The 119,822-nt window shown below is 35.7% G+C and overlaps 17 protein-coding genes and 1 long non-coding RNA gene across 26 annotated transcripts in view; 6 read left to right on the top strand and 12 right to left on the bottom strand.

Moving 5' to 3' along the window:
- Positions 1–3,814: 3,814 nt before the first annotated feature.
- Positions 3,815–7,876, bottom strand: LOC113778827. Its single transcript, XM_027324330.1, has 6 exons — positions 7,796–7,876; positions 7,313–7,360; positions 4,800–4,917; positions 4,416–4,707; positions 4,211–4,335; positions 3,815–4,104 (listed from the first exon to the last, which is right to left on the bottom strand). The coding sequence occupies exons 3-6, from the start codon at positions 4,896–4,898 to the stop codon at positions 3,829–3,831; spliced, it is 792 nt and encodes a 263-aa protein (XP_027180131.1). The 5' UTR covers positions 4,899–4,917; positions 7,313–7,360; positions 7,796–7,876; the 3' UTR covers positions 3,815–3,828.
- Positions 7,877–12,189: 4,313 nt separating this feature from the next.
- LOC113777548 (ubiquitin domain-containing protein DSK2a-like) lies at positions 12,190–18,708 on the bottom strand. Its single transcript, XM_027322665.1, has 8 exons — positions 18,154–18,708; positions 16,474–17,274; positions 15,434–15,639; positions 15,191–15,304; positions 13,716–13,774; positions 13,475–13,506; positions 12,772–12,867; positions 12,190–12,685 (listed from the first exon to the last, which is right to left on the bottom strand). Exons 1-8 carry the CDS (start codon positions 18,437–18,439, stop codon positions 12,537–12,539), a joined length of 1,743 nt encoding a protein of 580 aa, XP_027178466.1. The 5' UTR covers positions 18,440–18,708; the 3' UTR covers positions 12,190–12,536.
- Positions 18,709–22,723: 4,015 nt separating this feature from the next.
- Positions 22,724–29,413, top strand: LOC113778863. Of its 3 annotated transcripts, none has more exons than XM_027324385.1 (14): positions 22,724–22,849; positions 23,004–23,055; positions 23,350–23,460; positions 23,932–24,029; positions 24,116–24,199; positions 24,436–24,575; positions 25,121–25,193; positions 25,302–25,347; positions 25,460–25,569; positions 25,968–26,075; positions 26,164–26,220; positions 26,362–26,423; positions 27,174–27,486; positions 28,243–29,413. In XM_027324385.1, the coding sequence occupies exons 1-14, from the start codon at positions 22,775–22,777 to the stop codon at positions 29,191–29,193; spliced, it is 2,280 nt and encodes a 759-aa protein (XP_027180186.1). In that variant the 5' UTR covers positions 22,724–22,774; the 3' UTR covers positions 29,194–29,413. The 3 variants fall into 3 exon arrangements, with proteins under 3 accessions (XP_027180186.1, XP_027180185.1, XP_027180187.1); XM_027324384.1 differs by having other exon boundaries at positions 23,338–23,460; XM_027324386.1 differs by lacking the exon at positions 23,004–23,055 and having other exon boundaries at positions 22,783–22,849.
- Positions 29,414–33,578: 4,165 nt separating this feature from the next.
- On the top strand, positions 33,579–36,858 carry LOC113777879 (G2/mitotic-specific cyclin-1-like). Of its 2 annotated transcripts, none has more exons than XM_027323100.1 (10): positions 33,579–33,841; positions 33,966–34,107; positions 34,245–34,304; positions 34,440–34,485; positions 34,607–34,762; positions 34,861–34,983; positions 35,509–35,598; positions 35,714–35,935; positions 36,030–36,307; positions 36,410–36,858. In XM_027323100.1, exons 1-10 carry the CDS (start codon positions 33,784–33,786, stop codon positions 36,552–36,554), a joined length of 1,320 nt encoding a protein of 439 aa, XP_027178901.1. In that variant the 5' UTR covers positions 33,579–33,783; the 3' UTR covers positions 36,555–36,858. The 2 variants fall into 2 exon arrangements, with proteins under 2 accessions (XP_027178901.1, XP_027178900.1); XM_027323099.1 differs by having other exon boundaries at positions 34,437–34,485.
- A 1,174-nt stretch (positions 36,859–38,032) lies between these two features.
- On the top strand, positions 38,033–39,869 carry LOC113777596 (phosphoserine aminotransferase 2, chloroplastic-like). The gene has a single exon (XM_027322743.1). It carries the CDS (start codon positions 38,291–38,293, stop codon positions 39,581–39,583), a length of 1,293 nt encoding a protein of 430 aa, XP_027178544.1. The 5' UTR covers positions 38,033–38,290; the 3' UTR covers positions 39,584–39,869.
- A 234-nt stretch (positions 39,870–40,103) lies between these two features.
- On the bottom strand, positions 40,104–41,196 carry LOC113778503. Of its 3 annotated transcripts, none has more exons than XM_027323936.1 (3): positions 41,060–41,196; positions 40,676–40,920; positions 40,104–40,496 (listed from the first exon to the last, which is right to left on the bottom strand). In XM_027323936.1, the coding sequence occupies exons 2-3, from the start codon at positions 40,841–40,843 to the stop codon at positions 40,299–40,301; spliced, it is 366 nt and encodes a 121-aa protein (XP_027179737.1). In that variant the 5' UTR covers positions 40,844–40,920; positions 41,060–41,196; the 3' UTR covers positions 40,104–40,298. The 3 variants fall into 3 exon arrangements, with proteins under 3 accessions (XP_027179737.1, XP_027179738.1, XP_027179736.1); XM_027323937.1 differs by having other exon boundaries at positions 41,074–41,196; XM_027323935.1 differs by having other exon boundaries at positions 40,676–41,196.
- An 828-nt stretch (positions 41,197–42,024) lies between these two features.
- Positions 42,025–51,322, bottom strand: LOC113778537 (protein GRIP). Of its 2 annotated transcripts, XM_027323975.1 has the most exons (22): positions 51,174–51,322; positions 49,577–50,140; positions 49,273–49,388; positions 48,560–48,729; positions 48,170–48,263; positions 47,944–48,030; positions 47,732–47,812; positions 47,254–47,379; positions 46,823–46,931; positions 46,665–46,744; positions 45,637–45,765; positions 45,447–45,547; positions 44,921–45,054; positions 44,717–44,814; positions 44,520–44,639; positions 44,046–44,073; positions 43,865–43,923; positions 43,328–43,399; positions 43,208–43,255; positions 42,815–42,920; positions 42,618–42,676; positions 42,025–42,522 (listed from the first exon to the last, which is right to left on the bottom strand). In XM_027323975.1, exons 2-22 carry the CDS (start codon positions 50,040–50,042, stop codon positions 42,412–42,414), a joined length of 2,394 nt encoding a protein of 797 aa, XP_027179776.1. In that variant the 5' UTR covers positions 50,043–50,140; positions 51,174–51,322; the 3' UTR covers positions 42,025–42,411. The 2 variants fall into 2 exon arrangements, with proteins under 2 accessions (XP_027179776.1, XP_027179777.1); XM_027323976.1 differs by lacking the exon at positions 51,174–51,322 and having other exon boundaries at positions 49,273–49,380; positions 49,577–49,756.
- Positions 51,323–54,143: 2,821 nt separating this feature from the next.
- Positions 54,144–59,147, bottom strand: LOC113777789 (serine acetyltransferase 2). The gene is made up of 10 exons (XM_027322990.1): positions 58,680–59,147; positions 57,731–57,928; positions 57,570–57,629; positions 57,112–57,207; positions 56,962–56,986; positions 56,484–56,578; positions 55,526–55,692; positions 55,330–55,403; positions 54,725–54,784; positions 54,144–54,536 (listed from the first exon to the last, which is right to left on the bottom strand). The coding sequence occupies exons 1-10, from the start codon at positions 58,968–58,970 to the stop codon at positions 54,478–54,480; spliced, it is 1,125 nt and encodes a 374-aa protein (XP_027178791.1). The 5' UTR covers positions 58,971–59,147; the 3' UTR covers positions 54,144–54,477.
- A 13,285-nt stretch (positions 59,148–72,432) lies between these two features.
- On the top strand, positions 72,433–75,706 carry LOC113778499 (probable acyl-activating enzyme 1, peroxisomal). The gene is made up of 2 exons (XM_027323930.1): positions 72,433–72,828; positions 73,699–75,706. Exons 1-2 carry the CDS (start codon positions 72,487–72,489, stop codon positions 75,136–75,138), a joined length of 1,782 nt encoding a protein of 593 aa, XP_027179731.1. The 5' UTR covers positions 72,433–72,486; the 3' UTR covers positions 75,139–75,706.
- Positions 75,707–77,557: 1,851 nt separating this feature from the next.
- On the bottom strand, positions 77,558–79,716 carry LOC113778665 (protein STRICTOSIDINE SYNTHASE-LIKE 4-like). The gene is made up of 4 exons (XM_027324139.1): positions 79,205–79,716; positions 78,425–78,732; positions 78,125–78,257; positions 77,558–77,986 (listed from the first exon to the last, which is right to left on the bottom strand). The coding sequence occupies exons 1-4, from the start codon at positions 79,661–79,663 to the stop codon at positions 77,705–77,707; spliced, it is 1,182 nt and encodes a 393-aa protein (XP_027179940.1). The 5' UTR covers positions 79,664–79,716; the 3' UTR covers positions 77,558–77,704.
- Positions 79,717–81,446: 1,730 nt separating this feature from the next.
- Positions 81,447–85,216, bottom strand: LOC113778093 (protein STRICTOSIDINE SYNTHASE-LIKE 7-like). Its single transcript, XM_027323365.1, has 4 exons — positions 84,624–85,216; positions 82,874–83,181; positions 82,145–82,277; positions 81,447–82,042 (listed from the first exon to the last, which is right to left on the bottom strand). Exons 1-4 carry the CDS (start codon positions 85,077–85,079, stop codon positions 81,719–81,721), a joined length of 1,221 nt encoding a protein of 406 aa, XP_027179166.1. The 5' UTR covers positions 85,080–85,216; the 3' UTR covers positions 81,447–81,718.
- Positions 85,217–89,567: 4,351 nt separating this feature from the next.
- LOC113777495 (protein DETOXIFICATION 45, chloroplastic-like) lies at positions 89,568–94,950 on the bottom strand. The gene is made up of 14 exons (XM_027322603.1): positions 94,830–94,950; positions 94,206–94,525; positions 93,662–93,804; positions 93,380–93,523; positions 93,174–93,298; positions 92,894–93,029; positions 92,212–92,308; positions 92,038–92,138; positions 91,498–91,661; positions 91,115–91,186; positions 90,888–91,004; positions 90,708–90,803; positions 90,497–90,618; positions 89,568–89,806 (listed from the first exon to the last, which is right to left on the bottom strand). The coding sequence occupies exons 2-14, from the start codon at positions 94,496–94,498 to the stop codon at positions 89,725–89,727; spliced, it is 1,692 nt and encodes a 563-aa protein (XP_027178404.1). The 5' UTR covers positions 94,499–94,525; positions 94,830–94,950; the 3' UTR covers positions 89,568–89,724.
- Positions 94,951–96,078: 1,128 nt separating this feature from the next.
- Positions 96,079–100,678, bottom strand: LOC113778094 (protein DETOXIFICATION 45, chloroplastic-like). Of its 3 annotated transcripts, XM_027323368.1 has the most exons (14): positions 100,513–100,530; positions 100,335–100,410; positions 100,063–100,206; positions 99,864–99,988; positions 99,562–99,697; positions 99,364–99,460; positions 99,190–99,290; positions 98,599–98,762; positions 98,059–98,130; positions 97,817–97,933; positions 97,639–97,734; positions 97,426–97,547; positions 96,971–97,031; positions 96,081–96,671 (listed from the first exon to the last, which is right to left on the bottom strand). In XM_027323368.1, exons 2-14 carry the CDS (start codon positions 100,360–100,362, stop codon positions 96,645–96,647), a joined length of 1,290 nt encoding a protein of 429 aa, XP_027179169.1. In that variant the 5' UTR covers positions 100,363–100,410; positions 100,513–100,530; the 3' UTR covers positions 96,081–96,644. The 3 variants fall into 3 exon arrangements, with proteins under 3 accessions (XP_027179170.1, XP_027179169.1, XP_027179168.1); XM_027323369.1 differs by lacking the exon at positions 100,335–100,410 and having other exon boundaries at positions 96,079–96,671; positions 100,513–100,678; XM_027323367.1 differs by lacking the exon at positions 100,513–100,530 and having other exon boundaries at positions 100,335–100,460.
- A 384-nt stretch (positions 100,679–101,062) lies between these two features.
- LOC113777504 lies at positions 101,063–101,554 on the bottom strand. Its single transcript, XM_027322618.1, has 2 exons — positions 101,226–101,554; positions 101,063–101,143 (listed from the first exon to the last, which is right to left on the bottom strand). Exons 1-2 carry the CDS (start codon positions 101,525–101,527, stop codon positions 101,125–101,127), a joined length of 321 nt encoding a protein of 106 aa, XP_027178419.1. The 5' UTR covers positions 101,528–101,554; the 3' UTR covers positions 101,063–101,124.
- A 2,466-nt stretch (positions 101,555–104,020) lies between these two features.
- On the bottom strand, positions 104,021–104,443 carry LOC113777993 (E3 ubiquitin protein ligase RIE1-like). The gene has a single exon (XM_027323229.1). The coding sequence runs from the start codon at positions 104,441–104,443 to the stop codon at positions 104,021–104,023; it is 423 nt and encodes a 140-aa protein (XP_027179030.1).
- Positions 104,444–110,118: 5,675 nt separating this feature from the next.
- Positions 110,119–114,451, top strand: LOC113778702 (probable acyl-activating enzyme 1, peroxisomal). The gene is made up of 3 exons (XM_027324182.1): positions 110,119–110,518; positions 110,680–111,006; positions 112,925–114,451. Exons 2-3 carry the CDS (start codon positions 110,809–110,811, stop codon positions 114,383–114,385), a joined length of 1,659 nt encoding a protein of 552 aa, XP_027179983.1. The 5' UTR covers positions 110,119–110,518; positions 110,680–110,808; the 3' UTR covers positions 114,386–114,451.
- Positions 114,452–115,967: 1,516 nt separating this feature from the next.
- On the bottom strand, positions 115,968–116,417 carry LOC113778871. Its single transcript, XR_003469342.1, has 3 exons — positions 116,348–116,417; positions 116,133–116,252; positions 115,968–116,056 (listed from the first exon to the last, which is right to left on the bottom strand). It is a non-coding gene; the product is annotated as an uncharacterized LOC113778871 (long non-coding RNA).
- A 3,325-nt stretch (positions 116,418–119,742) lies between these two features.
- LOC113778272 (26 kDa endochitinase 1-like) overlaps positions 119,743–119,822 on the top strand; it is a 5,666-nt gene continuing 5,586 nt past the window's right edge. Inside the window, exon 1 of the mRNA XM_027323615.1 lies at positions 119,743–119,822. This exon is cut by the window's right edge and continues 191 nt beyond it. Coding sequence (XP_027179416.1) covers positions 119,743–119,822 — 80 coding nt within the window.

Here is a 119,822-nt window from a genome sequence, read left to right as displayed (position 1 = left end):
TCCTACAGTGAATTGTTTTCTGCAATCACACCTGTGATTGCAAAGAGCTTAATCCAGCGTACTACAATCACACCAGTGATTGCAAAGAACTTAATCCAGCCTACACTAACCATTTTCTCTCTAAGCTGCTGCCCTGCTTTTGTCAGCACCCCTAGAAACCCAACAGACGTGTGTAAAAACACCTTTTTTTTCTATTACACAAGAAGTCTGCAGATATTGTTCTTTCTCATCAACAGCTTTTATAATGGCAAAGCACATTTGTTTCAGAAATGGACGAAATACCACCTCGTGCGGTTTGCGTGGATCTTAATTATTGTCCATATTTTGGAGAACATTTTTGAAGACAAAGTTTTTATCTTTCATTAGCACTTCGGGTAAAATTGATCCCGTTAATCTTTTAGAAAAAGATACCTGAAACAAAAGAAATCAATACATTCGAAACCGAAATATTAGAATAAGATTTTGAGGCAGATGTGTTCTAATATTAAGACAACATTGAGTATTTCTGATTAAAATACCAAAAAGAAACATGAAAAACAACGACGACGACAATAACACACTCAATAACTCAAACCAAAAAAAAAAAAAAGGAGAAAAAAGAAAGAACTTCTTCTAGTTGTTGCCATCATTTGAAGGAGGAGAAAGGTTCAAATCAGGCAGCTCAGGCGGTGGTTCTACATTGAGATCAATCCCAAGAGGAGCTCTAGTAGTAGCTCTAGCTCCTTGGTCAGCTTCTGCTGTTGCCTGATCTGGTGGAGCCTCCTCAGACAGCTCCCCTCCACCACCAACGTCTGCTGCAACTTCCTCTTTGTTTTCATCCACCTCAGGATTCTGCAGTAATCCGAGACGCGTCAATTCTTCCCTAGAGTGCACTGGAGGAGATGGGTTAATCCTTAAGTGCTTGAGAAGGGCTCTTTGTGTTGTAAACGACCAAACAGAAATAGCAAGGGAAGTTTCCCTCTTGGTCGAGGGCTCCAGCGGGGTGATCAGGGACTTGGATTGGGACGTTATCAGCCGGCAAATCCACCTGATCACCAGTTGGAGGTTGCTGGTCACTAGCAACAGGGCTACTTTCAGTATCCCTGGGTGGAATTTTTGGTTGAGAAGGGTTGTTTTTGAGCAACAGAGTTTGTAGGGGTATTCTCCATGGTGAAGGAGTGAGTTTGTGAGTGATACAACCAACGTATCCCTTGAGGCTTATTTTTTATAGTCGAAAATTTGGAGTGATACAAGCTAAATTGGTAGTTAATAAATTACCACATTTGCCAATATGTAGTCAAGATGAAATTTGCCTGGATTTTAAATCATCGCCTAGTGCAATCTTTCTTGTGGATAGTGAGCAGATATTTTACATGGTTGAATTACAGACTCAAATTTACTGTTACTTGGAATTTTCCTACTCCAAAATTTTAAAATCAACTAGCAACAATATGCATAAATTTGATCAGCAAAATATAAGAAATTCCTGTTACGTGCACTTCCCGTGCTAGTTCACTCAAGGATTGTTTATGGCATATCACGCACGCTTCACTAGCCCTTCCAACATAAAGATACAAACTAAATAAATTTTTGTATTGCATGATATTGCAAAATGTGACGAAGTGACAATTATGCATGTGGGCAAACGAGATAGGATACGTACAAACTAGACTTTGTCCTGTCTTTCTTGTTCTTTTTGTTTTGAGATGTATAAAGACTTTGAGAGCTACCAAAGTCTAAGTTTAAATCTAACTATTAATGCTCTTCATTTCTCGCTGATGGAAATGAATTTTAAAGCAAGAAAATGCGGAAATGGGACATTGCCGTCGATGGGATTTAGAGATATTGGTGATTTGCCAGAATGGTTCTTGATAGAAATGCTCTAATGGGATTCCTGTTAAATGTGTTTTTAGGTTCAAATGAATTGCTGGCGGTGATCTCTGATCCTTCTTAATTTTCCTTGGTATTATATTGCTCCAGCCTCATCATTGTAAGGGCCACCCCCACTGGCCATTATTCTTCCTTGCAATGCGAACCTTATGGGCTCTAAAATGTTTGATTATTTTGATAATAAGTATATACTTCCTGTACCTAGTTCTCCGGAAGTATGGGGAACAATTGTAATATTATAGCTATTATGCAGAGTATTACATTTGTAATCCTGTAACCAAGAAAAGGTTTTCTCTTCCTCCACCCAAATGTAGCTTCAGATGAGTCAATCAGGTTTTGATAATTAACACAGGCGAAAGAAGGGATTTAGTTGATTGGTATGGGAAACATGTCAAACTAATAATTTCTTTTATTTTGAGACTTTGTGGTAAGTTATTCCTTGCTCTTACTCGTCGGGAGTACTTGTAAATAATGAAGGAGTGAGTTGAGCTCTATATATGTTGAGATACTAAAATTATTTGTTGATGCCAACTTCAAATAATTAAAATTTGTACACCCAATTTGCACGTCCATATTGTACACCAAAGGTAGAACCTGAGCTTCTAGTGTATTACTAGCTAAAAATTATTCTCAAAAAATAAAGAAATTAAACAGCCAAAAAAAAAAAAAAAAAGAAGTGACACGAACCCTGATGAAAGGTGAAGAAGATGTATACGAGCGGAAATTGGAAAGCAAAATGGCTTTAAAAAGAAAAAAAAAATTAGAATAGCTGTTAAGTTCAAAATCTTCTAAGTTTCGATTTACAAGATTTCTTGGCAATAAATTTACCACATTCAGATTGTTATTCCAAACATCTGATTGATTGGAATAAGCTAGCAACAAGTCCAGTCTACCTACGTAGACGTTACTATAGAATGCCGCCATGCATATATGGTACGTAGTAGTATCTTGTGTCTAGTTAATTGGCACCAAAAAATTGAACTCATCTTTAATCACATATTAGGATAACTGCAGTAATTCCATTAGATTAAATTGTGCCATATCATTCTGAAAGAAAAAAATGTTTTGTTAAAGAAAAAAATACACTAAGAACATGATTTATGGGCAATTTATAGATTCAATCTTGTTCAAGTTCCAAGGACTTTACCCATAATTGCTTTTTTTTTTTTTTCTTTTTCCCAGCCCATCCTAGCTAGAATTATACTACAATTTCCTTCTACAACGATACCACTTTCCTTTACAGAATGAACATTAATAGAGATTTGAAAATGTTATAAGCAACACGTAATCAAGTAAAACACCATAAAAAAGAAGAAAATACAGAAAATACGTGAAGCAAAAGAGATCAAATCATTCGAAACCAAAATAATTGCATTAGACTATAAGACTTTTGAGAGGAATGTCTTATACATTTTAGACAACACGAGTTTTTCTAATTGGAATACCAAAAAGAAAAGACGAAGAAAAGAAAATAATAACAACAACAGTTAACAACTGATCGAAACCAAAAGAAAGCATGCAAAACAAAGAACTTCGATCTTCTAGTTATTTCAATACTTCCACTAGATTTTTCAAACCCAATTGGCATATGAAACCTAAGAAAAACCATTGCACGTAGTGCACTTCACCAGCAATTACACTGACAAGGGCAATTTCAGAATGAGTTTTAACAATCTAATTCTTCACCTTCTCTTCGACACGTTGTAATAACTAGGAGGGGATCACCGCGCATCGACACGTTGTAATAACTAGGAGGGGATCACCGCGCGATGCGCGGTGGGTGAATGTAGTGATGCCCAGTTGAATAATTAATTTTGTAAAATTAGTTAATTCAAAGAAGAAGTAATGTATTAAGGATCGTGGGGCAGTGGTTGCTTAGTTTAGCTAAGAAGAAGTGGAAACTACCAGTAATGTATTTAATCGATAGGTAAATTACACTGCATGGTTCAGTTAAACTCATTAAGCATCCGAATAAACATTGAATGTGTGATACCAAGGAAAATTTTTTTCAACTCCGGTATCATCGAAGATCAAAACTGTAAATATATTTTCAGATTCCAGAACAAAGACAAGAGTTTCGTTGTGCTGCAATTGATGTTGAAGAACGAAATCTCTCCAGTTTTGGTGAAGGCGTTTATGCTTTACACCAATTTGAGCACTTCTGTGTCCAGTGTTGATAAGTAACATGGGAGTCTTGATACCATTGATGAAGTGATCAATATAACGCGGAATTTTCTATCATCAAGAGGTGCAGATTAGAAGATATGCAGAAACAAAAGGAAATTGCTTGCGAGAAAGTTGAGATGAAAAAGAGAATGCAGGTAAACATAGAATAGCTTACCAAACTGTTTGGAGTTGCCGAGTTAAAGATTTGATAAAAGCACACCGAATCAGATAGATCTTGACAGAAATTTGGCCTCAGCGAGGAAACAACTTGCTGCTGTCCAGCGGCCATGTGGATATCATCTGTAATTAATGACTGTGTTACATTAAAAATGATATATGATATAGATGAGGATATGAGATAGGTACAGGGGTATCTTGACCTCTTGATGCAATGGCATTCATGTGCAACAGGTCTGGTAGGGGAACGGTCCAAGGCAAAAGAACTTGTTTTTGCAATTCACAAAAGTGAATGACATCAAATATTAGATTCCCGCTATGTTGAAGTAATAGCGTGTCATGCCTTTTAACAATGTTGTGTTCACAAAAAACATCCCATCCTTGTGCGAATCTATGATCCGTAACTATGATAGGCCATTGCCGCAGTCCAAACCTCAAAATAATTCTATTGCAGTGGTGTTGATGAAGTAATGATTCAAACTGAGTAGGTAATACCTTCAAAAAATGAAGTAGGAAAATATCGTCAAAGAATACCATGCTATTTAACTCTAAATGCTGCAATGTAGGTGAACGAGCTAAAAGTTAACCTGTCCTCTGTGGATGCATTTGAGTAGAAAACAGCATGCTGATAAGCAGCTATTTGTCGGTTGAAAATTTCCTGGAGATGTTAAGATTGTTTCTGCCATTGAACTATCAGGAGGAAAGCTGTAAAATTGGAAAATCAGGAAAGCGGTCTATTAATAGAAAATGTGAGTACAAGGTGACATCATGTGATAAGGATTAGAAATACATTGTAGAGCAACTCATCTGCTGAATGCAGAAAAAGCGGTAGTGCAAATGTATGGTTAACAGTTGTTATGGATGATCTTGTAAATGGCAAAGAGCATATATATAAAGAAAAGATCAATGTAAAAAGAGTATATTTTTCATTGCTTTTAATGCTAAGTGCAAGCTTTTTCCTACCACAATTGAAAAGATTTATTAGTTGCAGAGGAAGGTAAGGAACAATGAATAGAAAAGACAATTCAATGTGAAACATTAAGTGTGAGTTGTCAACCGACTGCTTGTAAAGTAATGCATTTGTAATGCTTTAATGGCCTGAAGGCAAGATCATAATTCACCCTGTACTTGCCATGTTTATTGTAGTAGATAGGCTGATATATAAGTAGCAGGACTTGAATATATAAGTTTTATTTGTAAAAAATGCTGTCATTTGTAATAAATGAATAAGTGTGCATACAAAGCTAGAGGTTCCAAACGGATAATAATAATTGTATTGCAGAAAATATAAAGAAACGGAAATGAATCCCAAATTATATAGATTATAAAGCTGCTAGTTCTGCAAAAAAGGGAGTTCATCGTCAGGGATTCAAAGATATCTGTGAAAATCCTCATGCTGTCCAAGATGGAGGATTTCAGTTAATTTTTGAAAGTCTGGCAAGAACATTAATACAGGTGCCATTATCAAAGTTCAATGATCATGACAAAAGCTATTTAGCAGATAACCACGTACAAAAGTGAGAAAATTGCGAACAGATGAGCAGCATTTCCAAAAGCCATAAACAATCTGCCTAAGTATAGAAGTGCAGATGACAGAAAGCAAAAAATATTAATGTTTGAGCAGTCTAAAAGGAAACGAGGGCAATTCAGCCTAATTTTGCTTTCTTTTTGGAGTTGGCATCTGAACTTTCAAAGTCATTCTTCTCAGAAAGGCGAGAAGAGCTGTTGGGCTTGTCAATCGACATCACAGGAACAGAGCAAGCAGATCTAATTATAGAATTTTGCTCCCTAAAAGATGCATCCTTTTGTTGCAGAAATTGACCTGTCTCACTTGCAGTTGTGAGAGGATAAAGCTCTTCAGAGTTCAGAGAAACATGGGTTGAAGAACAATACTGAACTGGATTTTCAAAAAGATTGTTCATAAGCAAATCCTCTTTGTCAAAGTTGAGAGCTTGGCTGACGCTATCAGAACAATTAAAGCAATCGTCTAGTCGATCATGCAGTGCTACAGGTATAGAGTTCCTAATTTTTCTCCTAGGTAGACAGAAATCAGGCTCAATAGGGGAAGAAGGAAGGTTCAAATTTTTCCTTTTTTCTGGAAGAAATTTTCCTTTGCAGCTCCTAAGATCAGCCTTAGGAGTAAGCGGAAACTCTGCAGATTGTAAATGAAGATGCATTCATTTACAAAGAATCGAAATGTAGAATCAGCAACCAGCAGGTAGGGGAGCGAAGGCGGTCTAAAAACCAAGAACTGGACAAGAAGAAAGCAGCAAAAGAAGGACATCGCCAACTATACCTGCAAGAATACTTGCATTTGGCACGTCATTTGCTGTCTCAGAAGAGGGAGCAGAATGAACGTGAGGAACAAAAGGAGCAGACTCGCGAGAGGACATATATTGTAATGCCTCAGTAATGACATCGGCACTGTCATGGCCGCTCTTCAAGGCTTCGCCTCCTAACATTTCACTATGCATAGAAGAGTGATTCGCATCATCAAGTTTTTCATGATGCGAATCAGGGAAAGAAACACCCGATTCCATATAACCAAGTGAAACCTTACGAATACGTGGGAGTAAATGCGCATTCTTTTTCTTGGCAGCTCTATTTTCTTTTCGACGTTGCAGAAGTTCCATTTTTTTCGAAGGTGGCATTTCTGCATACTTTTTGCGGCGAGTAGCATTTCTATCCATTCGTTTTTTACTAAGAGCGCAAAATGTCGAAGGACTATATAAAGAAAGGAATATCTAACTTAGCAAAAAAGAATGTAAATCGAAAACTGGCAGAAACCAGAGCAGGCAAAAAACAAATGAACAGCAAGGAGCTAAAGAAGTTAATAGCCGACAGCTGAGCAAAGAACAAATGTTCACATAAAAAATAATCAGGCACGTAAACATAGCACCAGAAAGAATAGAATAACTCGTATATGCAAGTATAAGGATCACAAAAGGTACAGAAAGTCAAAAAGTCCCAAACTAAAAAAAGGTAAAACTGGAGCAGGCCGTAAGTACGGATGCATCACAAAATGCATACCAAAGATGCACAAATTAAGGATAAAATATAGAGAAAAGAGCAAAAGAAGAACAAAATCAGAATAACTAACCTGTGAAGACGAAGAAGCTCAACACCGCAGAAGTGAAAACAGCAGAAACTATCAAAGAAATCACAATCATGTAAGAGGTAATAAGAAAATGTGGGGAAAAAAGGGGAGAGAAAAAGAGAAGCTAATTTGGTAATAATAATTTAGAAGGAGCAAAAAAAAAAAGTAAAAACAGTCGAACCAGTGCATTAGAAAACAGAGAAGCAAGCAAGAAATAAAAAACAAAGCAGCATGATAGCAATTCTGAAATATTTGAACAATTAAAGAACAAAAAATGAAAGTGAACTATAAAACTAATATGCTCACCAGGAAGCAAAAACGACAGAACCAGTGCAAATTAAAACCAAGCTAATAAATTAGGGAAAACAAAGGTTCAAAATAGCCAAAGAAAACGAAGAACAATGCGTATGAGGTAGTTGTCTTTTTGTCTAACAAAGAAACAAGAGTAATAGAATAGGGAAAAGAATGCAGTAGATGCACAATTACCATTGTTCATGATGATGCTCAGTAGAAAATCCGTTGGGGAAAACCAGAGAAACCCTGTAACCATTGTGCAAATGCAAAACACTAAACCATGTCAATCAACGGCAGCAAAGGGAAGCTGATGCTTGAGAATGGTGAAAAATGACGGTTTTTTGAAGATTTACAAGCATAACCTCAAGGAAAGGGAAAAAGGCTACAAGGCCTATTGAGTGGAACCGTAAATGCAGCCACAAGGAATGGGTAATATAGTCAAATAAGATAGGCACCTATTAGCTCAAGTACAATCACTTGTCCGCAAAAACAGGCCGGTGACAAGTAATGACTAATGAGGAAGTCGAGAAAGCATGCTTTGGAACTAAACAAACAAAAAGCAGGCTTGTCTGTAAAAGTTAGTCAAATCACATTAGCAATAAGAAGTTTGGTTACGACAGGAAAAGTAAGGAAAGGAAAGAATAAGACAAGCATATTTCTTGGCTAATAACTACATAGAATTGGTAATTAAATGCGTTTTTTTTGGGTAAGAAAAAGTATTAATAACTATAAAAGACAGTAATTAAATGTGATTTATCTGGCAATAAAATTGCGAAATTAGAACTGGATTAATAAAAAATTAATTGAAAAAAGCTGATAGTTAAACTTCATTTGCTGGACAACCCAAAACAAAAGAGGACATTTTCTTAATGAAATTGGGAAAAAAGGTAAATAAATGTGATTTTTTTGACAAGCACAAAAAAAAAATGGTAATTGCAAAAAAGTTGTGAATTAAATGTGATGCGTTGGGTAACAAAAAAAATGACAGTTTAAAAAAATGGTATTATTTATTAGTTACCAACAATTTATTGTAAAAAATGGTATTATTTATTAGTTACCAACAATTTATTGTAAAAAATTGGTAATTAAGTGTGATTTATTTGGTAACAAAAAAAGGAACCCAAATAAAAATAGGTAAGTAAATAATTATAACAATTAATAACAGGGAATCGATAACTAAACATGGTGTGTGGCGTGACCAAATAATAAATGACACTAATGAAAGGACACCACATTGTCGATTGTTTACGTAGAATCAATACCAAATAAAGGTTGTCATGAAAATTTGATAATAATAGTTAAATGCCTTCCCCTCTCATTCGAAAATAAATAAATAAATAAAGAGATCGGTGGAAGAAAATCAAATAAAGAGTAAAATTTTCACAATTGGAGCATAACAAAAGCAATTACAAAAAATGATAATATATAATAAATAATATAGTTCAAGCATAACATAAGCAATTATTACAATAAAAAATAATTATTAATAATTGTGATTTATCTGGGAACCAAAAGAAAGCACTGATAATTGTAAAGAATTGGGGTGGTACCAAAGCAACAAAAGAATCAGCAGAGGTCCAATTCACACGGAAAAGATGGAAAAGGCCAAAAACCAAAGGAACGTGGGACCAGGCTTTAGCGGAAGAATTGCCAAACGCCCAAGCAAGCAAACGAAAGACGACCATCAATTGGAAATTCACACGAGCGGACGACCACCAATCAACCAATACAAGCGGGCCACGTCAGCAATTGAAGCCCGATTGAAAACTTCCTCATTCCCCAATAGACTAGATATGTTAATGAACAAAACGTACAACCAAAAAGTTTTGAATCCTATGTACATTGATTTCTAAAAAAAAAAATAACAATAAATTGATTTAGTAGGATGGTAATTTCTTTGTTTTTACTTTACTTTCCCTAGAAACTAAAAATCATTACTCTTTCTGTTCCATTTTGATAGTCCTGTTTTCCTTTTTCGTCTGTTCCAAATTGTAGTCCACTTTTCAATTGAAAAATATAGTTATCTTTTAATTTCTCTAAAATACCCTTATTCAATGTAGGTTGTTATTACTATAAAGTATAAACTACCTTATTTAATATAGATTGTTATTGAATAGAACCTACCCCATTTAATGTAAAATGAGGATTGACTCTTTCTTAACCATCAATTCAATTCCCACAAACCATCAATTCAAGTTTTCATGAATAATTAATATAAAGTTGTACTTTATTTACTATAAAGGTATTTTAGGAAAATAGCAATCTAAATTTATTTTTCCAACAAAATTAACTACTTTTTCTTAAATTGTGTGAAAAAAACTAGGATTATTAAAATGGGACAGAGGGAGTATTTATGAACTCAAGTTTGCCCCTTCTTGGAATTTGCTCGTGAATTGCACGTGGATTGACTTTCTTTTTTTTTTTTAATTGAGCTATATTAGATTTTACTTATGGACTTTATGTAGTTTGCTAATTGACAACTTGTAGAAGAAATGGAGCTCCAGTGAGAAGATTTGAACTATCTGTTTGGTTTGTCTATGAAAGTTTTGGGTCATCGCTAGACTTTATGATATCAACTGCACTTCTTTGCCAAGTCCAACAACTTGATATTTTTACCAGAAGTTATTGTTACATTGTGCAATCAACTATTCACCTGCCCAAAATCTGATGCAGCATTTGAGGATTGGGATGTCCCGGATTTGATTGTTTTAACAAATCTCAAGGTATAGTTGGTAAGAGGGTTCAGTCAAAATTTTGATTTTTTCCAGTCCTTCAATGAAAAAACTAGATATAGACTTCTTTTGGAATGAGCGTACCATTGTTGTGAATTCAACTAATCTTGAAAGTGCGGAGTATGTTGTCGAAGCAAATGAGGGCCAACATCAAGTTGTCATCAATTAATGCCCCAATCTTGAAAATTTTGGCCTATTATGCAAAACATCTTGCTGCTATTCTGATCTTTATCTTTCAAAATAACTTTTTATTCGCCATCTCCTTGACAGGCAAATATAGACATATACATACATACATATATATATATATATATGTATGTATACTGCGAATCCTACATGCATTTGCTTTTTGAAAAATTATTCGATTTAGTAGGATGGTTCTATCATGATACATGAGCTCAAATTTGCCCCTTCTTAGAACTGCTCAAGAATTGCACTTGTTTTGAGTTGCATTAGATTATACTTAAGGCCCTGCTAACAAACAACTTGTAGAATTGGTAAGATGTAAATTATTGTCCCTACGAACGTGAAGAGAACAAACTCAAATGAGCAGCTAAAAAAATTGGATAGTGTTTTGTAAATGATTTGTCAACAGTGAAGTAGGATGTTATATGAGCGAGTCTATTTGCTACTATATAGGATGTTTATGTTTGTTGGTACTGGATGTTTTTACCTTTGATGGGTGTTTTGTTGAGAAGTCTGTAATTTTGTTGATTGGGTACGTTGTGCTTGAAGTATATCCCTTGTATTTTGTGTCTTTCTTAGATATTAATAAAATCTTACCCACCAAAAAAAAAAAAAAAAATTGTAGAAAGAAATTCGAGTAGAATTCTAAACCATACTTGCGAAAATTGTTTTCATTGATTACACTTGCTCGTTGAATCCGAAGTAATGCTCAATTCTCAATTCGAAATTTCTACATTCAAATGTAGTAGGTAAATGAAGTATTAAGTTCAAGTATCTGTTGTATTATACAAGCTTGTTCGTCCTTTCATTCCTTTTTCCTGTTGTAGACAAAAATGTACCGCAGATACTCGATATTTTACGTTCTAGTGCAACATAGGCAAAGAATATCAAGTTAGTAAGGCGAACCACGCAATAGTTAATTACGTAGAAAGAGGTCATTTTGCCCTCCTTATCCTTAACACCAGGAAGAAAGATCTCATTTTGTGCTATAATCGAAGCGTATGAAGAGAGAGGCCACTGACCAAGGACAACAGTCTTCTCCTTCTCCACCACCATTCCAATTTCCAACCAAGAAAAATTTTTATAGGACGACTTGTAAAGGCTGCATCGTCTATTTAAAAGCGAGAGAGTATTGCGACATTGTGCATCCTGCAGTGATGAGCATAACCCTTTTGGTTACGGAAACATTAAAGCCCCATCGTCTCTCTTTTCACGCCCTACGGTTCACTCAGTTGCATATCGCCCGTGCATTCTACCTCCTATAATCCATAGTCTGCCGCACATCCGAGGTGCCCATCTCTCCCAGTAAGATACCAGTTAACTGAATCAACACGCAACAGAACTTCAACAACTTGAAAGATGACATGGAGTTTACTTTTAGACAATCTTCAAGCCTGTATGTAGTACCCCGAATCAAGACTTCTCACACATTTATTTGCACAGAGAACCAGTCCCTCCGTCCAAATGTATTTATTATGCTTGTTCAATATACTGGTTAATTAGCTCAGGAACCATAACCACGACCATCATATTTTTCATCAAGAGTCTTCAGGTCACGTGTCTTTTCTCTTCACTCTTCTCTCTCTCTCTCATAAACGAATCTTGTTTAAACTAGCAACTTCCAAGTTCCAACATGAATTCAACTCGATGGCGCAATAGGCACGAATAGAAACAAGACAACAACAGTGTATCTCTATGCTAAACTAGATCACTTATCTGAGTCGAATGCAAATCTTTTAACACGGATAACAGTACAAAGATGAACCAAAATTCAACAAATTGTATATGCAAAGTAATTCTGAATACCAATGATATTGTATGTACAAGGCACTCAAGATCCTGTTGTTCTTCTCTATTTCCCTTCTGGCCCAGCGAAATAAGAAGGGGAGGAAATATCAAATAATCAGATCCTAATAGCTTATTTCAGAACAAAGATTCCTCAGGGTCCGAACGTCCAGATTCTGCCTCTGGTGAAAACCATACGGTCACAAGTAGAATACCTTCACCTTCATATTCTACTGGCCAGAATTTCCTAATAGTCGTTCAACCGCAGCATGAACATTGCCAGCAGTGGCAACCAGTGCCCGGATGTTTTCTTGAGTATCAAAGAAACCCATTTCTTGTAGCTGTGACAGTTGAGTTGCATAAAGCTCTTCTGGTGGCACTACAAAATAACATCAATACCATCAAATACAAAGAACTGTCAAACCCAAAGAAAAGAAGCACAAATGAGATTGGAAAATTAGCTACCATTGGATCTATTCGGAACAGTCAGGCCTCCAGTCCCAAGTCCACCAAACATGCTCATTAGCATCTCCAATCCTGTGTTGTCAAGTGTTCCTGTGGCTATAATGGGCAAACAAAAGTGTGAGGAAAGAAACACGGGTATTTGTTTTGTTTCCTTTAAGTATGACACTTGAATTAAGTTTTAGTAATCCAAGTTGCTATAGGACGAATTGAGCTGGAAATTTAAGTATTCAACTGCAGTAGACAGAGGATATGCATCATTCTTAAAGATGTTGAGAATCACATCTATCGCTGAAGACATTGTTATACATATAAACAACGGTATGCATGCGAGATCACTGCCACACAAATTTCAGTTCACTGAGCTCCAGTAATACATGTCATAACATTCTTTTTGCTTTCAAATTGAAGCCATTCAATTAATTTATTGCTTTATGCGGAGAACACACTATATAGAGAACCCAGGTTCCTAACAATCTACCCAAGTGCTCTATGCAATGAAATGTTCGTAACTGATCTAGAAAATAAAAGAGATGCACATATACCTTGGCCCCAACTGAGCCAACTATCTAGCTATTCTAGAAGGTTAAAAGATCCAACTAACAAACATAAGATATAAGCTCCTAAAACTTGGACATGGTAGATAAGTATCGGCTTTATTCCAGTTCCAAAGAAGAAAAGAAAGAATTTCTGAAACAATAAATACCTCCTCCTCCTCCAGCATTCCGACCTGATTCTCTGCACATCAAAAGACGAATCCATCAGGAAATATCAAGAACTAGGGAAGGATGAGAGATGACCCAAAACATCATTCGAAGATCCAAAAATTCAGACACGAGTCATTTATGTATTAGTAACAGGCTGCAAGATGTCCCATTTCTTTTTTTTCTTTTTTTTTGGGGGGGGGGGGGGTGGGGAGAGAAACAATAAAGGGCATCTGAACTTACTGGGTATTCTGTTGCCGACCAAGTTGAGACAAAAGTGACTGCTGAAATGTCATAAGTTGCTGAAAGTAAAGCAAAACAATACAGAATTAGGAAAGATGTGGAAGACAAGAAACAATATGAGAATTTACCAATTCAATTTGTGAATCATTAAAAATTTAACAATTAAATACTCATGAAGCCTACTTTGTTGGTTTCCAACATTGAAGTACACAAATTAAACTCAGAGATGGGCAAAGACAGTAGGATGACAAAGATGAATTGATCCAAAATTTGTGCAACAAATATTATAGCCAGGACTAATTTGCTCTACCAAGTGGCTAGAAAGAACAAATCGAACCCGCATCTTCTCCTTGGCAAAGAGAAATTTTACCATTCGACCATATTCGCACTTTCCATTCTTGATGCTAATGAGTAAGGCACACGTGTGTGCATATTAAGAAGAAAATAATGAATAAATAAATTTTAAAAGACAGAGAACATCAAATTAATTAGAGGAACAAATGCTGAGAAAATTTTATCCAACTTACAGTTATCATTTTTTTGAAATATTATATGAGTGTCATGAGTTAGTGGTAGTTTGGAGGAAGTTATACTAAATACCATTGAGAAAAAGAAAGGAGAATGGGCAAGAGAAAGAAGAGGAAGTGCGTTGTAAAAGTATAAAAGATGAAGGGTATATTAGGAAGTCTATTAAATGGCAGAAAATTTTAACACCAAAGGGTGCTCATGCTTTATATATAAAGAGATATAATATGTCCACACAATATTAAATTAATTTGCTCTACCAAGTGGCTAGAAAGAACCATATGTAAAAGGAACCATGACTAGCCTGTTTTCCCCAATACAAGAATACAACGATTCATGTCTAAAAGTATTTTCTCTGCTTGGCAACAAGAGAGTAAGAGTTAAAAAAGTTCTTCAAAAGTCAAGGAGCCATGGCTCTTTGCCCTATAGTTGTCCCTGCCGGAAGAGAACCAATTGCCCAACAATTTGTTAAAAGATACCATGACGATATAATTCGTAGAAACTAAAGGTATAGTTATATACCACAAGTGCCATGACAACAAAGCACGTATCAATACTAACTCTAGGCCGCTGTTTGTGAAGGTTATGATGCAAGCTCAGTTCTAAGAGTAAAAATGCTTCAATACACAGTCCAGTCAAAAACAATAAAGGTCAGTTCAGTCAAAAACAACAAACCTTATTGTAGTCAATGTCAAATCCCTAACGCTACCAAGCCCAAAACTAAACTCAACCCAAAAGAGGGAAAGAAAAAGTTGCTCAACATATTAATGTCCAATCATTGGGACTACGAACAAGCCAAACTGCATGTGTGACATTTGTTCAAACAGTAAAGCATACATACACAGATAGAAAGATAGGATGAAGTCAGATAGATTGCCACACAGACAGACAGACACACATACACATACAAAGAAAGAGAAAGAGGGGGGGGGGCAGCTACAGTAATTTACCTGCATTGTCTCTGGAGAAGTCAATTGTCGAATAAAATCAGGATTTTGTAACATCTCTCTGAGCTGAGAGTTGGAATCAAGCATGCCTCGCAGCTGTGGATTAAGCCCAAGAACCTGAAAGTCAAGACATATCAAATATAAGCATCAAAAGATCTTACAAATGGCAAAGAAGGAAAGACATGAAACAAACATGAGAGCGTTAATGATCGAGCACAATTAAATCATGAGAATAAGAAATATCACCTGGTTCATGTACTGAGGGTTGGATAGGAGACTTTGCATCATCTGTGATACAGCAGGGTTTTGCATCATTTGACTCAATGAGCTGGGGTCAGGCATACTACCTAGCATTCGCTCAAAATCTGGAAAACCAACACCATTCAAATCACCAAGCGGTGGTGCCCTATCATCCGCAGCAGGATTTGACCTTGGAGCACTGTTTGTTTGAGCTACTCCATATACAAAATCAATAGGAAGAAAAAAAAATACAGTTGATAAGTACCAGCGAAACAATAGCTCATTCTTGTTGAAAGATAACATGGCATCAACTGTATATTAAGTTATTTCGAAAGAAAATAACTTAATCAGATCCTTTTCTTTCTGGCTAGTGTCGGTGCAGCTGCTTCTTATCTTTTTTTTTTTTTTTTTTTGCCCTTATTTCCCCTTCTTCCAGCTAAACACAAAAACAGCTGCAGAATTGTTTTTGGCTTTTCCAGATCTTTGTACTTTAATCATTAGCTAGTAAGCCACATGTGGTCAACAAAACTCTTTTCAGCTAAGCAAAATGACAGCAAAATGCAGGAAACATAATCAGATTTTTGCAGTTTCACAAGATAATTGCTCAATAAATGGTATCCAAATACACTTGAATCCACAGGTCTGCATAAACTCATCATTTTGCAAAAACTCATCATTATCTGAATGGTAACACCATTTCATCCACTTAGACCACTTAGACCCTGAAGAAATGCACTGATATAAACAGAAAATTTCAAAGACAAATACTAGATTCTTAATTTTAAAAAATGCCATATATGGAGTCTGTTGAATCAAAGCCATGCTTTGTTGTCATTCTTGAAGGATCCTTGAGATCATCTTGCAGACAAAAACTTGGAGCAAAGAACCAACATGATTTTAGCAAAAGCTAAATGAATTACCCACACAACAACCAGGCAAAACAAAGGACTCAAGGGAAGATGTTTACACAATTATCAAACAAACAAATGCAAATAGGAAACTAGACAACTAAAGAAAAGCAGGAACTAAGAAGAACCAAAGCTTACCACCACCACCACCAGATGCCCAGGGATTAGGAAGAGGATTTGTATTTGGAGCAGGTGCATTTGTTGTTGAATCAGGAGCCGTTGTGGTAGGATTAGTCGACTGATCTCCGCTTGGGGCCCCACCTTGGGTGCCAAGAAGAGCAGCAAAAGGGTTTGAAGCCAAATTATTTCTGTTATCTCCACCCATGGCTGTAGCATTAAGAAAAGGCTCTTGGACATTTTCATACATGCGTCTGAGCATGTTAAACCCCTCAGGAGATGACTCAATGTTGCTCATTGCCCTGTCCGTATTGCGCATCATCTCACGCATGAGCTCAGGGTTCCGTGCAGCCTCCATGGTCTGCCGGAGAGTAGCAGGATCATTTAGTATATGTGCAAGTTCTGGATTGCGATCCATGATCTCACGCATCTGAGGATTGTTCATGATCAAATTGCGTATAATGTCTGGGTTGTTCATTAGATTCTGGACAAGAGGCATATTCAGAATATCTCTCATCATATTCGGATTTTGAGTTAATTGTTGCTGCACTTGTTCAAACTCTGGAAGTCCAGCTCCAAATAATCCTCCACCGGCGCCACCACTTCCCAACCCATTCAACCCAAGTCCAGGAAATAATGAAGCTCCTAAACCAGATCCACCAAATGGCTCACCTGCAGCAGAAGCAGCATCCCTTGGTGCACTAGGGTTAGCATTTGGGTTAGCATTTGTAGCCCCATTATTACCTGCAGCTGAAGCATTTGCAGCAGCAGCAGCTGCGGCAAACCCACGAACCAAGTGAACAGTGTGATCAGCCTCGAGACCTATCATCAACCAAAAAGAAAAAAGAAAAAGTAAGAATAAACAAAAGCAACAAAACAACATCATGCTTTGGAAATGGATTAAGGATAACTGATTTTCTGAAGGTCCCCAAATGACAGCTCAGAGAGCGTGTAATATGAAAACATGTTCATTTACATATTCTAGTTATGTAAAGGCATTATACGAGCACTAGACAGAAGACTCGAGGTTACTAATGTACAAGCACCAAAAATAGCATTTATCATGCTATAAATAAAGTATCTTAATAAACCACTAGCTACTCTATCATCCAGGTAGTACATTACATCTCCCAACAACAAATTCCTTTAAGACTGAAGTTTGATACCTGGAAACGACCATTTTAATGACCATATTGTCTATCCAAATATCAAACTATTTAACACAACCTGTCCACAAAACTTCTTAACAGCCTTCTACAAGAGAAGGCAGACCGCAATTTAGTATCCTTAAGTGTCAACAAATACCGGACCTTATCTCGATATAGCTGATCTTATATACCCAGTCAGCCCCTGCCCTAAAGATCTCCATTGCTGAAAGTCTTTTACTTGAGTTTCAACCTCAAAAAACAAACCTGCACCCATCACGCTCCTATATTTAAATTTTCTCCCATGCTAATTCTTTCTTACAGCTGCGGAACTTCCCCAAGCTCCCGAAATCAATTCATTTGCTCCTTTTCCTTTACAGATACCGCATCAATTTATCATTTCTACAAATCGAAATCTCTAAACCTACGAAATTCAACCACATAATTACACAGATAACCAAAATCCTAAATAAACACAATCCCCAATATCTGTCTTATTAATCTACATGTTAATCAGGCAAAAAAATTAGTCAACAGTGTTGATTGAGATATGTACCGTAGCTTTGTAAGGTTTGATCGTCCTTTAAGATCCTGCCTTTGTAGATCAGTCTCTGCAGTTCGGCAGGGATTTCACAGTTCTGCGCCAGAACCGACTTGAAAGATCCGACGGTCGACTCAAGGCTGACCTGCACCGAGAATTTCGAACCATTCGAACAGCGGACGTTGACCGTCACTCCGTCGCTGCCCGCGCCGGAGCCGCTAATAACAACGTCCTCGTTGCTATTATTCTTCTCATCCCCGCTGTTGTTCGCCGCAGCACTACTAGCATCTCCGCCGCCCATAGTTTTTAATCCCTCCCCAACCACCACTACGGGAGGTCCCAAATTTAGCTCCCAAAAAATAAAATATAAAATATAAAAAAAGAATCGCCGAATATAATATGTAAACAGAAAAAAGAAGAAACTAGGAACTGGAATTGAATTACAGATCGAATCGAAAACCCTAGCTCGATTCAAACGTACAAATTGGGGGATTGAAAGAGAGAGAGAGAGTCTAATTTGTCGAAAGGGAAGGGGCCGGGGGAGAAGAAAGGAAGAAAATAAAGGGTGTGGCGAAATGGGTAGAATTATTAAATGCGCACTATATAAAAAAAATATATATATATAACTAATAAATTATTTTTTTAGGGCATGAATAGTTTGTTTTAATTAGTAGTTAAATACTAGTAGTAACAAATTAAAGTGGTCAAAATATGAATCAATTGATATCTGAATTTAAAAAATGACAAAATCCAAAATCCGCCCGACAACGAAAAGAATCAAGGCCCCTTAAAGTCCATGGGTAAAGGTAAAAAGCTGGGAAGATAAAAATTGAGGAGAAAAAAAAGAATGATGTAGACAATGGATGATGCGTTTGATAAAATTCACGTCAAAAAACTATAATTAATAATTAATAATTTTGAATTCATTAAATTATGAAATACTAAATATAATATATTTAAATTACTTATTACTTATTTTTTAGAATAAATTTTATCTAAAAAATTATGTAATATTTAATTAATTCAGATTTCTCGAATTTCTATTTATCAATGTGAGATGTTGTTGAGGAATCAATATTTGTTTGTTTGCAACCTTCAAAGACTAGGAAAGCAAATGTAAAATATACAACAGCCAATAATTTCACAAGGATTAAGAAGGTTGGGTTTTTTGGTAAATCAATCATCCCCCGATTCTTTTCCCAATATTTTGGAAGAAGAATGAAAAAGGAATAAGAAAAAGAGGGTTTTGTGCGTGAGCTGAAGGGTATTGGTGAGAAGTTTCTGGTTGACAAAATTAATGGTCCATGTCCGAAGGGATACATTGGTCCCCGAGAAGATTGTGCTTGATTTGTTGACAACTTGTTCTTTCTTAACATTTTATTCTTCTAAAGTTGAGGGGATTATGCATATCTTCATCTTCATTTTATTAAAATGTAAAATAAAAGAAGTGTCAGAAATGAAGAAAGTATGGTGGGTTACTTTGGTTCAGTTCTATTCATTCATTTCGCTTTTTTATTTCTTTCTTGTTTTTTCAAAAATCAGGATTATATAAAGTATGAAAAGTTATATTCGTAAAAACAGTGACAATTATTTGGTCGTGATCGTTTAATAGTACTATATAAAAGAAAAAAGGATAGAAATATATCTTAATGTGCTTGCCAGTTTTTTTTTTTTTTGGGGTTATTTGCGGCAAATTATGGGAATATATTCCCTTCCCCGTTTTAATTTTTAACCACTTGTGACAAAGGCGTGGAATCTTGAAGTAATATTGCACGAAACATTAGTAGCTGCTCATACCGCGCCTTTTACCACATGAAATTGATCAGCCTCTTCAAACTGTTGCCACCAGTCCTGTGAATAGTCATTGACGGTATAGGATTAAGACACAAAAGATTCGCTGGCATCAGGGAATTGAAGATGCAACAAATGAAAGCAAAGAAACAATGCGAAAGAGAGATGATGGCCTAAAGACCACAAAGTACAAAATTGACAGCCAAAATTACAAAGAAGCCAGCACCAAATGGCATAATTGGAATAAAGTGATAACATGCAAAATGAAGAGGAGCAATAGGAGACAATCAAGTCTGTAGCCCAGGGGAGGGTTGGGTTGGGTGGTACGGAGGGAGGAAGTGTAAGCAAGAGGTCTCGAATTCGAGTTCTTTCGTTTACACTAAAAAAAAAAAAAAATATGTATTCCCCCCCTCCCCCACTACTACAAAGGATGCTAAAAGATACAAAAATCCAAAATTAGGTGCACTATTACATTGAAACTAGCACAATTCGTTAACTGTGTTTGGACAGTAGATTATTTGAAATAATTATTGTAACACTTTTTATAATGTGATATATACGAGATAAAAAGGTGATTAAAAAGATAAAAATGTGTATTAAAATTTGTGTTTGTGATGCAAATAATTTTTTTTTTTCAAATCATTCCTATCCAAACAAATGATTGTTACTCGGCTCTCTGTGCTTTATGTAGTTTAAGATGCCTTCTCAACCCTTTGTATAGAAAACGAAGTGCTTTTGGTTAGTAAGATACTTTACTTGTAATCAAATGTATATAATATGTCAAGTTATTGAAAGATAGGTGGAATTCCAATTCTCTTATAATCGAAAACAGAAACTCTATATAGAGCGTAGACAATGAAATTCATAATGTGACTGTAATAAATAAAACAGAAAAGTTATATTTTGTTCATCATTTTTTTCCTTGGTCTCTGTTCTTCTTCCCGTTCTAAATTACATTACTCTCTTCTCCAACAATTGCAAAATGATTGGCACCTAGCGATGCCATAGCCTTCTTACCCAAATCTAACGTCTAAGATGACCGTACGGATAACTTCAAGGTGTTGTGTCTTTTGAGGATTTTTTAGGGATATTTTTAGAATTATTTTTGAATTTTAAAAATTTTAAAGTATTTTTTAAAAATTGAAATTGATACCATCCACTTCATCCATTTCCCTTAATCTTTTCTCCCGGCTTCCCTCTGCATCCTCTAGTTAGGGGTGGACAAAATTAACCGCTAATCCGAAAATTCGTCATACTCAATCCGATTCGAAAATTAGGATACTCGATATGTATTATTTGATAAGGCCATAAGAGGGTTGGGTACCTACTATAATGTAGGGCAGGTTAAGGACACATAATTAAAAATTCATGGGTACCCGATTTGCCCCGCATATATATTTTTTATTTTTTTATTTTTATATACGTCCTATAAAATAATATTTTTAGAGATAAATAAGTAATTTTATTAAACAAATTACATTACAAATATGAGAGACTATAATTTATTTACAAGATTCATTTGTAGAAGTCATGATTTTATATTTATAAAAAAAGAGTTTAATTAATTTGGAACATATATTTAAAAAAAATGTGTTATTTATTTCAAACTTTTTTATTGATTTTGAATTCTTTTAATATTTTTCCTTTTTCTTGTATTCTTTTCGCATGCTTGTTTGTTGGTGGGAGAACTTTTTTTGAAGAAAAAATCTTTATTAAACTTAGATGAATGTGTAAAATACAAAATTAAATTAGTTAACCTGATTCTGTCTTAACAGGTATCCTATAATTGGGTACTCGCTGCTACGCAGGACGGGTAAGGATCTAATTGGCTAAATGGTTGATGGGCCGGGTATCTGACCCGCCCACACCCTACCTCTGGTTGTATTTGGAGGGGAAGGAGAAGGCAATGGAAGGAAGGAGAGAGAGAGCGACAACAAAAGCAGTGGACGAGGGAGGAGGGGATGAATGGTGGGTGGTGGTATGTGGTAGGTGATAATGAGTGAAAGAAGAAAATGTGGTGGGATTTATTTTTTTTTTTTTGTAAGTTGTATTTAAAATGGTGTTTTTGGAGTTCTTTTTGAAATTATTAGTGTAAACTCCACAAATAATAAAAACAGTTTTTAAAAAAAGAGGTATCCATACAGAGCCAATGTTATCAATGTAATTGTCTCCAAAATTCAACTTAATTGTAAGTATATTAGATAACTCATGCGAAGTCTTCAATCCTTAATTCAATTTTCAAACCCTTCCCTTTTTTTTTCTTTTTTCTTGTATGGCTTAGAGTTTCTTTTAAACTAAAAAAAATAAAATAACATATTATTAGATTGTCATCCTGCTGATGTAGAGCTACGAATACGATGTTTAATGTTGGGAATTTGGTTGTATTGCACATACACAAAAAAAAGTATAAATTTGTTTTAAAAAGTTGGCATCAATCTAAAAAAAAAAATTGGAGATATAGATTTTGCCATATAGACATGTTTGGTAAAAGTTATAGACGAATAGTTTCACTTGACAATTTAAAAAATAAACAATTAGGATTTCAGATGTTCAAAAACTATTAATTATTATCTACGGAGCAAGAGTGGAGTTAATAAGAAGACCTTACGGAGACAAATTAATTGCTTGAAATCGCTTAATATTGAGTCTAATAAAACACTTATTTTCTTTGAGAATAAATTGCAACTCATTAGTAAGGGGCAACCAAAAAAAAAAAAATAAAATGCAACTCACTGATATATGAGTAACAATTAAAAGCATCGAGCCCAAGAGAGACCGCCCATTTTCAGTTACTTTCATCTCTGGCCTGAAATGGGGTTGCCGCCACGACGCAGCTAGCCTTCTGATGGCGATGTCTTCGCTTGCCGCCGCCAAAAGCAAATCTTTTCTCTCGCGCCTTAAAACCCTTCTCACCTTCCAGGTACCCTGCAAGCTCAAACTTGAACTCACTCACTTTAAATTCTCCTGTTTCACTAAAATCTTGTTCACTACTAGCACTCTTTTCTTTGTGAGGCATTTTATCAAACAAGTCGTGATCTGGTTTGCTAAATTAGAAATTCAACTATCTGTTTCAGAATTTCAATCACACTCTTACTGAAATGTGCCCTCCTCCAGTTTTTGAGCGAGGTATCTCTCCACTACTTTGCAAACTTAGCTATTCTCCTGCGTAGCATCTGATTTTTTGAAACTCTCCTTTTTTACCTAATGTTTGATGTGCTAAGTAAGGGCCTCCGGGAAACTTCATCCGAAGAAAAAGTAAATTTAAATTCCAAGATTATCTTTTCATTTTCTTGGGATTCCAAGGTTGAGAAGAGGCAATGGATTTGGGAATTGCGGATTACTTTAGCTGTTCCTCTGCTGTACATTATATTAGTTATGGTTCTGGAAGGTGAAACTTAAATGATGCAGATGATGGTGTAGGGGAAATTGAATTTTCAAAATGGAGAAAGCTGGATGCAAGGAAAATGGGGATAAATCAATCAATGATACCGATGTCCCCGTGGATTGTCCTGAAGATTCTTAAAAATGAAGGTTAGATTTGTTTGTTGTTGAAGTAGCTTTAGTTTTTAGGTTTAAGATATTTTCACTCTTTTGATTTGAAAGGCAGTCACTTTAACATAATACTATTAACTAATTGCTTTAGTTAATGAGATGGCCCTTTTACTACTTGAACTTTTGGACATAGAGTGCTTTTCCAAGAATGGTGCCTTTATGTAGTTCATATGGTTTTCATACCCGAAAGGAAGTTAAGCTCATGACTTATCAATAGCACTACAAAGCATTTGTTTGAAATGTGAGATTGCCAAGAAATAATAATCTTTACAGCCATTAACCGATCCTTTTCTGCTATCTGTTTTCCAGTTTTCTTTTGCCTTCATAGCGACCCATATTACAGAATTTTTTGTAGCACTTATGCTCTCATTGTGGCATGTTTTTCTATTCAAAGAGCGTTTACCTGTATCGCACTACAAAAAATTTGTCTTTTTGGTCAACACTTTTCAGGTTTTGAGGCATACTTTGTTGGCGGATGTGTGAGAGATTTAGTCCTGAAGCGAGTACCAAAAGATTTTGATGTGATCACATCAGCCGCACTTACTCAGGTTTGGTTCCAGTTCATGTTAGTGAGATAATTGCATATTCTCCATGCTTTTCCTTGGTTGATGACTTTTATATATTTATATAACAGGTGCGAAAGAAGTTTCATCGATCTATGATCATAGGAAGGCGATTTCCTATATGTCAAGTGAATATCAAAGGCAGTGTAGTGGAGGTAGGTTCAGCATTTAGTTGTTAATATGCAACATTTTTGTACTTGAAGTACCAGCCTAGGTACTATCACGGCCATCTACCAATAAAAAACAGTGGTATTTAAGTACCATCTTACTTGTAGTGAGACGTAATTTCAGAATTCCTGGTCTCAGAGCATGATACGTGAAGATATTGCATTTTACCATTGATTTCTGTCAAAGTAATGTAGTTATAAGATACCGATCTGATGCAATGCAGGTATCAAGCTTCCAAACACGTGCACAACATAATGATGGGAAGGATGGCAAGTTTTCTGTCTCTCAATTGCCAAAAGGATGTGATAAAAAGGACCTTGGTCGTTGGAGGAATTGCATGCATCGCGACTTTACTGTTAACAGGTGATTTTTTAGATATGCTTTTGGATAAAACAATAATTTGACTTTTATTGTGCCTCGAGGATATATTACTCAAATGTCAAAAGGATGTGATCATATTTTACCTATGCTTCCTATGCTCATGAGTAATTTCAATTAAGTCATTTGATATTTCGGTAAGTTGGTAAACTCTATGTGGCCATTAAACTAGACAGATTATAAGGTTTTTTCCATTTGAACTGCTTTTTCTGTTAATAATAGTGCATGATTTTGGCATTTATATTGTATTAAGCCATTGAAGCCAATCTATCCTGTCAAGCTTAGGGAATTTATGTTGAATATGTAGATACTTAAAGGAAATAAAGCTACCAGCCCTTTTCCTATTTGCACAGCTCTGCACTTTAATTTCCTATTCCTGCATCTTCAGCATTTGGGTTGTTCATTAACAAGCTTTATGAATTCTTAAAGTGTAAGCAGGATATTAGTCTTTATGGTTTTAGTTTTGGAGTTTTTAGTCATTGTTTGATGTTATCTAACACAATTACACAATTGTGAAATTGTTGGAGCAGCTTGTTCTTTGATCCTTTTGTGAATAAAATCTATGATTATGCTGATGCACTTTCAGATTTGAAGTTATCAAAGGTAAGCTTATCACTTCAAGTATTTCGACTAATTTAGTCCAGAAGTTGGAACATAATCAGTTGTGTTGGTATTTCAATGACTATTTATACTCCTGTGAAATGTGCTCAGCTGCGGACTTTAATTCCTGCCAAACTGTCATTTGAAGAAGATTGTGGTAGGTGGATCTAATTTTCTGTTAGTAATGTTCTGATTATTAGATGCAATGGTTAGTAGCAGAATAATGTTTGGAAGTAATTGGTAGACTTTTCTTGTCTACTTTCACTCAGCAAGGATCTTGCGTGCCTTGAGACTAGCAGCTCGTCTGGGCTTGTCTTTTTCAGAAGATACTGAAAGTGCTATACATAAGCTCTCTTCATCCATCCTGAGCTTAGCTAAGGTACTTCCTTGAATGGTAGGGAAGCACTTCTATCTTATGCCATTCATTTCCTCAGTTACCTTTTCTTCTTTCTTTTTTTTTTTTTTTTAATTCTCTGTATATGATGACCAATTCCTAGTAATCCATCCAAGGATAAGTTTTAGGATCCTTGAAGCATGCTTCAAAACTACTATGCTACTCTAACAGAGTGGATGGTGAGATCTTTGAGTTGTAGAGTTTGCTTTTCAGCTTCCACGTTTGTTTGAAGCAGAGTCCATTCATTCCTTATATGCATTGGAATGGACTCTCTGAAATAGTTAAACCTTTGAGCTTTTTCATTTCAAGATGCTCGTTGTGTGCACTTTTTAAAGTAATAAATTGTCTTGCCTAAACTAAGTTAGACAATTCTGCTTTTCTAGTCTAGGATCTTGATGGAATTAAACTATATGCTGTCTTATGGGGCTGCTGAGCCTTCGCTATCTTTACTTCGGAGATTCCACCTACTTGAGATCCTGCTACCTCTCCAAGTAAGTTATTTTTGCCTCCTCCTGTTATCATTTTCAACATGCCCACACCAGCATACATTACTCTAATGCGACAACTTTGGGATTATAGGAGGCACATCTTACTCAACAAGCTCATATATCTGGTCAAAGTCCCTCGATGCTGATGGTATGAGCTGGTTTTAGTGTATATTCACTATACTTTAGCTATATTTTAGTCTTTCTTAAGCATAATTCTTGATCTCTGAAAAAATGTTTTGTCCTTTTTCTAAAGCAAATTGCACTCCTTGACAGTGGATTTTTTTTTCAGAAACTATTTTCCAATTTGGATAAGTTGGTTAGTTGTGATCGACCTGCTGATAGCTCCTTGTGGTGAGTTAACTTTGTTCAAAAAGCTCAAAGCCCCACTGGAAAGTAGCAAGTGTTATTTTTATGTGATTGTGTTTATTTTTCTGGCGCTTAATGCTACTGTGTCAACAATTAAAGATCCATTGATAGGCTTATCAAATTAAATTTTTCTTGTCTTTGTTCAGATGTTGCTTCTTGGTTTTTGAGAACATAATTTGTTCTTTCTTGGAGGACAATGCTTCCTTGATGATCTTCTGCTTTGTGTTCTAAACATCTCCTTCTGTATGCATTTAGTTGTATGATCTTTTGGTAATTTTTTGGTCTACAACCTGTGTAAAAGCACTGGTTTTCCTCATTTCTGAGCTCATGTGCACTGGGTTTTTTTGGTATACTTTTCCTTTTAGATAACTAACACATATAGCAGGATATTCCTGGTTTTAAACTTAATTGAATGTTATCTTATGCCATGGGCTTCCCCAAATACTGTAACTAGATAGGAAGCTGGTGCAGAATTGGTGTTATAGCCAGACAGTTAATTATGATATTGACTCCTTAGTAATGCTTACTTCTCTTGCTTACTCAATTTTATGATACTCTCATGCTTGTTCTCTTGCAATTTTTCATATTAAATGCAGTTGTGTGGTATTCTATCATAGTTTGAAGTTTGAAAAGAATCAAATCTGACTTTTGTCCTCAGTTTTGAGCCTCCATTTAAGTTTACATATAGGAGCTCTTACCTAGATCTTCTTCTTTCTTGCAATGTTTGGTGGACAGGGTTGCAATATTGGCCTTTCACTTGGCATTAATTAGTAATCCTCAACATCCTCTTGTTGTGTTAACCGTTGCATCAGTACTTTTTCATGGAAAGTGGGAAGAAGGTGTCAAATTTGCAAGACAGCATGCTCAAGAAGTGCAAATTTATATTCCTGAAATTGCAAGTTGCTCTGACTCAATATCAGATGATGAACTTGCTGATAAAGTTAGTGAGTTGGCTGTGCAAGTGCAAAACTCTGTCTGTTTTTTGTCTGAAGCGGAAATCCTTCTTAAAGAGATGGCAAAATTTCCAGCATTCGAGTGCCCTGGCTTGGTAAGTACATTTGGACTTTTCAGCATTCTAGTTTCTTGATTTTCCTAATCTAAGGAAACAGGCTGTGGGTGGATTTGATCTCCAATGTTGAAGTTTTATGTGCTTCATCGTGGAGTAAATTTAAGTGGAAATGTCCTGAGTGTATTGCATGTGGTTGTTTGTTTAAGCTAGATTTTCAACGAATTCTAAATATCCATTTTGTTACTTGTTTTTTTTCCATGTTTATAAGCCACATCTTTTGGCCGTGTAGTATGGAGATTGCAAATGACTCAATTTAAGCATAGTGAAAGTTATTGTGCTTCAGCTAGCCTTGCTCTTTGCGACACTCATCTTTTTCAGTAGTTTAAGCTTACCAACAACTGTTTCAGGACAGAAAGCAATAGTTTAGGTTATAAGGAGACGAGAATCCCGGTTAATTTTAGAGCATCCTGGTTTGAAATTACGGTTTCTATTGTTTGTTTCTTAGACACTTTATAATCACTTATATATGGTACTATTACTATTACTGGACAGAAAATTAGTCAGAGGCAGTAATACCTTAGGGATACAAAAGATGGATTAAGAAACTTCTTCATGCAAAAACTCAGTGGCATAAAAGCCAAAGTAGTATGCAATATGAGATGCATTATACATTTGCTTCTCTTTTGTAGCAGGAACTTTGCCTTGACTTATTGTGTTTCAAGTGTTGTTTTTATGCTGAATTTTACTGATTAGATTGTCAGTACTGAACATGGATGAAAACATGTGCTTCTTCAGGTATTTGTACCCAAGAAGTTGGGGGCCTCTGCAAAGCAGATATTTGATGTGCTAGTGAGAGATTTGACATTCCTAAGGACAAAAAGAGCAAGTATGGAAATAAATTATGATTCCTTAAAGAAAGGAAACGCTCGTGAGGCAAGATTTGTCCTTGGCCAAATCATTTTGCATACATTGGGTTGTGAACTTGTCATAGGAGATGAGGTGATGAGAAAAGATAAAATTAGATTGCATGCACTTGATCCAGAAAAGAATGCAGAGATACTGGCAGAAAATTCTCCTCTTGTTGTTGATCAGAGGAAAAAGACTGATACAAAACGCACTGTAAAAGCTGCTAATTTTGCGGAAGAACAAGTAGTTTCCAAGAAGCAGAAGTTGTTTGAAAAGATTGGTGGACTTTCTGAGCTAGGAAGAGATATGGATCAAATGCTAACTGCTGATACAGAGTCAATGGATCTAGATGGGAAAAAGCAAGATTTGTTAGAGGACGATTCCTGCTCAGAGGTTGCTAAGAAGTGTCGCAAAGGGAAGAGTAAAGAAACAGGCAGTTTGCTGCAGGTTTATGCAAGTAAGATGCTGGAAAAGGCAGATAGTCATGGGGTGCCTCGAGAAGAGATAAAATCAATGCTGGAAACTCTGAAATTTCAAGCAGGGAAACATGAGGCTCCTGTTAAGGAGCAGAAGACATCTGGTGATGAAGAGTACAAGAAGAGTGCTGAGAAGCATTTGAAGCTTTTGGAGCAAGTAAATAATGATGTTGCAAGAAAGCAGCCAAAATCTAAAGAGAGTTGCCTTTTGCATCAGGAACCAGATACTGAGCAACAGAATGTGGTGGTTGAGTATATCGGAGGTAATGTACATCAAAATAGGCGCGTTCTGGAGAAGGGTGTAAATCATAAAAATGAGAAACTAGAAGGCAGACCTCAAACACTTTCTAGTCTATTCAAATGAACCTGTTATATTAGATCTAATCTTCTGTTTTAGAATGTCACTAGTAGTCCTGCTAAGTAGTGGCATTGAGTGCATGGCAGCAAAAGTTCGTTTCATCGTAACAAGTCGCCAGTTTTTGATAGCGAAGATTATAGAGAGAATTAAGCGCCAATTTGTCGGTCTAGCCCCGTGATATACTTTGCTATTATGAGAATGTTTACTCTCTACATTCCGAGCTTGATTCCTTCTTGCACTTGGTAGTTTGAAGCATGGTCTTTGTCTTCTTGGTTCCCGTCAGCTAAAGGTTGATGAGGTAAAGCTTCTTTATCATCAAATATGGTTCAATTTCTTCTTAAATTTTCTATAGAATGGTTGTTCACACCACTATTAAATGGCCTCTGGAAATACCCTTATAGGCCCTTAGAGAACGTTAAGTTTCGAAACGGTTTGTCCAGATAGCAGGCCTGCAAGCTTTCAGTGGTGGACCGATAATTTCAAAGTAATAAAGAAAATGCAGCGTGATACGCAACCCGGCTTTCTGTCTGATTTGTGTTTCCGTTTGTTGTATTTGGGCCCAGGTTGGCTATTAAGGTGGCGTTTGGTTCGCACATCGGAATCGGATTCAAATTCGGAATCGGATTCGAATTCGGAATCGGAATCGGATATCTTGGATTTGGAATGAGATCATTTATTCCAATATATTTGTTTGGTTCAAGTATCTAGAATGTGTATTATTACTATAGTTGATGTTTCGTTCGTCGACTCTTTCGGAATGAAATATAATAAATATATTATAAACCACATCGTAAATGATAGTTATTGGCTCTTTGTAAATGGGATATAAGAAATTTTCACTAATTAAATATATTAGTATAAATGTATTAGTAAATTTAGTCTAACTAATTAATAATTTCTATTAGTAAACATGTATAATTATTAGTATAATTGATAATATTATTTATATTACATAAATTAATATACATTATATAATACGTATAACTAATAATATTATTATTATAAGTTTGTAACTAATTAAATTAAATATTATTAATATAATTAAATATAAATATACAAATGTTATATAATATAATTATATAACATATACAAATATTAATTATACAAATATTTTATATAAATATAATATATATTACATATTAAATATAGTTATTATTATATATTATTATATTTAAAATAATTAATATTATATAACTTATTAATATTACATACATGTATATATTATAATTATATGCACATATAATATACATATATATATTATAAATATATTATTATATAATATTAATAAATTTATAATATATATTATATAGGTATAATTATATTTAACTAAATAATTATAATATATAATTATATAATATAATAATATCATTATTATAAGTTTGTAACTAATTAAATTAAATATTATATATATAATTAATTATAATTATACAAATGTTATAATATAAATATATATTTATAATTATATAATATATAAATATTAATTGTACTAATATTTTATATAAATATAATGCATATTAATATTAGATATAGTTATTATTATATTTAAAATAATAAATATAAATATAATTTATTAATATTATATACATGTATATATTATAATTATATGCACATATAATATACATTTATAAATATACATATATATTATAAATATATTATTATATAATATTAATAAATTTATAATATATAATATATAAATATAATTATATTTAACTAAATAATTATAATATATATTTATATAATATACTAATATTATAATAAAATATTATAATTATAATATTATATATATATGTATATATTATAATATAAATATAAATATAAATATAATATAAATATCATATCATATAAATATTAATTATACTAAATATTATGTAATTATAAGATTTTGGAATCACACTTGGGTTTTAGACAAAACCCATCCTTTTACTAAGGAATGGAGGGATGCCAAATTTTTAGAAATCATTCCAAAATTTCAATTCCCATACCAGTGAACCAAACACCAACTATGGAGTTTATTCCATTACTTCATTCCGATACTCTTTTACCAAACGTCCCCTAAATGTTTGTAACAAACCCAAAACCAAAAATGTAAATAAAAATGAAACCAAAATAGAAATACGACTTCTAAATGCTGGTTGCCCTCGAGCCATTGAGTGATTGTATGCTATTATTTAAAGGGTTAATCACATTTTATCCCCTTAAAGAATACCCAATTTCTCAGTTTACCCTCTAACCTTTAATTTTGCTCACTTAACCCCTTTAGGACAAAATTGCCCTTGTATTATTATGACTTTTCATTTACCTTGTTTTTCTTTCTTTTCTTTCTTTTTCTCTTTTTTCTTTATTTAATTCTTCCTCTTTCTCACAAAAATCTTCATCTTAATGATTGAAATTAAAAAAGAGGAATTGCAAAGATCTATCTTCTCCTTAATGATTAAAAAAAATAGTCAAATCACTTTCCTAAAATACAATATTTTTAGCCTTTCAATTCTTTTAATTTTGGGTTTTCCTCTTTCCTTTCTAGTTTCTCATTTTATTCCCAAGAAAATATCTTAAAATGAAATTGTGACCTGATTAATAATCATCAATTGAAATTTGTGATACGTGGTATCATACAAAAAATCAAAATTAGTTTTTGATACCTTTTAAACCTTCACCCAGAAATATGCAATTACAAACTAAAAACAAAAATTTTCGTTGAAATGGAATTTCTATTGGGAAGGATGAAAGAGAGAAGAAAGAGAAAAAGAAATAAAAGAAAGGAAAACAATTTCATCTTATGATATTTTCTTGAGAATAAAATAAGAAACTAGAAAGGAAAGAGGAAAATTCAAAATTAAAAGAATTGAAAGGCTAAAAAACTTGTAGTTTAGGAAAGTGATTTGAATATTTTTTAATCATTTAAGAAGAAGATAGATCTCTGCAATTTCTTTTTTTTAATTTCAATCATTAAGGTGAAGATTTTTATGGGAAAGAGGAAAAATTAAATAAAGAAGAAAGAGAAAAAGAAATAAAAGAAAGGAAAACATAAATGAAAAGTCAAAATCATGCAAGGGCAATTTTGTCCTAAAGGGGGTTAAGTGAGCAAAATTAAAGGTTAAGGGGTAAACTGAGAAATGGGGTATTCTTTAAGGGGATAAAATGTGATTAACCCTTATTTAAATATATGGCGGAATAAAGAAGGGAATACTCGTGTCAATAACACGGGCAGCCAAAACTTCAGAACTGAAACTATAATTAAAGTATTATAACTATTATATTCTGGTATCAGTGCCACTTGAGTACTTCAATTAATATGAAGACAATCACTCCAATTACATCAAAACCTACAAGCTATTTACGATTTTTTTTCAAAAAGAAAGAACGAAGAGTTGTTGGATTGGATGCAATAGAGAATTCCTATACTTAAACGTTTTCTTGGAATAAGAGTTCCGGTATTTTTTATCATTAGAAGCGATGGACCAAATTCAATGCACTAACTCACTTGAACACCGACTAGTCATCCAAGAAAATGCAAATTACGTCCGTTAATAGATCTCATTACTAACAAAAGAAAGGAAACATGAACCAGATAGTAGTAGTATCCTTCTATTTTGGTTTATCTGATATCCTATAATAAACAAGTAAATATATTTTTTTACAGCAATTTCCTCCTTTTTCTTTCTTTCTTTTCTTCTAGTATATGTCTTTGGTGGAGGAGGGGCAGGAACGGTTGCAGCTGAAGGTTCATGGCCAATATTTGATAATAAAAAAAAAAAATGTAAGATCTACATTTCATCTCGTACATCGTTTTTCACACTATATGTAGGGCTCACAAAAATTTATTCTATAGTTACACGTTATTGAAAGTGAATTACACAATATATGTATATATATATGTACAAAGTTATATATTGTGCATTTTACACAAAACCATTCCAAACAGTTTTGCTGATGACTGTTCGGCCCCTTGTCCAGTCTTTGTTTGGTAGGACAGGAGCTGAGGGTTAATACATAGGACCACAGGAGCCCAGCCAAAAGTGGGGAAGAGCGCCCTACGAACCCTTTTTTTTTAATTGTTTCAGTGAGCTTCCTAAAAGTGCAAACCCCAATCAATTTCTCTATTATTGACACCCTTTCTAGTCCTAGTTTTACACACAGTCACACACTTAAAAGAGAAAAGAAAAAGGGCTGAAAGGAAGAAATTTTACGCTAATTTGAAAGCAACAAAGGCCACATGCCGCAGGCACATGCCAACCCAGCCCCAACACAGGTGACCGTTATGAGCAGCGGACCGTAAAGTAGTTTCTACGCAAAAATAATAATCCAACGGCCATTTTTCTTTCACTAGCCGTTGGATTTGAATAAAAACTCCCCCAACCCCCTCGCCCCTAAGACAAATACCCATGTAATTCTCTCTCAAACCCCAGCAGCAGGTCGTCATTACTACTTGTATATTATTATCTTCTTCTTCTTTAGACCTGCTTGCTTGGTCCATTGAAGAAGAGAGGAGGATTTTTTTCTTTTTATTTTCTCTTCTGGGAATCAAGAAGAGAGCGAAAAAACTTAGAGTTTTTCTGATCCGGTTCGGTGTCTGACTATTTGGATAAACAAGAAACCATGGTTTTACCGTCGAATGAGAACAATCCCACTCTCTTTAAACCCACAAACACTCAAGGTAACAATTTTAAAAGAAAATTGTACCCAAGATTTATGTGCCTTCGTTATTGGTTTTTTTAGTTAGAAAATCAGCTGCCAAAAAAACTGGTTTTTGAATTCTTATTTGTGTTGGAAAATCAAAGGTGGTGGGATGGAGATGATGGGCGGCAGAAAGTTTGGAATGGAGACTAGACAAAGTAGAAGAGCTTTAGGCGTTATTAGTCACAATGTAGTTGGAGGAGGCCATCCATATCCTTGTGTTGTTAGCAAGAGAGGCTTATCAGAGTAAATCTCCGGCTCTTTCTTTTGCTTTGATTCTTTTTTTCAAGTTTCAATTTTTTGTTGGTATAATCGGATATTCAATTTTCTCCTTCGTTTTGATAACACTGGGATTTTTAATTTTTAATTTTTTTTTCCTGCAGAGCGAATGGTGCTTGTGGGAAGATTAATCCTATTAATCCAGCTCATAGACCAATCACAAGGTAAGTCCTGGTCCTTCACCTTTCAGTTCAATTTTTCCTTTTTGGTGGTGTAGATCAAGAATGTATGTCTTCAGCTGAAATCCCAGTTTTTACCTTCCACTCTTGCTTATGGTTTATAAAACACGTTATTAGCAGAAAATTTGCTGCTCAAATTGCAAGCTCAAAACAATCTTGCCTGGAGGTAATAGCTGTACCTGTTTTTAAACTTGAAGATTCAGATAGTAATTCATTCTTTTCTTTGTCCCCTGACACTCTTGAAATAATTAATTCAAATATTAATCTGGCATAATGACGTTGAACAGGAAGCCAAGAAACCAAAATTGTCAGCTGAAGAATTCAGTGTTTGGGAGGATATCCCACTAGCAGATGTGGAAGACCATGAGGCTGCAGCTAAAGACCAACCAGTGCCCATGTCTTTGGAACAATCAGAAGCAGTATCACAGGAAAAAGACCAGATGGTAATTGCTTTTGATCTCTTCTAGTATTTTTATCTGGTATATAATTTGAATTTCAGATGGATTTTATTTTTCTACTAAACATTCATGAAATCTTATAGGAGGTTGACATGGAGGACATATTTGAAGAGACAATACAAGATATTGACAAAGGCGATGGAAAGAATCCACTAGCAGTTGCTGACTATGTAGAAGATCTGTATGCCTATTACAGAAAAATGGAGGTAATTTAATTTTTCTTTTCTTTTTTTTTTTTTTTTTTTGGAAAATGTTTACTTTTGTTCTATTGAGATGTAATTTTGACTAACTAATCAGGTAAATTATTAAAGTTTGAATATCAACCGAAATTGAATACTCCATTAAGTAATTTGCAAGGTGGATAATCCCAGGCTGGAAAATCATAACGCCATGTTCTAAGCTATCCCACTCTATTAAAATAATAGTAGATGAACTCTACGGAAATCTAATCTGTTTTGCCACCAGTGTTATGGGGTTTGAACTTTGAACTTTGAAAAAGTGCTAGATCTATATAGATTCTTCTAGGAAATGTGTAGTTGTTGATTCTTTGTTTAAACCTTTCCTTTTCTTTTTCCTTTTTCCTAGTCAACATGATATACTATATGGCTTCAACTACTTCAAAGATATGTTGATGTATTAGCTAAAATTAACTAAAGTAGCCATGCTTCACTTTTGATTTTGCCGCGATTGATTCCAGTAGTATGAGGTGACTAATGTTCTTCCATATGCAGAACTGTAGCTGCATTGCACCAAATTACATGGCACAACAGTTTGACATCAATGAGAAGATGAGAGCCATACTAATGGACTGGCTTATTGAGGTATTGGCAATGTTTCGGGTCTCGTGACAGCCATAATATGTACCAAATCAGTATTATATCTTTCCACTTTGGAATCTTGAAGAGTTAATCAATCTCTACTTATTCTAATTGGCAGGTACATTACAAATTTGAGCTGAGGGAGGAGACATTGTTTCTAACTATTAATCTAATAGACAGATTTTTAGAGAAGCAATCTGTAGTTAGAAAGAAGTTGCAACTTGTTGGTTTGGTTGCTATGCTCTTGGCATGCAAGTATGAGGAAGTTTCTGTTCCAGTTGTAGATGATCTGATTTTCATTTCTGACAAAGCTTATACTAGGAAAGAAGTCCTTGAAATGGTTGGTACCCGAGCTTCCTTGTGCTGTTGTAATTTTTTTTGTAGACCTTCTATTTCAGTACAAAATTAACACTTTCAGGAGAGTATACTTGCAGGAGAGTTTGATGCTCAATACTCTACACTTCAATATGTCCATACCAACTGCATATGTTTTCATGAAAAGATTCCTCAAGGCTGCTCAATCTGATCAGAAGCTTGAGCTCTTATCATTCTTCTTGATCGAGCTTTGTCTCGTGGAGTATGAAATGCTGAAATTTCCACCATCATTTCTGGCCGCCGCTGCAATCTATACTGCTCAGTGCACCCTATATGGTGTTGGACAATGGAGCAAAACTTGTGAATGGCACAGCAGCTACTCAGAAGCTGAGCTTCTGTGAGTAACTTTGTATAGCATTTTGACATGTTTCATTCAATTCAAATTCAGCATTGGCCTAACAAAAGTTCTATTCCTTTTCTGTCTTTGATGGATCGATAGGGAATGCTCAAGATTGATCGTCAGCTTTCACCAAAAGGCAGCTACAGGGAAACTCACTGGAGCACACAGAAAATACAGCACGTCGAGATTTGGTTATGCAGCAAAATGCCAGCCTGCACATTTTCTTGTAGAAACCCAGAAATGAACAGGGCCATGTATAGTTTTACTGACTCATATGTGACTTCTGTAATTGGGTTAATTCTTCTTCTTCTTCTTATAAAAGGGACAAAAGGGGTTGTTGGTTTGGTTGGTTGGGGGGGTTTAATAGAGAAATAATTCAGCAACTCTAGGTTGCCCCTTAGCATTGATTATTAATTTGGATATTTACAGACTGCATCCAGGGTTTGTTAATAAAAACCTTGGTTGTTTACTGTGTTACAGCTGCTTTTCAGTAACATTTTTACTCTCTTTTCAGTTGACAATAATCGAAGGATTATACAGTTTCTTTATGAACAATTTCCAAAGTTCACTTCCTTCTTGTTTTGATATCTATGCTTACCTCGGATATTTCTCTCCTTCCTTTCCATAGCTTCTCACTGCGCACACGTACTATAAAAATTGAATCTTTGTTGCCTCTTCTTCTTCAATAAGATGTAATTTTGGATGGCGTAAATTGGAACTTTCCTAAAAGAGTAGAGCTCTTCTTTCTTTGTATTTTCTGGCCGAATCATCTTTAAAAGGCTTTTTGTTGATGGAAGGAGGGAAATATCACAATCAGAGAAACCCTGAGGTGGTGTTCGTGCAGGGGTTACTCAAATGGATGGATATGGATATCCCATGGAATCTGAAATTTTAAGATATCGCAATAACAAAAATAGAGTGCGCCGCCGCCGCCCCGTGTTATTTATTGGTAGTCCTACAAATTAAATTACGTAAGCAACTCCTCCATTTCAGAATTAATTTCAGTTCTCATCATATGGTGAAACGATGTCGTCTCATAGCTATCAACCTCACCTACTCCCATGGCCTACAAGACAATTATACACCAACTTCTCCTTGACTACAAGGCCAAACATCACTACTTTCTTATTTAACCTTCAATTTTCCATTTTAATTTTTTTTATTTCTTTAATCTATGGTTAACCTTTACATGTACTTTTTTAGTGGCATATCTAAACAAGTGCAAAAACACTTTGGAATTTTCATCTTACTTGCAAGACACACATGAAATCAACACATGACCAACAACAAAAATCCAAAAACCATCTTATCAAAGTTTAAAATATTTTGGTAAGTCGTAAAGCTCAATAAACAAAAGGGAGGAAAAGGAAGCTCAATCAACAAGTAAAAAATATTAACGGGTAGACATCTACCAAGAAAGAAATCACGGTAGTCGCCCCTTCTAGTGTTCTGTATATTTTCGGGACGGAGTGTACAGATACAAAGAGATTAGTCTGACAAAATTGGGATACTTTCCGTGCCACGAAAAGAAAAAAGAAACCACTTTTCTAACTTGCAAATCAACAAACAAGATAGTAAGTATTATTCTCCGAAAATCTGAAGGTTATAAATATTCTTTAATGACTCGTCTTCTTCTTAATAGTGATGGACAAGAGCGTGTTTTACTAGGAGGACTTAAAAAAGTGCAAAAAGGGTACCTACCAATATAATACTCACCTTCCCTTAAAGAATTGAAGCAAAAAGCAAATTGTTCCTTTTCTTTTATTACTGCAAAGCATTTTCGTTCAATTGTTTTGGACTAAACAGGAGATCCAAAGGAGCAGATTTTTGAGGATTTTAGACCCCAATTTTGTATACATACACAGATTCCAAATCAAAACCAACCCACCAACTTCTACCGCACTTCCTAAAACAAAGTGTACTCTCAGATCAGCGGACTGAACCACCACCCTCGCCACTTCACCATCACCACCCCCGGTTATGGCCATGTCAGCCGCCACCCCTCATTCCCTCCTCCTCAAAAACCCAACCAACCCCCTCAAACCCACCTCCACCCAACTCGCCGCCTTTCCCACCACCAGCCTCTCCCGCCATGCCACCACTCGGAAGCCCATCTCCATAACGTGTTCCGCGGCTACCACAACCACCCCTCTTCCAACCACCCCGTCAACCTCCGCCTCCTCAGATCGGGTCTTCAACTTCGCTGCCGGGCCCGCCACCCTCCCTGAAAATGTCCTCTTAAAAGCTCAATCTGAGCTTTATATCTGGCGCGACTCTGGCATGTCGGTCATGGAAATGAGTCACCGCGGGAAAGATTTCCTGTCCATTATCCAAAAAGCCGAATCAGATCTACGAACCCTTCTCAACATTCCTTCAGATTACGCCGTTCTCTTCCTCCAAGGTGGCGCCACCACCCAATTCGCTGCCATCCCACTTAACCTCTGCCAACCGGACGACACCGTCGACTTCATAGTCACCGGCTCATGGGGCGACAAGGCTTATAAAGAGGCCACGAAGTACAGCAAACCCAATGTGATCTGGAGCGGAAAATCTGATAAGTATACGAACATTCCCAGCTTTGATTCGTTAGAACAAAGCCCGCGCGCCAAGTATCTGCATATATGCACCAATGAAACTATTCACGGCGTTGAGTTCAAGGATTATCCTACCCCCAAGGATCCGAATACTATTCTTGTTGCAGATATGTCCTCAAACTTTTGCTCGAAACCTGTCGACGTTTCTAAATTTGGCTTGATCTATGCTGGGGCGCAGAAAAATGTTGGTCCGTCTGGGGTGACCATTGTTATCATCAGGAAAGATTTGATTGGAAATGCTCAGCCGATTACGCCGGTAATGTTGGATTATAAGATCCACGCTGAGAATAATTCTTTGTACAATACCCCTCCTTGTTATGGGATTTACATGTGCGGGCTGGTTTTCGAGGACTTGTTGGCTCAGGGTGGATTGGTGGAGGTTGAGAAGAAGAACAAGAAGAAAGCTCAGATTTTGTATGATACTATTGACGCTAGTAATGGATTTTACAGATGCCCTGTTGAGAAGTCTGTCAGATCATTGATGAATGTGCCATTTACTTTGGTCAAGCCTGAGCTCGAGGCTGATTTTATTAAAGAGGCTGCTAAGGAGAAGATGCTGCAGCTCAAGGGGCATAGGTCGGTTGGAGGAATGAGGGCTTCGATATATAATGCCATGCCTTATGCTGGAGTTGAAAAGTTGGTTGCTTTTATGAAAGATTTTCAGGCAAGGCATGATTGAGAACTGAGAGATATTTGTAGCATTAGTATTACATCTTTTGTTCTGGGATTTGTTCTGTTTTTGTGGTCATTTGGGTTTTTTTTTTCGGTCTCTTGAATTCTTACTTTATTTTGGTTAGCAATTGAAGAATACTCTAGAATTGAGTTGTAGTTTCACTCTAGATTTGAGTTGTAATTTCGGTCCTGGATGAAGTATGTTATCCAATAGAAGGATATGCTACCTGTTCTTGTTAGCATACAAGGATGATTAATCAGAATGATCAGAATAAGCCGAATTTCTAGCAAAAGCTTCATCTTTTCCATATTATGTGCCGGTAGTAGTTCAGAAACTGTCTTAAGGGATTTTTTTTTTTTGGCCCCGATAACCTAAGAGTTTCAGCGCTACCATTTTACCAGCCAACGACAATGCAGCTTCACTAAAACACTTAATAATTCTGTGTGGCAAATGTTCGGGAATGAATGCAATCATCATTTGCCCTTATTCGAGCAGCTCATTGTCAGACTTGTTCAAGCTCAAGGCATCGAGCAGAATGAATGCCAAAACTTCACCAAATTACCAGAACATGTAGCAGTAACTAAAAGCATATATGCATCTTAGAAGAAGGAACCAGCATTTTCTATGTCATCCTCTGAAGGGAAACAGAAAGCAATACAATATATGAAGCATAAGAACATTTTTAGATGAACAAAAGCTGCTTAACCAGGCTTCCATAATTCTATGGCAACTTGGGGCGTGAGGATTCATTCGTAGGCCTCATCTTTGTGATGCTTGGTTTTGTGAACCATGTAGTGTACAGAAATTGTTTTTGGGGCCCTACATGGTTGCATATGATCCTGAGCTTCTGCCGCTCCCTCATCCATCTTAATACTATTTTCATATGCCTTTTGCTGGTCAATCCTCTTAATCCAACTTCCTGCCCATGCCATAAAATCAAACGTAAAACACTTGTAAAGCTATGCTTTTCGACAGAAAACACTAATCTGGTGCTGCAAAGAGCTCTTGCTAGGTCTTAAACTAGAATATCAAATTATCCAAAATCCACCAAACATAATTCTGAAAATGATGAACAACCTTAAGCAGAGAAGTGAATACCTTAACACGTTCCCAAGTGTCGGAAACTGTGAGTGGACCATGTTCCTTGAGGATATCAAAAATAGCCCTTGTGATGGTTTGGGTTTGCTCAGGTGGGGTTTTCAGTTCTATGGGTTTCATCTTAGGCTTGGGTTTCTTCGAAAAATACCTGACTGCTGTGGCAAACATGATGCTCTGTTTGTTCAATTTAAGTCCTTTGCACTTAGCAAGCCAACCTTTGTTTCACAATCTCATTAAAATCCAGTCTGCAATGAAACATATCCGTTAGCAGTACTATAAGTGAAAACTGATATCCCATTACAGCATTTCATCGAACAATTGGACAGCATAAAGTGAACACCCATCCATGTATCACGTATGATCAAATGAAGTTGAGAGAAAGACCTTAGAATAGCTACCGTTTCACTTGAAAGATCCTAATCCCAGAAAAGGCTGCATAATCTTGTTTGTATAAAGCTGGTTAGGATGCCTTAGTCTTCAGTTCAAATATTTTTATTTCCTCCAAAAGCAGCCTTTGCTTGGAAACTCCTGACATTGATCTTGGCAGCGCCTTAATCTAACTTTCCATGTACTTAGAAGGCGTGTTTCGTTGGGGAATAGAACCACGTCTTCTTATGCTCTCGAATCTCGAGTATGATTCCTTAGTAAACAGGGACTGAAATTAGTATTAACCTAAAATTGAAAATTAAAAAATATATCTATTATTCGATAATTTTAACGCAAAAAAATTTACCTCTCTAAGAAAAGGTATAGTTTATTAGGAGATCGACTTCATTTTGAGATTTAAAAAAAAAAAATCTCATTTTGGGGAGATTGACTTGACCTTGAGAGTTAAAAAAAAAAAAAAAAGGGAAAAGTTGATACCACTTGAAGAATTATTTTCTCTCCCCCTTAAAAGAAGAAGAAATTGAGCTAAGAAACAAAAGGAAGTCAATTTTGAGGAATTCAACTACGCTTGGAGATAAAAAAAAAAAAAATTGAGTTTCAAAAATCGGCTTGAACTAGGAGTTGAATTCTATGAAATACATTTGTTTGGGAATTGACTCAAAAAATTGATTTCCTTAAGGTAAGCTTTCCATACCTAATGAATATGAATAAAAGGCATATTATTATTATTTTATATTTGTATCTTATAGTAAACCAAAACAAAGAGTAAAAAGAACTAATAAAGCACCTGTAGAATATGTTTAAAGCACCTGTAGACTAATAGTCCTTGGTATTGGATTAATTTATAGCAAATATAATCATTTTACCATTAGTCAATGGACTTCTGAAGAGTAAAAGATAAGAGCACTAACTCTTTTTCTCATGCGCAGATTAATTGCTTGTTTTGAAGAGCAAGCAGATGATGAAAGTAAAAGCAGCTTCAAGATGGTTCTATTAACTTGCAAAAAACAATCAACGTACTTTACAAAGTTTGGACTATACAGGAAATCACTAACATCATGATAAAGCCCTCAAGGTCAAGGGTCCATCTGCTACCTCTTTGTTTCTGATGCATTCCCATCATTCTCGCACTCCAAAATCTATCTTACACATATCGGTTCTGTTCCGTGAAGGCGGAAGCAGACTTCTACTATCACAGGAAGAAGAATGATGCTACAAGATTTGTACTAATGGGATTACTCCCTTTGGGTACAGGAGGAAAATCCCAATAACTCTGCAGCTCTGACAAAAAAGGCCTTTTGTTTGAAAATAAAAAGGCATAACAATAATTTCAGCCATCATTCCTGGTGTCAAGAAAATGAGAATCTAGAGAAGAGAGACAATCCAGATCCTACGCCATCACTTGCTGGGCTAGGTGGAGCAGCAGTGGAAGAGCGGTAAGCATTTTGACACTTCTGCACCTGAACATGCATATACAGTACTTTCTTAGCAGGAAAAGATAGCCCATTTGCAGTAATAAAAAGAATTATACACTTCAATCAGGCAAATAATTCACCTCATCTGGGCTAAACTGGAGAAGCATTGCAACTACTGGCAGCAGAGCTTCCACTTCACCTATTCATAGACAGCAGAAAGATGAAATTGTTAACAGACTGCTGGAAAAAACATCATTTCCAATGATCTACAGAGAAGCGGGAAAGATAATACCACGAAAGAACCTTTCCATAATAAAATATTAATAAAAAAAAATACCTGTCTCGAGAAGTTTCAGAATAACATTTTTGAGATATGTCAAGTCCACGCCTTCCCGCTTCTGCTTTCTATCCATGTTCCTTAGTTCTTCCTTCAACATGGCTACCTGCACACATCATGGTCAAATTCAAGTCAAAATATAAGAGAATCAAATGCAAACACAGCACAATCTTGACACAAAGAAAGAGGTAAAAGTATGAGCCACAAGATGGGGAATAACATTTATATTACACATCATACACATGTAGCTTATATATGCTCCTTTCACACTCAACTTCTCCCAAGTAAACAAATTCATAATGAATTCAAACTCAGCTGTTTTTAAATCCAGTAATAAGTAGTTGACAGCAAGATACAATAAAAGCAACAGAAAGATCCTTAAACCAAATCTACCTGCTGACTGTGGAGACGATTTTCATGTTCAAGCTCTTCAATTTCTTCCTGAAAACAAGGTGTTGAAAAATTGAAATCTGTGTAAATAAACTGATAGAAGATATGGTGAAGAAAACTTACTTGAAGTGCAAAAATGTGCCGTTGTGACTGGGCAAGTTCCTCTTCCCTTTGAGCTTGTTGTCTAGCCAAAATCTGGAGTTTAGAAAAACAAATACCTATCAGCAAACATAGTTGTTGGAGCACTCAACAATACTTATTTTCACATAATACAAAAAGAGGAATTAATCTTCCTAAAAGTTAAGAAATAGTATGACATACTTCGGCTTATCTCATGCATTAAGACAATTTACTATTTCCACTTTTTGATCTTTATGAAGTCCAACGTAGATGATAATGCAGTTCAACAAATATAAACGACACAGTTATTGAAGAGTTTTCTCCAATTCATCCATCTTCAATGACACATTTTTCACCTTCTGCCCCTACAGATTTTCTGTTAAGAAAAATTTTCTTCATTTCCCATTTTTTGTTCCAAGTAGCTTTGACCAGTGGCAGTGCCTATCTTTTTTGAAACCGCTGAGGGTGGGTAGCAACTTCCTCTGAAACTTTTCATGTGGAACAGCTTAGCAGAATGTAACGGGGAAATTTTGTGCTTACTAGGATTTGCTGTTCTGCTGCAGAGGTACTTGAATTTGGGGCATCGTTTTTACCAGGACCTGCATTCATCAATTCCAGAATGAAATTTTTGTCTCATAAGCCAATTGCATAATAGAATTAACAGTTTCACAAGAACATTGCAACTCATTGCTAATATATCAAGTCAGAGGCAAAATAATACCTGAATCATCAATATCTACGCGATCAGCCTGGGAATGTGAAAAAAAAAATTATCAAACATAAGAACGTAGCACAATGCCAGTTCAAACAGAGCATACTTTGCCCCCAAAAAAAATAAAAAAAGGAAGACAGGTATCCAGATAGATGAATGGTGAATATATGAAGGTTGAATACGCACAGAAAAAGCAAGGACAAACCAGAAGACACAATCAGGCATAGTCAGCATTATTTGCACATATAGGTCAATATAGTTATGCATCAACAACCTTCTAATTAGGACTGTACTTGTTATCTGGAAGATGACCATGTTATAGAGGAGCCTTATGAGTTGCTGCTCATAATGTAAGCTAACTTTACCTGTTCCTACATCTTAAAAAAAGAGTTCCCTAATTTCAACCATGTAAACAATAAACATGACTGCATCCAACACAGATACTATGTAACACAAATATCCCAACAGAGCATAGATAGATACCGATGGCCTTGAATCTAACAACTGACGAAGGCTCTTGTTATCATCTAGAAGTCTTGAAATCTCTTTGTCCTTCTCCTCCATCATTCTATCAGCAAGTTCACGAAAAGAATCATGGTCATCCTACAAATTATCAAAACATTGAGGTCAGTGAGGCATCAGGCATCTCTATGTTAAAATACAAATACAAGGATTAATACCTTCAACTTCTTATTTTGTAATTTAATGTCCTGAAGTTCCTTTTGGAGAGTTTGACCAGAGGACACCTCATTTTCAGCCTTCAGCACTTCACACCTCACTGGTAGATCAAGTAAAAGTGTTATCTCAAACTCTTAAAAACCTGAACTGCAAATGATATAATGAATAAACTGGTCATAAATCAAATCTATATCTGTTCAACATACATCGCCATGTTTCTTCCACATTTTGAAGGTTTACTTCCCATGCCTCCTTTTCTGACCGGTGGCTAGAAAGAGCAGAGCTTAGCTTGATCTCCATGCTCTTAACCTGTTGCTCCGCAATGCTAAGTGCTTCATCTCTGCCAAGAAAGTGAAATTTGAGAAAAAATTTGACAGTCTTTCTGTTTAATTTACATATGGCAAAGTATAAGACTTATTATCTCCAATACAAATCACACTGCTAGTTAATTCTTGACTTAGCCACAGAGAATTCCATCTAAGCTTCTTTTTCAAAAGTGAAAAGACTCTTCTACTTCACAAGCAGCCACTATTCAGGATAAGGAGAGGTAGTAGAGTTTCAAAGGATGGAACTAATCAATCTAGCATATAACAACCAATTTTAACATTTTTTTAGCCACTGTCTTCCAGGTCTGCAAATGCACAAATTATCTGAGATACTACAAAGCAGTTATACAGCCAAACACAAAGTTTTCGTTCAGACGCCAGCATATGACCACAGAAAGTATTTCACCTTGCAGAAAGGTCCTTTGCATGACTAGCCAAAGCATTTTGCAGATCCTGGAGGGCTTTGTCCCTCTCAGCAGATAAAAGCAATATTTCTTTTTCAGCCTCCTGAAAAATAAACAAATTTGAATATGTGAATGTGACACAAATGATGCTCAGCTTTCAATTTCAACACAATAATTACTATTAGTACATACTTTATAAGCCTCCTCAAGGGCTTTCAACTGTTCATTTTCCCTTGCAGCTGCTAGCTCGGAATCTTTCCTCTGCAGAAGTGCATGTGCCCGGACCTTATAAGAGGAAAATTCACTCTCTAGCCGGCTGATCTGCACAGCACAACATAAGAGAAATTCATAAAAGAAGAGAGGCGACAAACTGAAGACATTTTAACAAAAGCAGGAAGTACTTCAGCCACAAGAAAGAGGAAGCTTCTACAAATACAAGACAATTTAAGTGATAGCTCAATATATGCGCTATCACAACCATTGTGCAGACAACATCAACTTAGAAAAGAGCTTTTCTGAACACCAATTTGAATAGCATCAAGGATGATCCCCTTATTTCCCTTTCATAAGATTCAAAGTAAAGTTTTTCACATGCACAAGTGGTATCTCTTGCAAAAATTCAGTACACCATGCAAGAAAATCAAGTTTAAAGAGTCTTCTACAGTAAAACCCATGCAGATAACATGGGAATCAACCAAGGGCAGAGCACAAGGAATATCACATCTATTTCTACTTGTTTAAAATTATTTTCCAGATAGCCAAGAATTTTTTTTGGAATTAGCATTTTGATGAGAACTTGGTATGGTGTATGCTCATGACAGGGTACTCTGGGAAAAATTCCTCAAAATCTAACATTTCTAGAAAATTAGCAGTTTTTCTTCGCCTTCATTTGTTTCTTTTTTTTTCCCCTATTTTGCTATTAATCATTTTACATAGATTAGACATCCATGATGTCCTGTTCACCCAATGAACCTACCGACACATAAACAATGCCAGGCTAGACTCAGAGCATGTTAATGACAGAGCATCAATATGCAAAGGGAGTGGCTACCACAGAAGGCTTCCATGGATTGACCAAGGCTTCAACAATGCCCAACAATAGATTCCCTTCAAATGGTTATACACGATTTCATGGATCGACCTCAAACAACTAGAGCAGTTTCAATTTTCAGAAATCACTAATTGCAGCAAAATTAATATCCTTCAACAATACTTCTTACCTCCTCTTTTGCTGCCAAAAGTTCAGAATCCTTTTGGTTTATGAGCTGAGCCTGCACAGACAACTCTGATTCCAATTGACCTGAGGCATGAGGAAAAAGCCATAAGCTTATGATTGTGAACGGATGACAATCAAGGCTATAAAGATTTATGTATATACTTCTCATCTTGGCAAGTTCAACTTCTGCACGTATATAGTTGTTCTCAGAAGTCTCCAGCTTCATTCTGAGTGACTGAGAGACCATTTCCAAACTCTCCTTTTCCTTTTCCTGAAAGCATGGGTGATAAGTAAAGCTAAAAAGAATAACAAATTTGATATCAAGTACTCAGATGTGTCAATGCAAGAAGGATGGTAAATTTTGCTAGATGCTTACAGAATTGTATTCGATCAATGTACATGACATTGGAAAAGCTATACATTTAATATTAGCAAACCTTTTATGAACAGTAATTATTAGCAAATTCAATCAAAGCATGAAAATGATGATTGAATATGGTACCATGCACTAAGAAAGCATCAAAACACAATATGGTCCAGGCTTTCATGTTAGCGGAAGACCATGCTAATATTACTATATTTTGAGCTCATACATGCTCACTTTTCAGGTGTATAAGCTCCCCTTTGACAGTTTCAATAGCAGCTTTGAGTCGTGCTGCTTCACCACTTGAAGCTGCATCCATCTCTGCAATCTTAGACTCTTTCTCAGCAACCAAAGCCTAAAAAGAGACAGTGCACAACAGCTAACTTCATTCAGTACTTGAAAATTTTGAAGCACCAACAAAATGCGGTTGATCCACTGTGCTAATATTGTGTATATAAGGCAAATGTATACAAGAAAAGCAAAGCAAAGAATTCATGGAAAGCAAAAACAGTGCAAGCATGGAAATAAATGCTCCTACTCTATATACTGATATGTATACAGATGAGAGAGGAAAACTTTTTCAGCAGATGTACCACCTTGGACCTCAATGTTGCAACTTCCTATTTTCCAGAAAGGTAGAAATGCAAAATATCTGTTTCACATTATAAATTGGAAGGATGCAGAGAAAAAGATATAACAGTTCTTACCCTCAAAGATGAGATTGTTTCGGTAGCTTTACTTCTTTCAGCTAATGCATCTGCTATCTGAGCTTCCAAACTCTCTATTTGCTGCAGTAGAAGAGGGGGCATAATTACCAAGATATCATTTTTGTTTATTAGAAAACAAACTGGTGAATAAGCCAGAGAAAATGTCAATTCAAGGACACATAATCTTTTCACAAGCATCTGTATGGGTTTACCATCTGGTGCTTTGAAGAGAGTTCAGCCATCGCAGCTAGCCTTTTCTCTTCAGCTGCCTGTAATGATCCTCGCATGTTTTCCAACATCTGTAATTATACAAACGCAAATAATTTTGGTCTCCAAATATCATGTAATAGACTGGCATGGATTACTGTCAAATGCACAGTCAACGGTTCATAGCTTTTTGGAACTGTGAGTTAAGACGACCGGTTTACTATTCTATACCTGCTCCTTTTCCAGAAGCGATTGCTGCATTGCCTCAAGAACATTCTCTTTGGGCTCCAATGAACGACGTAATTCTTCAATGTTGTCTCGAAGCCTAGACGCGCAAGCCAACAGAAGAATATCATCATATGACCAGCAAGAAGGGAAGAAAATAAATACTCATGGGACTAAAGAACATATATTCATTCATTCCAGTAGGTACATAGGCTGTTATAACCAGATGGACCATCAAATACTCATTCATTTTAACAAGAAATGAATTTTATTCATTAAAGCCTAACCAAAAGTTCATCAAAATCCTATCATGTCTTCAAGAAGTAGATTCAAGAATCCTCAATAATTACTAAATTACAGGATGACTTCCAATTTAGAGCTATATAGGGGACATACTTATTGTTTGCACTTCGTAATTGCTGCCTCTCAACATCAATTGCTTTAAGCGCTTCATTTGCTTGCTGGCGCGTGCGCTCAAGTTCTTGCTGTACTGCTGATAATTGGGATGATGACTGTTCAGCCTTCTCATTGGCATCACGAAATTGGGCCTCAAGATCATCTTTTTCCTGGAAACAAGATCTCCAAATACAAACTTAACTTAATGCCTGAACAGAAATTAATCTTTGTGACCCTGAGTTTGGCCTGAAGACAAAGTACAGTTTGAATCAAGTTGAGCGTGTATATCACCATATAATATCACTATTCATAATGGTACGATGTTGTGCAAAAGAAAAGGAAAATGGTGAGAGAAAACACATAGAAACAGTTTATTTCAAGACACCTGAAAATTACCAGAGCTACCACCAAATTTCTTACAGCAGAACATACAAGACATGAGATTTAACTTGTTCAGATTAAGAAACCTGAAACGTACATGATATAACTTAGTTCTCATTAGTTTGCAAATGACAACTTTGCAATGCACCTCATTCTCTAGAAAAGAAAAAAATCACGCAAGGTAATCTTGGCCCCCAAAGATTTGTAATAAGATCAATGAAAAGATGCATGCAATAAATATTTAAAGAAACCAAACACCACACAAAGCAAAAAAAGGTCTACAATGTCAACTGTTGATAATCTTATATAACAAAAAAAGAAGTAAAATTTACCTTCTGAACCTCTTGAATCCGCTGCTTTGCTCGTTTATGCAGCCTGTTCAATTTGGAATCAAGTTCTGAGTATCTTTCATCACGTTGTTTAATTTCTTGATCCATCTTCTGTTGAGCTATGCCAAATAAACCAGTAAATGAGTTTAGATTTACAAGGTAACCCAAAAACCTAGAACTAGAGCAGAGATGGTTCAATTCATTTAAGAGCTTAACCAAGCATTTAAGAAAACAGAAAAAGAATCAAATCCTATCATTTCAAAGAAGTGAAGAGCCAGTTAACATAGATATAAAAGAAGCACACAACCTTCAGCCAGTTGAGCAGCAAGCTCTTGGGCCTTTGCATCAGCCTCAGAATATACTGCTCGAAGGTGCTTGAGGGCTTCCTCTGCAGCATCTCGTGTTTGTCTTTCTTCCAAAAGTTCTCTCCTCAAGGATTCTATCTGTTCTTCAAGCTCTTTCACACCACCACTTTTTTCTTGAGCCACCACAGTTTCTTTATGAGGAGTGATCCCATCAGAATCCAAGCAGAGATTCTTCAGTCCCATCAACTGGGACTTCAAGTACTCATTCTGGAAATTGAGCTCCACAACCATTTGCACAAGTTTGTCATGACTGTCACCGATCTCTTGATCCCTAATGTGTGTTCCATTCGCTATCACAAGTTCTCCCTCCCTACCATTGTTTATGTCAACTAACTGTTTCTCTAGTGTTGTGGCATCTTTCTCCAGTGTTTCAACAGATTCAGCACTCTGTGCTTCTTCTGAGGACATTATTACAGTGGATCCCAAAGCAGTGTGGTTGTTCGTTTCTTTTCCTGTTTCTTTATTTAAGGGTACATGCAAATAGCAATCCCGGTGCCACCTAGAAACTGATGAAATCAAGTGAAGACAAAAGCAAATATCCAATTGCTCAGTGCATGGTTGATGAAAGAGACATTTATTCCAAAGCAATCACATTGCAATCAATAAAGTCGAGAAGTGGTCAAATAAGTGACTGTAAACAATCAAAACAAAATAGTGCAAGCTACCAGACCAAATTGAGAACTAAATTTGAGGTTCTAAGGAGAAAGGGGAAAAAACAAAACTAGAAATTTCTTAAAAAAAGGATCAAAGTTCAAGTTGATGAAATTGGATGTTTAGCAGTCAGAAGTTTATTCCAGACTTCAGTATCCCAAGGATGCATCTGCTCAGCCACCAAGCAATTACCCAAAAGCACAAATCTCAAATCTCATATCCCAAAGTGATTACTGAGAAACTAAGAACGAAATGCAACTTGTGATAAATTACTCTACTTCATATTTCCGAGAATTTTGAAACCGTATCAAGTGAGACTTGCTATCAGAGATAATGAAACATAAAAAGATGGGAACTTTATAGCTCCAACCCAATATAATCACACGGGTTTTATAAAAATTCAGTACAAGTACAAGATGCATCCAGTAATCCACAATGTGATTCATGATTGCAGACCACCCTTGTAAAGACCTCAAGTAAAATCCATGCCCTTTACGAGTGTGATCATTCATCACCAACTAATAACTGAATAATGAATCTTAGTCGACATAATAACCATGATATACTAGCTGGTAGTAAATGGCCTTCCCAATTCTTCCCAAGTTGGCAACCAATGTAAACCAAGCCCAGTTTCCATAAGTTTCAAATGAACTTTTACTGGGATAATTACAACATCACATCAATCAGATCCATCCTCGACTAAATTAGATAATTTCCGCGGGAACATTTTACCAAACTACCTCGTACATTCAATGCTCAATACATACAATCAAGAAATACAGGTTCATTATTGTAGAATCTTGAAAAAACTAAACGAGCTATTCCAAAAAAAAAAAAAAAAATCAAGAAACTACAGTTAAGAATATGAGATAAGAAGAAAATTTTCACCTTTTGGAACAAATGAGAATCAGCCCTAGCAGTTGGAGCACCCTCGATCTATCGGTGCCCCAAAAACGTCTAGTATGTCCCGGAATTGATTGCTTGGATTTGGATGGATTGATTCAGAATTTTCAGCCCCTAATTTTCTTTTTGTCCAACTCGACACTAGTAGTACTTTACAAGTACTATTACACAATTAAAAATAAGGGAAAATCGTCCAAGTCGCTCACATTTTGTAAAATAACTTTTTTCGTCCTTCATTTTTTAAAGTGTAATTTTATGTCCCTCGCATATTCACATCGATCAAATTTAGTCCCTAACTAGGTTTCTGATCATTTTTTGGCCGGAATCCATCATGTGCAAGGCACGTGATCATTTTTGTAGGGTAAATTTGTCAAATTATATTTTACATAATCTGATCTATAGTCCTCCACATTTATAAAATAATTTTTTTCGTCCCTCACATTATATAAAATGATTTTTTTCATCCCTCACATTTCACAAAATGAATTTCTCTATCCCTCACATTTCAAAAAATGAATTTCTCATTTCTCACTAATTATGTGTGTGAATACATTTTTTTTAAACACATGTATATGTCTATTTGATTTTGCTTAATAATAATAGTATAAACACATGTATGTAATTGGGCCCAACTTGTGGGCTATCTTCTCTTTTTGTATGATTATGACTAATATTTACCAACAGAACCTTAATTTGCATATTCTTATTGTATTTTGACCGAAAATAGCTTTATTAGCCAACTTGACAATGAATGCAAGATTTTTTACTAACTAATACTAGATGAAATCAAATGATCACGTATAATATATGATATTCGTATTGTTAAGTGAAATCAAATAGACACATACATATATTTATGCTATTCGTATTATTAAGCAAAATCAAATAGACATATACATGTGTTTAAACAAAATGTATTCACACATATATTTTTTTTTTTTAGGGTTTCCCTCACACACATAATTAGTGAGGGATGGAAATATTCATTTTGTGAAATGTAAGGGATGAAAAAATTCATTTTGTGAAATGTGAGGGATGAAAAAATCATTTTATAAAATGTGAGGGAAGAAAATTTTGTTTTATAAAATGTGGAGGACTATAGATTAGATTATGTAAAATATAATTTGACAAATTTACCATTTAAAAATGATCACGTGCCTTGCACTTAGTGGATTCCGGCCAAAAAATGATCGGAAACCTAATTAGGGACTAAATTTGATCGATGTGAATATGTAAGGGACATAAAATTATACTTTTAAAAGTGAGGGACGAAAAAAGTCATTTTACAAAATGTGAGGGACGTTTTGGACGATTTTCCCTAAAAATAAAGGGCCTGTTTGGAAGCCCTGTTTTTTACCAAGTTTTTATTATACTAGTTTTTAACAACTTGTGTTACAGGAACCCTCAAAAACTTATCAAAGTTTTTAACCTACACACTTAAAATATCCAAAACACAACAAAAAAAAATTTCCTTCTCCTTTTCTTCTTCTTCCTCCCCCACCACCACCTCCATTGCCGGCTCCGTCACCAGTTCTGGCGCCAATTTCCGGTGCCGGTGCCGGTCTTTTTTTTTCCCCCTTTTTTCCCTCCCCCTCTTCCTCCCTTGCTATCATCCTCTCTTGTCTTTTTTTTTTTTCTCTCTCTACGTTCGGCGCCATTCCTCTCCCACCCCTCTGTGGAAAAAAAAGAAAGAAAGAAAAGAAAGATGGCATCCTGTAGCGGGAAGGGGACAGGGGAGGCAAGGGTGGCGGGGCAGAGGGGGAGAGGGAAGGGGCAGATGGGGGGGCAGGGGGAGGGAAAGGCGGGGCAGATGGGCAATGCTGCTGGGGGTGGCGCAGAGGGGGAAGGGGCAGGGGGGGACGGCGGGGGGAGGGGGAAGGCGGGGCAAAGGGGGAAGGGGCAGAGGGGGGCGGCGGGGGGAGGGGAGGAGAGGGGTGGCGGTTGCTGGCAGGCTGCTGGGGGTGGCGGAGGTAACGGGAAGAAGAAGAAGAAGAAGAAAAGGAGAGGAAAGAAAAGAAAAAGGAAAGAAAGAAAAAGAAAAAGAAAGGGAAAGAGAAAAAAAAAGAAAAAAAAAGAAAAAAAAAGAAAAGGAAAAAAAAAATGAAAAAAAAGTTTTTCACCTTACAAAAACTTCTACAAAATTTTTTCAAAAACTTCTACAGTGCACTACAGTAAAGTTTTAGACAAACTCCCAAAAAACTCAGGTTCCAAACAGGCCCAAAGACTGAGCGAGAGTGGAATTTTTTGTAATCGCGGAGACTTTTGGGGAAAGGAGGGAGAACTCGGGCACGAGATTAGATCTCGTGCTCTTCTGAGCTCCGGCGTTTCTTTCGTTGATGGTCACGAGTTTAGTAGAACCAAGCTAGTAAAGGGTTCTTTTAATAATTTATTTTTGTATTAAAAAAAAAGGAACAAAGAGCAAAGGAGAAATTATTGATATTTATGAAGTTCAATTAAATACCCCTAATCCAACTGAGTTATAAATTATTGCAAATCTAATAAGGTTTGATACGATGACTAAAGGACTTTTAAGGCCTGTTCTTGTTGCTTTAATTATGGAAGATGATTATAAAACCAAAAAAAAAAAAGTTAACATAAAATAAATTCAACTAAAGTTACTCTTAGGTGAATTTTCAATTTTAGTTTTGGGCTAGATTCAATCAAAGTACAAAAGCAAATGAGAATATACATATCTATATATATATTTATGTATGTATATGTGTATGTATAAACACACACACACATATTATTCAGAGTCAATCTAATACTATCAGCCTTTACAACATTTAAAAGCAACTAAAGTTGACTAGTTGAGCTATAACAGTTAACAATTTGAGAGTCTTAATGTCCAACTCCTGTACGCTTTGATGGAGAAAATACATGACAGTTCTATAAGGGGTTAAGGCCCCAAGCTGATATGGGCGTAAACCAAGTTGATGGTAGTAAATTAGGAAATGTTCGACTCAAATTCCCTCAACTGCAATTGATAGTCATTCGGAAGAGACGCATTTTGTGAAGCATTTTCATCATCATACATGAGAAGAATTACAATGAATATCAGAAATGAACAAAAAAAAAAAAAAAGGATTCGTCAAACTAATCCATCAGTCACGTCAAGCGATTTTAGATCTCCTCTGGGTGGGAATCACAGGCATTTACATGATTGAGTGGTCTATCCAATCTCTGACTAACTTTTATTTTCCTATAACATTGAAATTGACAGGGTGAAAACACAAAAACGTCTCCACCCCAGTTGTTGAAGTAAATGGGGAAATGCATTCAACAACACTTAGGTCTCTACTTGTGCATCTCTGGATGTACCTCCATTTTCTTGAGGGCCAATCATTTCTGCAAACAAACACGTGAAAGAATCAGAATGAGAGATTTAAAAGATGTTCATTCGAACATATCCATTCACAAGGAAAGTAGATTTCTACCCACTTTGCTTAAGTAGAATGGAGTATACACTTCTCGAAGAAGAAGACTATATTACGAAACAAATGAGTTGTTCAAACCAAAACTAGCAGAAATCTCACCAGAAGATCTGCCTCCACTGGAACGAGCAGCTATGTATTCAAAAAATTCTCTACTGGCATCTGCACACAGAGGCAAGAAAAGGACAAGCGAGAGTTGGTAAATAAAAAAAACCAGTAATCAGGTTTTGTGTTTTCTGATAGCTGCATGATTTAGAAGGGAGATCAACTCTCCAACTAGCAGAAAACATTGCAAAGCTGTAAACTTGTTTTCTTTATATTCAGCAGGACATCCCTGTAATGAGTTTCACTTGTCACAGTTTGATAACCATTACTTTGGTGAAATACAGGGGACAATGAGGAAGGCAAACCAACATGTAGTAGTTGTCATTCTATTGTCCAATTTACACACTCCAACCAGCCAAAGTACTTCATTTCATAGATCTATTTAAGAGTTAGACTGGATGAATCATAAATAAATAGATAAACTATTAGCCTATAAGTAACTCTCTCTCCTTCCTTTTCCCCTTAAACCTCATAGTTTGTTAGTTAACATGAAAGAAGGGGAATGCATTTTCGAAAGTTTTCATGTTTATTGGAGCAGGCACAAGCTATCTGCCCAGTAAAGCATAGTTAACCAAATATAGACGAACTTGTGGCTGACATACCATGCTTCATTGTTAGAGAGGGATCTTGCTCATCCACATAACCAATCACCTTTGCTGGAATTCCGGCCACCATGCTTCAAACCAAAAGGACACGGTCATAATTGTGTAGAAATGGTGAACACCTAAGACTCACTAATAAGTAATAACACCGATTCTAGCAGACAACATAAATGCACATCACAGAACTGGACTCTACCTGTGAGGAGGGACATCTTTTAGTACCAGGGCACCAGCAGCTATCATTGCACCTTCACCTATTCTTATGTTCCCCAATATAGTTGCACTAGCTCCTATAAGTGCACCTTGACCAACTTTTGGATGCCGATCACCAATTTCTTTTCCAGTTCCTCCCAAGGTTACGCCCTGCAAGATTTTAACAAAATGAAGAGAAGATAATGAGAAACAATCAAAGAGTTGTAATGAAGAATTTGCAAGATTATTATATTCTGTTAACATACTATTTGCAGCATTTTGTATCCTATTCTTGATTGTCTATTTTCTGCTACTGTCAGTTACTATTTCCTAAAGTAACAAGCACACTTTCACTCTTAATCTGCAGTGGTAAACAGCAAGAATGCTCCCCTCCCCCAAACCAAAAACTACCACCACCTCCCCCACAATGCTAGTACCTTGAAATGGACAGAAAATTTGTTGGAACAAAATTAAAGGGAAAAATACACATGAAACTCATCAGAAATTTCAAGTTAATACTGGTGCAGAGGTGCCTGGAAGAACAAATTGAACCATTAAATGAAACATGTGAAAGGTAGTTCCTGGATGCTGAAATCATTGTCTCCACCCTTTCTACATATCAGAAGCTATTTCTACTTTCTCTTATTCAATCTTTTATCTTTCTCTTAATGTCCTAACAAAATTATTCAAAACCAGATCACCTGACAACCAACTTTTCTTTTTCAGTTAGCGGTCAGCTTGAGCAACTTTACAACTGTTCTTTATTCTTTAAGAACATGCACTTCTAGGCACATAATAAACTCACTCTTCATCCCCCGCAAGGAGGCCAGGAATTGAGATTTTGTTATCTGGTATCATCTGAAGTACAAATCCTGGAGGCCATTTACAACTGAAACTCCAATAACCTAACAGCTTTCTCATTCAAAGCTATACAGGTCAATGATAGAAAAAGTGACTGTTACCTGCATTAGCGAAACTCTATCCCCAACAACAGCTGTCTCACCAATCACTATACCAGTAGCATGGTCCAAGAGAATTCCTTCTCCAATTTTTGCAGCTGTACAAAAAAGCAAGCATGAGGGAGAGTAGATGAGACCTGGTGCCCATTTCAGAGCATGGTGTCATATATTGAAATGTTTCTCAAATCCAAAAGCTCAAGACTTAAGCTTCATCAAGAAGTTTGTTGCTAACTATCTCTGAACGTCTTTCACAACATTTCCAAACTTTCAAAGAAAAAATTCAAACAAAAAGTACTTCTAATAGTCGCCCCCAAATGAGGCATCAGAAAGCAAGCAAATTTAAGCACAAGCAGGCAATTGATTAGTAAAAGTTCGGGTGCTAACTTATTGTGATATATACTTATGTTTCTGAACAAAATAAATACCTCAAGCAGCAGAATATATCACATAAGTGCAAAAAACTAAAGTAAATAAATATTACCTGGGTGTATGTCAACTCCAAAAACCTGGAGATGCAAATTAATCTTGTCAAACATCTGAACATTCAATCCACATTGAAATCTGAACATTCAATCCACATTGAAATCTGAACATTCAATCCACACTGAAGCGTACAAGAACCAAATACTACCTCACTGACACGACTTTGTAAAGCTGATGCCAAGACTTTGCGTCCTTGGTTCCATAATGCATGTGCAACTCGATGTGTTTGTAAAGAATGGTATCCCTACAAACATATGTTTTATGCGGATCTGAGTATGAGAATATGTGAACCAATACCAACTAAACATATAAATAAAATGTAGTTAAACACATTCTATGTAACGCCTAACAACTTCTTCATCTGCCGGATACAGAGATTCTGACCAGTTGGGCTGCCCTTTCAAGACTAGACATTATCAATTTTTAAAAGTCACATAAATGAATCTAACATAAAATATATATATTACAAACACAAATTACTAGTTCTTTTCACTGAGAAATAAGCCATAACAGGCTCAGTAATGTCATGGCACATACTGGCAAACTAATACTAGCAGAAAAGTTAGTCAACCAAATGAAATGTGGTGGAGGATTGGAAAGCAATACCTTCAGGTATAGCAGAGCAGAGCAATATGACAAACAAGAAGGATCCCGATCTTTAAATGCCTGAGAAATAAAAGAATGCAAGTAAGAACCATATCAACCAGAAAACATGACTACAACTTTCATAAGAAAATTGAAATGACTTTGTGGTGCCAATTAAACACCTGTATATCATGGCGAATTGAACGTTGAATGCCTCGATCATGCATTATTACATCAGAGAAAATATCTAGTAATTGTGTCGCCAAAAGTGTGGGATTCTGCAGACGATTGGCAAGGACAAATGCCAATGCTTGCTCTAAACAGTGATGTGACAATATGCTTGCATACAAGAAGCTGCTTAAAATTGGCTCCTTTTCTGCCTGAAATTTTGCATATCAGGAATAGTGACAAAATAGTATCAAAAGCTTTTATAAAATATCCGTCAGACAGTAACAACTATATGATGACATCGTCTAAGTCATATTTCTCTATTAAGGTCCAGCAAAACATGTACGTTTGCATTAGATTTTCATACTAATATATCTTTACATCTCTGCTTTTCTCTCACTTTTTCCTCCTTTTTATTAATTGGGGCATACAAACCAGTTTCAGGGCAACTTTACTCCCACAAAAGTATCTGAAAAGACAAAAACTTCAACCAAAAAGAGTAGGACCAAAATCAATTCTTTCTTCAGCCTGTAATCTACATATTCAGTGTTAGAACTAAAGTAGCATTTTCTTGTCAAATGATTACATAGGAAATTAAGAAATGTAACTTAAATGGACAAATGCTTCAGATTCAGTGTTCTGAGAAAATGTGGAAATGCTTCCTCTACAATCCTCAAAAATGTCACAGGCCATAAAAGTAATTAATAAATAAAAAGAGGAAAGCAGAAAAAACTTAAAATTAGCCATTACACTGCTTGTCAAGCATAAAAATCTTTTCTTTCCATTTTTAACCAGTCTTTCCTTCTAATCCTCCAAGCCCTGTTGATTATTTTTACCAATTTCATCTAAAAACAACCAAATTTCAGAAGGCATATAAATTTGGAAGCAAAATGGATTACATAGTGAAATATTACAATAATTGAAGTGAGTAAACTTAGTAGAACTACTCCTTATAAATATTACCTCCAACTTAGCTTCTTCTCCGACAGCATCCCAAATAGGGTCACCAGGTTTACAACCCGACTTGGCAACCGAGGCCACTAAATTCGGGTCAGGCTCCGAAACAACACCAACAGCATAAACAGGAAATACTCTCTCCAACCTCAACTCACCTGGCTGCTGCTTCTTGGACTTCGACCCACCAAAATCCTCCACCTTGACCGCCTCCTTCGTCGTCTCTTCCTCTTCCAAAACCGTGTGGGTAGATATCATTTGGGCCGAATAAAGCCACCTTTCCTCACTTACACAACCCATTATTTCATTCTCCCTTATTGTTTTATATCATCAGAAAAAATGTTGAAGAAAATTCAAGAGAGTCAGTAATTAAAATACTGGGCACTTGAGTTTTGCTACTGCAGAATTGAGAGGGACATTTATATAATTCTATTTGGAATCTGTCTTTTGGGCCTTGGTTTGTGTCAAGTGATGAAATAGTAAAAGTAGAAGTACTTGGTAGGAAGGTTGGGGCCTGTTTTTTTTGTTTTGAGTTTTGACAAAAAAAAAAAAAAAAAAAATCTTTCGATGAGATTAATTTCTTAAGATTGTGTAGAGTTTAGTCCCAAAACATACATGAGATATAGCAATCATAGGACCTACTGATAAATTACTAAAGCAGCCGGACTACTGTGGGCTCCTTTTTTTGGGGTTATTAAAGGGTGAGAATTTGTATTCTATTTGGACACTTGTTTCTCTTTTTCTGTGTTTTTTTTATCTATACGATAGTTTCCTATATTATGGGGAGGACCTGAAGAAGTTCTGGAGTAAGTCCGAGGGCACTGAACTATCACCGGATCAGACGAATGAAATACACTTTCGTCTGAATTTTTTAAATAAGACTATATTTAATTGTGATAAATTGATGGGTGGCAAGGACTGAACCCTTATCTCCCGTCCCACCAAGCCTTAATGGACCCACGGCTGGTGTTTGACACTTGTTTCTCTTCATTATTGGTTTCCGACAAAGATTTCTATTGGCTTTTGGGACCCCTAAAGAGACCCGAAAGGAAGAATTAACCATCACCACAGGAATTTGATGACGTTGTACTTGGTTTTATGAGTCCATATTTTGTGGAGGACGTGACTGAAATCATAACATTAATTGTTTTGGTCTTGTTTTAGTAGTGGGATGTGCTGTGAGTATTAGCAAGTCAGTGCATTAAGTATAAATGAAGTGCAACCGAGGAGTAGTTCTGAAATATAAATGAAGGCTTAAAGGATATAACAATATAGTGTACTAAGTACTTAAAAGGTGATGCTGGAGGTCAGGGGTTCAATCCCTGTCTCTCACAAATTTGCCACAATTTGTGTCGGTCTTAATTGATCTTCATTGATGGAGTCTGTACTCACATCGAACCCCCTCCCCTTCCCCTTAGACTAGACTAGATTAGGTTACAGGACATCTATCGTTTCGACAAAAAAAAAAAAAATACTTGCTATATATTTAAGACTCCTTAGCATATAATAATATAGTGTACATTTAAGACTCCTTATAAATATTGCCTCCTTAGCATATAATAATATAGTGTACTAACTACTAAGTAGGGGTGTGCATCGAATTCGAATTCGGTAATTCGGAAGTTTGAATTCGGAATTTTTCGAAATTTTGGTACCTGATAATTCGACCGAATTCGATTTCGAATTCACCAATTCCGAATTCGAATTCATACCGAATTCAATTCGGAATTCGGTAAATTCCGATTTCACCGATTTCACCGAATTCGGAAAAATTTATATATTATTATATAATATAAAATTTATAATATTATAAAATTTTATATTATATTATATTATATTATATAAATTTTATATAATATTATATAGTATAAATTTTATATTACATGTATAAAAAATATATTTATATATTAAAAACGAATTTGAAATCGAAATCGGAATTCGAATTCCGATTTCGAATTGTGAATTCGAAATCGGAAATTCCGATTTGAAAAACTCCATTACCGAATTCGAACCAAATTCGAAATATATGAATTCGGAAAATCCGAATTCGATTCCGATTTCCGATTTACCGATTTCGAAAATTCCGAATTCAATTCGAATTCGATCGGTAAATCGGAATTTTTCAATTTTGCACACCCCTACTACTAAGTACTTAGTATATGTATGTGTGGCAGTATTAGCATTTGCTTTATTTTGGATTGGGGTATTTAGATGGATTCTTCTTGTGAAATTTTCAAATTGTGTTTGGATAGGAGATTATTTGAGATAATTTTTTTTAAAAAAAAATACTGCAGCACTTTTTTGATGTGATGTATGTGAGATAAAAAAATAATTGAAAAATGTGTTGATGATACAAACAAGTCAGTGTGTGCAAATAAGGTGTAACCCAAACACTAAGTATATTTTGAAATGGGTAGTACGATGAGATTTTCTTGCTAAGTTTTATTTTGTCAATTACAAGTGGGTATTTATCAGGACAGTTTGTTTTTTAGTTGAGAATAATTTAAACTTTGAGAAAATATTACACTCATTTTTTATTGAAGTCTTAAATATAAATGAAGCTGAACTACAAATTTCAGCATGATATGGTAACCATGTTGTAGTTCATTTAATGCTTGAAAATCTATGTCTCTAAAACTCAATTTGGTTGGTAGAAACATTATTATTTAGATGAAAATTTATTGCCCTATCCAGCTTGAGATTTTGTGAATCATGACTCTATCATTGAGTACCTACAATTTGTAAAATACACCCCACAAATGAAATTAATTATAAATTAATTTTCAATACACGGACATACACTGAAAATAGTTTTACATTAGAAAAATAAATTATATACAACATAACTAGGTTGATTTCAAAGTCAAACCTGATATTTTAAGATTTTTCTAGTGGGGAGGTATGTTTAAGTTAAAGTACTTGTCTTTCTAATTGATCAATTTCAATCCTTTACTTCTAATGATTCGTGAATGTGTAATTCATAAACAATATCAGAAGTTGGCATTGCTAAAGAATAGAGCGGAATTTAAGGATAATAAATATAATAAAGAAGATGAATGGAAACCAGGTGTATGCGATCATTTCCAACTCTATGAGATTTTGGATTCAATCCTTCTGTTAGTCTTTCAGAAGTGAAAATCTGTCAATTGCTTAAAAAATTGTCGACGTGTTCCTTAAAAGCTCAGAATATATTTTAGTGCTGCCCTCAAATTTATAAGATCACATCGGTCAGGCATGTTAGAGTTTGCATGAAAGTCAATTATGGGGAGATTATAGGAATTAGTTGAAAATTTTCATACTTGCGATGATAAAATAGTGTGTCTATTTGGATTGAAAATAATATAAACATTTATTTTAAAACAATGTTATATTACATTTTGTGGTGTGATATATGTGAAGTATAAGTATCTGTCAAAATAAAAATGATTGAAAAACATGTTTATCATACAATAAAAAGAAAAAAAAAAGAAAATTGGCTATCCAAGCACACAAATTTTTTTCCTTTTTTATTGTGTTAGGAAAGTTTAGATGAAAAGTATGTTACTCCATTCTAAAATCACAGTATATTAGAGAGAGTTACTGATTAATTCTTTTGAAGGGCTCTATATACAGTTCTGCATAATTGAACCGATGCAAGTGAGGGTAATTAAATTAAAAAAGAAATTTACAAGAATACTTGGGAGAATTCATCAGTTTTTGAAGAGCAATGATTGAATTTACTTGAAAATTGAAAAACATAAACAAAAAGAATTGGAAATAAATAGACAATTTAGACCTAACTTTTCATCTACGATTTGTTTTTGTCGAAAATCATAAATGTTGCATCACTCCAATTAAGCAATTAAAATAGTAATTATATAGTACTTGTGCTTAATTAAGGAGCAAAATATACATCTACAGTACAACGTTCTTGTTGGGAGGACCGACCGTGCTTCCGCCAGTGGTTGTAGCCTTTGCATGACAAGGCTACAATGGGACAAAATACCATTGCTTTACTGGGACGTAGGAATAAGGCCATCCTTCGCTGTATCTACCCTTATAAGCGACCAGGAGCATCTTAGCATAGTCCGTCAAAAAAAAAAACAATTATTATGATAACTAAGAATATTGTATTAAAAACAAAAAATATATAAATGTTGCATGGTTGTGTGCTTTCAAGTCATTCATGTAAACCGACAATATGATAGAAAATGCAAGAAATGTAGAGCTTGTTTGAGTGCATCTAGTCAGTGACAGATAGCAATATTAGAGCAGATTGATGCATTACAAACAACTTAAATTTCTTTCAAAAAAGTGTTAGAGAGCTAATTGTACATTTTATTTATAAATATTTCTTCTTAATTTTGGCTAGATTTAATGTTAAGTGCTGAATTATACTTATATTTGGTGTTTGATATTGTTTTCAGGGCTTTTGAGTGTAAAAAGGAGCTTGTTTCTGAGATAATTGTGTTTGTTCTTGAGATGGACAATTTTGCATGATTAGATAATCGGTCGGTATTTAATTGTCCAGAACAATCTACTGCCATTTAAAATTTCAAATCCATAATTGTTTGGCAATTTTAGTGTTTGTGGCTAGTGACGGAATTTAATTATATTAGAAACTTTCGAATGTACGTTTGGGGAATATTTAATCTAATTTGAACAAACTCTTATAGCATATTTACTGGGTAGAACGGATATTTTTCCTGATTCTTAATGCTACTGAAAGATTTAATCTTGCGGTCGTGTCTAGAGTTATCTTTTAATTAGGGAAGTAACTAACGGTCATACTTTGATTACCAAAAAGTAAGGAAATCAGTGAGAAATAATATGATCTTATACAAAAATTCCAGAACAAACATACATGAATATATGTATGTGAGTTTTTTTTTTCTTTTTCAGTTTGAAAGTTATAGTTTTTACTAAGCCTAAACTTTTTCTTTTCTTCTTTTAAAGCGTCATTTTATTGATATCAGTAGAAACTTCAATCTAAGGATTTTGCTAGCTAGTACTACTATCAGTTATAAAGCTTTCAAAATTGTTCTATGCATGTTGGCTGGAAACACAATTCGAAATGGATAAACATAAGGTTTCTTAAAGAGGAAATAATATGATATCTTGTGGAATGCTATTATTGCCAAAAAACTGTATGTGAAGAAGTGTTCATTCAATAGGCCAAGCTTCTTAATTTCGTATTATGATTTCTATCTTTATTGTCAACTTACAACAAAATTACGTGAAAGCAAAAGCATGTTTTAAGATCGTTTTTCCTCTACTCTCTTCTAATATAAACTTCAAAAGCAGAGTAAGATTACCTGAAAATTCATTATTAAAGTCAACCATTTTCATTCGTAGACCTAACTTAATTCGGTCGAACACTGATAACCTGAAGTGTGAGATTCAGTTGAACTCCCATAATTTGACTTGATTCATTACTTCCTGACATTTTCTTACAAAAGTAAGAACTTCGACAAATAAACTTAAATCCCCGAGCAACCTTCAAAAGCCGGCAACTTTTGAAGGCGCCCAGGGGACTTATCTACCCAAACCCTTCGCCCCCCAATACCGATGTGGGATTGAAACCCCGACAAGGGTCAAGCCTCCATGGGCTGTTGCTGCTAAGAAGTAACTACCCCCACAAACCCAAGCTAGACGACCCCAGTGGAATGTTTCTTCCTGACATTTTCTTACGAAAGTAAGAACTTCGGCAAATAAACCTAGATCCCCGAGCAACCTTCAAAAGCCGGCAACTTTTGAAGGCGCCAGGGGATTTATCTACCCAAACCCTTCCCCCCAATACCGATGTGGGATTGAAACCCCGACAAGGGCCAGACTTGATTCATTACTTGCATCTTTGGAGTCTGAGTACCTATGTCAATCATTGCATGATCTAGAAAGATATACAGCATGAAAAATTGGAAAAAGATTTGAACATTACCCTTTATCAGTGTCCACCATCTATCGTACGATATATGCTTTCCACATTTTTTTGTTTGGCCTGGTAAAGGATTGATTTTGAGTGGACGTTGATATTCGTCATCTATTGATCTGCTTGTCTAAAAGGTTCACTTTTCTAATCATGGGATCGACGTGGAGAACCGATTTAACTCTACTATCGTTCACAACCACAGAACATGAAGAGATGTATAGAGATCTTTTTTTTTACTTGTGGAATATCATCACCGGCCAATAATACAAGAGAGATAAGCTATCTGATTGGTCAATGTTCCTCTTGTTTGCTTTGTATGTTCGGTTAAGGGCCGAAAGCATTTTCCATTTGCCGCATCTAGCCAGCAACTATAGAATAGATATCTTGAACCTTAACAGTATACTAGGAAAAAGATGTCTTGATCTGCAGCTTCAATGCTCCAAATAAGGCTGATTTAGAAGGAATGATTGATGTGCATGCCGGAGAAAGCATTTAAGTAAAGAAACTCCTCCAAAATGTTGAGAATCAAAGTGCAACGCTGTACAGTTTTCTCTTGATTTAATCTACAAAAATCTCGACTGGAGTTCTTGTTATTCGCGTAATCATTCTTGTCCGGTGCATTCTTCCACACTACAAACCAAAAGTTCATGCTTTTTGGGGGCAATGAAGCTTTTAATAATAATCATGTAAATCCAACTTTTTCCATACGATTCTGGGGTCGGAAATATGCAAAGCATTTGCTATTCGTAATTGATTTCCAAATAAATCATTCTGTCTTTTGACCGTAGTTGATTCAACCTGATTCAATGGTGCTAAATGAAAGGCGAAACCGCACCAAATTGGAAGCCTCGATATTGCTCACGCTGGTCTTTCACGAAAGATTACTCTCAAATGAAATGAGATGAAAGAACCTAGTCAATGTTAAAAGATATCACGGTAAAAGTAAAGATTTGTGGTTTCATATATTCTTTAAAAGTGCCTAAAACTAGCCGTAAGTAAGTTGGGGAAGTAAAAGAGTCTTCAAACTAATGCGAAGCAAAAGAGTTTTGACATCTCAAAAACTCTTTTGTGCCACACTAGAGAGCTTTTTTCTCAAACAACATTGGCCACTGCTTTGCACTGTGTACTAGCTAATTCCTCCAACATTTGTTTAAGTTATTCATAAGAGTGAATCAAAGATCATAGCCCTTTAGAGTCTAGATTCTAACTCCTTACTGCTTCACTGGCAATAGTTTTTTTTTTTTTTTTTAACAAACAAAAGGACCTGGCCCCACTTCAGGCCCCAACTCTTATTCGGATTGTTGGGTTATTCCCCATTTTTGTGACAAGGCTCGAACATGGATCTCGGGTGCACTAATCCTTAGTGAGATCAGCTCGACTGCCTTAAAGGACCTTCAGTGACAATAGTTTTGCCTTGGAGGGGCCTTCGGTGACAATAGTTATTCTGAGATTATTAACAAAGACGATAGCGACGGGCACATAAATGGGTTAACCATGTGTGTGCAATTTTTTTTGGGTGCTTTCTTGTGCCAAATTTCATTTACAATGGAGCATATATGTATGTATCTGGCTTGAGTAACTCTCCCAGGCTTCAGGAGGTCGAGGCCGTACTCTCCTAGGCCCGCTCGGTCCCAAGGCCCCGAACCTACAATGGTCTCTAAAACCCAATTCAGGGACATTAGGTCGGCTATTGATAGGAATTTCGGCCGACTAGGAAAACATGTGCTATCCTCCTCCTTTCATTGCGAGCGTCTATTAAACCGAGAAAAGAACCATCAAGTGTGATTGCAATGTCATATGGAAAAACACTTTTATATATATACTAGGAAAACCACGCCGTGCAAGGCAGAGCTTGGGTCCATCTAAAATATTGTTTAAAATATATATATATAATTACATTTTTATTTAGAAAAATAGTGCAACAATATAAGAATTAAATATATAGCAAATATAGATTCAACATGATAGTGTTTCTATTTACCATTGCTAATTTGAAACATTAGCCCAAAAATAAGACAGTCCTAAGTTAAAAATTAACTGAAAAAAGAAACCATGAAATTTTTTTTATAAAATTAATTCTAACAAATACATACACCTTCACATGTCCTTATTTGAAATTATAATAATAGCATGGCAAACTGTGTCAATATCGTTAGAAAAAAATAACTCATTCAACTCGCAACTCAAAGTCTAAAAGTATCATTTAACATATAATGTTCCAGTGAAAAGTATAAATGGGAATACATTGGCAAAATTTTAGAAAGAAAATTAACAATATGAGCTATGTCAGTAAATTCGCCTCATTTAGAAAAAGAACATTGAAAGAGAAAGGTGTAAAGCGTGGGAACGAGTAAAGAGGTAAAGGGTGGGAAGGGATGAAGCGGCGGTCCGTTAAGTTTTGTGTAGGTTTTTGTCTCGGTCAAAATGGAAGGAGAAAATAAGGGAAAAAATAATGAAAAAAGAAAAAAGAAAAGAAATTAAATTACCTTCCTTAAAAGAAGTATGCCACTTGTCAGAAAGAAGGAGAGCCATGTGGCAACCATCGGGGCTACTATAGTAACTCCCCTTCTCTTCTTATTATACTTGAGGGAAATGGAAGGAGAAAATAATGAAAAAAATAATGAAAAAAGAAAAAAGAAAAGAAATTAAATCACCTTCTTAAAAGGAGTATGTCACTTGTCAAGAAGAAGGAGAGCCATGTGGCAACTACTGGGGCTGCTACAGTAACTCCCCTTCTCTCTTTATTATACTTGAGGGATATATATGTATGTATGTATGTAAATATATATATATGTAAAATAAAAAGTTAATGAGAGATACTAACCTTATTAAAAAAAGATAAAAGAGAAGGGTTTGAGAGTCAAATTTAGAATATCAGAGTTTTTTTTATAAAAAATACAAAGATTTCATTAATTGAAGGAGTTTGCTATTAAGGCGAGACACACAAAGTGAGAAGGAAAATTTCAAGTAGAATTTCCTACTAAATTGGCTTGCTTAGCTAAAACATGAGTTGGATCGCAAGCTCTATCTATCCAAAACTATTGCAGGTAACTTGTCAGAGTTATCCCAGTCGAGTTGAGTCTTGGGATATTTAAGAAAAAATGTTCTTATTAAATCATAACATATTTTTTAATCATATTTCCGTTTTTTCAATCATCATTTTTGTCAACATATATTACACCACAAAGTGCTACACTTTTATTTACAAAAAATTATTCCAAATAAAATCAGCTTTGAATCTCCAGGCCACCATCCGCTGGGCTTCTCTTTCAATCTCTAGGAGTAATTTGGAATTATGATAGCAATCCTTTCATTGCCAAATCAAAGGGAAAAACTGATCATTTTTTTTGGAAACTGAAAAAGTCGACTGTCAACTCCCATCACGTGGTCATCATGCGCAATTTTCTTGATTGCTGTCCAATCTGACTAATTACTCGGAATATTGACCAAAAAAAGATTTATCTGACATATATGGTTCTGAGAAGGAGTACGTCCCCAACTATTGCTGCCGGGCAGTGAGTAATTAACCAGAAAAAGGTTTATCGGACATGTATGGCTCTGACAAGGGGTAAGTCCCAAACTATTGCTGAAATTTTTGTTTTAAAAAAAAAAACCGGCCGCTGCCGAGTTGTGTCAGCACGGCAGCGGTCAAAATTTTTTTTTTAAACAAAAAATTTGTCAGCCCAACAGCCCGTTTCTTTTTACCAACTTAAGCTGAGAGGTGGTAAAAATGTAGTACAATAACATTGCTACTATTTTTTCTTTTTCTTTTTTTTTGGGTGAACAATTACTCGTATTTTATGTCTCTATTTGGAAAAATGCAAGTTTTGGTCCCTAAATTTTGGACCATGGATACATTTCATCCTCAAAATTTTTGATGCAACACATTTAGCATCTGAATTATTAATTTTTGAATAATTTCATCCTCGGATAATTAATCAATTTGAATGAAAATTTGCCCAATTAAGTAAAAAGGTTTACACAACTTAAAATCAGCAAAATTGAATGGATATGTTCACTTTTCCAACTCAAATACCTTTATTTCCAACTCCAATTTTTGTTTAAATTGATTAATTTCCCATTTGAAGATAAAATTGATTAAAAATTGATAGTTCAGAATTCAGATACTAAATATGTTATGCTGAAAAGTACAAGGGCATTTTCCCATCTCTATTTCATTCTTGGGGGAATTTGACTTGACTCAAAATGTATATTTAGCAAAGAAATAGATAGACAGTAGTAGTGGTTGTTTGTGGATTAAGTATAAATTATTTGAAACTAAGCAAACTTCGAACAAGTTTCAATTAGTATTTGTAAAGTGGAACAAAAAGCAATTTATAGCATAAATCAAATCAATAGTAAATGGAAGTAATTAATTAGGATTCAATACTTAAAACTCCAAAATCAAGATTGACACAGTTTGTAGTTATGGAAAAAAATGATCTTAAAAAAAATTAAACTAGATTGGCTAACAAGGGTGGAACTAGTTTTATGGTGAACAAATAACTGAGAAATAATTAATGGCACATTTTGGGAAATGATTGTGATAATAGTAGTAAGGTGAGTAAGTGAGTTCGCATGAACGGTAGATAGTACGTTTTTGTATGGTGATAGTGATTAAAACGATAAAATCAATTCTATTTTCTAATTACTATAGAGTAAGTGAAGAGATATATAACTTGAAAGCATTTCCCTAAGCAGATCTTCCCATTTTGGCTTAGAAATTTTACCATCGGACAGGCAGCCTTTTTTTGGCTTACATTACGTAGCTAGGCCAGCCTTTTTTTTTTTTTTTTTTTTAATATCTAGTAATGTAGGTACTGCCGGGCTGGCAGCCTTGCAGCACTAACACAGGTCGGCAGCCAGTCAAATTTTTTAAAAAAAATTTTTTTTTTGACCGCAATAGTTAGGGACACAGCCCCTGTCAGAATCATACATGTCTGATAAATCTTTTTTTGTACCAATATTCTGAGTAATTAGCCGTCCAATCTAACATCTTACAATTTTTAAGGTCCTCGTGATCAAGAGGTTCAGCCAACAGCCCAAGGTGGAGGTGGGAGATCTTGACTTCCCACCGTATATTTGTCACTGTTTGCTCCGACAGGACATCCTCCGACAGTGCTTATCGATTAAACTCTCCTCTCCGTACATTAGGTTAAAATAAAGGATTAAATGCAAAAATCCCCCACAAACTATATACCTAATTGCAGTTTACCCCCTAATAATAATAGACATTTTGGCCTCTTGAATGATATGTTTGGACAACACTACCCCTACTATTTTAAATCCTTTATTTTATTTCTATTATTTTTTTCATTTTTTTCCTTTTATTTTCTTTTTGTTCTCCTTCTCTCGTGGAACTAGCCAACATCTCTCTCCCATGTGAAAAGACTTACATAAAAATTTTTAATATTTTTTAAACTGCTTTTTTAATCTGTTTATTTGTTAAATTCATTCTTAATAATTTGTCATAAACTCTTTGTTATTACAAAATATATGTAACTTATATTGTAAAGTGTATTAATCTAGTAATTCAACAATTTAAGTACCTATAAACTAATTAAGAGTTCACAGTTACTTAACTACTTATAATAAAAGTAACATATTATATATCACATAAAAAAGAAAAGTTAGCAATTGTTATTTGTAGTGAAATAAAAAATAAGAATAAACAACAATAGCAGTTCATTTTTTTTTTGTTATTGATACTACTTATAATTGATTAATCAATTTCTCTATTTTGTTATTATATATTTGAAAAGTTCAATTTCTTAAATGACATTGACTTCAACATTTGGAGAAAAATCTTGTATTCCACAGATTTTTTTTTTTTATAAAATATTGACATACGAAATTAAGAAATAAACAAATTTTGACTAATCTAGTCTACTTATTTAAACAATGTTTAAAGAAAAAAAGGAAGAATTTAAAAAGAAAATGATAGGGAAAAAAGAAAAATAACAATGCTTAAAATAAAAGGGGTAGATTTGTCCAAACATATCATTCAAGGGAGCAAAATGCCTATTATTATAGTTTAGGGAATAAACTGCAACTCGATATATAGTTTGTGGGGTTTTTTTTGCATTTAACCCTAATTTATTATACCAATATATTGTTAATATCATCTTCTAGTTAAATTCTACCTCATAAATGAATATAGTAAATGAGTTGATACCCAGATTCTAGTTTTGTTCACCATGTTGTAGCACTAGATAATCTAACAATTTTATGTGAAATATCAGTCAAAAAGAAAAGGGAAAAGAGAACAAGTAATGGGCCCAGACATTTTACCTTTACGATCAATTTGTTGCTCAAGTTATATGTTCTTCGGGGTGCTATGATTGTCCGTACAATCATAGCTTGGAATGAGATGATATTACGTTCGAATATTCTAAACTCTTTACTTTTTTTTGAATAGAACACACACACAAAACAATGATTTGACACGCAGCAGGCATCAGCAAAACCGGTCTGAAAGCAATCTAAGGGGATCCATAAGAAACACCCATCCAATTAATTGATGACAGAAAGGTACTCCTATGGATCTTAAATTCAGAGTAAATATCCCACGATCAACCGATGTGTACTGAAGTCTTTGAATTTGAACTAAGCGTAACTATTTCTTGTTAGTAATGGTATTTTTTTCTAGTTTTCCTCGAAGCCAGATCTGGAATTATCTAAATGCTTTCTTTTTTTTTTTTGATAATGAAAACGGAGCTTCATTAAAGTAAATCTGCCTTTGCAGCGTACATAATCTCCTTTGGGAAGTTTACAAACCAGACGTGGCTTCCCTCAAGTGATAGAGACAAATGAGACAATAAAGCATTCTTCCTTCTTACATAGTTACATGTGAAACCCGTACGTGACAAAAATCCTTCAGCATATCTCTAATGCCTCTGATCAAGTTACCTAACACCGATAAGTCAAGACTTGTACTATTGATTCTCTGGACAATACCCAAGGCATCCCCTTCTAGAGTGAGATGAGAAATACCAAAATCTTTGGCAAACTGTAAAGCTTTAAGAAAAGCCAAGCATTCCACATGCTCCGCATTCAGGGCCTCCGAAACTCTTTCAGCCATTAAAGCTTCCACTTGTCCTTGAGTGTCTCTCACCACAACTCCAATTCCAGCCCCAGTTATCTAAGTGCTTATCCAATTCCACTTATCTAAATGCTTTCTGTCATGTTCTCGTGGCATACTTGGATGCCAGCTCTAAACTTATATAAAATGTTTGACCCTATCCCTAGTGATTCCAAATCTTCAAGAAAGTCTTCCTCTGGGATAAAAAATAAAATACATATATATAAAGTGTGTTTGCACATGAGATTATTTGTCCAAATTTATTTGCTTATATCATCGTTACAATTTTCAATACACTTTTTTATCTTTTTAATTACCTTTTTATCTCACATTCTCACATACATCACATCACAAAAAGTACTACAGTAAAAATATCTCAAATAATTTACAATCCAAACACACTACAGGCATCATTTGGCAAGTAAATTTTTTGGATATTTATCTAAAATTTTACTGTAGTTTACTATAAGAGTTTTAAAAAAAATTTTTGAACTGTGCTTTTTTTTTTTTTGAATATTTTAAAATGTATAGTTTAAAAATTTTGAGAAATTTTTTGAAGTTTCTGTAGCCAAAATTTTTAAAAAAATTGTAGCAAATAAACTTGACAAAAAACTTATCTGCCAAACAAGCAAGACGCTGGAAATGACGGCGACTTCCTTTTTTTTACTCCAATTATCACGTAAACGTCGCGTTCAAACCCATTCTTGATAAACATGTTCCTGCATTCTGTCCACGTGTATAATTCCTTATGTAGAACAACTGATTACTTTCAATATAACAACAGGATGGCCTTTGTCTTACACACTCTTCTCTGAAACTTCGCTGCCATGAACCAATTCATCAAGAAATCATTGGCAGGCTGGTTTTATCACGGCCGGAAAAGAGTTGTGCCTTATTGTGTTAAAAGAAGTACTCGCGGGCTAAGTCAATTGACTTTAGAGAATCTTGAAATTGAGTCATCATGGCAGTCCATGGAGGGTCTGGTTAGATGTTCTGCCAATTATGTTCCTTTGACACCAATAAGTTTTTTGAATCGATCAGCAAAGATTTTCGGAGATAGAACATCGGTCATATATGGTTCTGTCAGGTACACTTGGGCAGAGACTCGTGCAAGATGTCTGAAGTTAGCTTCTGCTTTGGCCCAGCTGGGGATTTCTAGAGGGGATATTGTAAGTTTTTATTTCTCCTACAAATATTTGGTTATTTCTTGCTCTAATGGCCGTTGGAATCAATGCTAAATTGCAGTAGCTTCAATCTATTGTCTAATTGCTTTATTATCTGAAGTTCCGAGCAAATACGGGGGTAAAAAAACTTGAATTGAAATGAGAGGATTCTTAGGATTAGACCTGCTAATCTAGTGCGAGTGTCATGTGTAAGTTTTTTCAGAAAATGCTCTTATAAATGGCTTAGATTCCCGTTGATGTGGATATAGTCATTTATACTTATTGTTTGGTACCCTATTATACCTTGATAAACTGGCAAAATCTACAAAATAATTGGTTCTTGCAGTTCTCCTCAACAGAGAGAATCTGATATTGTTGATTGTTTCCTGTAAATGCAGCGTCATCTACCTGAACAAGTTTAAAATTGACTAGATGCGCAAATGCAACATTGGGTGTGTTTGTTGAATGGTACTTGTAATCCGTTGAGTTAGTCAAAGCATTGCAGAATTCCCTTTTTTTTTTTTTTATGAGCAAAACTGTTCAATTTTATTGATAGAAGGAATCAGTGCTTGCACTCTAGCAGGGACCATCTTTACATTTACTATATACTCGTACTGTTCCCATCTTATCTATAAATACTGCATTGCTGAAATCATTTCTGGGTAAATAAGCTCAAACGCTGTACATATCAATCATTAGTTGTTGGATGCGGGATTTGAACTGAAACGACTAATGAGGGCCTGATTGATTTTCTTACCAGTTCAATTGGGGAGAATATATAATACTCGGCCAAATGCCATCAATATGCTTTACCACGACTCTTGTGCAATGTGCAGAATATTTCTAAGTTGGCATGGATTTTTACTTCCTGAACAGGTTGCTACACTGGCTCCAAACATACCAGCAATGCAGGAATTGCATTTTGCAGTGCCAATGGCTGGAGGAGTTTTGTGCACGCTCAATACACGCCATGACTCAGCTATGATATCAGTCTTGTTGAGGCATTCAGAAGCCAAGGTAATCTTTGTGGACTACCAGTTTCTTGAGGTCGCTCAAGGGGCATTTGATCTTCTTCAAAGTGCCCAAACAGAGCCTCCAATTCTGGTAGTAATCCCTGAATCAGACAACTCATGTCCCTCCATTGATACCTCTAACAGTCATGAATATGAAAGTCTACTGTCAACCGGAAATTGTCAATTTCCTATCAGGTGGCCTAAAACTGAATGGGATCCCATAAGTGTAAACTATACTTCTGGCACGACTTCGCGACCCAAAGGGGTTGTTTACAACCACAGAGGTGCTTACCTAAATGCCATTGCCACATTTTTTATTCATGGCATGGCCTCAGTGCCTGTTTATCTTTGGACAGTACCAATGTTCCACTGTAATGCGTGGTGCCTGGTTTGGGGATTGGCGGGCTTTGGTGGAACTAATGTTTGCCTTAGACGTGTTACTCCAAAAGACATCTTTGACAACATAGTTCTCCATAAGGTCACAAACATAGGTGGGGCACCAACCGTCTTAAACATGATCGTCAATTCGGCACCAAGTGATCGGAAGCTACTTCCTCACAAGGTTGATATTATGACTGGTGGTTCACCGCCACCTCCCCAGATCCTATTTAAGATTGAGGAGCTAGGCTTCAGAGTATCACACCTATATGGACTCACAGAAACTTATGGTCCAGGAACATCTTGCATGTGGAGGCCAGAGTGGGATTCTCTGCCTCCTGATGAACGAGCAAAGCAGAAAGCACGACAAGGAGTGCAGCATCTTGGTTTAGAGGAAGTTGACGTTAAGGATCGTGTCACCATGGATAGTGTGCCTGCTGATGGGAAAACAATTGGTGAAATTATGTTTAGAGGAAACACTGTGATGAGTGGATACTTGAAAGATTTGAAGGCAACAGAAGAAGCATTCGGAGGTGGGTGGTTCAGGAGTGGTGATCTTGCTGTAAAACATCCAGATGGCTACATTGAAGTTAAAGACCGTCTGAAAGACGTCATAATTTCAGGCGGTGAAAATATAAGCAGTGTTGAAGTAGAAACCGTTCTGTTTAGTCATCCAGCAATTCTTGAAGCTGCCGTTGTGGCGAGACCAGATAATCATTGGGGTCAGACCCCTTGTGCGTTTGTGAAGTTGAAGGAGGGTTTTAAGGTTGATCCTGAAGAGATAATCAAATTTTGCAGGGATAAATTGCCTCATTATATGGCACCAAGAACAGTCATTTTTGAAGACCTGCCAAAAACATCCACTGGCAAAGTTCAGAAATTTATCCTCAGGGAGAAAGCGAAGGCCTTGGGAAGCCTTTTCTAAAATGAAAAGCTAAGCAGTTATTCAACTTATCCGTGGAGCAGAAAGTGTCGCAGATTCTTGCTTCCCCTCTTAATACTGATTTTCTGTTACTGGTACAACCTCTTGCGGTCACATTGAGCTCGAAATCTGATGAATTGGAAAGATGGTGGAAAGAATCCAGGGGAAGAAATTTGGAGAAAGGACCGAAGGCAAGTTTGTCTTCTAATCCGAGACTTCGGAAATTGGACTGCCGGCTCCATTCTTGGGAGCTGCCTCATGAATCATGATATTGTCTAACCCCAGAATATCATTCTTCCCATCACGTCATAACTCATAAATGATGCTTCATTCTTCGGCTTGATGTCAGGCTTCAGTTGATAATCCTTTTTTCTCTTCAGAACATGATACTACAGTGCCCAGATATGCTAAAATAACAGGTTATGCTCAGTGGTTTTAGCCTGGCAGGAATAACCACAAATGATTAGTGCCATGAAGTTCTTTATCGTCTGTAATCAAGTATCGTGTACATTAAACAACTTCCATGAGAAACATTTATAGCAGAACATGCAAAAATTTCTTTCTTATTTTACTTTGTTGTTTCAAATGAGAAAGTATGCAATCATTAACAATCTCTCTGGAGCTAGAAAAGTCGGCTCCCAAGGCACCTTAGAGCGATCTAAACTTGTGTGTTCAATTCTTATGTTTTGTAGTCAAGGGGTTGTTTATTCTCTCATTTTCTTTCTTCTTCAACTATAGATTTGGGCCACATATACATTAGTCTCTGCCCCAAAGAGACCCCGCAATACACCAGCGGAGCATTTAATGTTGGACGGTGACAAATTGTGATCCTCTCTCAATCATGTTTTGCATAATTGATTCTAAACATCATTCCTTGTATCATCTTCTTCATAAGACTTGCCTGCAAGTAAACAGCATACTTTTAAAGGAAACTAAAGATAATGTGGTAGGCATATACTTAAAAATGGTAAAAAGATCAATCATCGTCAAAGGAATCAATTCTCTTTGCAATTAGAAGTTAAGTTTCTATTTTTTTCTTTTGAGATCTTGATATGCTCATACAATCTTACCACAAAACATATCATACGCTTCCTTTTTGTTTCTTTTTTAACTAAACAAATAAAGTTTCAAATCTATTAAACAATAAGGAAAAAAGAATAGAATCTTCATAACTTTCCAATTTATAGTTTGCATGAAAAAAACTTGCCAATTTAAATTATGTAGAAGTTAACAGCGACTGTACTGTTAGATATGTGCATTTAGGTGGACATAATAAGCTTGATCGAACAATCCAAATTTACGCATCAAACCAAAACAACTCTCTCAATTTTCTCGTGCATCCATCTATATGTCGAATCAAAGTAATGCTAATTTTGATTTGATATTCAATCCAAATTCATTTGACGTAGATGAATTTGGATTATTTTCTGTGTTGCACAGTTCGGGTGAAGTGGATGATATGGATTTGCAACGTGTGAATGAAGAAATCGATTCATTTATTAATTTCTCTGCAATTGATTATGACAATAACTTTTCTCCATCGCCGCCACCACCACCACCAAATTTACCACCTTTCTCTCCCCACTTGCCTGCAAATCTACTTGATCCCATATCTCTGAGAAGACAACTCGATAAAGAGTCTGCCTTTGTTGCTTCGCTTCGTGAAAATAATGTAAGATTTATAGAGTTCGAAGCTGTAGACTAGAATAACAACTCACAGGTATATGGTTTATAGTTATTATTGTCATCAGTTATATTTAATTTGTGGAAACTAAGGTTTTTTTTTTTTTTTTGCTCGCCACTTATGTTTATTTTTGGAAGGTACAGGATGTTGGGGCGGAATCACTTAGATTGTCATCTAACATGCAAGAAAATTGTCAAGAACAACTAGAGACAAATCATCACGATCTTGCTATTGATGCCAAGCTTAAGAGAAGAAAGGATTCTAATACAGCAGCAGCTAGGCGATCGAGAGCAAGAAAGAAGCAAAAGGATATACTGTGCTTGAAACACAATTTTCTGAATTGAGGGAGCAAAATTTGTCCCTGTCAAAGCAACTTGCTGACATAAAGGCCTCGTATGATGGGGAAACGAACGAAAATACAACGTTAAGAGCTCAAGTTGACAACTTAAGGGCGGAGGTGCAGAAGGCGGAGACCAATCTCAAAGGCATAATAAGAACCATGCGAGGCAGACGATAGTGCCTAACAAGACAAGGCACCATTGGAGGAACGTCGCCTCGGGAGATAAGCTAGGTTGATAATTATATTTAGGTTGATAAGCTATTTTTGCATTCATATTTTACTTGACAGGAATGTTGCTATTGTCTATAGTTTAAAAATGATTTATTTGTTTTTGCTTTCGATTAGAGACATAATTGTGGAATGGAACTAGCTACTAGTTTCAAATCAATGCACTAATTTCATCAATTCTAAGTAAAGGATACAACTTTACAACCTAAACCCCAATGCCATAGCTCAGAGTACATTAACAACGAACGAAATATGACCGAGATATACGACCTTTTTCGGGCTATAGCAAAACCTACAGCTGGAAACTCACTCATCATTCAGGGAATGACTGCTGGATTTTGCTCCATATTAAGACGAATGAGGTAGGGTTTTATGATAAAACCAAAGTATATATAGTTTTCGATTTTAACAACACCTGTAACAAGTGCTAGATCATGATCATAGTATCGAGCCGTAGGTTTTCCTTCCAAATCAACAGCGAAAGCCCCTCCATTTTTCTGCAATAGTCGTGGTGGTCGGTCTAAATACTTTCCGGCAATTGCCATGATCTTCCGGATGAAGGCGTGCCTTTGTACAAGCTCCAAAGCATATGTAGCTTCCTGTAATTAGTCCACCAAGAAGACAGTAAAGGTTCTATTTAACTCTTGATCTAATGCACCAGCTAAATAGCTATATGAAAAATAAGTAAAAGCTCAATCAGTACAAGCAATTAAAATAGTGCTTGCGTACGCTTTTACCATGGTTAAAGCAATCCAATATTGGCCTTCTCCATCGTACCGGATGTTGTCGGGCCTCCCAGGCAAATTGTCAACAAATGTATCCACTGATCCTTTTCTTTCACCCTTTAAGTAATATCTTTTACACCTTCTCCTATAATTTGCATTCAGTTAAAACAACTATGAAAAATGTAGAAATTTCCTCCAATCACCGCTAAAGCAAGAACACACACATATCTAATTCAATTTACTTTGTTGCAAAAAGGATATATACTTCACAATGAAAAAAAAAATGTTGTTCACAAAATATAACGTACTTACATTCGTGTTTCACAAAATATAACAAAATCTTGATCCGGTGAAACGGCTACTCCATTAGCAAAATACAGATCTCGCACCAGCACTTGAGTCACTTTAGTTGATGGATTATAGCTCAAGAATCTACCATAAGGTCTACCTTCAAGAGAATCCCTAGCAACCTCAGAGATGCTGTACTTGGACGAAGCATCTGTAAAATAGATAGTTCCATCCTCTGAAATATCTACCCCATCCGTTAGTTTAAACTTTGTACCATCAGCCTCATCCGTCAGCAATTGAATTTCTCCATTTTCTGTTGCGTTCAACAATCCCTGTTAGCAATATGTAGTTTGTTCTCAAACAAATGACTGTGTGTATATTTCGTTTTTCAAGAAGACGTAAGAGAAAACCGTACAAACTTAAATTTACGTGTAGTTTGCTTAAAAAAAAAAAAAAATCACATATAGCTTAATCGAAGTTATGGTTTAATTTGGCCAATGATTGAGGAACATAGTCAAATATGGTGGCCCAATCAAATTATTATTATTATAGATAGAAAAGAAAATTTGCTTCTAAAGTTAAAGTAATGGAACTTGTTTGAACTGAACTTGTCTTGGTCCTTACCCACATCTAATCCAAACAGTTAGAAGTGGATACAATCATGCATGAAATATGAATAATTAGTCTAGCAAAATTTAATGATAAAAAAAAAAAAAAATCAACGATCACATATATCTTCAGAATTATTAAAGGCGAAAAAAAAAGGAAGCCTGAATATTATTATTTTACTAGAATATTTCTAACCTTATCAGCATCAGCTATGATAAGTTCACCATGAAGTCCAAGGACCAGTCCAAGAGGCCGGCCGCCAGTGTTTAACCAATTCTCGACGACCGAGTCTGCAGCTGACTCGCTCACCGTGACTCGCTTGATCCAGCCATCAGCACAACCAGTGTACAGTTTACCTGACTTGGGGTCATAAGCTATGTCTTCTGGTCCCAACAATTCTCCAACTCCAATCTTCTCAGCTCCTTTAAGCACTTGAGCGTTTCGTTTAGGCACCGCGAGGGGCTTTTTCTGAGTTAATTCGTGGGCCGGGTAAGGAGCAGGATTGAAGGGGTCGACTTGGTAGACGACGACTGCTAGAACAACTGGCAAAACCAATGATATCACGAGCAAATTTGCAAATGAACATAAGCTTTTTCTTCTCGTAGTCGTATCAATGGAAGTCTCAGTTGATGATGATACGGCAGACTCGGACATGGTTCGTCCGTTTTTTGCAGAAGTCTGATGAATATTGCTTTAAAAACAGTTATTCTTGTTTTCAGTCTATTTAGCTAGGCAATAGTAGCTTATATATATATATCACACACCGAAATACATCACCCACAAAGTGTTGATTAGCATTCAGTAAGACTGCCAATTGGAATTGCTAGTTAAGATATGGCCATTCTAGATGGATGATGTAAACCATCTACCTTCAGAGTAGTTGATCAACTATCTTGACTTGTATTATTTCCAGAATTTTCTGAAAGTATCTGTTTGGTTCAATGGTAGTTTAGTCTATTTTGAGTTATCCTTTGGTTCATTTAAATTCACCCCCTCTCCTTGGTATAGAATAGGAATATGAGTAGAATAGGAAATCTATCGTGTAAAAAAAAAAAAAAAAAAAGGATGGATGATGTAACTTATTTGAAAAAAATATGCCCAGCTCAGATTAGCGGATGTAAGGAATAGTCGTGTGGATAGTGCTGGGCCGCAGCCACCCATTTTTCGCCTTGCCAGCCACCCATAGTGCTAGGCCTGTCTGCTCATTTTTTGTGGGTTTGGACTCTTCACGCGGAAGGCTTTTGGTATTGGGTAAATGAATTCTTTGGAAAAGGATGGGATCGAAAGTTTTGGCACCTAAACTCCAATGTGGAGTTATATTTCGAGTTCTTAAATTTGGGCTTACCTATTGGGAGCATTTAATGAAATTGAGGATAACGAGTGTTAATGGCAATTCATGTGGGTATGTAGCAATTTATGTATCTAAAGCAAATCGAGGTTTTGTTGAAGCTGAATATAATTTCTATATTGAAAGTTAAGGGTGTGTATTACTTTGTTCATTAGCAGGAGACTGAAAGCCAGTAATTGTCTCTTTAGTACGTACCTGATAAAAGAATGGGTGAAATTGGTTTAATTCAATATTCTTTTTCTGAGAGAACTGGATAACTTATTTTCACGTCTTTATAATATGCGGAAAAACTTTACACATGTTACGTACGTATGTATGCTTGGAAAAATGAAGCAACAGGCCTGCTAGATTGAAAAAAAATTAAGGAATTTGCATCCTTTTGTAATCTCTTCATAGTAACAACATCAGGAGACATTTACAGAGAGAAAGTGAATCAAAACTTTAACACAATTAGTAACCTATGGTGATCTTATTCGGTTTGAGAGTGTTGGATTAATTTCATTCTCTCGGCTAGCAAGCTGTGACTATTCAAGGACATTGCCCTAGCTTTTCAAACTCAATTGTAACTTTGAGCATTGACTCCGTTGAAAATAAAGCTCCAACAGCTTCTTTGTATTTTTCTTTTCCGGAAACGATATGTGAATATATTGATGTCAAAAACTGTACAATTAGGAGCAAAGAGTACTCGAGATGGCTTTACAGTTAGCGTACATGATCTGAAGAATTATGATTTCCTCATCTAGTGTGATGTTTAGAGCAAAAGAGCTTATTTTAGAGCTTATATGATTCTTATCACTACTAACTAGACAAAAGCAGCACACTTGAAAGAACCCCTTAATTTAATTGATGAATATCTTCCACTAGAGTAGTCATTCCAACAGCTTCTTTGTAGCTAGTCTTAAAAACAAAATAATAGTGCACCTGCAGTTTTACTTGTGAAGAGGGTTTTTTATGTTATAAACAAGGCGTACAATACACCGTAAGGGGTTTAGGGTAGGTACGATTGGTATGATTATTATATTTTTTACATAATTTGGTGTATATTCATACAAATTTGTTATATTTTATGATGTGTAACAAAAGTGATATGAGTTTACACCAAATTATAAAATACAACAAAATTTTATAAGTGTACATCAAATTATAAAATACAATAAAATTATACCAAATCATGAAAAGAATATAACAACTGCATCAATTGTATCTTAGGTCAATTGTGCCTGCCCCATTCTCCAATGTGAGACAAATGTTAGAGACTGGTTATTAGAGTCAATGATCCACATATTTGTCTCACGGCGCAACCCGATCTATGACGGAACTTCTCGTGAAGGGGTAGCCTTATTCACGTACGGGTAAGGCAGCTAAAGTGTTTCATCAGTAGAATCCAGGATGAGGCTTCTCATATATTCAGTATCACTGACTGCAGGATATTGCTTGATGTTGAGACGGATGATGTAGGGTTTATCAATCGAACCAAGGTATATATGATCTCCAATCTTATTAACCCCAGTAATGAGTGATAAACCACGTTCATAGTAATGGGCTGCAGGTTTTCCATCCAAATCAACTGCCAAACCCCCTCCATTTTTCTCCACATGTGGTCGCCCTACGTGCCGATCCATAATGGCCATGATCTTTCGGATGAAGGGATATCTCTGTGCCAGATCCCATGCATACGTGATTTCCTGTTGGTGCAAAATGCACATAAAAATAAACGAAAAAATAATCACCAATAAGCATGAGCTTATTAAGAAAGAGATTCTTTAGGTTTTGGTATAATTCATTACCGTGGGTAATGCAATCCAGTAATGCCCTTGTCCATCATATCGAATATTGTCAGGCATTCCAGGCAAATTTTCCACAAATATGTCCACTGATCCTTTTCTTTCACCATTGATATAATATTTCTTGCACCTTGCCCTACAGATGAATGCATTTAAATCAACTAATAGAAGCCAATAAGAGAGCTGAATTTTTGACATAGCAGTTCAATAGCTTTAGAAGAACTGCAGAAGTCAATAATAGTTCTAAATTACCACATCCGTAAGAACATATGTAGGCTATCCTATATCTGAAGTCTTGCCTGGGAAACTCCTAATCGCATTTCTTAATATTCCAAAACTGGACCTTAACTCTTTTTCTTTTTTTTTTTCTCTTTTTTTTTAAATGAGGAAAGACACCTCTTGTTTAGATGGTTCAGCTTTAATCCCCACTATCAGGTCAGTACTCCTCGATCCACGATGTCAATTATCGATGTCAATTATTGAAGATTTCTCATTGAAGCCAATATTCATGCACCTCTTTTTTTTTTTTTTTTTTTTCTATAAATGAACGATCATAATTTTTTCCAAGATGTGCAAAAAGTTCATAGCCACCCCCCCCAAAAAAAAATGTTGGTAAAGAACGTTGTGCAATAGTAAGGGGACAGCTTTACAACGTTCATTGTTTGAGGTCCCAAATTTCAAGAAAGAAATATGGGGAAAAAAAAAAGAAGAAAAAAGAAATAGTGTACTCACATGGGGGATTCACAGAAAATGACGAATTTCTGATCTGGAGAGACAGCAACCCCATTAGCAAAGTACAGATCCCGGACGAGGACTTTAGTCTCCTTAGTTGAAGGATCATAACTCAATAATCTTCCAAAAGGTCTGCCCTCAAAATAGTCCCAAGCAAACTCCCAGTAGCTGTACTTGTACGAAGCATCCGTAAAATAGACAATGCCATCCTCTGCAACATCTACTCCGTCCGTTAGTCTGAACTTTACACCCTCGGCCTCATCCGTTAGCAGCTGAATTACTCCGTCAGCCGTCGCGTTCAATAGTCCCTGACACAGTTTTATCATCACATGCTATCAACAAATGTTACATGAGACTATACTAGGAAAATTTTGTGCTCGATCGGGTTATGCATGAAAAAAAAGAATTGATGTTGCATGAAACTATACTCGGAGAATTTGCACTTGGATTTTACAAGTTGCCTTGTTATTCCGTTCAAACGGGTTGTGTGATTTTTATTATATTGGTTGTAAATTAGTCCAGCTTGTAAAGATTAGCATTGTCTAAAAAATGACGTATTAAATAAATTGTACTGCTACTCTTTTGGCTTTTGAGGATATGGTCCGGGAGAAAAGTCTCCCTGGCCTTCCATCAGAACACTGAAAATAGGACAGAGGCAGTACTATAGTATTACCGAACCCAAAAGAAAATTCTTGATTAAATTTATTTTCTATTTCTCTTGAAGCGTTGAGAAAATGAAAGAAAAGAAAATTCCAATTACGCATCTAAAAAAGATTTTTTAATTTCGACAAGCTTGATTATACATTTCATTTTTTTTTTCCCTCTAGACACGATAGAATCTGTTCTAAATTTACTCATATTCTCTACTATTCTATTCTAGCTCGAGTATACATTTCGTACTTATCCGGACTAACTGTTTCGCAATATGCCTTCTAAATTTGCCTCTGATCTCGTTTGACTGACCTTTCGAATAATGAATTTGTTTTCCCTTCGGTATCGGAAGAGGCCGTTTGAAGCGTTCAAGCATAATCAATTTCTTAGATGGAGTAGGTACGTTAACATTATTATTAGTAATTAAAAACGCAGTCATTTTTTTAATGCTACCTCGAAACCATTACTTGGATTTTAGCTAGCGCAGAATTGATGACTCACCTAGATATTGCCAACCTACTAGTCATGATTTCTTTCTTTTCTTTTTCATTTATTCCAAAAACAATTATTTATTTTCACTAATCTTTTGGCACCGTGGACAGGTATAGAAGCAGCCACTCTAAATTAAGGTTGAACGGGTGTTGAACCAAAAAAAAAAAAAAAAGATTGAAAAGATGGGTCCTATATATCACTATAGAAGACGTAACCCTAAACGAGGACCGTCATGCAATAAACACGAATATGGAAATGCCTTTGTCCTAACTTCAACTACTCGTATAACTAAATAAATATAGTGTCCTAATAATAATGACATTAGCATTAGGTGACAGGACGTACATTACCAATCAAGCAATTATGGAGCAATAAATTTCGGATCAAATATCACAATTCAGATTTTGCTAACTAGTAATTCATACGATTAACCAATCAAAAACTAAATAGCATCCTAAATTTCACTATTCTCAGACTTAAAAATTATTTACGTAAACTTCCACTGAAAGAGAAAGAGAAAGACAAAAACAAAAAGAAAAGAATGGAACAAAAAGAACCCGAAACGGCGAGAAAAGCTCAACTTCACCTACCATACTACGTTACTAACCTTGTCCGCATCAGCCACGATGACTTCTCCATGGTGCCCACAAACAACTCCAAGAGGCCGGCCGCCAGTGTTTATCCAGTCCGCCACGACCGAGTCGGCTGCTGAATCGTTCACCGTGACTCGTTTTATCCATCCATCCTCACAACCAGTGTAGATAACTCCGGACTTCGGATCGTAAGCTATGTCTTCAGGCCCTAGCAGTTTTCCGACCCCAATATTCTCTGCTCCTTTAAGCATGTGAGGGTTGCTCTTAGGCACTATGAGGGGTTTCTTCTGAGTCAACTCGTGGGCTGGGTAAGGAGCAGGGTCGAAGGAGTCGAGTTGGTAGACTAAAACTCCTACAACAACTGGTAGAACTGATACGAGACAAGCAAAGGGCCACCGGCTCTTTTTCGTTCTTTCACCGGAAGTTCCGCCGGACGATGAGGGAGATGGGATGCGAGTTGATTCGGCCATCGGTGCTGCTCAAGCCTTTACTCAGAGGCTAAGCTATTTTTAGCACTTGTTCAGCAGCTTGTAGGACAGGAGGTGCTGTACTTGTATGATGTATGGTTTATGTAGTTACAAATATCAAAATCAAAAAAGAGAGGAAAGAAAAGTTAAATAAAAAGGAAAAAGTGATAGTACTATGTATTTTGCCGATATGGTTGTCGACATATAAATGGAAACAATAATATACATTATATTCTTTAAAAGGGTAATGATATTGAATAAATTTTATACACACTGTCAGTTATGCATTATCACGATTGAATGAATGGCAACGTAAGTAAAATTTTAATTTTAAATTCAAATGTTACATATATGTTATATATATCTAATAATATGTAGATACTGACAGACAGTGTATATAAGATTAACCTAATGATATTTAATCACTGTTTTGACTTTTGAACTCCTTATGCACTCTGACAGTGAAAATGATGTGCAAATGAACAGTGAATAGACGTACAATCAAAAACTAAAAAAGATTGCGTGAATGTCATTTTACCCTTTCAAAACATTGACCGGTTAAAAGGATGTTAATATCATTGTTGTAGAATGAGAACTTTAAGATACTGGGGCTTTGTCTAAATTTATCCATCGGCCATGCACGCCGGGGATGACAATCTTTACAACAGTCAGTGGTCTCACGATTGGTATCTTATATTCTTCCAATCCACATCCAATTATTACCTTTTATTTAAAAGCAACTTTCTTGATCAAGTAAATGCTCGATTCTGCAAGTAGTACAAGTCCCTTTGCATCTCTTAATGTACAGCAACATATTTGGAACTCTAATATTTTATGGTTCTTTAATTCGACAGAAAAAAAAAATTGAAGTTTTATTTTGAATTTCTTATTATAGTATGAAATCATCAACTAAGGACTACTTGATGAAAGAGTTTTGGTAGAAAGTTGCATTGTGTTGGTAGCTTTTGTTTTGTTCTCTATATAATGGATAGAAAAACCTTTTTTCTTTTCAATCTTCCCATGATTAAGCAATGACCTTTCTTTGGCTGGTCCACTATATATAAGAATCTGCTAATTCAGTTTTGTGACTGAAAATTACTTTGGACTCTGAGGAATCTGCTAATTTGATCCGGTAGCTTGTTTTGATGGTGTAAATCGAAGACTGAAAGTTATGGACACAAACCACCAGCCATGAAAAAGGTAGTACTCTATTTTCTTCTTTTCTTTCAAGGATTCGGTGATTCTGCTACATTCATTCCTGTGATTTGGATGCATACCTTAATGATTCGGATATGTCCAACAAATTTGGAAATTAGACGGAGAAAACCGTGTGGCAAAATTATCAATAGCAGATTGGAGATTGAATAGGAACAGGTTGTGAATCTTTTTTCTTTTAAGGTTACAATTCATATTTATTCCATTAAGAAGGAGGAGGTGGAACCAGGCTAATCTTAATTGCGCAAGTTCGAATTTTTAGTGCTAAAATATCCTAGATTTTCAGGTGATATTGTTCGAATTTTATTGTGGACCCAAAGTATATAAATAGTCGGCTATTTATAAAACTAAGCAAGAAGTCTATTTAATTGAACATAATGTATTAGGTGAGATGAGGTTAGAGCTTTTGGATTAAAAAAATTAATAAAATGTGGTTTTTTTTTTCTTTACACCCACTTCTTACTTAAGATTTGTAGAATGATCAAGATTATTATAGTCTTTTCATAACACAAAATGAAGGTAAGTGTTATTTTTCAAATCTCAAGAGAGGTGGTTGCAATTGTCAGAAACAAATGCACTTTGGCGTTGGGTAGAATAACAAATAATGCAAGAAAACAAAACAGTCAACTAACAAGTAAGAAGAGCACTACTCTACAGTAAAACTTCTATAAATTAATAATTTTGGAACCATATAAATTTTATTAATTTAAAAAGGTATTAATTAATCAATAAATTAATAATTTGTTAATTTATCGACTATACTTGCAATTCAAAGAAGCACTCATTTACTCAACTAAAGTTTTATGCTATTTTACAAAAATATAAATTATTCTTTTAATAAAAAAGGCTAAAAATCTTTAGAATATAAATTAATCCATATCTACTTCATTTACAAGTATAGTTTAATTCTATTGATGTACATAATTGATATCATTTTTCTATTGTCAAGAGGTCATGAAGAATTATGTAATATAAACCAATTCAAAACTATCTACTTGATTTGCAAGTATAATTCAATTTTATTAATGTACGTAATTGATATCATTTTTCAATTATCAATAGGTCAAAAAGACTGAGGGATTGTAAATGACAGATGCCCACCTCCATTTTATTAAATACTTGCAGTGAATCAGATTAACAATATTATGTATATAAATGATAAGGAAGTATCTCATTGTTAAACTATCGCTTCCCATTAGAAAGATGTTCCTAAATAACTGGCCAAATGCATAAAATATTATGTGATTATAGTAGAGAGTATCCAAAGACTTATTATATTTTAGGAAAATATGATATGTAATTTTAGTTAACTATTAATTTATGATATGAATGGGACCAAAAGATTATATAAAGTTTTCACAAAAATTATTATCCTATTCTTTTATCAAAATTTTAGATCAAGTCGGGACAAAAAAATTTTATTATTTAATAGATATTATAAATTTATTGATTATTAATTTATAGAGTTTTTGTTGTATATACACTCCCTTTGACCCGTCCACCAATTAACCAACCAATCATGGAAGATACTGCAGCATCATCATACGTCTATCTCAATTGTCAAGAAAAGACGAAGGAATTTGCAACTCTGAAGCTTTAAGATACCACAATTTAGATAAGCATTGCAAATTCAAGATTAAATGCGGGACATGTTTCAACGTTTTCCAGACCATTGCTTCTCTGGAACAGCACAAAAATGAGCACCTACGTAACCTCAATTCTTGGTTCAATAATTCTATTATTTCTGCTGCACAAAGTTGGGTTTATTTTTATTAATTTGATTCATATCGTTGGAACAGGAGACAACGTCCAAAAAACGAAATAGTTGAATTGTTGGTTGCATGCAAGAGTAGCAAGACCAACTCCTTGTGGGATTTGCCTTGAAATCCCACAAGAAGATGAAACATCCAAACTCAAGGTGGAATGCAGTAAATGCTTCAATGTGTTCAAGTCGAAGACTTTCTTGGAACAACACCCAAATGAATTCCACTCAGTGTATCCCACTTTGATAGTCATGTTTTCCTTTTTCGTCTGTCTCAAATCGTAGTCCACTTTTCAATTGAAAAATATAGTTGTATTTTAATTTTCCTAAAATACCCTTATTCAATGTAAGTTGTTGTTACTATAAACCTACCCCATTTAATAAGAGTTGATTCTTTTTTTACCATCAATTCAAGTTCCCATAAAGTTGTACTCTATTTAATGTGAGGGTATTTTAGGAAAATAGCAATCTAAATTTACTTTTCCAACAAAGTTAACTACTTTTTCTTAAACTGTGTGAAAAAAAAAATAGGACTATCAAAGTGGGACGGAGGGAGTACTATATTCTTCATTCAATCACTTTCTCGATTCCGATTACATTAACTTGATATTTAATTTAGTTCATTTGATTGGTCTCCAGCAGGAAATAAAGGCACAGACGACCGAAAAAGAATCCATAACAAAAAGTTATGTTGGTCTTGCTTTGCGAGCCGCAACTGGGGCATATACAAGTCTCTTTCACAAGTCAAGGTACTACTTTCATCAATTCACTCTCATATATTTTTGCTCAAGTCTTCATTTTGGATTTGGTCAAGATTTGGTACTTCGTTTATGCATTTTTAGCCTTTTGTTTTTATGGGTTGTTTAATGATCTTGAAATTTATTGTAAAGAATTATTTGATTCCACGATAACAATATAAAAATATGTTTATGCAGCCAAAAAACCAAGTAACCCACTCTGTTTGGGATTGAGATATCAATTTTCCATGCTTTGTGGGTGGTGGGTCTTTGAGGTGGGCTTATGCGAATTTGATTTGATTCTTTATTTCTTGACAAGGGATTTGATTGTTTCTTTACCACACAAATCCCATTGTCAGTTTTGAATTCAAAGGTTGATTCGTCAATGGAAAATACAAAATCCATCGATTACAAGTTGGTTACAATTAATCTGACTTAATTAGTTTTGTTCTGCATCATATTTCGTAGTTTGCTTGGTGAATTTGGATCAAAGACCACCGTTTGGATTCCTCATTTTTTGAAAGACAAGTTTTTCATATACAACGTTGCAGTAATACACAAATAAAAGTAACTCCAAAAATACTACATCAATATATCAAAAACAAATAAAATCTAACGATTTTCTTCTTCCATTTATCATCACAACCCACCACCACCATCCCCTCCTTTCTCCTTTGTACTCTCCCTCACTCTTCCTCCTCCTCTTTCCTCTCCCTCCCTTTTCCTCCTCCCCTCCTCCTTTACCCCCTTCCCACCTCCTCCCAAGACATAGATAAGTAGCCTATTCCTATCTTTTCATTGAAAGCCTTATCATATATACAAAACAAACTGTCGTTTTTGCAGAGGTTTAGAAAACATATTTAGAACTACCGAAATAGATAACCAACTCAATCAGAGCTTCTGGCAAAAACACAGAAAGAAAGTGTCCTGATGCTTATGAATACAGTTTCATGTCACCGACCTCCGTTTTCTTATTTTCCTGCAAGAACCACCATGGTCCATCCTTTGCTAATAGTCTGAAAAGGAAATACACTAAATCAGATGTTCTTGAAAATTGATGTATGCACTTTGCAGGATGGAGCAGTAGTATTCCATCACATGTAAATGTCTCAGTCTGAAACCAAGATAAAGTAGCAAAAACAAGCAGCAAAAAGGTATTATAACAAGCAGCAAAAACAACATTGTTGGCATTCGTCAATTCGATGAGGAAAAATGCAGCAGAGGAAATAGGGAGCATTAACCAAGATAAAGTCCAAGTCAAGATTGATGCAAGAACTTAGGTGAAACTAATAATTGAGGCATTAGTAGTTGCTTTAACTTTTGTTGTTAAGTAGATCTATGTTCTTCAACATCTATGGAAATTAACATACTATGACAGATGCAAACCAAACCATATGGTTTTGTTGAAGACACATACTTGATCTAGCTTGACTTGTTGTATATAATTTAAGGATGCTCACGCTTCACTACATTTACCAGACATGCAGCTGTATTACAGTGAAATTTAAGAAGGCAATTATGAGTCATATATTCCTGCAAACACCTCGAACTGAAGTTTCTATACGAGAAGATTACGGTCCCTCCACAGGACCAAAAATGAAAAAAGTTTCAACACAAGAAAATTTTGTAGGAAGCAATGTTAATCGAGGACCATATACAAATCGTAACCACGTTTTCAGATATAACCTTAAGTAGCTGGAGCTTACCTCGTATATCCGGCCACAGTACGCAACCCCATGAAGATTGTCAAACCAGACCAAACTCCTGTAAGACCAACTATTGAAGGAGCATATAGCAGAAATGCTGATGATATTGCCCCCACGACCATCTAGAAATCATTTCAAGTCATAAGAAGCCATTTACAACAAAATGTATGTTCAACATATATTGCTTTTCCAAATCTTATGGACCACTTACCATGGAGCAAGCTGCAAATGGGAAATCTGAAACTCCATAATGCAGCCCATCAAAAATATAGGCTAAAGCATTGAGAGGTTGACTGGCACTGACAAACTGTAGACAAAAATAAGCATTATCAGGGACACGAGAGGAAAAAAACTGAAAGCTTAACTGCGGCATGCAGAATCATTCACTAACCAGTAATCCGGACTTAACAATATCCAGCACTTGCACATCATTGGTGAACAACTTGGCTATTGAAGGAAAAGACAGACCCAATATAACAGCTATAGAAATGCCAGTGAATAATCCTGTCTGCATAATGTAATTGCTAACAGATCAACAAATCAAATATAATGGATATCTCCAAAATAATTACTCTCCCAGGGAAGCCCAACCCAGATTGATGCAAGAGATTAACTCACCTTTATAGCCATATAAGTAATTTCTTTTACTCTTCCATAATCACGTTTTGCTAAAGAACTTGCAATGAGTGCCTTCAAGTTGAACAAATGGTAAAGAAATCAATCATTCACTGAATCGGACTAGATGAGCAAAATTTGCATTCTCTAATGTTATTTCAATACAATAGTGAGTATATCAAATGACAATATGCAAGCCCATGAGGACAAAAACTTATACAGATCTATTAATTCTAACTCAGATTTATTTTTATTGCCTTGACAAGGAAAGAGCATAATTGGCAATTATACACAGAACTGACTTCTTTGCATCTTGAATACATGCTAGAAATACAAAACTGCCTTCCAGAATTAGCAGAGAATTGTCAAACACAATTAGTTTTTACCTGGCCGGCTGCAGCTTGGGCATCTACGAGGAGAGATGCAGACAACCATACTTGCAAGCATATTTGATGGGCAGCCATGGATAAGGCTCCTTGACGAGCAGCCATTGATGTGCTAAGAGTCACAGTCAGGACAGCAGCAAGAGTTCTTCCAAGAAGAAAACCACCTACATACAATTGAAAAGTGAAAATGACATATGCTTTCTTCAAAAAAAAAGAGCCGTGCCACCCCACCACACAAGTGAAAAGAGTAAGAAACTAAATGAAAGCTCTTGATTTCAAACTTGTTGGCAATTATGTATCTCATCTACAAAGATGCTATCTCTTTCAAATGAAAAAAATTAAAATGATACTGAGATTTGAAGATTAAACCAATTACTTATTATCAGTATTACATTCTTATCGAAGTCATTTAACATGAGCTAAGAGAGACTGTAAGCACCTTGAAAGGAAATTAAGGAACCTACTACAGCAAGAATGGTGAAAAATTTTAATCAACAGGACCAGATCATATGAGTGAGAGACCAAGAAACGATGGCGCACCAGATTTTAAGTAGTCACCAAAGTGCAAACTTTTCAAACTGGGTAGCAACAATGCCGTTCTCTTATTTAGATGCCATAGCATCAACAGGGTCACAATATATCTGACATGTTGAAATATAGGATTGTCAATGCCAGATGTAAATCGGAAGCAACAATGATGGTGAAAGTACTTACTGAGATGCGACTGTGGAAATGGCTGCACCAGTTACTCCCAATTGGAAAACATACATTGCTACTGGAAAGAAGAATACAGCTGCAAAATTTCCAAGCCCTGCACATTCATTTTATGAATCGCTCAAGACAAGAAAACAAAGTGATGTCACTGGTGACTATATACCAAAAGTATTCTAAAATGTTCTGGGTCTCATTCCCTAGTATAATTGTGCAGATGCAACTCAACATGAACTGTATCCAGCTCTTAACCAATTACTTTAAGGATAGGAAGAGATGAACAAGGATATCTGTTTAGTAAAGAAATGAGATTTGTGTTTATAATGGGGCATGCTATCACACATCAAGGACAATCTACTTAATCGGTTGAACCATGACTTCTTTGAGGCAGCTGTCACTTAAGTGAAGAAGAGCTTTCTTTTGTTTGCTAACCGAAGCTGGAGAAGTAAATGAATTGACAATGCACGAGTCATTTTAGTCACCTAAAACAAAACTATTACTTTATCTTTTGTTCAGAAAGAACATGAGAAATAAATGAAATTTCATAAACATGCTACCAAAAGCTATTATTACAATAGAACATAGCAAGGTGAACTTCTGGTGTCTAATGACACTTCCAGTATGCTCCTGTGTAAGCTGATAAAATTCGCAATTACTATAGTTTTGTCAACATGTAAAATCTTGCCTAAACATAGAACAGGAGTCCGAGTATCCTTAAAACCACGTAGGATGCCCTGAATAGCCAGAGAAAGAACAACAGCTGGTGCACCAAGTGCTCTAAGTTTAAGAAAGTGTTCTGCTGGTATCCGCATCGGAGAAGCCTGTTAAAGACAAGAGATGTCAGTAAAGGTTCTTGACAGCACCCGAATCTGAATCTAGAAAATGGTTTAACCTAACATATGGTTCAAACCCATGGAAACATGTAGCTTGACTTGTAATGTTTGTCCTAGACAAGTACCACTTACCATTGATATACCCATCATGCTGAGAAACACTCCTGATCCAAAAAACATTGCTGCAGCCTCAAACAAACCAATTCCCATGGACAACACCAAGGCAGTAGAGACAGAGGGAAGTGTCATTCTTTCATCTGTATCATCAAAGATTTCATAATTATCTGAACAAACGTAGTCTTTTCATTTCAACATCCTCAGCTTCCATTTAAGCTAACCTGAAGAAGATTCTTCATTGCCTTGCCTAGAAATGTCTTCAGCGACAAATGAAGTTGCCACGCTAAGGAGAGGGATATTGAATACCTTTGATATAATGTTAAATATGCATATCGATATCCCAGCAGATGCCAAGTCCAATGCACCTTTTAAAAAATTTAATTTCAAGTCAGAAGCTTTAGAAGCAGTGGACCAGGGTCCATGTTGACAACATAGTGTTTCAAAGCAAACCAAGATTTGTTACTAGGGCAAAACACTGGAGGAAAGCATGTACAAAGGCTTACCTAGCTTTCCGATGTAAGCTGTTTCCATAAGTTGTGCCAGTGGTTCAATTGCTTGTCCCGCAATAGCTGGTACAGATAGCATAATAAGCTCAGTTTGGACACTTGGGGTGTGTTGCTGTTCTGAAGATATTCCTGTCAATGCACTGAGAACCACGATTCAGGAATTTTATGTTTTCTGTTGTTTCTTCATTTGGCAGGAGACGTTCAAAGCTATAGCCATTAGCAAGAAGTAAGGAACAGGGGAAACAATTCTACTGCTGTATTTTGTCCCAACTCAAACTGTGATATCTGCCAAAGGAGGTTCTTCCTTGAGCCAAAATTACATTAAACCAAGCAAATTCAAACAGCCCAGAAAAGCGTGCAGGTTCTTTAATAAAAGCACATATATCAGACTCATTCAAATCTTATAATATAGGAAGACAGAATGAACCACTAGCATCTGTCTGTAACGCTGGACGATTTAAAACGTTAAAACCATAAGAACAAAAAATTTGAAGAAAAATGGGGAAAAAAAATTCGCTGTAGATTGGAACCTGAGTCTTACATTGCTCCTTCATTTGATCCATTGATGAGCTTCTCTCTGGTTGATGTAAACCTTTCCTGTGCACCAGAAGTACCAATCTCATACTCCAGAGCACCTTGATCACTTACATAAGCACAATTCTTAACAGCATTATTGAATCTGAACCCTTCCCTCTGACTCACTCCAAGAAAATGATGATTGCTAGAAATCCCACTCAAAATTCCAACTCTAAAGGCTTTCTTTATCACTCTTCTTTCGCATTTTGTACCAGAAATCCCAGGAGCTACCCCTCCATTAAGCTTAATTGCCGCCATTTCTTCCCACTTGAAGCCGATCAGTATCTGGAAATTCAACCAAGCAAAAAAGGAAAAAGGAAAGGAAAAAATGAAGATCTGTCTTAAGTCTTAAGTCTTGGTTATAATGCTTGCAAGTATCTCGTGTTAATTAAGAAATGTTAAGGATTTCAAACTGAAAACGCTGGATTTCAACAACCCTTTTGATAACATAAGCAAGGAATGCTATTTACTAGTTCTATACGTCAAGAACAGCAAAATCTGGGCCCAACCTTAAAAGACTGGAGCTTTAATGCAGCACAAAAGCATACAACATTCGAATTTGCAACAAGAAGAAGAATAATAGAATTACCTGAGGCTTCAAGTGGAGAAGAACATACAGGCCAGAAAGTTGCTATGAATTTTTTGTCATTTATTATGGACTAATGTGTGCACTGGTGTGTGTCTGCGTGGCCTGCTTTGGTGGAAAGTATGTATATACGTAAGTGTGATCACGACATATTCTACAATATAAGAAATGTGATGAATGATATGAGGCTTTGAATGAAGGAGGGGTGGGTAGTTGGGACTTGAGGAAATATGATGATTTGGTAGAAATGTGGCGGCAAATTTTATGGGGCCCAGTTCCATTTTATATAAGTAGTCTTTTCAGTCATTATATATATATATTTTTTGTAATTATATATGAGTATGTTTTATACTATTACGAATTCTTAGTACAAAAAAGAGTTCTAGACGAATATATTATATTATATTATTACAATTCTTAGTACAAAAACGAAAAAAAAATGGAAATTGCTTTTTTGTCATATGTGATATGCTTTTTATATAACATATATCACATTAAAAAAGTGTTACAGTAGTATTTTTTTCAAAAAATTATTTCAAATAATCAAATATCCAAATACACTTTATTATTTTCGTTTTGCAATTCTAATTTGGTTGGAAAATGCCAAGCTGATACAGTAAAGTCTACCGACACTCCGTACCACCGGAGTTGGACAATCACATATGTTAGAAATGATTCATAGAGTATTACATGTTTTTCTTGGCATATTACACGTGAAACATTATTGATAATTTGTTGGAGACTATTAAAACAGTTGATGATATTCTCCATTCCATTTGCTTGCTGCTGATTCATGCAATTTTAAAGGTGGAAACAATTGCTGTTCCATCGTTAGGAAGACCCTACACTGATAATTGCAAGAAAACCACATGTTTTGTATCTTTAGAGTTTGAGGTACTAATAATGCAATGAATTATTGGGGGTTGTGATTTGTCTGAGATCTTTCTTTCTTAGTAGAGACTAGAGAGAGAGATCTTCTTGAAAAGCACAATACATTCTATTTGTTGGAGGAAAACTAGTACTGTCCTTCCCATAAAATTAAGTGATGATTCAATGCAATATGATAGTAGTCTGAGAAAGATTTTTGGTTCAATGATAGTCATAGTAGACTCAATTATTATGGCATTTTCATCCAACAAACAAACAAGTGAGAATCATTTGTTGTAAATAACCTAAACTTGGGATGAGAAAGCTCATCACCAATTTCAATTTCACAGATTAGTTGAACATTAATGTTCTTGCTTTTCAATCACAATCATCAGTTGCTGTAGATTTCAATATCATCTTTAATTTGGGTAGTTTCCTCTCTGCTGTGCTGAATTAACAGGACATCACATGTGTCTGATAACATGTTATTTGGTCAGTGGTCTCCATCTCCTGAATCATTGGAGCAACTACACTTCATACGTGGTCTCAAATTTATTTGTCCCACTGGCATTCTTGACCCCATGAGAGGACCAAATTTATATGAACAGAAAATTTCTGAAGTACGGTGGTTTTACACTTTAACAGAAGAAACTATAGAGACAGTAGGTTGTATCTAATCTTCAACCATGTTGCCCTTGGATCTGGAGAATACAATCTGTGCTCATTACAGGAATATGGTTTTTGACAACTGAACATCAGGTTGTGTCGATTATATCAATATGCGAGCATGGAATAAAATGTGGAGACAACTTAATGCAGCTCCACCTAAACAGACTGAGTTACCACAAATTCCTCAACTATTTCATATGTTTAGAACAGGGAACAAATTGAGTCAAGAAATGAGGAGCTGAAGAAAGATGAATGCAACAGAAGCAAGTAATGCTTCGGAACTCATTGCCGTTCAGGAATCACTGCGACCTGTGAAAGACAAACTTGAGTTATATGAAGATAAAAGGAAATCCAAAGCATTCATGTCTGACTTGAAAAGGTTAGCTTGATAAGCACACTGATCTGAACCAACTCCTCTCCCTTCGATATGATAAGTAGCCGAGATAAACAATTTTTACAGCAATCTAAAAAAAAAAGAAAAAGAAAGGACAACCCTCATTTTCTTTTTGGCTCTTTCTATATATTAAACATTTATGGTCTAAAGAAGGGGTAATTATCAGATCAAGTTTGTTTTTTAGTATGACAGTAAATGGGTCATTACCACCAACCTTAGTTTCAAGTTCGTTCCTGTCCTGCAAGAACCACCACGGACCACTTTTTTGTGATAACCTGAAAATGAGAAAAGATTTAATGGTAAATCACGAGATGCACAATATCAAGCGTAGCGAGAAACTACTTGGTGAGAATTCTTAAATCACTGAAAACGTCGAGTCCGTTTTGCAGGAAAAAGAAAAACTCAAGGGCACTTCACCCTGACTCAGGTTTGAAGTTAGCAGCGTTAGGCAAGAAAAAGGAAGAAGTCACCAAGACTCAGGAGAAGTGACACAGGGATAATATTCAGAAATTTTCAGGAATAAAGCTGCTGTAGTTTCTAAGATGAAACTTTCCTTTTGGGGTTTCTGCATAGACAAGTATTGCAGTACTATTGCATTTTGGAAGAGAGAACCCATAAAAGCAACAATCTCAGTGCCGAGACAAGAAAAATTCCACTGCTGCCATTTACCTCCAAAATCCACTGATGGAGCGCAACCCCATGAATAAAGTCAAACCTGACCAAATTCCTGAAAGACCAAGCATTGAAGAAGCTTGGATGAGAAATGCTGATGAGATTGCCCCGATGACCATCTGAAAAGTTTTTGGAGTTGTAAATGAATGTTAAGACGTACAATGTAAAGGTAAACATTCTACTATTAAACATTATAGACAGGCCACATACCATCGAGCAACCTGCATAGGGGAAATCAGAAACACCATAATGGAGACCGTCAAAAACGTATGCCAGAGCACTAAGAGGCTGACTGGCACTGACGAGCTGTGAAGGCACAGATATTTATGTCTTTTGGAAAGAAACAGGAAAACTGTTAAAACTGAAAGAAGTGCAGTCATAAACATACCAGTATAACAGATCCAATTATATTTTGCACTTGTGCATCAGTAGTAAACAATTTGGCCAATAGAGGAAGAGACAAGCCCAATATGACAGCTAAAGCAACACCTGTGAGTAATCCTGTCTGGAGAAGCATAGGTGGCAATATATCAAAGAACATTAAATTGTAGGGAGATAGGTGAGGTGAAAAAACTGTTCAGATGTGGTTGAAGGAAAGCTCAAATGAGGAGACATGAGCGACTAAACCACCTTTAAGACTGCATATGTTATCTCTTTGACTCTGCTGAACTCAGCTTTAGCAAATGAACTTGCGATTAGAGCCTATAAACAATAGTACCATTGAATTAGATGCTTTCTGCCATCAAGATAGCACCGAGAAGTTAAAACTAACTGTCCAGTAACACAGGGCAAAGAGCTCGGGTTAAACGAACCCATTTTTATGAGAAATTTTCCCAGATGAACGTTTGTTCCATTGCATATGCAAGGACTCAACACTCAGCATGTAAAAGTCCATTATCAATCAGCTAATTATCAAGTTCAAGTCTGTAATGCGAATGATTTTCATATTCCTTGAGAGGAAGAGGACTGCATTTTGTAATCATCTGAAAGTTCACTTCCACAGAGTACAGATCGAGTAACATGTACTGTTTGTGAGGTCCCCTCCGTAGAACGTTAGAAACAACCCAATAACATTCTAATTCAATTCTAAACATGCAATATTGAATACAATACCTTGGTGTTCATTCAATACTACATGAACCAATGAGCAAAGCGTGATAATTCTGTTACCTGAGCAGCAGAAGCTTGAGCTTCAACTAGGAGTGGAGCAGCCAACCAAACTTGCAAGCATATCTGATGAGCAGCCACAGATAGAGCTCCAAGATGGGCAACCATTGACGTGCTCAAAGTCACTGTTGTTGCAACAGCTACAGTTTTTCCTAGAACAAAACCACCTGAGCAGAAAATGTGTATGAATATGAGATGTTTCCTTCAGCTCATGCAACTGCCCAGTCTCTACATCCTTTAGGGAGAAAATCGAACAGGAAGGAAAAAGATTAAAGCAACAGTTTTCATAAAGGCTCTGATGAAAACAGTTTTAAGATCTCTTCATGTTGGAGAGACCAACATGGTCCAGGCCTCAGAGCAAGAATATCAAACATAGGAGATTCCTTGGTGGAGTACATTAAGGTGGGATGACTGTGAAAAGTGGGATCAATGAAATTCTTATCAGATTGGACAGACATTAATGACATTGCCTCTTAGCCCAAGATGCTAGCTAAAAGAAAAAAAAGAAAACAAGGAATCAAATTTTGCTCCAAAGAGAGAGAACAAGTAACCAGGACATAATCTGATCCTAAATCCAGGAAAATAACCATTTACCTGATCTTAAGTAGTCACCAAACTGCAAATTTTTCATATTGCAGAACTGCAGTATGGTCCTCTTGTTCAGATGCCACAACATCAAAATGGTGACAATGTATCTGAAATGTTGAAACATGAATATATTATCATCAGAGACAGGTAAAAACTAGTTGCTTTGGTGCAAGGACCTACTGAGATGCAACTGTGGAAATTGCTGCACCAGTTATACCCAAGCGAAAGGTATACATGGATACTGGAAAGAAGAACACAGCTGCCAAATTGCCAATTCCTGCACATTCATTTTCCATTTGCAAAGATAAGTTGGATAATTTAAAGAATCCTAAATTCCAACAGGACCATTCAAGAGTTTCAACAACAAATTAGTCTTGCCTAAACATAAGACAGTGGTCCTTGTATCCTTGAAACCGCGGAATATGCCTTGAATGGCAAGAGAAACCACTACTGCTGGAGCTCCAATTGCTCTGAGTCTAAGAAAGTTTTCAGCTGGACTACGCATTGGGGAAGCCTGTTAAGAAAATAAGATCCTTGGAACCTTACTAAACACTCAATGATGTATTGAAAGTACAAATTCCTATAGTTGATACAAATTGTAGAATATATACTTTGATTCCAAGTATAAATATGTCCGATGCTTTCCCAGTTTTATCAAGTTCGATACACGTAAAACTTACTGTTGATACACCCATAATGTTCAGAAAGAGTCCTGATCCTAAGGTCATTGCTGCTGCCTCAAATAATCCAATTGCAAAAGATAAAGCTAAGGCTGTAGAAACTGAGGCTAAAGCCCTTCTTCTATCTGTTTGAGCACAGCAGTTCAGTAAAATCTTTGAGACCCCCATAATATTAACTGTAGCACCCATTTAAGTTTACCTGGAGTGGTGTCCTCGTGTGAGTGTTGAGAAATATCTTCAGCGACAAACGAAGTAGACAGACTAAGGAGAGGAATGTTGAACACCTTAGATATAACATTGAATATTGAAAGTGATACTCCGCCTGCAGCCAACTCGAGTACACCTTAAAAAAAAAAAAAGAAATTCAATTAGGCACTTACCAGACCATGCAGCAGAGAAACAAGTTGGAATGGAAGAGGAACAAATGTAAGCCTATGGAGGTGACAAATGTATGTGTATTTCATAACTAACCTAGCAGATCACAAGCAAAACCACTCATCACATTACCGTGTTTCCACTTCTTAGCCTAAGTGATTAAAATTGACATCTGCTATTCATAGGCAGACATGCATCAGTGAGAGTACAAGTATGGTAGGAAAAAATTTGGCCAAAAATAAAGAAGAGTACTCATGAAAGTAGATGAGTTTACCTAATCTTCCAACATAAGCCGTTCCCATGAGTTGTGCTAAAGGTTCAATTGCTTGTCCTGCAATAGCTGGCAGTGACAGCATTGCTAGTTCACAAAAGACAGCTGGAGCATTGGGTTGATCCTTTAACGTTCCTGTCACAGCTCTAACATTCGCAACACCACATTTCCTTATTGTTATTACCCGTTTATTTGCAGCTAAGTAATAACATTTCTCAGAATTGGTGAAAACAAAGAATTACATGCCAGGCCTATTTGCGGTCCAAGTCCAGCTGAGTTTTATGTGGCTCGACCTGAGCTGTCCAATCCCCCACCCCGTCTTTTTTTTTTTTTTTTGAAAAAATAAAAGGAAAAGAAGAGCTTTGATGATTAAACTTACCAGCCTAGATCAGGCCACATCAATCATAAGCCCAATTTGAGCAGCTAATTGTGACTAGAAGTTGCGCCTATAAACTGTACCACAATCCCTTCCCATTTCTTTAATAGTAGTATTTCTAATTCACAAATTTAAGATGTCACTATCACCCAAAAAAGGAAATGGAGAATCACCATCGGCAAGCAGGCACTGTCCAATCTGAATCACCTCACGGTAGAAACCCAAAATATGTATTAAGGTTAAGAAGCACGCTCAGCTCTGATGCCAGGACAATCCAGATAGAAATCAAAATCAGGCAAATATGACAAGAATCAAGTGGTGCATTAAGTCTCATACTTACATGTCTCCTTCATTTGATCCGCTACAGAGTCGCTCTCGGGTTGAAGTACACCTTTTTTCCACATAAGAAGAAGAACCCGCTTCATAATTCAAAGAATGCTGATCACTGACTAATCCAGAATTCGGAGCAGCATTGTTGCATGTCAATACCTTCCTCTGATTTGCTCCAAGAAAATCACTATGAAGAATCCATTTTGAAGAATTTTGTAGATTGGTAGCCTTCCTAATTGGCCTTCTTCCACATTTACCCGCAGTATTCCCACGAACTAGTGTAGCACCACCAGAGAGTTTAATGACTGACATTTGGGCTCAATCAGAATGTAGCAAAACCTGCAAAATATCACACTCCGACTGATTCTTCCATAAGAACCCACACCAAATTCGATTATTTCCAACTCTTGGATCCTCATTTTTAATACTGATTCTTTGACTTCATGGCACGCTTGCATATTTTTAAGGTGGAGATATGTTTTTTTTCTTTTTTGTCAGTCAAAAGTTCTTATAGTCTTTCAGTCAGGAAAGCTGCCAAAAAGAATTCAAGAAAAGCCATCCCAGGGAGTCAAAAAAAAAATGTCGAATGAAGCAAGTAAACAAACAAATTTCTCAACCGTTCGAAACAAGCATGAAGTGGACATTACAAACCATAAAAAGACTCCAAAATAGAGATGGAGGGAGACAAGAAAAGAAACACTTAACTGAGATCAATCTCGGTACTCTGTCCGCCGCCAACTCAACCAACAAAAAATATGCAACTCTGATTATTGCAGACATCTTTGACACATTTAAGTTCTGCTACTTGCTTGTGAAATATTACTACTATTCTTTGAAGTTTCTCCTCGCGGATCAACTGGTCAGAACTCTTTTTTTTTTTTTTTTTTTTAAAAAAAAATCTTTTTCGAAAAAAATTTCTGAACCCTGTAGAAATTTTATTGGAATGACAGCGTAAGTAGCCTAGGAGGTACAGTTTCAGAAAGCTGTTGGGAAAATTCTGTGCATTGCTACGTTGTTTACGAGGAATTTCACAAGTACTTAAGTGTCAGGAAAAACATGTACGGACGTGTATAACTCTTTGCCAATGTTTTAGGACCACAGGAAGAGGGGCATGACGAAAAGGACCCATAGTTATTTTTCTCTAGTCTTGACTAATAGTACTCAAAAAAAAAAAGAAAAAAGAAGAAAGAATCTTGACTAATATTCATGATTGTATACATGGTCTGCTCTGGTTCCTGAATCAGAGTCTTTAGTTTTTGATAGTTGAATAGATCTCTTTTATTACTACTATTACGTTACCTATTATTTTATGGCGAATGGGTGACTGCTGTAGCAGCAACATAACGTTGAACCTTGACAAATATTTTTGAAAAGTTGATTCTAATCATTTTCATCAATCCTGCTCTTATTTGTAAATTACAAATAAGTTGAACCGATACAAATAAATATACCACCCGTTTGGTTGGAATTCCACAATGACAATGACAATGATATTCCATTTCTTTTTATTACTATAATGGATTTCCTATTTTTGTTCTTCAATATTTTTTCTTGCTTCATAATGGAATGGGCTGATCTCTGAGCCAAACCACCGCCAAGTAGCAGCCAACAATCATAGCCTATGACATCAGGAAACATATATAGTAGTTCCCAAAACTTCACAAATTCATCTCAAATTCTTCAAATCATCTCCACCCATGTTAGTGAAAACAAAATTTCAATTGAAATTTAACAAACTATTTTTTTTCCAGTTTGTACAAATCTGAAAACCCACCACCATCACTACCAATTGCTAATTTAAAAAAAAAAAAAACAATTCACCATGAATACCCAACATCATGAAGAAGAAGAAGAAGACTCAATCATTACCAGCTAAATCAGGAGAAGAAGAAGATGAAGAAAACTCAACCATCTCTTGCTTGGATCCCACGGTTGACCTATATATGTTGGAGGAATCTAGAGCTGAAGGGTTAAGGGAAAGCTTGGAAAAGGCGGTAGAAGCAAGGGGTGCTACGCGGTGAGAATGTGAGTGAAAGAGGTGTCGAGAGGGAGAGAGTTTTTGGTGCAATGAAGGTTTCTTTATATTATTTTTGTGGTTTGGTGAGTAATCAAGACAAAAGTGCCCAATTTACTCTGGAATGGCCATTGAAGAGTTTTTGTTCTTCCATTATCATAGATCATTACCATTGCAGTATTCCAAACATTATCAATGACCATCATTGATGGCCATACCCATTGCCTACACCCTAAACCCTCCAACCAAACGGGTAGAGGGTTTTATTACTACTCTTACATTACCTATTATTTTATGTTGAATAGGTGACTGTTGTAGCAACAACATAAGGTTGAACCTTGACAAATATTTTTGAAAAGTTGATTCTAATCATTTTCATCAATTCTTGCTCTTATTTGTGAAATTACAAATAGGTTGAACCGATACAAATAAATTAGGGCAAAGAGTCCCAGTGGCCCTCAAACTATTAGCCGGATGAACTTTTGGTCCCCAAACAATTACAAGTAAATTTTTGGCCCCCTATCTATCCAAAATACAAAATGTTAGACCTTCTGTCAAAATCAGCAGTTAATATCGACGGAATCTACGATTACGTGAGACGCACACCGAAATACGAAGGACATTTTTTTCCACAATGAGCTGTGTTCCACTCGATAAAATGGAGCGAAAAATAATTTTGACCAAACAGTTTACTTTCATCACTATCTCTCCCTCTGTCTGCCATTATCGGCTACTGCTGCAACTTCCCGACTACCAGTACCGTGGAAATGATGAATGTAAAAATGGCTGCTTTAAGAGTGAAGCCAAACAAAACCTGCATGCAAGGGGCACTGCAGAGCATAGCCACCAACCCAAAGCCTTAAAGGGGTGCTGGGTCTCTCGGTGACGGTAGTCAAAAGCACAAAGGCAGCCACCAACATAAACCCCAAGTTCCATATCAAATCAAGAATCACGAAGGGCCTTGAGAATGGACATTCTTGGCCTACTGGGAGTGATGGGCCACGACCACAGTCATCCTCATGCTCCTCCCTCTCCTCCTCCTCATCATCATCATCGTAATCATTGAAGAAAATCCTGTGGTGGTTCAAGGTGGTGGAGGTCAGTCTGGAGAATGTGGTGGCTATATTGGTGGGGGCCCTTGTGTTATTGTTGGAGCTGCTGTTGTGGCCATTCTGAAGAAGAAGCAAGCCTTGCTGCTGGTTCTCCAGGTCCATTTATAGGGATGATAAAATTCCAGTGGCTGCAATCTACTCTTTTGTCCGATGAGAGAGAGCTGGTGCGGTCGGTGGCGGTAGTGAGTTTTGTTTTGTTTTGAGAGACACGGTTACAGTAGCAGCAGAGCAAAGAAATGCTCTGTTGGTCGACTCCGCTGCATTTTGGGAAGTGGGGGCCTACTGAGGATTGAGGAGAGACAATCACTCACTCATCTGTGCAATTCTCTATTTTGCAGTGACTTTCCTTTCTTGTCTTCTTACTTCTTCATATGCATCTCTTTGCTATTCAGCTACATTAATTCTTTTCAGAAACCCAGGTATGACCTCCGTTGAACGGCTGCACATCTCCTTGTCAATTCACTGCCAAAATCTGCAGCCACCATCCGTGCATTCCACAAATCTCTGCCCAGCAGCCACAATCTGTGCATGACCCTCGACATTTTCTCACACCTGTACAATGGGAAAGGCGGATTGTTGGTTTCTCGCATGCTTCCAGTTCAGCAACTTCTTTGGCTGCAATGGAGTTTTTCTTTGTTCAAGTTCGGGAAGGAGTCCCATTTTACCGAGTGGAACACAGGTCATTGTGGATAAAAATGCCCTTCGTATTTCAGCGTGCGTCTCACGTGGTCGTGGATTCCGTCAGTATTAATTGCTGATTTTGACAGAAGGTCTAACATTTTGTACTTTGGATAAATCGGGGGTCAAAAGTTTACTTTTAATTGTTTGGGGGCCAAAAGTTCATTCGGCTAATAGTTTGAGGGCTACTGAGACTTTTTGCCCAATAAATTATGTGTTTTTGGTCTAACTAGTGTACAAACTAGTCCAGAAAACGAGGAGCATGAGTTACGTCTCTTTGACTTCAATATCGAAAATCGAAAATTGAAATTTTCCACTATAAAATAAATTAAAGGCTGCTCTGGCGACGGACGAATTCGTCTTATTGAATCAAATTCAAGTAGTGAGTTCGAAATTATCAAGTTCTTCAAAGCTGTCTTCAAGTTCTTCAAAATCGGAGTTGGAGTTTATTTTACCTTACTTGATCTTGACCAAATTGAGCTTAATCGAGCTCAATCGAGTTTTCAAACTCGATTTTTTTAGTAAATTTCATAATTTTATAATAAATAATTAAAATTTATAGTATAAATATACTACTCGATAAGGTTTGACAAATACTTAAATTTTGATTTTTCTACTCGAATTTGTACTCGACTCGATTATCTTATCAAGCAACTTGAACTCGATCAATATCAAGTTCGATTTGAGCCTTTGCCAAGTTATTTGTGAACCTGAGTCAAGTAATTTGATTGATTTACACCCAAAGTTGGCCAATAGTTCATTTTGCTTTGTGTTTACTAAAGCCAGGACGTCCCTCTGATAGGAGAATGCATCTCCAAGGGAAAAAAAGAGCCAATGCAGTCAAGTATCCAAAAAATATAGGGAAAATGATCGGTTTCATCCTTCACATTTCACAAAAATATTCTTTTCGTCCCTCACTTTTAAAATGAAGCAATTTCGTCCTTAACATTTAAAAACTAAAATTATTACATCCCTGAACCCAAATTTCAATTTGAATCAAACCACCAATCAACCTGATTACAAATTTTGGGGGTGTAATTGGTAGATCACTTTGTTAACTCAACTTGATATTCATGTAAAATTTAATGAACCTAAAAAGAAAAAAGAAAAAATTATAATATAAAAAAGAAAGATTAATCTTTTCTACATTATCATTGTATACACTGACGGTTTTATGTACCGCCATATCATTTTAATTTAAATTTAAACACTAAATTTTATATTTATGATACACATCTAGATTCGCAAGCGGATATACTAACGGTGCATGAAAAATTTATCAAAAAAAAAACTCTACTATTCCAATACAAAGAATGGCCTTTTATGTTATAATTTTTATTTTTTTGGTTTAATAAATGTCATGTGAATACGATGAAGTTGACCGAATGATCTATCAATTCTATTTTTGAAATTTATTACTGGGTTATTGGATGGTTTGATTCAGATTGAAAATTAGGTTCAGGGATGTAATAGATTTAATTTTTAAATGTCAGGGACGAATTTGCTTCATTTTAAAAGTGAGGGACGAAAAGAATATTTTTGCGAAATGTGAGGGATGAAACATGTCATTTTCCCAAAAATATATTCCCCACCCAAAAATAAGGCATCCTTTGGATTACAAAATTTTGGAGTATTTGTAGAAAAATATATTATAATGATGTAATGTATAAATGATAAAATTGTAATTAGAAAATGTGTCAATAAATTTTTTTTTTTTTACAAAAATTCACTATCTAAACAAGGCCTAAATTACAACAATAATAGTATCGATTTACTCTTCATGCTGATGCAAGTTGCTCATCTTGTTGATCTTATATCAAGGACGATAGAGCAAATTAGATTATTTCCTTCATTTCATGCCGTGATTGCCGCCATGCTGGGCTTATCTTTCTCCCTTCCTAAGACGAGTTATTCCATTTTGGAGCATCTTTGAAACATTAGCTATTGGTAAAGATGACTAATGATGATATAGATTGGTGTTTGGAAGAAAAAAAGAAATAATTAATTTAGAACAGTAATTGAACATAGAAATGTTTCCCCACCCAAACTTTTTATCACCCAAAAAAAAAAAAACTTATAAGTGTTCCCAACCCTCCCACTTAATAAAATGCAAACGTCAAGTGTTTCCTGTCGGTTAGATTCTCCTTCCCCAACAATAGGACGGAGTAGGTTATAAAAATATTATCACAGTGGCAAAAAAAAAAGAAAGTGGTGCCATTTGGAAACACTCCAAATCTGGCATATACACTGTCAAAACAGGATACAATGAGTGCATAAAGAAGGCAGGAAGAATGGAAGGGACAACAAAAGAGGGATCGGAAGGTAGCAGAAATGGGCAAATAGAAAAGTGCTTCAAGAGTTTGTGAAAACTCAACATTAAGCACAAATTGAAATTATTTATATGGAGGTGCCTTAAACAATTTCTGCCGACAAATGAGCTAATTCATAGGAAGACCAAAGCTGGAGAAGACAGGAGAACCCTGGTGCAAGTACTGTGGAGATAAAGTGGAAACACTTGAGCATACTTTATTCTTCTGTCCAAAGGCTGAACAAGTTTGGCAAGTAGCACCTATTCAATGGGACGGATTACTAGAGAGAAGATGGAATTTCTGGGACTGGTGGGAAGGATTAATTGAGGCATTGAGAAGAGAAAATGGGAGAGACCACATCAACCTAACTGTTAATAAACTATGGAACATTTGGAAGGAGAGAAATGGGTTCCAGTTTGAATCAAAAGGAAAGAAGGAAATCGAAGTGGTGCAAAAAGCCTGGCAAGAATGGGAGGAATATGATAGATGTTGCAAGGAACAGGAACCTCACAGGTCAAAGAATGAGAACGATCTTAAGGGGCATAGAGAAGAAAGAAGGAAAAAGGACCACATAAACTTGCGAGTAGCTGTAAAAAGTAAGCAAACCAACAGAAAAGTTGGGTGGGAATCACAGCAGTAGACCCACGAGGGAAGTTACGCTTACGGGTGGCATGGGCTATGTCAGAACAACATGGAGGGACTAAAAGAAGGGATAATTTCAGAAATCTCCCCTGAGGTTTCTGACAGTTTCACTCACCTCCCCTGAACTTTGCAAAATATCATATACCTCTCCTGAACTTATAGTTGGAGTAACAAGATCAGCCAATGTCAGAAAAATGAGCATTAAAAAAATATTTTGAGGAATGAGATGATATTTGTGTTCTACATGTGCCCTTTTTGCTTATCCACAACTTGAGATAAAGCAAAAGCAAAAAAATGAAGTAATAAGTTGAACCAGATAGAGACAAATGCAGATGGCTTCTTCAAGCAATGTTACAATGCTATATATATATATTTTAGCTATTAGACATTTAATTAGCTAATATGATCATTCAATTAATTGAAACATACTTCTAGTGATATAAAAAAATGTATAGTTTTATAATTCGAGTGATTAAAAGTATAAATTTTTATTAGTTAAGTCATAAAAAAATATTATTTGAGTGATTAAAAGTATAAATTTTTACTAGTTAAGTCACAAAAAAATTTCACTATTTGGTTAATTGAGTGAATGGCAATTGCAGTTAAATAAATAGTGTAATGATCAAATAACCAAATTTTCAATAGTTTAATAACTCTTTTTTGCGATTTTCTCTGTGGAAAATGAAATGAAGTAGCAAGATACTTCATTTCATTTAGTGCTAGATACTTTAGTTGAGATTTTTTTAAAAAAAAATTAATTCACACTGTAGTTAGTCGAATTTATTCAACAAGTTTCGTTTGAATACCAGAATTTCGGTAGATCCGATTTTCAAAAAATTCAATAACCCAAATTGTGTTGCATCACTTTATGAGATAATGTAATATACAATTTACGTCATTGAATTTTTGAAAACCAAATTTACCCAAATATAAGTAATGAGTTACACTAGATATCCAAATATAAGTAATGAGTTACACATACCTCCCCTATTGCTATAAAAGTACCTTAATTTGGGTAACTCATTAATGCTGTCATTGATGATATCATTAATGAGTTACATATACCTCCCTTGTCTTTTATTGCTGTGATATCATTGATGATGAATTGACAGATAATCTGACATACCTTAATTGACAGATACCCAAATTTAGCCTTAGAATACTACTATTCCAATTCATTTTGCTTGAATGGATTGACTCTATCCCTTTCTTTGTTTTATGCATTTTTTCAACCCTATTATCAAAAATTTCTACTCACCAACCCAAATGTCTACCATCTATTATGAGTCTACCATGATTAAGGATAACTCCAGGGACCTAATCCTGGAAACAGACAGACTTGCTTGGACCAACAGATGTGTGATCAAGCAATCACTCTATAATTTTATAGAACATATATAATACAAAAATAGGTAGGCCAGTGTTTCATCATCTAGTTAGGTGCAACAAATACGCGTCATCACTTACAACACAATCAATTCCAGCCTATGTATCTTAAACGTACGCTTCAATTTGCCTAATTAAATCAAATTACAGCGTTAAAGTCAATTGTTTGGCTCGCCCGAGTTCATACAGCTACTTGGGTTGGTCCCTATCTACTTAGATTAGTGTTAACACTGTCTAGACTCGTTCATGGACCCAATTACGTAATACTACAGTCTGATTCTCCAACCGTATCAATCTCATTGTGCTAAGTGACTGGAATAATAAAAGTACGCACGCAGCTAATATTTAAGGCCAACCGATCGATATCCACTAGCTGGCAAAGTGATTAATTGATATGACCCTATTGATCTTTTTCGTCGTCATGCATCAAGATTCAAGGCTGCATCTAGACAACCATCGTTTTATCAAGAAAGAAAGACAGGAGTTAAAATTCAAAATAGAACGTCCTACATATGTGAAGTTTTATCAAGAATGACATAAAGCTGACTAGGATAAGTTAAAATTCTACATCAGATACCAAATGAAGAAGAATTGGAGGCTAGCCTAGCTCTTAAGTATTTCAATATCCATCAATTGCCATATGGATTTCTGGGCACGCAGTTGATATTAAACGCGGAACTAAAAAGTTGCAAGAAAACGCGTTTGTCATCCGCGTCTCTAGAATGTCAAGATTGTCAAATGATGATGATGATTCGACATCCGCATGTCTAATAGTCTTCGTCGCCGCCCTCACGTGATCAGCTCAAAGGAAGCTACAGAGAAATTGCGTTTTGAGAAGTTGCGTTTTGAGACATGTTCTCCCATGACAAAGGAATTGCTGATGCATTTTTGCTGAATCAGCGTAGTGACGTCCTTGTCTTGATCACTTCAGCTGGTCTTTATTTATTTCTTTTAGTTTAAATATTTGTCTTATGGTCTGACACGACATTCACCGTATCTCCATTATCGCCCCATGAGCCAATCAATCTGCTATTTCAGAACGACATCATGCGGCAATTATGAAACTCTGGCACCATAGTTACCTCATTGCGTGATTAGCGAAGAATAGTAATCTTCTTTGTTTTATTAGCTGGAGGTGGGGTTGAACTAGATGGAAAGTAAGGTGAGAGGAATTATAAGTAAGAGGTTTTTGATTCAAGACTTCTCACTTATTAAAAAAAAAGAAAAGTTCTTTGTTTTATTGTATTCTTAACTGTATATAAACCATTTTGAGCTCCACAACTGAGGATATATATGAAGTGTCTGATCCGGCGTTATCATCAGATCATGCGTGCATTTTCGAAGTAGAGGTCAGCCATCATCTTTCTGATAATGCAAGGCATGGTCGTCTGCTCAGCAAACTAGACCATGCGCGCATTTTTGAAGTAGAGGTCTGCCATCATCTTTCTGATAATGGAAGGTATGGTCGTCTGCTCAGCAAACTATGTACCTCTCACTCCCATTAGCTTCCTAGAGCGTGCAGCATTTGTTTATGGACAAAGGGTCTCCATGGTTTTTGGAGATACACGGTATTTGTGGAAGGAGACGCATGAAAGATGCATCAGGCTGGCTTCTGCTCTTTCTCAGTTGGGAATTACCAGCGGCGACATCGTGAGTTTCTCATCAACCCATCTATAATATTTGAATTCTGATTTTAGTAAGAGAAAAAGGATTGAGAAATGAAACTATAGCTCTAGCCCTCCTTCTTTTTTTTTCTATAATTTTTTTTTTGGGAGGGGGTTTTTGAAGGGTTGCAGTGATTACACGGATTTGGCTCCTCTCTAATAGATTTACTCTCCATTTCCCATCCACAATATACGTCTGAATTCATGACATGTGTTCTGATTTACTAGAAAAGAATATGATCATTTTAAATTTAACTAATTCTAATCGTTGTTAATATATAAAGACACGTGTCATTCATCTAGATATACAATACGAGAACTGGAGAGAGAATCCGTTGGAGAGAAGTCAATGATTCCACTAGTCTACAAATTGATAAATTGATGAGATAAATTGATTTGAGGCTACAAAATTGATGGACTCATTGGAGTTCAGTCTAGTGTGAGTTTCTTCAGTCAAGTGTTTAAAACGCGTATTTGGTACGGGGCCTAAGTGTTGTTGACCATTCACACTATAGCATGAAGTGCGTGTCACGGAAAACACCCGGCATATGGTCTTCTTTTTTTTTTTTTTTTTTAGTTTCAATAAAAAATTCCTAATTTCTTTTTCATGACTTTGTTTCTTATACTTTTTTTTCTCATGTAGTTTATGTCAACATATCATTATTCGCTGTTAACATGATTAGATGACTAATTTGTAAGCTAGAATTGAGGCCTTGATGCTTCGTGATTTTGTTATTAAAGAAACATAAAGGTGTGGGTGTGAGCAATTGAGCATTACATAAGATCTCATAATTTCTAGCAAAAACATATTGAAATTTAGGATTTTAAGTTTGTTATTGATGATTTTATTGCTTAATTTTGTTGTGATTTATTTGAATATGATTTTAATTTGGTATGCTATATATTGATACTTGTAAATTGAGTTTGTTTGAACCATTGGGCTGTGTTTGTTATTTTATAATTTTGCTTGTTAGATAACAATACTTCATTTATGATTTTTCTTAATTATATCAAATGCTTTTGTATTTATTAGTATTATATGTGTGTGTATAATTTTTACATTAGTATTGTCTTTTCTTATTATTTTAAATATGAAAAAAATTCAAAATTTGTGGGGTTTACACTCAGGACTTTCGTCCTAATTGGTTGAACATATAATACCTTGTCTAACACCTTCGCCCAAAGCTTCACCTTGGTTCAATCATTTATGTTGCCGTGCTGGTTTGTTTTGGATTGAGAAATTTGATGAAAGATTTAAAATCCGACCAAATTGCTCTAGTTATTTAAATTGTTTAAGATACAATTAGATTTGTTATTCATAAATTATCTAAATACATTTTAAACACTCAAAAATTGATAATTTTCTAATCCAGATATCTCTTTAAGTAATTCAAACAACTCGACAAATTTGAGAGGATTTCAAATCTTTCGTCAAATTCTTCAATCAAAACAAACCATAAGGAATTTTGAGTTCGATTTTCGGTTAAGATAACCATGATCCATGCCTATATTAGCCAGAAAACCTTTAGTCTTAACTCTTAGTCTCTCATGCGGTGCATGAATGACAGGCCGAGCAGGATCATTTCGTTGATCATTCTCTAATTTGTCCTTTTGTGGGACGACCATGGATAGTCCTGAACTTAATTAGAGCTCTTCAACATTTTTTCGGCTTTTATTAAGTGAACAATTCGTTAAGTAATCAGCCTTGACAATTTACCTAGTTAATATCAGATCCTTAACACCTAATAAATTTCTGATGAATCTATTATTCATCTGCAGATTTCTCTTTTTTTTTTTTTTAAAGCCGATAGATTTCTTTCTGATATAAACTTCCATTCAAGAGTTGGGCAATTTTCTATGTGAAAAGTTACTGAAGAAATTGAAAATCCTTTTTGTCTCGATAGGTTGCAGCTGTGGCGCCCAATACACCAGAACTTTATGAGCTGCAATTTGGAGTTCCAATGACCGGTGCTGTCCTTTGTGCCCTTAACCCAAAGTTGAATGCAACGACTTTAGCCGTCAAACTGCAGCAGCTAGAAGCCAAAGCAATTTTTGTAGATTATGAGTTTACCAAAGTCGTCCTGGAAGCGCTTGGATCATTATCTGAGACTAAAAACAATTCTCCAGTCCTAATCCTAATCCAAGAAAACCATACAAATGCTTCCTCAGCCACTCCAATTAACTTTCGACTGGATTATCATGCACTTCTTGCAACAGGGAAACTGGATTTCGATATCAGCTATCCTAAATCCGAATGCGACCCAATTTCAATATGTTATACTTCTGGCTCCACCAGCAAACCAAAAGGAGTGATCTACAGCCACAGAGCTGCCTATCTAAATTCACTTGGAGAAATTTTTAGAATAGGCATGCGACAAAAGCCCGTGTTTCTTTGGACAGTAGACATGTTCCGATGCAACGGTTGGTGTTTCCCCTGGACGATGGCCGCATTGGGAGGCACTAATATATGTCTCAGAGATGTAACGGGGACAGCCATTTTAAATTCCATTTTTCTTCACGATGTCACCCTATTTTGCGGTCCACCAATCCTCTTAAGCAAGATTGCTGAAACGCTAGCAGCTGATCCGCAACCGTTGCCTCAGAAGGTGGATGTTATTGTTGCAGGCGCAGGAGCATTGCCCGAACCCCAAATTCAAACCAAACTCGGTGAATTAGGTTTCAATATTATTTGTGCATATGGGATGAGTGAAGCTCTTGGTCCAGTAACGTCGAGAACAATTAGAAGATCCTGTCACGGCGTAACGTCGCAGCTAGATCATGAAGATGCTAGAACAAGAATTCGCGAAGGAACGCACAACCTAATAATTGAGGGAGCCGATGTAAAACATCCTACAACCATGGAAAGTGTCCCAGCTGATGGGAAAACTGTTGGACAAATAATGTTTAGGAGCAATACATTAATGTCGGGGTACTTGAAAAATGCTCAGGCAACTGAGGAAGCCTTTGAGGGAGGATGGTATAGGACGAAGGACCTTGGAGTGAAGCATCCTGATGGTTATATACAAATGAAGGATCGGGCCATCGATGTGATCAACAGTGGGGGTGAGATTGTAAGTTCTTTAGAAATTGAAGGCGTGATAATTAGGCACCCTATGGTTTCAGAGGTTGCAGTTGTTGGAAGGCCTGATGAGTTACTTGGGGAGACACCTTGTGCTTTTGTGAAGTTGAAAGACGGGTGTTGTATTGTTGAGGAAGAGATTATGGATATTTGTGCTAGTCATTTGCCTGAGCATATGAGGCCTAAGAGTGTTTTCTTTGGGGAATTGCCCGTAAATTCCACTGGTAAAGTACAAAAATTTGATCTTAGAGATAGGCTAATTAAGGGGGATGGGAAGTCCCTCTAGCTTAGCGTTCATCTGTATCTATCTCTTTCTGCGACTTTTCATGACAGTTCATATTTTCTTAATCAACCACCATGGTCCCTCTCGAAACCCCCCCCCAAAAAAAAAAAAAAAGAGTTATTGGTCATGAGAAATAAATTGATCTCATGAATGACGTTTCTCGACCATGGACATGGAGCCCCATCCATCTGGAACAACTATATTTGAGAATGGTTGATGGTGCATTTTTTTTAAAAAAGAAAAAAGAAAAAAGAATACATATCAAACAATTTGTGCAAATTAATGATTATGATTCTAAGAACGCATGTTTGTCTACCGTTAGGTTGGTAATCCTAAATGAAGCTTTTGATTATACAAATCATAATATATTTGAATTTTGGGACAAATAAATGCAATGGAGCATTTGGTTGATCCTTTAGCGTTCCTGTCACAAAATGACCCCTTCTTTCACAAAAGTGCATTATTATATTGAACCAAGGCGAAGACGTTAGACAAATATTATATGTTCAACTAGTCAGGACGAGAGTCATGAGTGTAAACCCCACAAATTTTGAATTTTTTAATTTAAAAATATATATAAAAAAAGACAATACTACTATAAAAATTACACACATATATATATATGTGTGTGTGTGTGTATGTGTATTATTAATAAATACAATATATAGCATACCAAATTAAAATCACGTTCAAATAAATCACAACAAAATTAAGCAATAAAGTCATGAATAACAAACTTAAAATCCTAAATTTCAATATGTTTTTGCTAGAAATTATGAGATCTTATGTAATGCTCAATTGCTCACACCTACACCTTTATGTTTCTTTAATAACAAAATCACGAAGCATCAAGGTCTAAATTCTAGCTTACAAATTAGTCATCTAATCATGTTTACAGCGAATAATGATATTTTGACATAAACTACATTAGTAAAAAAAGTATAAGAAATAAAGTCATGAAAAAGAAATTAGGAATTTTTTATTGAAAAAAAAAAAAAAAAACCAAATACCGGGTGTTTGCCATGACACGCACTTCATGCTACCGGATAGATGGTCAACAACACTTAGCCCGTCCCAAATACGCGTTTTAAACACTTGACTGAACTCAAGAAACTCACACTAGACTGAACTCCAATGAATCCATCAATTTAGTAGCCGCAAATCCATTATCTCATCAATTTATCAATTTGTAGACTAGTGGAATCATGGACTTGATTTCTTTTCAATGGATTCTCTCTTCAGTTCCCACAGTATATATCTAGATGCATGACACGTGTTTTCATTTATTAATAAGGGTTAGAATTAGTCAGATTTAAAATGACCATATCCTTTCCTAATAAATGAAAACACATGTCATACATCCAGATATTCAGATATACATTGAGGATGAAAAATGAAGAGAGAATCTATTAGAGAGTACTCAAATCCGTGTAATCACTACACCCCTTCAAAAGCCCCCTCCCCCAAAAAAAAAATTAGAGAAAAAAAAAGAAGAAGATCCTTTTTCTCTTACTAAAATCAGAATTCAAATATTATAGATGAGTTGATGAGAAACTCACAATGTCGCCGCGGGTAATTCCCAACTGAGAAAGAGCAGAAGCCAACCTGATGCATCTTTCATGCGTCTCCTTCCACAAATATCGTGTATCTCCAAAAACCATGGAGACCCTTTGTCTATAAACAAATGCTGCACGCATTAGGAAGCTAATGGGAGTGAGAGGTACATAGTTTGCTGAGCAGACGACCATACCTTCCATTATCAGAAAGATGATGGCTGACCTCTACTTCGAAAATGCGCGCATGATCTGATGATAACGCCGGATCAGACACTTCATATATATCCTCAGTTGTGGAGCTCAAAATGGTTCATCTACAATTAAGAAAACAATAAAACAAAGAATTTTTTTTTTATAAGTAAGAAATTTTGAATATAAAACCTCCTACTTATAATTTCTCGTACCTTACCATCAAGTTCAATCCCACCTCCACCCAATAAAACAAAGAAGATTATTCTTCGCTAATCACACAATGAGGTAACTAGAGTTTCAGAATTGTTGCACGATGTCGTTCTGAAATAGTGGAGATGCAGTGAATATCGTGGCAGACCATAATACAAATATTTCAACCAAAAGAAATGAATAAAGACTAGCTAAAGTGATCAAGACAAGGACGTCACTGCGCTGATTCAGCAAAAATGAATCAGCAATTCCTTTTTATCGCGGGAGAACATGCAAAAAAAAGCAATTTCTCCGTTGCTTTCTTTAAGCTGATCACGCGAGGGCGGCGACGAAGACTATTATGCATGCGGATGTCGAACCATCATCCATTATTTGACAATCTTGACACTCTAGAGACGCGGATGAAGAGCGCGTTTTCTTGCAACTTTTTAGTTCCACCTTTAATATCAACTGCGTGTCCAGAAATCTACATGGCAATTGATGGATATTGAAATACTTAAGAGCTAGCCTCCAATTCTTCATCATTTGGTATCCGATGTAGAATTTAACTTATCCTGGTCAGCTTTATGTTTGGATGGGCCAACCATCATGTTAAGAAATTGGCTTAATTTCTTCTAGGTAGATTTCTTGTTTTGTATGGAAGTAACTAGTTTCCTAATTATTTTTAGTTACTTGAAGTAGTAGTCAAGGAATTTCCTATTTATATGAGTAGTTAAGAATAGAAGTTATTCCATATTCTAAATCAGTGGAGGAATTAGTGGAGGAATTAGTATTGGTTTCCTATTATTATTTGAGTTTTGACCAAATAATATTCTCTATAAATAGGTGAGTTGACATATTACAAAGAGACATACAAGGAGCACAAAAGGCAATATGTAGCCTTATACATGGGGGTGAGAGAGGGTTCTTGGGAGATGAGAGATGGTATACAAAGGTTGGATTTGGGTTCAAATTGTATTCTTATATAGGGTTTTTCTCTCATATTAAAGAACGGGTTTCTCTCCATGAACGTAGGTTCAATGGTGGAAACGAACCACGTTAAATATTGTGTATTGTTTATTTTTCATACTTCTGGCTTATTTGTCATTAAATTATTGTGTACTTGGCATCTCAATAGTTGTGTGTTCCGCGCTTGGATCCTAATACGTCATTCTTGATAAAACTTAACATGTGTAAATGTTCTATTTTGAATTTTAAATCCTGTCTTTCTTGACATTTGGGTTTGAGAGTAGAAAGTTTTGATAATAGGGTTGAAAAAAATGCATAAAACAAGAAAAGAATAGAGTGAATCCATTCAAGCAAAATGAATTGGAATAGTAGTATTACGTTGATTTGTTTGATGTCTTCTAGAAGTATTCTAAGGCTAAATTTTTTTTAAAACAAATGTTGTGTCCGGGATTGGTTGATAAGAATCCATTACCTAATTGCTCTTCTATTCTAGTTTAGAATTGCACCAAAGAAAGGGAAAATAGTTGAGCTTTAAGATTTAAAACTAACTTCTTATCTCCTGCGACTACACCATTTTATGTGCCTCATTCGTTTCTTTTCCACTTCCATCAAAATTTATTATCCAACTTCTAGAGACCCCCTACACTTCATAACCATGCACAATTATTGGGAGGTTATGCTGAATATTTCATCAACTTCTGTGATTCAAAAGAAAAGAGAAGAAAAGATACAAAAGAAGAGAGAAGGGAAGTTTTGGCATGGGTTTAACTGGAGAAAATTAGAGATGAAATAAAACATCTATTTGAAGTGCTTTGACAATAGACTATACTTATAGAATAGCAATGTTCTTATCTTTCAACTCATAAAATCTAAAGTTAAGAGCCAAGCCCCCTTTTCCAGTCCCCTTCCACCCTACCAAAACATTCATGTAGAACAAAAACATTCTCTTGACATATGGTAACACTAAAAACCATAGCAACTTTGATCTTGCATATGTGTAGAGAGAGATAGAGGGTGTGTGTGTGTGTGTGTTATTGTGTCATGTGTGCTTGTCTTGGAGGAGAAAAACTTTGAAAAAAAAAAAAAAAAAAAAGAGTGGGGCGTATTTTTTTGGTAGGGATGCAATGGTTCAATGCCAGCGTGTGGTTGAGGCGGCAACATTTCTCCGCTATGGCAAGAAAAAGGAAAGAGGGGAAAAAAGGTATGAGCTCCAAAAAAATTAACTTATCAAAATCGAAGGCCAATATTAAAAAGATTTAACAAAGAAAACTCTCCTGTCGTTTTTGTAGCAGTCTCATTGTAAAGCATGTTCTTTTCAAAGAAAGAGGAGATTTCCACACAACAACGTCAACCATTTTAACAAGTCTATCATTGGGTACATTTGTCTACCAACGAAAATAATGGCAACTATTCTTAATTTGTAATCAAATGCCCAAGGTTTTTGAGAATCCCATTCAATATATATATATATTTTTTTTGGGGGAAAGAATCCCAGTCCAATTTACTTTTATACAATTTCCGTTCCAATTTCAACTCCCAAGCATTTATACAAGGGAAAAGAAAAAAAAGACAGACCTGTTCATCCTTTTCGTTTAAATAAGGCATTATCTCATAGAGCAATTCCACCTTGTATGTAGAATTAATGACACTAAAATGTATAAGTTGGATTCTACTATAAAATCAACAGTCCTTTCTAGTTTTTTTTTTAACGAAAAACATCAACGGTGAGACCCCACCCATCCCTTGCTGACTCCAAGGCACGAAGTTTTTAGTTAATGATCAAGATCAAATTTTAGTTGACTGTTTAGTCCTAAATGCTGAATGCGAATCCACTTGGTGCATTGGAATTAATTTGATAGAATAAATAGTAATAGTGATTTATTTTTCCTCTATCATTGCCAAAATCGTTCATCTAGGCCGATGACTTCTGCTGGTAAGTTACTTTTTGTGGGTGAAAAAGAATCAAAATCGTGATCATGGAAAGACATATATAGGAGTACTTTCTTTTTCAAGTTAGTATAGAACATTTGAAGCAAAGGACAGAGGGTGGTTCACAAAACTGAAACTAACCTTTGAAGCTTTCAACATTCTATGAAAACAAGTAAAAGTCAAACTTTTGCAGTTTTTCTATTTAGCATTTGGGCGTTTAGTCTGGTAATGATTTCAGCCTAATGTTCCTCGAATTGACTTGTTCAATCCTATATACGCCATGGACATAACAAGTCAACGCCAGTCTTCTTAAGAAGAAGTAATCAAGGGGCTAAACAATGCTGAAAGTCGCGAATACGCACTAAACTGAAATTACTTAAACCAGTTGCCAAACTCTGAAACGGTATATAATCTATAAACTAATCAGGAGCATCCCTTACAGTAATCCTTTATATACCCACATAATCAATCCCCCAATTATCATCATTAAGGCACAAATCTGAGACAATTTGAGAAGCAAGAAAGATGAGGAATTTGATCGTGATTGTGTTATCACTGGCCCCATTGTTATCTTCAGTTGCTGGCGGCGATATTGGCCCCCTTAT

Source organism: Coffea eugenioides, chromosome 7 (assembly GCF_003713205.1).
Source record: "Coffea eugenioides isolate CCC68of chromosome 7, Ceug_1.0, whole genome shotgun sequence".
Taxonomy (NCBI): domain Eukaryota; kingdom Viridiplantae; phylum Streptophyta; class Magnoliopsida; order Gentianales; family Rubiaceae; genus Coffea; species Coffea eugenioides.
The sequence above is the reverse complement of the archived record's forward strand: the minus strand, read 5'-3'. Positions and strand labels throughout refer to the sequence as shown.

Excerpts from the sequence above, each read along its gene's own strand:
- LOC113777495 (XM_027322603.1), bottom strand. The coding sequence starts at position 94,498 with ATGGCGGCAATTAAGCTTAATGGAGGGGTAGCTCCTGGGATTTCTGGT. Across the intron at positions 93,299-93,379 it reads CAATGAAGAATCTTCTTCAG|ATGAAAGAATGACACTTCCC; the intron begins GTTAGCTTAAAT and ends TTGATGATACAG. Across the intron at positions 90,804-90,887 it reads TTGTTAAGTCCGGATTACTG|TTTGTCAGTGCCAGTCAACC; the intron begins GTTAGTGAATGA and ends TTTTGTCTACAG.
- LOC113778702 (XM_027324182.1), top strand. The coding sequence starts at position 110,809 with ATGGAAGGTATGGTCGTCTGCTCAGCAAACTATGTACCTCTCACTCCC. Across the intron at positions 111,007-112,924 it reads GAATTACCAGCGGCGACATC|GTTGCAGCTGTGGCGCCCAA; the intron begins GTGAGTTTCTCA and ends TTGTCTCGATAG.
- LOC113778863 (XM_027324384.1), top strand. The coding sequence starts at position 22,775 with ATGGCGATGTCTTCGCTTGCCGCCGCCAAAAGCAAATCTTTTCTCTCG. Across the intron at positions 24,576-25,120 it reads CGCGACTTTACTGTTAACAG|CTTGTTCTTTGATCCTTTTG; the intron begins GTGATTTTTTAG and ends TTGTTGGAGCAG. Across the intron at positions 25,348-25,459 it reads GTCATTTGAAGAAGATTGTG|CAAGGATCTTGCGTGCCTTG; the intron begins GTAGGTGGATCT and ends ACTTTCACTCAG.
- LOC113777789 (XM_027322990.1), bottom strand. The coding sequence starts at position 58,970 with ATGGGTTGTGTAAGTGAGGAAAGGTGGCTTTATTCGGCCCAAATGATA. Across the intron at positions 55,404-55,525 it reads AAAGATGTCCCTCCTCACAG|CATGGTGGCCGGAATTCCAG; the intron begins GTAGAGTCCAGT and ends TTTGGTTTGAAG. Across the intron at positions 54,785-55,329 it reads CTCTCTAACAATGAAGCATG|ATGCCAGTAGAGAATTTTTT; the intron begins GTATGTCAGCCA and ends CTCTGTGTGCAG.
- LOC113777548 (XM_027322665.1), bottom strand. The coding sequence starts at position 18,439 with ATGGGCGGCGGAGATGCTAGTAGTGCTGCGGCGAACAACAGCGGGGAT. Across the intron at positions 13,775-15,190 it reads CTTCTCCAGAGACAATGCAG|CAACTTATGACATTTCAGCA; the intron begins GTAAATTACTGT and ends CTTTACTTTCAG. Across the intron at positions 12,686-12,771 it reads TGTTCCGAATAGATCCAATG|TGCCACCAGAAGAGCTTTAT; the intron begins GTAGCTAATTTT and ends GTTATTTTGTAG.
- LOC113778499 (XM_027323930.1), top strand. The coding sequence starts at position 72,487 with ATGAACCAATTCATCAAGAAATCATTGGCAGGCTGGTTTTATCACGGC. Across the intron at positions 72,829-73,698 it reads GGATTTCTAGAGGGGATATT|GTTGCTACACTGGCTCCAAA; the intron begins GTAAGTTTTTAT and ends CTTCCTGAACAG.
- LOC113778093 (XM_027323365.1), bottom strand. The coding sequence starts at position 85,079 with ATGGCCGAATCAACTCGCATCCCATCTCCCTCATCGTCCGGCGGAACT. Across the intron at positions 83,182-84,623 it reads TCGTGGCTGATGCGGACAAG|GGACTATTGAACGCGACGGC; the intron begins GTTAGTAACGTA and ends AAACTGTGTCAG. Across the intron at positions 82,278-82,873 it reads ATTTTCTGTGAATCCCCCAT|GGCAAGGTGCAAGAAATATT; the intron begins GTGAGTACACTA and ends ATTCATCTGTAG.
- LOC113778665 (XM_027324139.1), bottom strand. The coding sequence starts at position 79,663 with ATGTCCGAGTCTGCCGTATCATCATCAACTGAGACTTCCATTGATACG. Across the intron at positions 78,733-79,204 it reads TCATAGCTGATGCTGATAAG|GGATTGTTGAACGCAACAGA; the intron begins GTTAGAAATATT and ends TATTGCTAACAG. Across the intron at positions 77,987-78,124 it reads ATTGGATTGCTTTAACCATG|GAAGCTACATATGCTTTGGA; the intron begins GTAAAAGCGTAC and ends GACTAATTACAG.
- LOC113778094 (XM_027323369.1), bottom strand. The coding sequence starts at position 100,594 with ATGCTGTCACTGCCAGCTATTGCAGGACAAGCAATTGAACCTTTAGCA. Across the intron at positions 100,207-100,512 it reads GGCTTATGTTGGAAGATTAG|GTGTACTCGAGTTGGCTGCA; the intron begins GTAAACTCATCT and ends TTTTTTTTTAAG. Across the intron at positions 96,672-96,970 it reads GGAACGAACTTGAAACTAAG|GTCGCAGTGATTCCTGAACG; the intron begins GTTGGTGGTAAT and ends TGTCTTTCACAG.
- LOC113777993 (XM_027323229.1), bottom strand. The coding sequence starts at position 104,443 with ATGGACCTGGAGAACCAGCAGCAAGGCTTGCTTCTTCTTCAGAATGGC.
- LOC113777879 (XM_027323099.1), top strand. The coding sequence starts at position 33,784 with ATGGTTTTACCGTCGAATGAGAACAATCCCACTCTCTTTAAACCCACA. Across the intron at positions 33,842-33,965 it reads TAAACCCACAAACACTCAAG|GTGGTGGGATGGAGATGATG; the intron begins GTAACAATTTTA and ends GGAAAATCAAAG. Across the intron at positions 35,599-35,713 it reads TAATGGACTGGCTTATTGAG|GTACATTACAAATTTGAGCT; the intron begins GTATTGGCAATG and ends TCTAATTGGCAG.
- LOC113777596 (XM_027322743.1), top strand. The coding sequence starts at position 38,291 with ATGGCCATGTCAGCCGCCACCCCTCATTCCCTCCTCCTCAAAAACCCA.
- LOC113778827 (XM_027324330.1), bottom strand. The coding sequence starts at position 4,898 with ATGGCAGAAACAATCTTAACATCTCCAGGAAATTTTCAACCGACAAAT. Across the intron at positions 4,336-4,415 it reads GAATGCCATTGCATCAAGAG|ATGATATCCACATGGCCGCT; the intron begins GTCAAGATACCC and ends CATTAATTACAG. Across the intron at positions 4,105-4,210 it reads CGGCAACTCCAAACAGTTTG|AAAATTCCGCGTTATATTGA; the intron begins GTAAGCTATTCT and ends TCTTGATGATAG.
- LOC113777504 (XM_027322618.1), bottom strand. The coding sequence starts at position 101,527 with ATGTCAGTCATTAAACTCTCTGGTGGTGCTACACTAGTTCGTGGGAAT.
- LOC113778503 (XM_027323935.1), bottom strand. The coding sequence starts at position 40,843 with ATGTTTGCCACAGCAGTCAGGTATTTTTCGAAGAAACCCAAGCCTAAG. Across the intron at positions 40,497-40,675 it reads ACACTTGGGAACGTGTTAAG|GAAGTTGGATTAAGAGGATT; the intron begins GTATTCACTTCT and ends TGGCATGGGCAG.
- LOC113778537 (XM_027323975.1), bottom strand. The coding sequence starts at position 50,042 with ATGTCCTCAGAAGAAGCACAGAGTGCTGAATCTGTTGAAACACTGGAG. Across the intron at positions 46,932-47,253 it reads TACACCTGAAAAGTGAGCAT|GAAAAGGAAAAGGAGAGTTT; the intron begins GTATGAGCTCAA and ends CCATGCTTTCAG. Across the intron at positions 44,640-44,716 it reads TACAAAATAAGAAGTTGAAG|GATGACCATGATTCTTTTCG; the intron begins GTATTAATCCTT and ends GATAATTTGTAG.